General features: G+C 43.8%; 1 protein-coding gene and 1 pseudogene across 1 annotated transcript; both read right to left on the bottom strand.

The window, feature by feature from the left end:
• Positions 1 to 64,208: 64,208 nt before the first annotated feature.
• On the bottom strand, positions 64,209 to 139,913 carry LOC126175962 (UDP-glucosyltransferase 2-like). Its single transcript, XM_049923049.1, has 7 exons — positions 139,797 to 139,913; positions 114,803 to 114,991; positions 106,791 to 106,972; positions 85,375 to 85,834; positions 81,828 to 82,047; positions 66,782 to 67,001; positions 64,209 to 65,413 (listed from the first exon to the last, which is right to left on the bottom strand). The coding sequence occupies exons 2-7, from the start codon at positions 114,980 to 114,982 to the stop codon at positions 65,137 to 65,139; spliced, it is 1,539 nt and encodes a 512-aa protein (XP_049779006.1). The 5' UTR covers positions 114,983 to 114,991; positions 139,797 to 139,913; the 3' UTR covers positions 64,209 to 65,136.
• Positions 90,664 to 90,781, bottom strand: LOC126177674 (5S ribosomal RNA; annotated as a pseudogene).
• Positions 139,914 to 144,179: the final 4,266 nt, after the last annotated feature.

The following is a 144,179-nucleotide window of genomic DNA, read 5'->3' as shown; positions in this document are numbered from 1 at the left end:
CAAGTGCAGTGTGGAAGGAACAGCTGAACCATAAACTTGACAACCATAGTCCAAGCGAGACAGAACTAGAGCACGATAAAGACGGAGGAGGAGGGAACGGTCCGCACCCCAAGAGGAGTGGGCAAGGAAGCGAAGGACATTGAGTTTACGGAAGCATCCTACCTTCAGCAGTCTGATATGGGGCAGCCAAGTAAGCTTGTTGTCGAAAAGAAGACCCAGGAAACGGAACTGTGGGACCACAGACAATCGTTGTGCAGCGAGATAGAGCTCTGGATCAGGGTGGATCGTAGTATGGCGACAGAAGTGGACCACTCGCGATTTTAAAGGAGAGAATTTAAACCCGTGTGAGAGGGTCCATGCAGAGGCACGCCATATAGCTACCTGGAGCTGCCGTTCTGCAGATGCCATCGAGGAGGAACTAACCCAAATGCAGAAATCATCCACATACAGGGCAGGGGCGACGAAGGAACCGACAGAGGCCACAAATCCATCGATAGCAATGAGGAAAAGAAGGACACTCAAGACAGAACCCTGTGGGATGCCCGTCTCCTGGGTCCGTGGAGAACTAAAAGCAGTACCAACTCGAACTCTGAATGACCGATGGATCAGGAACTGGCGGATAAAAATCGGGAGTGGGCCCCGAAGACCCCACTGATGAAGGGTAAGTAAGATGTGATGGCGCCAGGCCGTGTCATAGGCCTTGCGAAGGTCAAAAAACACTGCAACCAAATGGCGGCTCTGGGAAAAAGCCTGCCGAACTGTGGATTCCAAGCGAATAAATGATCGATTGGAGACCGTTCCTCTCGAAAGCCACACTGGTAAGGGGCAATAGATCCCGAGATTCGAGGACCCAATTGAGCCGACGGGCTACCATCCGTTCAAGTAACTTACAAACAACATTGGTCAAACTAATTGGCCGATAGCTGTCAACAGATACGGGATTCTTACCAGACTTAAGGACAGGAACCACAATGCTATCCCTCCACTGAGAAGGGAAGTCACCCTGAAGCCAGATACGGTTAAACACCCAAAGAAGATGTTGCCGTTGTGGAGCACTGAGATGTTGAAGCAGTTGGTATCATGAGAAGATAGAGCAGAAAGAAATACCCATTCAGTAAAAGGTTCGTTGTAAGATTCTGACTCACAAGGGGGAAGCTTCAGCCCGCTGTTTCTGGTGAAGGAAAGCAGCCGGATAGGAGGCTGATGCTGATGACACTGCAAAATGGGTCGCAAGATGTACTGCAAGAAATAATGGGTCCGTACAAAGGCCATCTGGGAGGTGAAGGCCTGGGAGGGTGGACTGCCGATGGCAACCTTGGAGAAAGTGAAGTGTAGTCCATACCTGTGACAGAGGGACAGTAGAACCGAGGGAAGAAACAAATCGTTCCCAACATATCTGCTTGCTCTGTTTGATTAAATAATGGGCTTTAGCGTGGAGGCGTTTAAAGGTAGTAAGGCTAGCTACGGATGGGTGCCTCTTAAAGTGTTGCAAAGCTCGACGGCGATCACGGATGGCAATGACAATGGCCGTACTCCACCACGGGACTTGCCGGCAACGAAATAGTCCAGATGAGCGCGGGACAGCAAGGCTACCAGCGCGAACAATCGCGTCAGACACGCCACGTAGGATGTCATCAATACAACCTGACAAAGAGGGAGACAACACGACCTGTGCAGTGTATAGAGGCCAATCGGCGCGTTGGAAAGACCAACGAGGTAACCTGTCCATCGTCGGGGAGCGGGAAGGGAGAGAGAAAATCAACAGGAAATGGTCACTATCACAAAGTTCGTCGTGTGGCGACCATTGTAATGAAAGGAGAGAGGGAGAAGAAAGAGAAAGATCAATGGCAGAAAAGGTACCATGACTGGCACTGAAATGAGTAGGGGAGCCATCATTAAGAAGGCACAAGTCGTAGTCTGCAATAAACTGATCTATGAGAAGACCTCGTCTAGATGGATAGGCACTGCTCCACAAGGGATGATGAGCATTAAAATCCCCAAGGAGGAGGAAGGGAGGAGGAAGTTGCTGAAGAAGGGCAGTTAAGGCAGCAGGTGTAAGAGTCCTGTCAGGAGGGAGATAAAGATTGCAAACCGTGACCTCAGAGTCCAAGTGGACCCTAACAGCAACCGTTTCCAATGTAGTGGAATCCACGTGCTAGCAATATCTCTATGGACCAACGTACAAACGCCACCAGAAGCCTGCAGGGGTCTGACCCGATTTCGACAGAAAACACGGAACCCATGGAGGGTCGGTGAGTGAGCATCGAGATTCCTGTAGAACCACACAAGCTGCAGAGTAAGATAAAAGAAGGGATATCAATTCCGGAAGGTGACAGTAGTATCCATTACAATTCCATTGGAGAACCACAGAACGTTGATTTAAATGGGGACTGAACACGCTAAAGCCAGTCATACCGCCGGCCCCCACCCGTCACCGACAAGGAGGGGGCGACATCCATGAACGGCAGGTCAGGATCCGGTTGTGAAGTAGGGGATGGGACCTCTGGTGACACCAGAGGCTCTTTGTCCTGGGACTTATGTTTCTTCTTTTTTTCAGGCTGAGATCAAGGAGGGCTGTGTGGCATAAAGGAGCCAGCTGCAGCAAGATCGGGAACAGAAAGAGACCGGGAGACCTTGGGGCTGACAGACCGTGGCTCTCGCAGTCGTCACGTGGCAGCAGACCTTTGGCCTGGAAGGTGCCGGGAAGGGGCATCCCGGGAGAGGCGCCCTTGACCGGCAGACGCCGAGGGAGTGGGACACTTCTCCGGCTGGGGAGGGGGGGTAGCACCCAGAGAAGGTGTGGGAGCCACAGGGGAGGGGGGAGGAGAGGGGTCCGGGATGGGGGTATGCAAGGGGTAGGAAGGGGTGAAGATGTAACCAAAGCGTAACTAGATGTCATGGACACAGGGTGAAGACGTGTATACTTCTTATGGGCCTCTGTGTAGGTTAAACGATCGAGGGACTTACACTCCTGTATCAGATTTTCCTTCTTATATACTGGGCAGTCTGGTGAATGTGGAGAATGACTGCCATGACAATTTACACACACAGGGGGGGGGGGGAGGGGAGAACACAGGGACTCCTCTCATGAAGTGGACATCCACAGTCACCACAGAGAGGGGACTGTGAACAGCGGGAAGACGTGTCCAAAACGAAAGCACTTTAAACACCTCATAGGAGGTGGGATGTACGGCTTCACATCACATCGATAAACAATAATCTTACGTTTCTCAGGGAGGGTATCCCCTTCAAAGGCCAGGATAAAGGCACCAGTATCAATGCGATTGTCCTTAGGACCCTTCTGAACACGCTGAACAAAGTGAACACCCCGCCATCCGAGATTGTCCCAAAGTTCCTCATCAGTTTGAAGGATGAGGTGCTTGTGAAAAATCACACCTTGAACCATATTTAGAGACTGGTGGGGGGTAATGGACACAGGAATTGTGCCAAGATGGGTACAGGCACGAAGAGCCGCAGATTGAGCAGCTGAAGCAGTTTTGATCAGCAACGAACCCGACCGCATCTTGCTCAGGGAGTCCACTACGCCAAACTTGTCTTCAGTGTGTTCCACAAAGGTTTGGTATTGGTGAAAGTATCCCCATCAGTCCTGGTGCAAACTAGATAATGGGGCAAAGGTTTTGCCCCTAGCCGACGGGCCTGACCCTATTCCCAGGGGGTAGCCATGGAAGGGACAGCCAAAGGGGCAAGAGAAGCAGCACTCTAAGAATCAGTTCCACGCAGAGAGACGGCCGCAGAAGAATGGCCAGAGTTCTGGACCCATATGCGTTTCATTTGCATAGCGTCCGCCCTGATCCCACCCACTCCGATCAGGGGCTCTCCTCACGGGCGCCACCCAGCCACAGTAAGGGCCGTCTGGCATGGCGGCCATTGCCGAGAGTTCCAATGCTCCAGGATGACGAACAACCACTCCAAGGCATGCATGAGGAGGTCACAGCTCAGGTATCAGAAGTGTGATCCCTGTGTGTTCAGGGGGCTCAACCAAAAGGGTACTTAGCGACCCCACCACATGGGCTGGCTACCGTGCTGGCTATGCACCCTAGCATCAGACAGTGACGTGAAAGAAAAGGTGGAATGTACTAGGAGGGCACACGTTGGAGACACTAGGTAAGGTGCTCTTCCCCAAATGGCTCACACTACGGAAGAGAAATTTAGTAATGGAGGTCAAAACCCAGAGGGGGACCAGGGAGTGTCAAAAGGAGGAGGTAATTACGCAACAAAGCCAAATTGTAAAACCAACAGAAACAGGAGGATAGCGGGGGCCAACATAAGCAAGGACACCAAGAGAGGGAGAGGAGAGGGCGAGGGGAAAGGAGCAAGGAGGGGAAAGGAGGGGAAGGGGAAGGAAATGCAGCCCTGGAGAGAAAGAAGGCTGCAATAGCTCGGGGCCCCGTGCTCGCCACGTACGTACCCACAAAAGAGTTGTGGACCCCCTGGGGGGTTTTGAAGCCTTATCCAAGAGTGTATGAGGGTATTGAAAGGGTAATGCAGTATGTAAAGGGGGACGAAAATCTGTCATGGGCGACTGGAATGCAGTTGTAGGGGAAGGAGTAGAAGAAAAGGTTACTGGAGAATATGGGCTTGGGACAAGGAATGAAAGAGGAGAAAGACTAATTGAGTTCTGTAACAAGTTTCAGCTAGTAATAGCGAATACCCTGTTCAAGAATCACAAGAGGAGGAGGTATACTTGGAAAAGGCCGGGAGATACGGGAAGATTTCAATTAGATTACATCATGGTCAGACAGAGATTCCGAAATCAGATACTGGATAGCAAGGCGTACCCAGGAGCAGATATAGACTCAGATCACAATATAGTAGTGATGAAGAGTAGGCTGAAGTTCAAGACATTAGTCAGGAAGAATCAATACGCAAAGAAGTGGGATACGGAAGTACTAAGGAATGACGAGATACGTTTGAAGTTCTCTAACGCTATAGATACAGCAATAAGGAATATGGCAGTAGGCAGTACAGTTGAAGAGGAACTGACATCTCTAAAAAGGACCATCACAGAAGTTGGGAAGGAAAACATAGGTGCAAAGAAGGTAGCTGCGAAGAAACCATGGGTAAGAAAAGAAATACTTCAGTTGATTGATGAAAGGAGGAGGTACAAGCATGTTCCGGGAAAATCAGGAATACAGAAATACAAGTCGCTGAGGAATGAAATAAATAGGAAGTGCAGGGAAGCTAAGACGAAATGGCTGCAGGAAAAATGTGAAGACATCGAAAAAGATATGATTGTCGGAAGGACAGACTCAGCATAGAGGAAAGTCAAAACAACCTTTGGTGACATTAAAAGCAACGGTGGTAACATTAAGAGTGCAACGGGAATTCCACTGTTAAATGCAGAGGAGAGAGCAGATAGGTGGAAAGAATACATTGAAAGCCTCTATGAGGGTGAAGATTTGTCTGATGTGATAGAAGAAGAAACAGGAGTGGATTTAGAAGAGATAGGGGATCCAGTATTAGAATCGGAATTTAAAAGAGCTTTGGAGGACTTACGGTCAAGTAAGGCAGAAGGGATAGATAACATTCCATCAGAATTTCTAAAATCATTGGGGGAAGTGGCAACGAAACGTCTATTCACGTTGGTGTGTAGAATATATGAGTCTGGCGATATACCATCTGACTTTCGGAAAAGCATCATCCACACAATTCCGAAGACGGCAAGAGCTGACAAGTGCGAGAATTATCACACAATCAGCTTAACAGCTCATGCATCGAAGCTGCTTACAAGAATAATATACAGAAGAATGGGAAAGAAAATTGAGAATGCGCTAGGTGACAATCAGTTTGGCTTTAGGAAAAGTAAAGGGACGAGAGAGGCAACTCTGACGTTACGGCTAATAATGGAAGCAAGGCTAAAGAAAAATCAAGACACTTTCATAGGATTTGTCGACCTGAAAAAGCGTTCGACAATATAAACTGGTGCAAGCTGTTCGAGAGTCTGAAAAAAGTAGGGGTAAGCTATAGGGAGAGACGGGTCATATACAATATGTACAACAACCAAGAGGGAATAATAAGAGTGGATGATCAAAAACGAAGTGCTCGTATTAAGAAGGGTGTAAGACAAGACTGTAGCCTTTCGCCCCTACTCTTCAATCTGTACATCGAGGAAGCAATGATGAAAATAAAAGAAAGGTTCAGGAGTGGAATTAAAATACAAGGTGAAAGGATATCAATGATACGATTCGCTGATGACATTGCTATCCTGAGTGAAAGTGAAGAAGAATTAAATGATCTGCTGAACGGAATGAACAGTCTAATGAGTACACAGTATGGTTTGAGAGTAAATCGGAGAAAGACGAAGGTAATGAGAAGTAGTAGAAATGAGAACAGCGAGAAACTTAACATCAGGATTGATGGTCACGAAGTCAATTAAGTTAAGGAATTCTGCTACCTAGGCAGTAAAATAACCAATGACGGACGGAACAAGGAGGACATCAAAAGCAGACTCGCTATGGCAAAAAAGGCATTTCTGGCCAAGAGAAGTCTACTAATATCAAATACCGGCCTTAATTTGAGGAAGAAATTTCTGAGGATGTACGTCTGGAGTACAGCATTGTATGGTAGTGAAACATGGCCTGTGGGAAAACCGGAACAGAAAGGAATCGAAGCATTTGAGATGTGGTGCTATAGACGAATGTTGAAAATTAGGTGGACTGATAAGGTAAGGAATGAGGAGGTTCTACGCAGAATCGGAGAGGAAAGGAATATGTGGAAAACACTGATAAGGAGAAGGGACAGGATGATAGGACATCTGCCAAGACATGAGGGAATGACTTCCATGGTACTAGAGGGAGCGTTAGAGGGCAAAAACTGTAGAGGAAGACAGAGATTGGAATACGTCAAGCAAATAATTGAGGACGTAGGTTGCAAGTGCTACTCTGAGATAAAGAGGTTAGCACAGGAAAGGAATTCGTGGCGGGCCGCATCAAACCAGTCAGTAGACTGATGGGAAAAAAAAAATCCAAGAGTTGTACAGTTAGGCGATAAGTTTATTTAGGCTACATTGCCCTTTTCGAGCGATCTGCAGTTATATACCGCTATATAAGTATATGCAATTTTGATGTTACATATCTGACTAGTTCTGTAAGTGTGTCGAGAACTTCCATATCTTATCGTTTACGTTATACATTCAGCGTATCGTATTTGTAGTGCAGATAGAGTTGTTTTTGTTTAAATATAATTTCTCAGAAGTAGATGGTGATGTTGAGTAATTTTCGCTGAAAGTTTCTTTTTCAGTAAGTTTAACAGCTTTGCATGGCAGAAGTCAATGATGTTGCATGGGTACATATTTATCTTATTCATCTATGCAACCGTACGGTGTTTATAGATTATTTGTAGAGCTTTGTGTAAGTAGCTTTTGCTTCTAAAATTTCGACAAAAATTCCATATATATAATAACGAGCGTATGACATTGGTGGCCGGGAGACCCCTCGCGGGGCGGTTCGGCCGCCGCTCCACAAGGTCTTTAACGCCACTACGCCGACTTGCGAGTGAATGAGGATGAAATGATGACGAAAGACACACAACACCCAGTCATCTCGAGGCAGAAAATTGTAGTGACCTTTCCTGACTTTTGTTCAAGAGTGACTAAGCACTATGGGGCATGTGAGGTCATCAGCCCCTAGACTTAGAACTACTTAAACCTAACTAACCTAAGGACATCACACACATAGCCATGCCCGAGGCAGGATTCGAACCTGCGACCTTAGCAACAGCGCCGTTCCGGACTGAAGCGCCTAGAGCCGCTCAGCCACAGCGGCCGGCTCCAGTTTTTTGTCTTTGCAAACGTACAGTGACGCAAAGGTTCCGTGTTGTGGCAGTTTTAAGACGTATTTATACAGTTGCACTTTGCTTTATGTTTCTGTTAGTGATTCCATGCTTTACATTGTACATGTCTTCATGTTTGTGTGCCCGCATCTCGTGGTCGTGCGGTAGCGTTCTCGCTTCCCACGCCCGGGTTCCCGGGTTCGATTCCCGGCGGGGTCAGGGATTTTCTCTGCCTCGTGATGGCTGGGTGTTGTGTGCTGTCCTTAGGTTAGTTAGGTTTAAGTAGTTCTAAGTTCTAGTGGACTGATGACCGTAGATGTTAAGTCCCATAGTGCTCAGAGCCATTTGAATCATTTTGAACCATGTTTGTGTATATGTAAGCTGTTATGTAGTATATGTGGGAATCAATGCCTTGTTTTCTCCGTTACCCACATATTTGGTGGCCCCAACAGACTACGGCACAGTCGCACCGGCTTCAACGTTTTGCGCAGTTTCGCAGCATTGATGCCTGTAACTTCCGTGCCAGCCGCGCCTTTCTCCTTTCCATACGAGAATGAACGACTGACCAGTCACAATTGAAGCAGCAGCCAACACTGCAATTAATAGGATGAAGGTAAAACTTCCATCATTCTGGCAACATAAAACTATATTGTAGTTTGCCGAGCTAGAAAGTCAGTTTGTCCTAGCACAAATATTGGCGGACAAGACTAAATACAGCTATGTGGCTGCAGCGTTCACGGAGGATCTAGCAGCAGAAGTCCAGGATATTCTAGCCATGCCACCGGATACCGAACTGTATGATCGATTAAAAACGCATTGATCGCAAGCTTAGAAGCAAAGCGGCCAGAGGAACTTTGCACACTGAAAAGCTCGGAGGTCGCACTCCGTCACAACTTCTAAATACGTTTACGCACACGGGCAGATAACACTAAGTGGCGATGTGCTACGGAATATATGGTTGTCCAGATTGTTGGCAGTCACCCAAAAAATTCAGTGTGCGCGGGCAATTTGAAAGCAATGGCACGAACAGTTGACTGCATAGTTGAAATGTATCCTGTATCACGTGTCTCAACAATGACACCGCGACAGGGAAATGTGTCCACAGCGACGCTAGCTTCCCTACAATCGCAGTTGGCAGAACTGACCACACAGGTAGCTGCATTACAAACAACGAACAACCGTCAAAGGACACGCCGCCGACAGTCTCGAGGTCGTAATCGATCGCCGTCTGCATAGAACCTATCTTGGTACCAGACGAAGTTTGGTAATCACTCTTCAAAGTGCACGCCACGTTGCAAGTGGAAGTACGAATGAGACACCGTAGCAGGGACAGCTACTTCTATTGCAAACATGCGTCGACCTTTTGGGCGGATACAAAACCACAGTACCTTGTCGATACAGGAAAAGAAGTGGCGGTATAGCCAGCAAAACGCCTGCCACGCCGGAGCCGTGACGCCTGGGTGTTTACTCTCCGCTAATGACACCAAGATTAGAATGTACCGGCGAGTAACATTTCTTAACCTGGGGCTACGACGTGTGTTTCAGTGGAAATGGCCGGGCGAAGTGGCCGTGCGGTTAAAGGCGCTGCAGTCTGGAACCGCAAGACCGCTACGGTCGCAGGTTCGAATCCTGCCTCGGGCATGGATGTTTGTGATGTCCTTAGGTTAGTTAGGTTTAACTAGTTCTAAGTTCTAGGGGACTACTGACCTCAGCAGTTGAGTCCCATAGTGCTCAGAGCCATTTGAACCATCAGTGGCAATTTAGAGTGGCAGGTATATCAGACGATTATCGGAGCAGAATACGACTTACTGCCAGATGTGCGACCTCAGCCTTAACAGATTTGACTACTAATATACACGCAACAGGGCAAGTCTGTTCTGTCACCGCACTACCGGTACGCACAGTCACAGGCCATACACCGTACGTACGGTTATGAAAAGATACCCTGAGATCACTCAGCAGTCGCCCATTCTCCCACCCATCACGCACACAACCGTTGACCAACTTTCACCGCGCCACAGCCACCAATTCACGCTTGGCGTAGACGTTTCACGCCTGAAACGCTAAAAGTGGCAAAACAGAAATTTCACAGCATGCTATCACAAGGCATCTGCAGAGTTTTTAGCAGCAGGTGGGTAGCCCCGATTCGCGTCGTGCCTAAAAAAAAGAATGGGTGGCGCCCCTGCGGTGACTATAGCCAACTCAATGCAAAGACCATCTTAGACCAGTAGCCAATCCCGAACATAGATTTTTCTGCAAATGTTCACGGCAAGACGATATTTTCTACCACTGACTTAGTGCGAGCATACTAACAGATCACCGTAGCTATGGAAGACATTCAGTAGTGACGACGCCATTCGGCCTGTTTGAGTTCACCTGGATGCCATTCGGACTCTGCAAGCAGCTCAGACCTTCGAGCGCTTTATGGACGAGGTGACAACAGATTTAGATTTTTGCTGTGTGTACGTAGACGATTTATTTAACCTGATCAGATTAGGGCCATCAGGCCCTCTCTTACATCGGACCAGTGTTTCACATCAGAGTTACATCATGACAATAGTTTACATAAGAAAATTAGATTACTCTAGTGACAATATGAATAAAGAGTAATGACTAAGACTAAGTAAGTGCTGGCAGTATTTTTACAACAGGTGCTATACATACAAATTATGATAAAAGCAATAATAGTAACAGTAAAAAAAAATCAAATAATAATGATAAACATGAGAAAAATTGGCAATAGTAATGAAGATTTGTGCAGATGTACATTAATATCTTGGTGTGTAAAGTAAATGTTTACTAGTATAGCGAGTTTTTGGGGAAGGGAGATTTAAGGAGGGGGAAAGAGGGAAGTAATGAGGTGAAGTGCATTCATGTAAAGAGGAAAGCATTACTGTTGCTTACGTAGATACGTCATTAACTGTTTTTTGAAGCTGGACATGTTTTTTAAGTTCTCTAATATAACGAGGGAGGTTATTCCAGAGTCGGGTTCCCGCTACTGTAAAGGACTTGGAGAAGGTGACTGAGCGATGCAGTGGAACAGAGAGGATTTTATTATGATGGGAAGGTGTGTTTCTGTCATGTTGTTCCGACATAAGCGTTAAGGACGAGGAGATATATGAGGGACAGTGTACATTTATTAGACAGTAGATGAGACAGAGTGTTTGGAAATCTCTGCGTTTGTCTGCACGCAGCCAGGACAATTTTGCATATGCTGGTGAAATGTGATCAAAAAGTCGAACGTCACAGATATATCGGACGCAGGCATTCACGACCAGTTCCAGACATCGCGAATTTTCCTGAGAGAGGCCTTGTAGGATAATATCGCTGTAGTCAATGATTGGGAGTATAAGCGTTTGTACTAATTTCTTTTTCAGATCTAAAGGGAAGAGTTTTTTATATTTTTGTAGGACATGAAGGGATGCTGATCCCTTTTTGCACACTGCAGTTACGTGCTCTGTCCAATTTAGATTTTCATCTATTATTACTCCCAAACTCTTTGCCGAGGGAGAGAAGTTAATATTGGTTCCATTTAGGATAAGAGATGGTACGGATTCCCGATGTTTTGGGCTAATGAGCTTAGAGTGACCAACAAGTACCGCTTGGGTTTTGGTTTAGTTTTAGTCCTATGTCCTGTGACCATTTTGATAGTGCATCGAGGTCAGTATTGAAATTTTCAATAGCTTCCTTAAGATTGCTTGGTTTCGCACTTAGATACAACTGAAGGTCATCAGCATACATATGATATTTGCAATAGGTCAGAACCGCTGACACAGCTTTGACATACAGAGAAGAGTATGGGACCTTGTACTGAGTAGAGTCCTGCATGACCGAGTAAGCGAGCACAAAATACGAGGTGGGGCGAGCACACCCTAACTGGACAGGCTACCCGCACTAGTTCTTGTGACCGAGCATAGAAGCCGTGACCGAATACGTAGCACATAACTTCAAACACATTACACGTGTTATTATCCGTGTGACACTGCAGCCAGTACGGGCTTCTTATTTGTGGTGTGTCTCTCTGTAATCATGCAGCGCGAGGAAGCCAGTGTAGTAAGACGTAAGATTGAAACCAATGTTTACACATTAAAGAAACGGGAAGGTCTAAAAAGCCAAGTATGCAGTACATTTCTGTTGGTTGTAGATGAAAACATTGCGTCTACTGGGTACGTATCGTGCATAAACTGCTCCACTTTATTGTTTTTCCAGTCGGGAACCACTCATTTAAAGAAACACAGTTGCAAGAAACCTCACAAAGATCGTTTCTTTGGCCGTCCTTCCGTTATCTTAATATGGCTTGAAATAAGTGAAAAGCAGGAAATTCTTAACAATGTGCGACAAATGTGTGCTACGTACGCAGGTACAACATTCAATCATTAACATAATCGTTTTTGCATAGTTAGTGGAAAATGTATTATAGAGAAACGGGAATGTTGTGACTCGTATAATATTTTATTAACGTAAAACATCTCGTTTTTATGGGAACGGGGTGTCGGGTTGTTTGGGGGGAGAGACCAAACAGCGAGGTCATCGGTCTCTTACGGGAATGTTTCGATGATTTCCATATCAGTTCTGTATTACTTGCCTCTTTTGTTTATTATCATAGATCCTTCAAGTACTGTGTCATCACCACCCAGAAAGAGAGCTCGTTTCAAGGAATGGAGGAACAACAGATCATCCGCAGCAGATGAAGTAGATATGTACATTTTAATGCACCCCGGAGATGATGATGACATCTTAAAGTGGTGGAGCAGACATGAAACAGATCTGCCAGGTTTGGCTGCAGTTGCAAGACGTATTTTATGTATCCCAGCAACAAGCGCACCTAGTGAAAGGTGCTTTAGTAAAGCCGGCATGTTACTAACAAATTGCCGCAGCCAATTAAATCCGGAACGCGTTAGTGATTTCCTGCTGATCAACAATAACTATAATTTTGTTTATGTTGCAAACAATTGAAACGTATGACAAGTTACGTCTGTAAATGTTTAATGTTCTTTATATGCTTTCTTTATGAAGATGGTTGTCTTCTAGATTACAGGGAAAGCACTTATTTAATGTTTCCTATAAATGAAAGGAAAAATATCTCTTTTGTTTGGAAATGAGACTCGTCTTCTATCTGCGATTGTATTGAAATATCATTTTACTTTCCAGGTGCTTTATGAATTTAGCTGTGTCACGTACCCGTTCTTGGAAATGTTACTTTTGTATTAAAAGAGAGAGAGAGAGAGAGAGAGAGAGAGAGAGAGAGAGAGAGAGAGAGAGAGAGAGAGAGAGAGAGAGAGACGTTGCATTTGTACAGTACAGAGCAGTGAGCCGTGGCGAGGAGAGGTCAGACGTCAGCGGTGACCGGTCATGCTCGGTTACCCGCGTGTCCGGAATCCGGACATCAGACATGGGGCGAGTACGTGACCGAGCCGAGTGGCTCGGTCCCCCCGTCAACAGGCGAGCCGTGACCGGTCAAACATGGAGCGTTGCAGCACTCTAGTACTGAGCCTTGGGGAACGCCTGACACTACCTGCCGCCATTGTGATTTTATATTTCCAGACAGGACGCTTTGCTGACGAGACGTTATGTATGAGCGAGATCATTGCACTGCACTTGGTGAGAAATTTAGACCGCTAAGTTTGGCTAGTAAGATGTCGAAGTCGACAGTATCAAATGCTTTGATGAAATCTAAGAAGCAAATGATAGTCGCTTTTTGTCTGTCCGTGGCAAGTTTCAAGTCATCTGTCACCTTTATCAGTGCGGATGTTGTGCTTCGATGTTTATGGAAACCTGATTGGTATTCGTCTAGTAGGTTGTTAGTAGTTAGGTAGTTGGTGAGCTGGTCGTGGGCTATATATTCTAAGGCCTTTGATAGTGCAGGGAGAAGGCAGATGGGGCGGTAGTGAGAGGGTGCTGTGGCGATGTCCTTCTGAGCAGTGGCTTAATTTGTCCCAGTTTCCAGGCCTCAGGGAAAACACTTGTGATTAATGAATCGTTGAAAATGTCTGTAATAGAGGGCAGTAGTTGATCAATAATAAGTTTTACCATCTGGATAGTGATGCCATCATGTCCAGTAGATGCTGATCTAATCCGCATTATGGCTTTCTTGACAGTATCGCAAGTGACGTGCTGTAGATAGAACTTTTCTTTGCTACAGTCGTTCATCCCCATGAAGTAATCAATGATTCTGTTTTTTTTTTTTTTTTTTTTGCGGTTCAATTGTGGTTGCAGGTAATATGAAGAATCGGTTTAGTTCTTCAGCTGGGACCATGTGATTTTCTGCAACTTTTATTTTGCCTAAACCGAGACTACGGAGATTTTTCCACACGATAGCTGATCTACATCTATTGTCAGCTAATGTACGGGCATGCCAGAGCTTAGCGTTTCTCACCGCTTGACTGACTGTTTCGCTTCTCCTTGTATATAGTGTGATTTTCAGGTGTAGGGTGTATCTTGTACGCTCGATGTGCAGCGTCTCTGAGATTCATGAGCTGTTTTAGTTCATCAGTCAGCCAAGGTGCAGGTTTACTTTTTACTTTTCTGGTCTTTATTGGAGCGTATTTGTCATATAGTTGAGCAATTTTGTTAGTGAAATCTTGGCGTTTGACGTTTATATCCATGAGAGGAGTAGAGGTCATCCCCCAAACTATTTTTTGTGCCTCAGTTTCGAGTTCAGGCAAATTTATGCGTTTGAAGTCTCGGTATGTAGACAGTTTTTGTTTCTTTCTAGGACATTTTAGTGAATACGTCATGAAAATGATGTCATGGGCAGACATGCCAGGCGCAGATATTTGAGAGGTGCGGATTATTCTGTTTGGAGATTTCGTTGCGAATATATCTATGAAAGTGTTACTGGTAGTCGTGTGATGAGTAGGTGCCAGCTGAAGTAGCGTCATATTCGAGGAAGAAAGCATCCTCTTAAATTTCCCAGTGGAAGGACTATTGCGCAGAAAATTAATGTTAGTGTCACCTGCTATAATAATTACATGTTCATATGATGATTCGAGACTAGAGAGGGCAGCTTCACTTTAGGAGGTTTGTAAAGGACACATATTAAGCACTTTCGGTTAAGGGATTTGATTTCTATGAACATATATTCCTCTTGTTTATCTGCATTGTTGTTGGATGTATGTAGTACAGTAGGTGACAAATCCGAGCGTATGTACGCCCCTACTCCGCCCCCTCGTCTGTTCCATCTGTCGTGCCTGAGAAAGATATAACCATCTAGGTTTACGGAAGTTGTAGGAATACTTGGTTTCAGCCAAGTCTCTGACAAAAATATTACGTGTATATCAGTAGTCTGAAATATATATATTTGAAGTCGTCGAAGTGAGCTGGCAGAGACTGGACATTTGCATGTGCAATATGCAGCTTGGTGCGTTCGGGTGTTGATTTCCCGAGGAGACTGCCGACAGATGTTTGCGGGTCGTAGTTAGCGGTGACAAGAGGGTCTGGCATGAGGAATGCGGAAGGCGTGTGAAGGAGAGGGGGTGAGGGAGTGTCCTCCCAGTTCTGAGCAGTGAGAGCGGCCGAGAGGGGGATGGGGTGGGTCCCCGGGGAGGCAGCGAGGTCTGCAACGGTTCTGGAAGTAGCCGTGGGCTGGCAGGGGAAGGAATTTCGCTAAACACAACGGGAGTAATCTGCACGGAACGGCAGAGCGTGATATTAATTGCACTTATGAGGATAACAACTAAAGTATGATGGTGGATTGCTAATTAAAGATGGAAGTGAGACTACCTTATGTAATAATTAACAAAATTACATGGGAAAACAATCAGAGATTAAAATAGTTATGCAAAGAAACGAAAAGTTGATAATACAAATAATAACAAACTTACATGAGAAAACAATTAGAGATAAAAAATAGTTATGTGGAGAAACGAAGAATATGATAATAAATTAGTTAAGTTATGGTTGACAGTGTAAACAATATAAACATACAGGTTAGTGGCAGCAAGATTAGACATGATTTAGCTTCTAAAGCAGAGGCTTTCGAGTTCATTATCACTACAAATTGTTCTCTTTCTGTTTTCGGTCTTAACCATTATCCTGTCGTCATTTGTCCATACGTTCTGTAGCCCAAAATTCGAAATCGCGCTCTTCAAAATGTTTAGTCTTTCAGATGTCAGATCCTCGCGTACTGTCAGACCCGACTTCGCGAGATTCTTCTTTGCTCTAAAGATTTCAGATCTTTTCCTATAGGACACAAATTTCACTATTATAGGTCTTGGTTTTGTAGAACCTGGCGACCTACGACCCACTCTATGACTTCTGTCAGTGTCACTCAGTCACCTGCACGCCTAGCTTTTCTTGAACTATCAGTAGTTCATCTGTGTTCTCTCTGCTGCTCTCTGGAATGCCGAACAGTCTGAGATTATTGCGTCTCCGATATTGTTCGAGCTCGTCCGTCTTCTCGATCAATTTCTGTTCGAGCAGTCGTGCTTTCTCCTCACTTGCTTTTAACGATGTGTCCAGTGCACGGATCTCGCTCGCATTCGCCTCCAGAGTTTTCTGTATTTTGTGACTGCATCAGTGATGGTTTGAACAACGAGCCCGAGCGTCTCCTTAGCCTGCAGCGCGGCACTCGCCTCAGCCTTCACGAGTGCGGCGATGTCAGCGACGTCGGGCGGAGCGGCCGCAACTCCCGGTGTAGACTCCACCCTTGCTCTGTCGCCGGACTGGCCGTCGGCTGCACTGTGCGTTGTTCGGCGATTTTCCATGTTAAGTGCGATTCCGTGTAATTGGTGCTCAGTATGTGATGTAAAATACGACACTTGGCAGTAGATATACGGCTTTAGTATATGTAGACTGGCCTAACCGCTTGAAACACCTCCAGATTTCACGTAAACTTGCGAGCCAAGCTGACGCACGTCACTCACTCGCCGCCATGTTACCTCCAAGTCTGTCTGTTGGTGATGTTCTTATCAGAAGAGGGACACTTACGGCATTTGACGAGTGTTCTACTGCCCATACACACAGGGAGTAGGAACTAACCCAGTCAAGAGTCTTTTTGGGGAGCCAGAGGTGCACTTTCTAGGGTATTTGGTGTACTCAAACGGTATTCGACCACCACACAAAAAATATAGGTCATAAGCATATACCCCCAACCTGTCACAGTCAGAATTACGACGGTTCCTAGGAGGAGTGCATTTCTACCAACGGTTCATTCGCAATCGCACGCTGATAACCACACCATTCGACGAACTACACTCCTGGAAATGGAAAAATGAACACATTGACACCGGTGTGTCAGACCCACCATACTTGCTCCGGACACTGCGAGAGGGCTGTACAAGCAATGATCACACGCACGGCACAGCGGACACACCAGGAACCGCGGTGTTGGCCGTCGAATGGCGCTAGCTGCGCAGCATTTGTGCACCGCCGCCGTCAGTGTCAGCCAGTTTGCCGTGGCATACGGAGCTCCATCGCAGTCTTTAACACTGGTAGCATGCCGCGACAGCGTGGACGTGAACCGTATGTGCAGTTGACGGACTTTGAGCGAGGGCGTATAGTGGGCATGCGGGAGGCCGGGTGGACGTACCGCCGAATTGCTCAACACGTGGGGCGTGAGGTCTCCACAGCACATCGATGTTGTCGCCAGTGGTCGGCGGAAGGTGCACGTGCCCGTCGACCTGGGACCGGACCGCAGCGACGCACGGATGCACGCCAAGACCGTAGGATCCTACGCAGTGCCGTAGGGGACCGCACCGCCACTTCCCAGCAAATTAGGGACACTGTTGCTCCTGGGGTATCGGCGAGGACCATTCGCAACCGTCTCCATGAAGCTGGGCTACGGTCCCGCACACCGTTAGGCCGTCTTCCGCTCACGCCCCAACATCGTGCAGCCCGCCTCCAGTGGTGTCGCGACAGGCGTGAATGGAGGGACGAATGGAGACGTGTCGTCTTCAGCGATGAGAGTCGCTTCTGCCTTGGTGCCAATGATGGTCGTATGCGTGTTTGGCGCCGTGCAGGTGAGCGCTACAATCAGGACTGCATACGACCGAGGCACACAGGGCCAACACCCGGCATCATGGTGTGGGGAGCGATCTCCTACACTGGCCGTACACCACTGGTGATCGTCGAGGGGACACTGAATAGTGCACGGTACATCCAAACCGTCATCGAACCCATCGTTCTACCATTCCTAGACCGGCAAGGGAACTTGCTGTTCCAACAGGACAATGCACGTCCGCATGTATCCCGTGCCACCCAACGTGCTCTAGAAGGTGTAAGTCAACTACCCTGGCCAGCAAGATCTCCGGATCTGTCCCCCATGGAGCATGTTTGGGACTGGATGAAGCGTCGTCTCACGCGGTCTGCACGTCCAGCATGAACGCTGGTCCAACTGAGGCGCCAGGTGGAAATGGCATGGCAAGCCGTTCCACAGGACTACATCCAGCATCTCTACGATCGTCTCCATGGGAGAATAGCAGCCTGCATTGCTGCGAAAGGTGGATATACACTGTACTAGTGCCGACATTGTGCATGCTCTGTTGCCTGTGTCTATGTGCCTGTGGTTCTGTCAGTGTGATCATGTGATGTATCTGACCCCAGGAATGTGTCAATAAAGTTTCCCCTTCCTGGGACAATGAATTCACGGTGTTCTTATTTCAATTTCCAGGAGTGTACTTAAGGGCGCACCGAAGCCTAACTACAGAGTGCATTAGACTAGCGAGGCAGACACGGCGTTCCAGGCTGTGAAAGAAGCTATAGCAGACCCCGCCCTATTAGCATACCCCACTTGCGCTTATGATTGATGCTTCGTCCACTGCCATTGCTGCTGCACTTCAGCAACAGATTGATCAGTATTTTTTTTTGTTATGGTTTTAGGGCGCAAAACTTCTATGGTCATTAGCGCCCAGCCCGTGACTTAGGAAACAGTAAAAAACCGAAATTTAAAACCAGCAGCAATGGGAACAAAGTCATAAAATTGGAGAAACTAAAAGCAGGAGGATTGCTTAAAAATCCACTACAGAAAGGGGTTGGTTGTCCCAAAAAAAAAAAGCTTCAAATGACTGACGTCATTGCACTGTCACTAATAAACTGGAGAACGCGGTCGGCTGAGCGCGTGTCATCTGCTAAAATCGACGATAGGTCAGGCGATAGCTGTAGACGGGAGCGTAACGGATTAAAATAGGGGCATTCAATTAAAAGGTGTCTTACCGTCCACAGCTGAGAGCAGTGGGGACAGAGTGGGGGAGGATCGCCGCTTAAAAGATGTCGATGGCTAAAAAGACAGTGCCCTATCCGGAGTCTAGCTAAAATTACCTCCTCCCGACGACGCGTTCGGGAGGAAGAGGTCCAAGCGCAAGGAAAGGCTTTCACTTCCCGCAATTTATTATGGGGAAGTGTTGACCAATGCGCATGCCAGAATTGAGCAACTTTGCGACATAAACCGCTCCGTAGATCGGTGAAGGGAAGCGACTGAATAGCTGGCCGAGGAAGAGAGACTGCAGCCTTGGCCGCTATATCGGCCGCCTCATTCCCACAGATACCAGCGTGTCCCGGGAGCCAGAGGAACGCCACCGAGACGCCCCCCAGGTGGAGCAAGCGCAGACAGTCCTGAATCCGGTGGACCAGGGGGTGCACAGGGTAAAGAGCTTGGAGACTGAGGAGAGAGCTGAGAGAATCGGAGCAGATAACGTACTGTATCCGCCGATGGCGGCGGATGTAGTGGACAGCCCGGAGAACAGCGTAAAGCTCCGCAGTAGAGACCGAACACTGGTCGGGAAGCCGAAAGGGATTTGAGGTGTCGCCAACAATATAGGCACTCCCTACACCTAACGATGTTTTCGGGCCATCGGTGTAAATAAATGTGGCTTCCGTCATTTGTGCACATAGAGCATTGATCAGTATTGGCAGCCCATTTCATTCTATAGTCATAAGTTGTCGCCATCTCAGCAACGTTGAGCAACAAACGACCGTGAGCTGTACGCCGCTTACGCTGCTGTCAAAACAATCAGACACCCATTGGAAGGGCAACTGTTCATCTGTGTGGATCATAAACCGCTTACCTACGCCTGTAACGTAAAGCGGGAGAAGTATCGCCTAGATTATATCAGCCAGTTAACGACTAGCATTGTGTATGTGGAAAGGAAGCCAAATTTTTAGTTGACGCAACTTTCGGGTGTAGAAACCAGTGAACGCGGCAGCGGATGACACCGCAAGTGTGGAAACAATGACCCAAACCATTGATTACGGCGCCCTCGTGCATGCACAACAAAGTGATAGTCTGTTTTGTGATTTATTGCAACAGTCTAAAGGTTACACATCGTGACATCGCCAGAAGTAAACGCATGAGGAAAGATATACCCATAGGTCCCACAGCAAATTCAGAGCACAAGCAATAACGTTAATGCAGAATCTGGCACCCGCAAGAGTAAGGGCCAGTGCCAGATTAGTCAAACAGAACTTTGTATGGCCATGTATGCTCACAGACTGCAGAACATTTGTAAAGCTGCGTAGCACGCCGGAGGAATAAAAACCACGGGGCATGTCAAAGCACCGTTAGGCGCATTTCTTCCGCCGAATCTGCGTTTCGAACATGTGCATGCCGACATCGTAGGTCTACTCACAGCATCGGGAGGCTACAGTTATTGCCTCACGGTGGCAGACAGGTTCACCAGATGGCCTGAGGCATTTCCGTTGAAGGACATCACGACAGAAACTGCAGCGCAAACATTTTCGTGGCCAGGTTGCCCGGTTCGGAGTCCCGCTGAAAATTACCACTGATCAGGGTCGGCAATTTGAAGCCTACGTCTTTAAAGGATTGAGCACAGTTTTTGGTACGAAACGTATACGCCCCGCGGCAAATCACGCCGCACCAAACGATATAGTTGAGAGTCTTCATCGGCAGTTAAAAGCAGCACTAAGATGCCACGCAAGACCGAACTGGACAGAGACATTGCCCGCCGTTCTTTTAGGCCTACGAACGTCATTTAAGAGTCATCTGATGAGCGCAGTAGTGGAAATGGTGTAAGGACAAACGTTACGCCTACCTGGAGAGGTTTTGCACATCACGGCAGATGACAATCACTGTCACAGATTACACCACAAAATTAAGAGAACATGTTTGCCAGCTGAGATCGGCAATGCCTAGAAACCAGCTGCAACGACATTCGTTCGCTTTTGTGGAGCTAGACAATTGCACGCATGTGTTCCTACGCAACGGTACAGTGCACAAACCACTGCAGCCACCGTAAGACGGAGCGTATTCGGTAGTCAATAGGAGTAGCAATACTTCCCGTATGATGATCAATGGTACACCACAGTCGCATTCGATCGTATCAAGCTGGCGTTTCTGGATGAAACAGATATTACAACCACACAGAACGCAAACCAGAGAAGACAAAAGAATCAGGAACAAAAGGTGTTCCTCTACCCCATGAGCACCAAGGTGCACCAGGCACTGCGACACAGAGGCCGACGTCGACGATTACTACCCCGCTCCCTGTTAGAACCACTGACTCACTTGGCTCACCGCACGATTTCAAGAAAGTAGTTACGAGGGTTGGATGGCGTGTGAAATTTAATTTGCGTTATCGTTAGCACTAAAGGGAAAAGTCATGTAGTAACCTTTTCTGACGTTTTATCCTCATAAATGTACAGTGACGCGTAAACGTCCCGTGCTGTGGCAGTTTAAAGCTGTGTTGATATAGTTGCTCTTTGGTTTACGTTTCTGTTTAGTTATTCCGTGCTTTACATTGTACACGCATTCATGTTTGTGTAAGAATAAGCTGTTATCGAGAATACTTGGGAATAAGTATCTTGTTTTCTCCGTTACCAACGAACTTTATCTGCGTCACAAATAGAATATGTAGAAATATTTGACAATTACAGCGTCAACGATGAGATATGCATTAAATATTCGACACACTGTTTCAAAACCAGACATATAAAATAAAAACTGTATATACTAAGAGAGCTAAATAATTGCAGATCGCTTGAAAATGGCAATGTAGCCAAAATAAGCTTATCGCCGAACTGTACCACTTCTGAATAAAGCTTCAAAAAATAGCAGCGTCCTGGCATAATACAGATCTACATATATGCCTTTATAAAATTTATTGGTTAGGAAAAGTATAATGCTGTAAGTTATCGGTATCAGGGTAGACCGACAGTGTGCCTTTCACGTAACGAGGGAGCTCCTAACACTTCATAAACTGTTCGAAATATCGATACGAGGTTTTGGATGAGTGGTAGTGTGGAAGCAATAGATATAATTTTTTAAATTATCGAGATACCTACGTAATTTTTAACAATATATGACGACACTTGAAGTGCAACATTTTTCTGATGGAAGAGAAAATCTGCTGGGAGTAGTAGTTTCATTCCTGCCAGCCTATTTTTAAGTAGCACTGGATGTGAAGTTTTTTCCTTTTTGTAAGATTACTCGTTGCTGGGTCTCGTCAGAGCCAACATCCATGAACTCAATGTTGCTATTCGTCATCATATGCATACCTTCTAAATGACATTTAACAGCTCTTGGGTGGAAAAACTTAGTGATATAATGATTTCTGTCATTTCTAGTTTAAACATTTCATAAAAATTAGTGGGCAGTACGATAAAAGTGAAACAAATCAGCTAACACTTCAGCTAACAGTTCACGAACGGTAATCAGATAACACGACAGACGCACTATATACGTAATTACGAGTGATCATTATATTCATCTATAACTAACCGTTTGTGTGAACGACAGACTAGGTAATGTCACCTTTAAAACACTCACTTGGTATTTGTACTTCGATATGACTTCATAATTTGTCAATCGACTTTGGCTTTTCAGTTTTATACATTTCCCATCTATTTATGTACAAAATGCTTAGGTAAAAGTATTAACAGTTATCACACCATTAGTCTACTCAGTCCAAGAGATACAGATTGTGATAAAGAGGACAAATTTCAATAGTATATACACTACGTTACCTTGATCGGTACAGAGGTGACGCACAGCAGTGGGAGAGCAAAAGTTCTCCCCTCTTAGCAAACTATCAATAGCCAAACACCAGTTTTCTAGGAGTATGCACCCAGAATAAGGAGAAACGATCGTAAGAGCTGTAGGAATGGCACATGACAAACTACAGTTCATTGGAACAATGAGAAGCAAAGGCAATTCACAAGCGAAAAAGGTAGCTTACAAAACGCTCGTTTGAACGATTTTTCAGCCTGCGGCACTTACCAGGAAGGACTGACAGAAGAGAAGAAGACTAAAAGAAGATAAACGCGTTCATAGGAGTTTTTCAGCAAGCACGAAGCAGACACTACAATGGAGGCGCTGCAAATCACAGAGGTTTCCTATTAAATTCCGAGAACGTTTGTAAACAAGACGGAGTTTGCCAACTTATTACTTTCGTACACGTACGAGTACAGCATGTTTCACAATTCATACGACACAGCTCTAGAGGCTGTAGTGGGCACTAAGTAGATCAAGTTTTACGTACGAACCCACGTTCGGAAGCGTCATCCAACAATGCTACAGAATTTCAAATTCATAGCCTCTTTCGCCTGTAAATGTATGTATATACAGAGTGATTCCATGATGTCACAAACTTTCTAGGATTACGGAGAAGGATGAATGCATCAATTTGAGGTAGGGGTCCTTGGTTCGGAAAAGAACGAGTCGAAAGTTACACCTCTTGACAACTGAATACATGTACTGGTACTGTTGTTACTAAGATTGTAGGATAGCCAACTTTCAGAGGTGGTAATATGGACCAAAACAAAAAAAAATGTCTAGTAAACATTCGTTCTCTTGTACCATTCCGAATGAATAGAGTAATACCAGGAGATCAAGAAGTCAGTATAAATTTGAAAACTGAATAAATCACGGAATAATGTAGACAGAGGTACAAATTGACACACATGCTTGGAATGACTTGGGGTTTTATTAGAATCAAAAAAATACAAACGTTCAAAAAATGTCCGACAGATGGCGCTTCATCTGATGAGAATAGCAATAATTAGCATAACAAAGTAAGACAAAGCAAAGATAAAGATTTCTTTACAGGAAATGCTCAACATGTCCACCACAATTCCTCAACAATAGCTGTAGTCGAGGAATAATGTTGTGAACAGCACTGTAAAGCATGTCCGGAGTTATGGTGAGGCATTGACGTCGGATGTTGTTTTTCAGCATCCCTAGAGATGTCAGTCGATCACGATACACTTGCGACTTCAGGTAACCCCAAAGCAATAATCGTACGGACTGAGGTCTGGGGACCTGGGAGGCCAAGCATGACGAAAGTGGCGGCTGAGCACACGATCATCACCAAACGACGCGCGCAAGAGATCTTTCACGCGTCTAGCAATACTTTTTTTTTCTAATAAAACCCCATGTCATTCCAAGCATGTGTGTCAATTTTCGCCTCTATATCTACAGTATTCCGTGGTTTATTAAGTTTTCAAATTTATACTGACTTCTTTGATCACCCAGTATGCACGAAGTACCCTTAGCCACATACCCAAGGTAATTTGCAGAGCACCTGTATGTTTGTAAAGTTGATATTTTTATCGATTATTAAGCGTGTACGTGGAGATCCTAGCATATGAAGAATAACAAGTTCAGAATATAGGAAGAACATTAGTGAAGCTGGGAATCTCTCCCTCTCCCTCTGTCCCTCCCCCCTCCCTCTCCCTCTCCTCTTTGTAAACGAAATACTGACTGGAAACTGAGTTGGTAGATCGATTGGAACCGTTCGTAAGTGGGATATGAGAGAGACCTTTCCAGTAGCTGTATCGCTGTGGGTGGTAGTTTCGATATCAATATGTAGTTTTAATCTGCGAGCGGGTAAGGCTGCAAAGTTTTAAACGATTTACATGCCATAGTAGCAGTCTAATCATAACCCGATAAGCAGTAAATAGAACTTCCTGCTTTCCGTTAAAACCTACTGCGAGGAAGAAGGCAAAACCACACATTTTTACAGCACACTAGAGCAGTTTTTTTGACGCAATCGCTTTTAACAGAAAACCGGTACATTGTTGTTTAAATAAATAGACAGCCTATATCAGTCTGAATTTTTATATGAGTATTGGATGAAAAATTAAAGTAAAACGGTCAAGAACTTTTCGAGGTTATTGCTAACAACGCTCCCCCCTCATATATTTATTATATTTACATATACATACTCAAATATGTAACCTATGTCCGTCTTCATGTTTTTACATTATCGTGTAAAGATTTGAAGTACATGTGTCATAAACAGATTTGTGGTGACAACGCTAAACAGCGTCTTGTCTTTATGTACGAGTGTAGTAGTGGTATTACATATATACATTACAACAAAAACATTTCAGAATAGCAATAAAAATACGCGAAAAATATAAAACGGCAGCGAATGAATGGATTGAATAAGGTCTGGAGGTATTGTGGAGACGAGTGGAAGGAAGTAATTGAAATTTTGGACCGAGTAGGCGTTAAGCAGAATGTCATCAGAATGAATTCATTTCATCAAGGTACCTTCCATTAGGAATGTGGATACACTCAACGACCGTGATATGACTTTCAAAATGATAGAGCATAGCAATCAGTCGTCCTATTCTTTCAGGTTTTATTAAAGCAAATCTAGATTTCGGCTACTGCCTAGCCATTATCAGTGCACTATTTTATAGTTTCAGTACTTGGCCTAGTACATCAGTCCCCTGTTATTCGGGCACAGTTCATTCAAGACACTTTATAACTGTGTGACGGACGTTTATTAACTTCAAGGGCTCCTGTCAAGTTCAGTCTTCGCTTGTAATTTGTTCCTATAAAGCAGTACGTATGATAAGGTGTCCACTAACCTCAGTTACTGACGATGCTTGTCCGTGCTCGTCGGCTACGTGTAAGGAGCGAGCGCATGAAGGTTCGACCCTGTTTTGTGTTGTGGGTACCTTCCACTCGCGCTGCTGATGGCCCGAGCGCTGCCGCCTCCTAAAGCTTCGTCGACCGTTATAACGCGGCGCGACGAACACACGCGTCGAGGCCCACGAGAAAGCCGTGCAGCGTTACGTCACAACACGTGACACTGTAGATCTTACGAGTGCCAGCAGCGGGGAGGGAGTAACTATTTCAGAAAAGTTTAATAATTCTAGATTGCGCGTTTAAATGCATGTAAGCTCTCGATAGCGGATGACGAAGTTAGGGCCTTTAGTGGGTGCCTTTTCAATTAGATACTGATTTCTCGTTGGCCCTGGTACTCTAGCAGAAGAACCACAGGAGGTTTTGAACAGATGGCAAGAATATATTGAATGTCTGTATAAGGGGGATGAAATTAAGGTTGAAGAGGAGCAATATGTGCCGGAAGATGGAAAGGGATTTACCATCTTGGAAGCAGAAGTAGGAAAGGCGCTGAAGGAGATGAAGAATAGGAAGGCATGTGGAATAGATGATTTGCCAGCAGAACTGTTGAAGAGTCTGGGAAACAAGGCAAGAAAAGAAATAGTCTACCTCTGTAACGAGATATATGACAAAGGGGAATGGCCTGAGCTACTAAAAAATGTGAAGAGCACCGGACCATCAGTCTAATTTCTCATTCAGCTAAAGTCGTGCTGAGAGTGTTGAATAGAAGGTTATATGGCAAGTTGGATAGAGGGATTGTAGAGGAGCAGTTCGGATTTAGAAGAGGAAAAGGAACAAGAGATGCTATTGGCCTGCTAAGAACTACAGGGGAAAGATATATGGAAAAGGGTAGAGAAATCTTTGCTGTTTTTATAGATTTAGAAAAGGCTTTTGACAGAGTTCAGTGGAATAAGCTAATGGATATCTTGAAGAGGAAAGGAGTAGACTGGAAAGAGAGACGACTGATACAGAATCTATATTTATATCAGAAAGTAAGGATAAGGATTGGAAATGAAATGTCAGAATGAAGCAGCATTGGACGAGGTGTTAGACAAGGTTGTTGCCTTTCCCCACTGTTGTTTAACGTATAACTTGAAGAGATTATTGCGAAAAGCTTAGATGGGAAAGAGGGATATGTATTGGTGGAAAGAGAATAGAATGTATAAGATTTGCTGACGACATGGTATTAGTGGCAGAAAGTGAATAACATTCCCAAAGATCTGAATGAAGCTTGTGTGGAATATGGGATGCAAATAAACACAGCAAAAACAAAGAGTATGGTCATCAGTACAAGATGCACATTGTCCAGTATCAAAATAGGGCACTCCACCATTAGCCAAGTAAGTGAATTTAAATATCTCGGAAGCACAATAACTGAAGACTTGAGATGTCACCAGGAGGTGAAAATTCGAATTGCCATAGGGAAGGAGGCATTCAACAGAGAGAGGAGACTCTTATGTGGCAAATTAGATATAGGTCTAAGGAAAAGGCTTGACAAGTGTTTTGTCTGGAGTGTGGCACTGTATGGGGCAGAAACATGGACGCTGAGAAGAGAGGATGAAAAAAGGTTAGAAGCATTTGAGATGTGGATGTGGAGGAGCATGGAGAGAATAAGCTGGATGGAAAGAATGAGTAATGAAAGAGTTTTGGAAAGGGCTGGTGAGAGAAGTTGTCTGCTGAAGGTTGTAAGATAAAGGAAAAAGAAGTGGTTGGGACATTCATTGAGAAGGGAGTGCTTGCTAGCAGATGCTTTGGAAGGATTGCTTTGTGGGAGAAGACTGAGAGGAAGAAGGAGACACAAGATGATAGACGACATAAAGGGAAGAGGAAATTATGCAGACTTGAAGAGGATGGCAGAAAACCGGACGGCCAGGAGAACTACCATGTGAAAACCTGCCTTTTGGCAGAACACTGATGATGATGATGTGTGCCCTTTCGCGGAGACGAGCGTGCGCGAAGTGTGGCGGACAATCCGAGTAGTGCGACGTCGTAAGATCAATGCGGGGTCCGTGGGCTCTTGAGACGCGTAGCGTTACTTTATCACTGTTCACTCGCAGTTATCATAACAAGCAACATAGCCGAGATACTGGCACGTGAAGATACCGCGTAAGTTACGGTCGATGACCGGATGCTACGATAATGTTTTCCGGAACAAACAGCAAAAAGCGCGGTGAGATGATATCACATGCTCTAGTGCATTCGAAATCACTAAATGTAAAGAATACAACTCTAATAAGTGTTGCTCTCTTGAAATTTGAATGAAGGCTCTGAGCACTATGGGACTTAACAGCTGTGGTCATCAGTCCCCTAGAAATACTTAAACCTAACTAACCGAAGGACATCACACACATCCATGCCCGAGGCAGGATTTGAACCTGCGACCGTAGCAGTCGCGCGGTTCCGGACTGTGCGCCTAGAACCGCTAGACCACCGCGGCCGGCTTGAAATTTGAATGAAGTTTGCATTTCCTAAGTGACCTGTATGACAGGGATAACGAACGCAAGCCAGATTTTTAATGTTGAGATTCAGACTCATTCGTTTCGAAGTGTGACTGATTGCACCTCTGTGGATGAGTTGAGTAAAATATTATATTCAATCCCAATACACACATACTTTACACCTGGAGCTATACATTATAGTATCACTTCATAACGTGTAGTACAGAATTTCGCATACATCTAAATACTAAGTGCTAAGACGGCTCGCAAGGCTTTCCCAATAATAAATACTGTAAAAGCGTCATTTGGGAACAGCAGGTCTATATCGCGATTGGACCATTATAAAAAACAACCAACGATATAACTCTCATTTATAAATAACCTGAGTTATCGCTTCCGCCTGCGAGAGCGCAGCATTGTGAATAAAATCGTTGGCTTGTAGCGTTCCGTGATTTTTAAAAAACTTGTGTATTCCGTGACTTTACTAACGATTTTTTTCCTAAGAGTAGACTTGACTAAGGAAGGACATATTTGCAAAGGAGATGTACTTCTACTAAAAGAAATGACAGCCGCCATTGCTGCGAGATATCATAAAATATTAATTTTTGTCAATATACGCTCTTGTAAGAAGCTGAGTAGCCTACGAAATAGTTGAGCAATGAGAAGAACGTTTTTATGAAATAAAAATTGTTATCTTAAAAGATAAAATTTTTTCTCATTTCTGAAGTGAATATTTTGGCCATTTTTCCTCTCCTCGTACTTTTACGATACAAAGTGCAAGCAAACAAACAGAATACAGGATTCTGAATGCTAGGTAGTACTGTGCGATCCCTGTTTACTAACACGGTCTTTTGGAATGAACAGATTCTCTTTTGTGAAAAGCTAAAATTGCCCTACCGACACAGGCTATCATAGTTGAGAATCGTATCCGTCTGACTTGCTCTTCAATAACAGCGCCAAGAATTTTTCAGAGCTACATTACGACGCAGATCTTGAACCTTGGGTGCACTCGACTGCACTCCAGAGACGCCACGCATTATTGCAAAATTAATAATTTACTCTTTTTCAGCCAAGAAGACAGTAATTAAGAGCCACATCACTAAATATTTTATTTTTGAAGAACAAGTCAGTTTCAATTTTCATATTCAAAAGTAACACCAAAGGACAGATTTTTTAAATCATTTAATACTAGGAAGGAAAAAAGACCTGGTGAGAGTAGGTAACAGTAGTGATAATCAATTTTGCAGTGGAAAGTTCCGAAGCTGCCAGTCTATTTGTTCTTTTTGCTCTTATCAGGAATAATAATTTTTCTAGTGGCCAAGGGAGGGTCATTAGAACTTCCATTTTCAAGTCATAGCGCCAGGATTTATAACAAGATTAGTGCATCAAATTTCACCGTTCGTCAACACATTATGCCGTGCCATAAGACCTCTCCTTTTAATTATTACTCTGGCAATGAAGTCAGGCATTATGACGCGAAACTGGATACACACTATCTGGTCGGAAGTATCTGGACACCTATTAGCAGACATTACTATGGGGTGTCTCCACCCTTCGCCTTTATAATGGTTTTGCTGAGGACACTTTCAGTGAGAAGTCTAAATGTCTGTGGTGGAATGACAGCCCATTCCTCAAGGGTCAAAACCAGAGAAAGTCCGGAGAGGAACTGATCTTTTAACTCATCCCAAAGGTGTTCCATTGGGCTTGGGTCAGAGATCTGGGCCGGCCAGTCCATTCTGGGAATGTCATTGTCCATTGTCCTCACAGATGCTGCTTTATGGCAGGGTGCGTTGTCATGTTAATACAAACAACCGTCGTTTCCAAAATGTTACTCTACTGTACGCAGTAGAGAATGCTGTAAAATGTATTCACATCCTGCCGCATTAGCCTTGTCTTAATCGCAGTAAGGGGACCACATCCCAACCATGAAAAACACCCCGATACTGCAACGCCACCTCCTCCATAATTCACTGTTGGCATTACACAGGATGACAGGTAACATTCTCGAGACATTCGTGAAACTCAAACCCTTCCACGGGATTGCCACAGATTATAGGGTGGTTCATCATTGCAAATCACTCGGCTCCACTCATCCATTGTCCAGTAGCGTTACCCTTACAGTACCTCAAGCGTCGCTTGCATTAACTACACAGATGGGTGGTTCATGGTGACTCGACCACTGTATCATTGTTTTTAACTCCCTACACACAGTCATTGCGCTGTCTGGAGTGCTGGTAGTATTATGGACCTCACATGTCATTCCGTCCTCTGATTTCACACGATTTTGCACAACAACCCTCGACGATTCCTGTCCGACTTTACATGACTTCTTCTTCGTTTTGGATTAGCTGTGGTCGTTCCTTCACGTTTCCACTTACGTCACCAGCAGTCGACCGAGGCAGGTTCGGAAGGGCTAAAATGTTCCTGGTGGATTTGTTCTCAGATGACATCCAACGATTACTCCACGTTAGAAGTTACTAAGCTATCCTGACCGACCCATTCTTCTATTAGCGTTTATCTACCTGACAGTACAGTACTGCCCGCTTCCTTTTATTCAGGTGCGGCCCCCTCTTGTGGCATCTAGTAGTCAATTCCGCATCGCATAGTGGTGTTCGGATATTTTTGATAAGATGATGTTTAGTTCTCGGATTACTTTGATAAGATAGAATCTACTATCCAAAACTAGTTGTTACTCTAGAGTATAATGCGAATTTGTCAGAAAAGACAGCTTGTGACGAACCTCACAGCACTTCTTGGAATGCAATCATGACAAAGAAATATCCTTCTTTAATACCAGTCGGAAACAAAATCATCTGGTTACGTTGATTAATTTTGACTAGTTTGCCAAATTTGTTATTAATTATGACACTGTAGTTAATAGACGAAAGTGAGATCCAGGCAATACTAAGTCATATGAAAAATGTCAAGGCATCAGCGGAAAACCAGATAACAGCTGAATTATGGAAGTATGCTAAAAAAAGTGCAATTGTCTTACTCCATAAACGTTTTGAGGAGTTATGGAAGAAAGAAATCATTCCAGAGGAATGGAAAATGGCCCTGATACACCCTCTTCACAAAAAAGATCCTAAATCTGATCCCAACAACGATAGAGGGATTTCCCTGATGGATGTGACATACAAGATATTGTCCAGAGCTTTACTACAAAGAGCAGAATACCGGTTGGATTGCCAGATTAGGGAGTATCAAGCAGGGTTTAGGAAAGGAAGATCCTACCCTGAACAGATCTTGAACCTCAAAAACATTTTAGCATATCAGAAGCAGAGGCCGAAACTGTGTATAGTGACTTTAGCAGACTTCCAAAAAGCTTACGATTCCATAGACAGAGAATCGCTGTTCAATAATTTCTAGGAGTTTACCTTAGATGGGAAAACTCTAAACATCATCAAGGAGACGCTCACGAATACAATCCTGGAAATGAAAAAAAGAACACATTGACACCGGTGTGTCAGACCCACCATACTTGCTCCGGACACTGCGAGAGGGCTGTACAAGCAATGATCACACGCACGGCACAGCGGACACACCAGGAACCGCGGTGTTGGCCGTCGAATGGCGCTAGCTGCGCAGCATTTGTGCACCGCCGCCGTCAGTGTCAGCCAGTTTGCCGTGGCATACGGAGCTCCATCGCAGTCTTTAACACTGGTAGCATGCCGCGACAGCGTGGACGTGAACCGTATGTGCAGTTGACGGACTTTGAGCGAGGGCGTATAGTGGGCATGCGGGAGGCCGGGTGGACGTACCGCCGAATTGCTCAACACGTGGGGCGTGAGGTCTCCACAGTACATCGATGTTGTCGCCAGTGGTCGGCGGAAGGTGCACGTGCCCGTCGACCTGGGACCGGACCGCAGCGACGCACGGATGCACGCCAAGACCGTAGGATCCTACGCAGTGCCGTAGGGGACCGCACCGCCACTTCCCAGCAAATTAGGGACACTGTTGCTCCTGGGGTATCGGCGACGACCATTCGCAACCGTCTCCATGAAGCTGGGCTACGGTCCCGCACACCGTTAGGCCGTCTTCCGCTCACGCCCCAACATCGTGCAGCCCGCCTCCAGTGGTGTCGCGACAGGCGTGAATGGAGGGACGAATGGAGACGTGTCGTCTTCAGCGATGAGAGTCGCTTCTGCCTTGGTGCCAATGATGGTCGTATGCGTGTTTGGCGCCGTGCAGGTGAGCGCCACAATCAGGACTGCATACGACCGAGGCACACAGGGCCAACACCCGGCATCATGGTGTGGGGAGCGATCTCCTACACTGGCCGTACACCACTGGTGATCGTCGAGGGGACACTGAATAGTGCACGGTACATCCAAACCGTCATCGAACCCATCGTTCTACCATTCCTAGACCGGCAAGGGAACTTGCTGTTCCAACAGGACAATGCACGTTCGCATGTATCCCGTGCCACCCAACGTGCTCTAGAAGGTGTAAGTCAACTACCCTGGCCAGCAAGATCTCCGGATCTGTCCCCCATTGAGCATGTTTGGGACTGGATGAAGCGTCGTCTCACGCGGTCTGCACGTCCAGCACGAACGCTGGTCCAACTGAGGCGCCAGGTGGAAATGGCATGGCAAGCCGTTCCACAGGACTACATCCAGCATCTCTACGATCGTCTCCATGGGAGAATAGCAGCCTGCATTGCTGCGAAAGGTGGATATACACTGAACTAGTGCCGACATTGTGCATGCTCTGTTGCCTGTGTCTATGTGCCTGTGGTTCTGTCAGTGTGATCATGTGATGTATCTGACCCCAGGAATGTGTCAATAAAGTTTCCCCTCCCTGGGACAATGAATTCACGGTGTTCTTATTTCAATTTCCAGGAGTGTATGTCCTCTTCATGGGTGAACTTTCGGAGCCTTTTGAGATCAGAACAGGGGTCCGACACGGGGATGGTCTCTCACCCCTGCTGTTTAACTGGGCACTCGACAATGTTGTGAGGGAATGGAATGCAAGAACGAGAGGGGGAATAAGACATGGAACAAAAAACTAAGGAATCACGATTAAGAGTTTGGCATTTGCTAACGACATGGCCCTGCTCGCGGTGACGTGGGAGGAAGCTAAAGAACAATGCGCCGAGTTACAAGAGCAGGCAGGGAAGATATGAGAAGATTTCTTACGAAAAAAACGGAGATTATGACGAATATACTAGATACTCCTAAGAGAATTAAAGTAGGAGCTCAAAAAATAGAGGTGGTTAGGAGTTTCAAGTACCTAGCGAAATGAATTGAATAGAACAACCTTGAAGAGAAAGCAATGGAAGCAAGAAGGAGCAAAATGGAACTAGCTTTCCAGAAAAACAAAAACACATACAATAAGAAAGCCCTTTCTTGGAACACCAAAACAAGGCATTATAACACAGTAATTAAGCCGGAAGCACTCTATGCAGCAGAGACACTAGTCATGGGGAGGAAAGGGCAAATGCAGGAACTGGAAATCAAGGAGAGGAAAATTTTGAGGAAGATCATGGGTCCCAAATTCCAAAATAACAAACAAGTTTTCTATAGAAACGAAGCCCTCTATGCGAAGTCGGAGAGATTCTCGAAGACTATGAGGAAAAGGAGGACTGCTTTCCATGGACACGTACTCCCAATGAATCCCGACAGACTAACTAAAGAAATCTTTGACTTCTTTTTTAAAAAAAATGGTTTAAGGAAGTGGAAAAGGATTTGAGAGAACTCGAGATTACCGAAGTCATGTTAAAGAATGGTAGAGCCAGGACTGTGACCAAGGAGAAAACTAAGAGGTTCCAAGTTAGGATCAAAACCAGGAAACCGATTCAGATGTCAGAGGAGGAAAGAAAGAAGAGATCAGATAGAATGAAGAACTACTGGGAGAAAAAGAGAGCACAAGCATCTAAGAAGTGATTGATCTGACGTACTCCAAAGATGGGTTATTCGAAGTGAAAAAAAGAAAAGAAATATTTACCGTCGCCATTTTGTTTAAGGAAACTAATTATGAAACTAACTGTGTTGGATTGAAATTGAACTTACGTAACAATTAATGAAGCGTACGTGGGCCACAACGGTCATTACACACGCGGAAACTCAAAGAAATTTGCAAGTGATATGATTTTTATCAGTTAATTAGCATTACACTGAACACTTTAGAATCATTTAAAATGAAAAAAATGATTTAATAATTCGAGCACATGATGCGGTAATGATTGAGAAATGTGACCTCACAATGATGTGTACGGTCACTATATTTTACTAACCGCTTTGTTGTAATGGTCAAAATGTATTGCCAGGAAATACAATAGTGATGCACAAAACACGTCATAATTAGCAGCAATTAAATAAGACAACGCCGAAAACACTACTGCCAAGATCGGCACAGATATCAATAACACTATGCGACATAATTTTTGATATTTGCGTAATTTTCACTGTTCCTGAACTACTTTCCTGCCTTGATTTCATATCTGTTATTAGTTTTTTCCAAATATTTTCAGTTTTTATCGCAAATCAACTAAAGTCATATTTCAATAAAATCTAAGTTCCACAAAGAGAAATTTTATTCCAGGTAAGGAAAATTTTATTCTAGTAAGATGGAGTAACTGGCCATACTTGTCACATCCACCTGCCTGTTAGGCGGGAAACTTTATAGTTCATTGATGACATGCTGTAGTGTTGTGTGGTTTTATTTGTGCTGTTAAATGTAGTTTAGCAGTTTTTTATACATGACTTCTCCCAAGTGTTTGATTAACCCAAACGTATTATGTTTGTGGTAGTATTACTAAGCCAAGACAGGACATTAATACACTCATGAAAACATGAAAAATGACTGACACGCACACACAGACACAGACACAGACACACACACAGACACACACACAGACACACACACACACACACACACACACACACACACACACACATATATATATATATATATATATATATATATATATATATAGGGCTTGGTGATCAAGACAAAAGCTGGGCATCACACAAGATATTCCGCACATTAAGTGCATCATGAGAAGTATGAAAGCTTCAGAGCTGTGTTGAAATACTTGAACCATGAAAAACATTCTGGGGCAATAAGGAGAGATTTGAAAGTTATTAGCATGTTACTTCGTCAATAATGCGGGCACACAAAAATTGCGTATTTGATTTGTGAGTGGGACAGCCGAGCCAAAGACAAGCATAGGAAAGTAACTAACGGGCCCGAAAGAAAAATCCTCCAGCCCGAGCCGCAGAATATAATAAATGAACCAATTGCTCATCCTCGCAAGATGCTGTTATCTCCACATCAAGCTTGGATGAATTAAACAGTTCACAAAGCACTACCAGAAGATGATGACTGCTTGCTGCATTTGATAACAAGATTTCCAATAATATATTATGGGAAACTCAAAGAAAGGATCTTTGTGTGACCGCAGATAAGAAATTTAATGAAATACAGTTTGTTTGAGAGTATACTGAATCCAGTGCAAAATGGGCGTGGGTTTCGTTTACAGTGACGGCCACCTTTTTGGGTAACAACAAACACCCAATTATAAAACAACAGTTAAAACAATGTTCCATGTTTTCATGAAATTACAACGCCACAGTGTGAAGCTTCATTTTCTACCTTCAGATACTGACTTTTTTTGTGCAAACCTTCGTGATGTCAGTGAACAACAAAGAGAACGGTTTCACCAGGACACTAGTGAGACTAGAAAGAGGTACGAGGGAAGATGGAATGCTAACATTATGACTAACTACTGTTTTATGGAAAAAGGAGATGCTACTCGTGAAGGGAGACCATAAGAGAAGTTTCGCCCTTTGTCGGAAAGAACTCGATGCAGTGAAATCAGCGAAGGTAAATTAAATTGTGGTAAATTAAATTGTGTTTTTATAATAATTATTAGCATTTTTAAGTAAACATATATGATTGCTTAGTCTAATAAAGTGTGCAGTGATTCTATACGAGGTCACAGAATAAATATTTTTATTGTAATTTAAAAATATTCGTGTTAGAGGAAAAATTTGATTTTAGGTAAAACTTCAGACATAATTTATGTGAGAAACTGATACAGGAAAACCATCAAATTTGAAATCAGAATGAAAAATACTTTAAATATGACCGTATAAAGCATCATTTCAGAAGTTTTAGAATGCAGCATAACGTAAATGAGTAACTCTTTTGAATCCATATGTAAAGTTCTACCATAGTTCGCCAGAATTAATAATTTTATAACTTAATGAACTTCCTTCTCAAAAAAATAATGAATATTGTTAGAATATAAAATGAACGTAATACTTTCAGTCAACTAGTAAAATTGATCTTAGCATTGGAAGAGCAAAATTTAAATTTTAGTTTCTGGCATACTCAAGATTTTTTTTTTGTGGAAATCTCTTTCTCTTTTGATAATGTGACACTCGATTGTAGTAATGATAGGAAAACAACCCTACTGTTGGTAATAATTAAGTGGGAAAATTGTTAACACGAGAGAAGAATAAAACTTTTATATGTGCACTATATTGTTTGAAAAAAATTATTGTACGACTTCGGCAAGTCTTCAACGTTTCTAAGCGTCTGAAATGGTACGCCCGCATCTCGTGGTCGTGCGGTAGCGTTCTCGCTTCCCACGCCCGGGTTCCCGGGTCCGATTCCCGGCGGGGTCAGGGATTTTCTCTGCCTCGTGATGGCTGGGTGTTGTGTGCTGTCCTTAGGTTAGTTAGGTTTAAGTAGTTCTAAGTTCTAGGGGACTTATGACCACAGCAGTTGAGTCGCATAGTGCTCAGAGCCATTTGAACCATTTTTTTGAAATGGTACAATTACTGTAGGACTGTCTTACTGTGAGGCGGGGCTGCTATTGACACAAAATAACAGTTTTTCGGCAATATTAATTTAGGCAAAGGCTCTTCTTCGAGTTATGGCCAAGTCTTAATATACTTGGCCACACAGTACTCTTCTTTTCGTAATCCTCTTGACAATGCTTCTTGAATAAAGATACAACTTTACGCCCATCACATCCACACTTCCTTTGTGTAAATTACCGTCTACATACAATTAGTTTGGACGAGCTCTCGCAGTTACTTTGGGTCGGACCTCCTTCACTATTAACTTCAGACTTCTCGCTCCTCTATCGCGTGCCACAGATGAAGCTCCGCTTGCGACGCGGCAGTGTGTGGACGTGATGTGTATTCCGGCTTCTAGCGTTGTTGACACGTTTTTCTGTCTTCTACGTTTACGTTTCATATGTGTCTGTGTATGTACGTGTATTTGTTTGTGTTTGTGTGTGTGTGTGTATGTGTGTGTGTGTGTGTGTGATAGTGTCATTCGGGCTACCGAATTGCTGGGAGTTCATTCGCTATTAATCTCTAGGGTTAAGTAGCAAAATGTCTGTCAAGTGTTCAAGGAAAAGTATCTTGCAAGTTCACCGGAAGTATGCGCTTGGATAGTAGTTACACTAGGAATTACAAATAATCAGCCGGCCGATGTGGCCGAGCAGTTCTAGGCGCTTCAGTCTGGATTCCCGCGACCGCAACGGTCGCAGGTTCGAATCCTGCCTCGGGCATGGATGTGTGTGGCGTCCTTAGGTTAGTTAGGTTTAAGTAGTTCTAAGTTCTAGGCGAGTGATGACCACAGAAGTTAAGTCGCATAGTGCTCAGAGCCATTTGAACCATTTGTTTACAGCAATGGGAGAAACTGTGCTTTGCAGATCTCGTAACTGAAAATCAGTCATCTGACGATGTTCCGCCAGTTCTGTCAGGAATTGAGCAAAAATCTGACTTACTGCGTGACAAACATTTTCCGCCGCTGGCAATCCCGACGTTGAACGATCGATATCTATAACCGTTGCTGCAGTGACAGGTACTAATAGACGACGAAGGTAGTGGTTGCGACGATGTTATCGAACCGGGACAGTCGTCTAAAAGGGACATTCAGGACCTGCGTCTGACGTAGTATTAAATAATCCATTCACCAGGAGTTAAATCAGTTACCGGAAAGACTAGTCTATACGGAGTCGCGGTCTCGTCTTCCGCTCGTAGTGCCCGCCGCTAGGTGCCGCAGCGCGTCAAACTGGGTCACGCGAGTCAGGAAAACAAGCTCGGAACGGAACCTAATGGCAGTACACAAACATCCTCGTACCAGCCTGCCGCCGACAACATTCCGAACAAGCAGTCGGTGTACACAAACAGGAGGAAAGTGTCAGTCGTAGCGTAAATACAAATCAGCTGAAAGAAAAGCCACCCGATTTGCATGGACGATAAAGTCACAAACGTTGAACAAGACCAGGCTGTCAGTAAGACCCTCCCGTCATCTTCACCTGTAGAAGGTGAACGTAGTCAGGGAAAAGTGAAATCCAGAACAAACGTCACAAAAAACAAATCGCCTAAAGCTAAGGATAATAACAGTCACGAATCTGGCACTGCGAAAGAAACACAAACAGAGTGGTACGAGGGCTTAAAATAATCCGACTCAATGCAAAACAAGGTAACTGGATGATGTCGGAGGGCCGCGCGGAGTGGCCGCGCGATTTGAGGCGTCACGTCACGGACTGCGCGGCCCCTCCCGCCCCCGCCCGAGGTTGCCGGCACGGTAGCTCAGCGAGTTGGGTCAGAGGGTTAGCTGCCCTCTGTAATAAAAAAAAAACTGCGTTAATCGATCAACAACGAACTTAAAAACGGGTGTCGTACGACGTCCGCCCCGAGCAGGTACAACGAACGAAAACGAACAAAATGAGATATTTTTATTAAAAAAAAAAGAGGTTCGAGTCCTCCCTCGGGCATGGGTGTGTGTATTGTTCTTAGCGGAGTTTGTTTAAGTTAGTTCAAATAGTGTGTAAGTCTAGGGACCGATGACCTAAGCAGTTTGGTCCCTTAGGAACATTTAATGTCGGAGGCGTACAAAGTTCTTACCTGAACATTAACAGAATCAAATCTCATTTCAAAATATTTGCAGTGCAATAATTTATGGACGAGTCTGACGCCGACATTATACAAGAAGTAATACAAATAAGCCGGCCGCAGTGCCCGAGCGGTTCTAGACGCTTCAGTCTGGAACCGCGCGACCGCTACGGTCGCAGGTTCGAATCCTGCCTCGGGCATGGATGTGAGTGATGTCCTTAGGTTACTTACGTTTAAGTAGTTCTAAGTTATAGGGTACTAATGACCTCAGATGTTAAGTCCCGGCTGGCCTGAGTGGTCGTGCGGTTCTAGGCGCTACAGTCTGGAACCGCGCGACCGCTACGGTCGCAGTTTCAAATCCTGCCTCGGGCATGGATGTGTGTGATGTCCTTAGGTTAGTTAGGTTTAATTAGTTCTAAGTTCTAGGCGACTGATGACCTGAGAAGTTAAGTCGCATAGTGCTCAGAGCCATTTGAACCATTTTGTTAAGTCCCATAGTGCTCAGAGCCAATACAAATAAAGTTAAACAACCTGGGTTTCAAACAATCGTGAATTTTGCTCTCGAGGGAACCACATGCACGGCCATAGTTACGCGTGAAGTTACCGCAGTTAGATAAATTGTGAAACTAGAATCCGGGGGGGGGGGGGGGGAGGGATGTGAGGGAGGAACAGCGTGCAAAATTTACGATGTTACCCTTCCTAACGTCCGGCTGTAGCAAAAAGGCGGAACTTGCTGCCTTCTTTAAACAAGAAATAATTTTTCTGTCCGGACAAAACGCCTGATCTGCTTAAACGAGTAGGAGGCCAATTTGACTGTGCGCATCATGTGAAAGCCCAGTGGCCGGGTTTTAACTAATGTAAATACACCGACGGAAAGAAATCGCGACATAAAGAGAGAGTTGTCCAACTCAAACAAAAGTTGTTAGGCGTATTTCAGCATCAGAAAAATGGTTTCTGTTCAGATTTCGCGTCAGTCACATAAAAGAATGGAGCTAGTAACGCCGCTATGAGGATGGAAATCATGTTTGCTTTAAATACACGCTGAAAGGGTGGTAAACATTAGTTACCTTTGAGATTGGACATGATGAGTCGAAGTTAATCAACGCTTTTAAGGTGACAAAGACGCAATTATCAACATCTCACTGAGTTTAAAGTAGGTCATGTAATAGGGCCACAAGAAGCTGGATGTTCCTTCCGCGATTTGGCAGGAATATAGCAACTGTACATGATTGCTGACAACGGTTTGCCACGAGAATGTACGTTCAAATGGTTCAAATGGCTCTGAGCACTGTCGGACTTAACATCTGAGGTCATCGGTCCCCTAGAACTTAGAACTACTTAAACCTAACTAAGCTAAGGACATCACATACATCCATGCCCAAGGCGGGATTCGAACCTGCTTCGGACGGTCACGTGGTACTACAAGAGGGAAGAGCATCATGTTCGGCGTATAGCTATGGCGGATCTGCATCTGCAACAACAATTTGAGCAGCAACAATTTGAGCAGCATTTTGCACCACAGTGGCACAACGAACTGTTACAAATCGGTTACTTCAAGGATAGCTTAGAGCCAGACGCCCCGTAGCGTGCGTTCCGTTGACCTTCTATATCACTATGATCTTGTTACATGGGAGGTAAACGTTGTGCTACTTCTGCGTTTTTGGCTACGAATGGACCACATATAATACCAAGATTCTACTCTTTCTATTTTGTCATCTTTTCTCTTGTTTACAATTTAATTGCTATCTTTAATCTTCTTTGCATTTTTCAATTCTTTTTTCACTCTTACCGTTTTCCTTTAGTTTCTTTCAAATGACTTAAAGTAATTAAATTCATAACAGTTCATACCTTTCACACATCTTAATTTTATTTCATTCTCGTTGCTTATACACGTAATGACTAAACTGAACCTTAATTTGGATGTTTGGTTTGTTGCGTGGATCCCTTGCTATGTCTTCCTGTACTATTTCTGTAATGCGTTCCTTCAAACATCGTTCGCATCATCCACTCAATGGTATGATTCAAAACACACCATCGGAAAAATGAACATGTTTATGAAATTATTTAGTTGCTGTTAGGACGTCTCCATAATTATGGTTGATTACCTCACAAAATCACTATATAATGGGAAATCACTCGGAAGATACATTCAGCTGTCACATACATACATTTACAGTCCCTGGTAGCAGACAGAAGAGAGGTTGTTCAAATGGCTCTGAGCACTATGGGACTCAACATCTTAGGTCATAAGTCCCCTAGAACTTAGAACTACTTAAACCTAACTAACCTAAGGACATCACACACATCCATGCCTGAGGCAGGATTCGAACCTGCGACTGTAGACGTCATGCGGTTCCGGACTGCAGCGCCAGAACCGCTAGACCACCGCGGCCGGCACACCTGTTAAGACACCAGGGTGTATCTTCCATGGTACTAGTAGGAGCTATTACCATGATTACCATGTCTGCTTTTCGGCAAAACAACAGAATCATGTTCTTATGCAGCCATATAGTCGGGAGGTAATGACAGTGGCACGTAAAGTGCCCTCCGCCACACACCGTTGGGTGGCTTGCGGAGTATAAATGTAGATGTAGATGTAGACCTCAAACTACGGTCATTTGCGACTTCAGTGGTGTCAGGCGACAGTTCATTGAAGGGCAGGGTGGAGGTCTGTTGTATTTTCCAATGAAAGCTTGTCCTGCCTCGGTGCCAGTGGTGGCCGTGTGTTGGTTAGGAGGAGACCAGCTGAGGGCCTGCAACCAACCTGTCTGCGTGCTGCACACACTGGACCTGCACCTGGACTCACGGTCTGGGTGTGATTTCGTATGACAGCAGGAGCACTGTCATGGTTATCCCATGCACCCTGACCTCTCGTGATGCAATTCATGAACAGCATTCCAGGGGGTGTCTTCCAACAGGATATCGTTCATCGACACACCGCTGTTGTAACCCAACACGCTCTACAGAATATCGACATTTTGTCTTGGCCTGATCGATCATCACATCTGTCTCTAATCGAGCACGGTCTCTGTATCAACCGACCAAGTGCAACAGGCATGGAATTCCACCGCGCAAACTGACATCTGGCACTTGCACAGCACAATGCAAGCACATTCTGGTGGTTACACCGATTATTAACGTAACAGTTGCTTATCGCGCGCTTACATTAATCTCTGATCTTCTACATCTACATCTACATCTACATACATACTCCGCAATCCACCATACGGTGGCGGAGGGTACCTCGTACCACTACTAGCATCTTCTCTCCCTGTTCCACTCCCAAACAGAACGAGGGAAAAATGACTGCCTATATGCCTCTGTCCCCCCCATGAACCATGGACCTTGCCGTTGGTGGGGAGGCTTACGTGCCTCAGCGATACAGATGGCCGTACCGTAGGTGCAACCACAACGGAGGGGTATCTGTTGAGAGGCCAGACAAACATATGGTTCCTGAAGAGGGGCAGCAGCCTTTTCAGTAGTTGCAGGGGCAACAGTCTGGATGATTGACTGATCTGGCCTTGTAACATTAACCAAAACGGCCTTGCTGTGCTGGTACTGCGAACGGCTGAAAGCAAGGGGAAACTACAGCCGTAATTTTTCCCGAGGACATGCAGCTCTACTGTATGATTAAATGATGATGGCGTCCTCTTGGGTAAAATATTCCGGAGGTAAAATAGTCCCCCATTCGGATCTCCGGGCGGGGACTACTCAAGAGGACGTCGTTATCAGGAGAAAGAAAACTGGTGTTCTACGGATCGGAGCGTGGAATGTCAGATCACTTAATCGGGCAGGTAGGTTAGAAAATTTAAAAAGGGAGATGGATAGGTTAAAGTTATATATAGTGGGAATTAGTGAAGTTCGGTGGCAAGAGGAACAAGACTTTTGGTCAGGTGATTACAGGGTTATAAATACAAAATCAAATAGGGGTAATGCAGGAGTAGGTTTAATAATGAATAAAAAAATAGGAGTGCGGGTTAGCTACTACAAACAGCATAGTGAACGCATTATTGTGGCCAAGATAGACACAAAGCCCATGCCTACTACAGTAGTACAAGTTTATATGCCAACTAGCTCTGCAGATGATGAAGAAATTGATCAAATGTATGACGAGATAAAAGAAATTATTCAGGTAGTGAAGGGAGACGAAAATTTAATAGTGATGGGTGACTGGAATTCGTCAGTAGGAAAAGGGAGAGAAGGAAACATAGTAGGTGAATATGGATTGGGGGGAAGGAATGAAAGAGGAAGCCGCCTTGTAGAATTTTGCACAGAGCATAACTTAATCATAGCTAACACTTGGTTCAAGAATCATGAAAGGAGGCTGTATACATGGAAGAAGCCTGGAGATACTAAAAGGTATCAGATAGATTATATAATGGTAAGACAGAGATTTAGCAACCAGGTATTAAATTGTAACACATTTCCTGGGGCAGATGTAGATTCTGACCACAATCTATTGGTTATGAATTGCAGATTGAAACTGAAGAAACTGCAAAAAGGTGGGAATTTAAGGAGATGGGACCTGGATAAACTGAAAGAACCAGAGGTTGTAGAGAGTTTCAGGGAGAGCATTAGGGAACAATTGACAGGAATGGGGGAAAGAAATACAGTAGAAGAAGAATGGGTAGCTCTGAGGGATGAAGTGGTGAAGGCAGCAGACGATCAAGTAGGTAAAAAGACGCGGGCTAATAGAAATCCTTGGGTAACAGAAGAAATATTGAATTTAATTGATGAAAGGAGAAAATATAAAAATGCAGTAAATGAAGCAGGCAAAAAGGAATATAAACGTCTCAAAAATGAAATCGACAGGAAGTGCAAAATGGCTAAGCAGGGATGGCTAGAGGACAAATATAAGGATGTAGAGGCTTGTCTCACTAGGGGTAAGATAGATACTGCCTACAGGAAAATTAAAGAGACCTTTGGAGAGAAGAGAACCACTTGTATGAATATCAAGAGCTCAGATGGCAACCCAGTTCTAAGCAAAGAAGGGAAAGCAGAAAGGTGGAAGGAGTATATAGAGGGTTTATACAAGGGCGATGTACTTGAGGACAATATTATGGAAATGGAAGAGGATGTAGATGAAGATGAAATGGGAGATAAGATACTGCGTGAAGAGTTTGACAGAGCACTGAAAGACCTGAGTCGAAACAAGGCCCCGGGAGTAGACAACATTCCATTTGAACTACTGATGGCCTCGGGAGAGCCTGTCCTGACAAAACTCTACAGACGAATGGAAAAACTGGTAGAAGCCGACCTCGGAGAAGATCAGTTTGGATTCCGTAGAAATGTTGGAACACGTGAGGCAATACTGACCTTACGACTTATCTTGGAAGAAAGATTAAGAAAAGGCAAACCTACGTTTCTAGCATTTGTAGACTTAGAGAAAGCTTTTGACAATGTTGACTGGAATACTCTGTTTCAAATTCTGAAGGTGGCAGGGGTAAAATACAGGGAGCGAAAGGCTATTTACAATTTGTACAGAAACCAGATGGCAGTTATAAGAGTCGAGGGGCATGAAAGGGAAGCAGTGGTTGGGAAAGGAGTGAGACAGGGTTGTAGCCTCTCCCCGATGTTATTCAATCTGTATATTGAGCAAGCAGTAAAGGAAACAAAAGAAAAATTCGGAGTAGGTATTAAAATTCATGGAGATGAAGTAAAAACTTTGAGGTTCGCCGATGACATTGTAATTCTGTCAGAGACAGCAAAGGACTTGGAAGAGCAGTTGAATGGAATGGACAGTGTCTTGAAAGGAGGATATAAGATAAACATCAACAAAAGCAAAACGAGGATAATGGAATGTAGTCAAATTAAGTCGGGTGATGCTGAGGGAATTAGATTAGGAAATGAGACACTTAAAGTAGTAAAGGAGTTTTGCTATTTAGGGAGTAAAATAACCGATGATGGTCGAAGTAGAGAGGATATAAAATGTAGACTGGCAATGGCAAGGAAAGCGTTTCTCAAGAAGAGAAATTTGTTAACATCGAATATAGATTTAGGTGTCAGGAAGTCGTTTCTGAAAGTATTTGTATGGAGTGTAGCCATGTATGGAAGTGAGACATGGACGATAACTAGCTTGGACAAGAAGAGAATAGAAGCTTTCGAAATGTGGTGCTACAGAAGAATGCTGAAGATAAGGTGGGTAGATCACGTAACTAATGAGGAGGTATTGAATAGGATTGGGGATAAGAGAAGTTTGTGGCACAACTTGACTAGAAGAAGGGATCGGTTGGTAGGACATGTTCTGAGGCATCGAGGGATCACAAATTTAGCATTGGAGGGCAGCGTGGAGGGTAAAAATCGTAGAGGGAGACCAAGAGATCAATACACTAAGCAGATTCAGAAGGATGTAGGTTGCAGTAGGTACTGGGAGATGAAGAAGTTTGCACAGGATAGAGTAGCATGGAGAGCTGCATCAAACCAGTCTCAGGACTGAAGACCACAACAACAACAACATGCCTCTGTACGAGCCCTAATCTCTCTTATCTTATCTTTGTGGCCTTTCCGCGAAATGTAAGTTGGCGGCAGTAAAATTGTACTGCAGTCGGCCTCAAATGCTGGTTCTCTAAATTTCCTCAGTAGCGATTCAAGAAAAGAACGCCTCCTTTTCTCTAGCGACTCCCACCCGAGTTGCTGAAGCATTTCCGTAACACTCGCGTGATGATCAAACCTACTAGTAACAAATCTAGCAGCCCGCCTCTGAATTGCTTCTATGTCCTCCCTCAATCCGACCTGATAGGGATCCCAAACGCTCGAGCAGTACTCAAGAATAGGCCGTATTAGTGTTTTATAAGCGGTCTCCTTTACAGATGAACCACATCTTCCCAAAATTCTACCAATGAACCGAACACGACTATCCGCCTTCCCCACAACTGCCATTACATGCTTGTCCCACTTCATATCGCTCTGCAATGTTACGCCCAAATATTTAATCGACGTGACTGTGTCAAGCGCTACACTACTAATGGAGCATTCAAACATTGCGGGATTCTTTTTCCTATTCATCTGCATCAATTTACATTTATCTATATTTAGAGTTAGCTGCCATTCTGTACACCAATCACAAATCCTGTCCAAGTCATCTTGTATCCTCCTACAGTCACTCAACGACGACACCTTCCCGTACACCACAGCATCATCAGCAAACAGCCGTACATTGCTATCCACCCTATTCAAAAGAACATTTATGTAGATAGAAAACAACAGCGGACCTACCACACTTCCCTGGGGCACTCCAGATGATACCCTCATCTCCGATGAACACTCACCATCGAGGACAACGTACTGGGTTCTATTACTTAAGAAGTCTTGCAACGTTAATCACTTTAATATGTTACCTAGTCAAACGTGTTCCCGTAATTTCATTACTCTACATTAATTATTTTTTCCGTCGTCTCATTACACGGCCTTGTGAAGACTTTGTGGCTCAAGGATTCATGGGATTTAAAATACAACACATTTGTGAACTATACTTTCCTAAAGTCGACTTCGGGCAGCCTAACTGATAGAATGTTCACAACCGAGAACATTCGGCAACGAGTGCTCACTACTAATGTCGCCGCTGCTCCATTTTCAGATCACTGTGCAGTATCTGTAACATTAACTTAGGCAAACGGCCCGCGAAAGGGCATCGAGGCCAGTGGATGTTAATCGTCTCCCGCCTAGGTGACGAAGACTTCCTGAGATTGACAGAGTAACATGGAACTACTTCCTACGCTCACGCGATAATTTTACGACAAAAGCCGAGTGGGGGGACCTGAATTGCTTAAAAGACGCTTACGAACATGTCTAATAACTCATGGAAGACGTAAAACCAATGACGTAAAGAAAACGATCGAATTTTGCTTCACCGTCACTTGAGAACAGCACCAAAAACCTAAGCTTACAAACGAGCACATGCATCGGATAAAGGGAATTGAAGCGAAACTAATTACCATAATTGACCAGCGTTCATGTATCATCTCATCAAACATCCAACCAACAGCAGACGCACATTCCTATAGGAGCTGCAGAGGATGGGAATAAACTCACACACCAAAACGAGATGATGAATCAAATACAACGGCATGATCAGAAGCTCTACTCTCTGAATCACACCGATGAAGATTTGATAGCTGAAGCCACACCCGCTATAACGCCTCTTCTTCTTAATGATTTGTTTTGATTTGTCCTTGGCCTCGACTAAAACTCGGCGACAGTCGGTAGAGTGTTGAGATCGTTATCAAGTTACGAAGACGACGTTACACAAAACATCAGTGCTGAACCGAAATGTCGACGTGCGTGAGATATTTACTTCACCAAGAATCGTAATTAATCGTTCGTAATCGATGTTTAACTGATTAATGATGAAATATTAATGATAAAACCAATACAGTCACATCCACAACAAATTCCCTACAAGCTGGTCGTAATTTCAAGTTTCTAAGAAATCGTAACAGTGGGCCAGGCCCCCACAACCGCACGAGTGGTCGACTGTGAAGAGCGGACAAATTGAATAGCTGGCCGGCGGCCATTAGAGTGGTAAACTGACGCACGGATTTCGAATGTTTATACATCGCTTTTGGTTATAAAATGCCTTCCCTAGAGTTAGGGTCACAAACATAATGCCTCATTTAAATACGTTACTACAATATAGTTTTTAATTTATGAACAAACAGGAACTAGTCACTGTTTATGAATTTATGTTACGTAGTACATGGAATCTGCCGTAGCTAAAAGTTATGCACTGGACCCCTAGCATTTTTCGTAGTTCATTTGCGATAGATGTACGCAAAATGCATCAAAATACTCGAAGATTTGCCCACAATGTTAATAGATATTTTCTGACTCTACCTTGCTTTAGATTTTATGACGAAAAGTGCGTTATAACTGGCGTAGTGCTTTGGCAACTCACGACCAAATTATCAAGTTTCAACCTAACCTAGACCAGGAAAACACTACCGATCAGCCAGCTACAACAAACAAGACTTCAGGCAGGCATCCAGTATCGCATTAGTCACAATATTTACTTTCGAAGATGTACACTTCAGTTTATATGTGTGGTTTTTTCATATAATAAATAAAACTCAACAACTGTTCCATCGAGAGAAGTTGTGAAATCAGATTACAATTACACACATTCAGTTGCATTTTATAACGATAAAAAGCCTGCTAACTCAAATTTCGTGTTGCTTGCAACTCAACTTTTATAGTTAAAATAAAATGTGGTTCACAAAGAAAAATTTATCTTCTGCTGTATATGGTCTGGAAAACGGAAGATGGATGGAACAGCATCATCTTTCAGCTTTCTGCGATTTACGTAATTTTCAAGGAAACAACTTTCTTCAAAATGATCGGAACATATAAAATGGTATTCTGTCGGTCGGAAATCTTGCCTCCTGACAGCGTGTAACCATTTTTGTAACAGCTGTGGTTTTGAGAAAGGAAACCTGCAAATATATGCACAGACATTATGCTAATACCGTGTTACAAAAACATTTACTAAGCAAGTGCACTGACATACAAAACAAGTTAAAATATCCACATACCTGTGAAATGTAATATTCGTTCCTTTCTCGAATTTATTTGTACAATTGATCGCTGCACAACTCTTCACCATTGTACTTCTTTTGATTGGAACGTACAGACAGTAGAATTACGAGTAACAAATGCTGTATGTACGCCCCAACAAATATACAACGTTGAATCAGGGTCTTCATAAACAACAGTACTACACAACACATCAGACTACAACCACTATAATGGCGTCCAGCCGAAGGTTCAAATTATCCCGCGACTGCAGCGCCATCAGTGAGTCTAGTTATTTTTTACAAGGTCTTTGAAGTGGGCTTGTTATTTGAGTCAAAGATTCTACACAAGCGCCGAGCGCTACAGTCAAATATTATCGCTGCGAGTAATTATTACTCGGGAGTTTCATGTCAATAATTTGATAGAATTTTAAATCACAAATGCACGACTTGGCACGAGAGGGTGTTTTATTGCACAATATCAGTCACTTCCTAACCGAGCCTTGAGAAGAAAACTTTCCCAGGTGTTGGGGGGATTTCAATTATATGCTTCGGACCTATCACTGAAGTTCCATAAACCACTGGCTATTATGAATGAAAATTGTCTATCAGTGTTCGTTGCCTAAATCACTAAGTAATGTTTATTTCAATTATCTAGTAGGTAAAAGTCCTCCTTTCGAATTCTAATACCGTGATATTTGAAGTCAGAAGATCGTGTTACTGTGTCATAATAGATCGCAATTATTCAATCTCAAAAACAATCTATGCGCGCCTACATGTACGGGCATTCAAATATATGACCTGCTTCGGCTAACTCTCGTAACGTAGTAATGACTCACGATTCCCAAAGAGTACTCACACGGAGTATTCTTTGGGATCGTTGGTTCTACTTTGCAAATGTTAATTTATGCTAATTTTGCGATTTATTATGACTCTGATTTTAATTTTACTGAAATTTAATATTTATTTCGTAGATTGCTAAATTGTCAAGTCTAAGTAAGATTCCTGATTTAATTACTTGTTATTGTCCTATTAATAGTGATAAATGGAACTTCGTTCACCTATTCACTTTTCTGGGAATTTGGGACTTGGGGGGAAATCTTTGGGGTATTGGGAGCTAATTTTTATTTTTATTTCTCGTCCGAGGAAGTGGCATTACACCGCTAACAAGACAACAGTACAGAATTGGTAGCTGATTTTAGTGTGGCTGAAGTTTTTGATTTCATTGTTAAGTCATCAGCCCACAAAGCTGCAGAACCAAATGGAATTCCCAAACAGCTCTGTCACAAATTCTGGGATATTACCACCGCTGCTTTGACTGCCATTTTAAATGACATACTTTGTGGCTGGGTTGTTCCCAATGAGATGAAAGAGAGCAAAATTGTTCTAGTAACAAAGAAGAGGGGACTGAACACTTCTAAAATATGCAATCTGTTACACTGCTGAATTTTAACTACAAAACTCTCTCCAGAGATGTTAACAGCAATGTGACCCAGTCGCTTAAAAAGGTAGTCAAAAAAATCAGGTTTGCATGCCTGGAAGAACTACGTATAATGTCAGCTGTTTCTGAAATTTGAGACAATGTTTCAGCGTGTGCCATGATCAACATCAAATGCGCTTTTTTTGACCAATTTCCATACAGCCTTTGGTCTTGTCGGCCATAAATGCATCATGAAGATACTGGAGAAACTGGATCCGGAAGAGAATGTGGTAAAAGTCGTGGGCAATTGTTGTAGCTGCCATATCCATTACGGTACAAGTTAATGGCAGTTAACAGTTTCAGTATTCAGCGGGATATGCCACAGAAGAGTCCGCTTTCTACGCTTGTTTTTGTGCTGTCACTGAAGCCATTGCTACGACTTTTTTTTTTAAAAAAAACAAAACATTATCAGGTATTTCAATGCCTGATCAAAAGCTAGCCGTAGGAGCATACGCTGATGACGTTGCTAGTATCGGCGGTACGGCTCAACAACCAAAATTTAAAATCGTAAACATTAGGGGATTCCACATACTAGATATACAGAGGTACGGAGCACAAAATGCTAGGAGTCATCTTAGATAATCATAAATATTTACGTATTTTCCAAAGCATGCCTTGTCGCACAATTCTTTCCAATTAAAAAAAAAGTACCAGACAACAGGATAATGCTCTAACTAGCAGTGAAACGTCCCCTTAGAAAAACTGTACATGACTGTGCTTAAACTGACACTCAATATTTTTAGCGCAACGCAATCTGACTTTCAAAAATCCCTACAAAAGAATGGCCCTGACTAACATTAACCTATACCTTTCACAAATCACTTACCTCACCAAAAATCTTCGCTACTCGAACTACTGCAATACAGCGAGCGCCACTACTGCCAGCTAAATAAAAGATTCAAACTACTGAAGGCACTAACTACTAATAGGCATAGTTAGCAAATGAAGAATTTTGATAGAGAACGAACAATGTATTTACCTTACTAGTGTTCAAAGCTCATAATATATATAGAAGTTCATGACATCCAGTCTTACAAATTTACTGTCTCTGTCCAGATCACCCGCTATCAAAACTCCGCCATCTCACTCCCCACATCCACCACTGCTGGCGGCTCACCTCCAACTGCGCAACGCTACGCGCTGTTCACATCCAGCTGCCCAACACTACAATGGCAGACAACAATGCAAACTCGCCACAGACTGCACACAGCACAGCCAGTGATTTTCATACAGAGCGCTACGTAACGTTGCCAATCAAAAAACATAAACAGCCTACTTACATAGCACCATGCTCCCCACAAAAAATTTTACAAATTGTTTTGGGCAGTGTCCAATACAGATTTGAAAAAATTTTTCATAATTACAATAATAAAGAAAGCAAATGTACACACTTATTCACACAATGTTGGTCAAAAGCTAAAATTTTATCACAGTCCATAAAGACAGTCCTGATCATTCATCACAGTAAAATTGCAGTGTTGTTTTCTTTTTCTCAAAGTCTGAGCAGTAAAAGAGAATGCACATGGAAGTAGTAGATTTCCATGCAGTCTTGAAGAAGTAGTGTTGTCCTTCCAACGGAAAGACAGTGCTGACTCTTGACATGCAGACAGGTAATGGGCCACAACAGAGCAAACCCACAGCAGAGTCAGTCGAAGTTTTGAAGAATAGTGGAAGGTAGGTCATCACAGAGCAGACCCACTGTAGTCCTGGTAGAGATTGTGGTGTTGGTGGGCCACCAGAGGTGCAGACCCACTGCAGTCCTTGTAGAAATAATGGTACTGGTGAGTCAGCAAAGGTGTAGACCCACTGTAGTCCTTGTAGCAATAATGGTAGTGGTGAGTCAGCAAAGGTGTAGACCCACTGTAATCCTTGTAGAGATGGCCAGCAGCCATCTGTTGTGACTGTGCAGGTGCACAATCACCATTGAAGAGTCTTGCGGATAATATAGCAAGTCCATAACCACCACTTGTGCACTCACAAAGTTTTTGGAATTGTCCTTAGAACCAGCAATGCTGTTATCCAGTCCCTTGCTGAATTATTAACACACGTGCAAACACTATCAGTCCCTACTTCTCACATATTGTCCATATACCATGACCAACACAAACGTGTGCAGTGAAATGTAACTTACAAGTTACTTAATTTGATGAATTGGTGTCAATTACAATTTTATAACATAAGAATACAATAACAAAGGTACAAAATACATCATTAAAGAACATAACAATACAGATAACATTTGTAGTAATACAGGCTTTACAAAAGAATAGAAATAGACATGTACATCAGTGTTACAAGAATTATGACATAAGTACATACATAAAGATCAGAATAACTTTTGAAACATCAACTTCACATATGAGCAACAAAACAGAACAGATAAATAATGTCTAAACATCTTTACAAAGTAAATAACATAGTATTAGAAAAACTCTACAACATAACTCTCATCAGCTAAACACATAAAGACAGGACAAACACAAATAAACAAGGGTACACAAACACATAGCAGAATAACACAGGAGGAAAGGACAGGGTTTGTTTTCAGTGTAACATTTGGTACTGCAGTCCAACCCAAAACTTCATTCCATAGATCTTTCGTCTTATTTCAACCTTTGCTTCCACCAAAAAAATCCTATCCAAGTATGCTTTCTGCATTTATTTCACATATTGCTTACCTCATTATTTATTTCCAAGAAAATCCTACCTAAACCTGTTGTCTCTAAACCCTACTTTTTTGTTCATATCCTCTTTCAAAATAGTTTTTTGGCCAAACCATTTTCTTATAGCTTCTCAGTGCATTTCTTCCAATTCTTCACAACTTGTTCTCTTATATGGCCTACCACATCTTAAGCTAACTTAAATCTACTGAGCTCAGATGCTAAACTAAGGGATGAGGCAATGCAGCAGCACAAAACAATTAATACACAAACAGCAATGAAAAAAACATGCAAACTGGCAAAGCAAGAACCAATATTACAACTAATATAAGGCAATGAGCAGCAAAGAAGAAAAATAAATCAGTAGTAAAACTGGCTTAACAGAGTAATGTAAAGTGAAATTTAGTAGCACTATGCCTGGCAAACAGCAGCAGCAAATGCAATAACTTATATCTAAACATGACATAGTTCAAGCAGAAAATATATTACAGTAAAAATGGCCATTTTTAATACCTATGTCACATCTTAACACTAGAGCGATGCATCACAAAAACTTACTCTGCAAGAAAGTTACCAAGTCATTAAAAAAATTATTTATGCAATTCCTGTGATGGGAAATGTCTATTTGTGCTCTCTCTTTTCTAAGAAAGTACATCATAAACGTATTATTTACTGGGTTTGTAGACAGAAAATAGTCATATTAGTACATCTATTAAATTTTATAATAACCAATGCTGCAGTGCAGCTAGAAACTAGATATTAAAGAAAATGAGCAAATATGTACAAAGGAAGGCATGAAACATCATTCATTAGCCATATGGCATTTCATAAGGTAGTAAAAAAAATCTCTCAACTAGAAAGACAGTAGTCATAATCAGGTGTATAGACATAAAAATATTTCTCGTCATTTCATTAGGCATTTCAGTAAATATCATAAATTAAGAGCTCCACAGTGTTATCATATGTTTTCAAGTTTGAGCGTGTCGCATTTTCGATGCTTTCTACAAAGGAATGTTAATAGCAAGGATAATAGCTCCTTTTTTTTCTACCTGTGCCTCTGAAAAGGCACACACTAATGGCTTTTTCTCCAGGCATCTGACACAGCTGGCCGCTCAAGACGCATTACGTCAAGGTCACTTGGCTTTCTTACCGAAATATTTACGACACCAGTTTGCACTACAGTGACAGTCTCATATAAAAAATTTCACAGGTCTAGAATTTGCGTTACAAATCTGTAGAAACAAAATCCTGTAAATATAACAGTGTCCAAAAAATTTTTGTCGGCATTATGGTACATTCACGCATTTACACACATTTCATAAATCTTAAAGTATGATTCTTGGTTTCCAACATCCTTTTTCACAAGTCAGAGTCCCTAACCACCACTCATTATTCCTTACCTTATTACACATATACATATTCGTCGACACTTCTTCAATATTTCATCATAATAAATACGTAGCATAATCAAATTCCTCATATAGCATCAGCTTATTGATCATAAACATACCACAACAGCATAATACACATCGTCATCATAACATCATGAAACCTCAGCCAAATCTCAAAATCGTCGTAGCTTCCTTCAATAATTTCAAAACCTAAAATATTCTCTGCTCATGTCAAAAGTGTCATCTACCTCAAACGTTCTTTAAAAATCATGATCCCATACCAAATACATCATTCAAAGCTCTCGTAGTATCACAATGGTTCCAAAAAAAAATATGAACAGTTCGCAAAGTACAGACAAAATACAGTTTCATAAGTGTGAAGTTATTCAACTGTGTAATTACGTAAACATCTGTCACTGATGTAGTAAAATAAATGTTTGTCTCTTCCAGTTAAATGATCAGATAGCTGTGTAATTTATGTGTTAGAGAAATATGGTACCGATGTGTAAAGTTGTATAAGCAAATACCATATTAGCTAGGGCTCCTTGTGCTTGCCAAACACATAGTACACAATGTAGGCGTGTACCCCCTGAGGATTAATGTAATTATACCCTCAGGTGTTACAGATTACAGCAATGGAATGAAATGTATCATGGAAAACCTGTGTATCATTGTACTTCAAATATCTTTAAAAACAAATGTTTTAAGTACAAAATTAATCACTCAAATGTGTGTCCTGTAGCCATAATTGTGCGTCTTGTTGTAACATAATCTCTGTCATTACTTAATGGTAAAAAGTGTGCCAAGTGTCGTAATTTTCGTCGTCCGTAAGCAAAGTTCTGTGGAAGTCAATGTACTTACCTCGTAATAAACAAAAGCGAAATGCTATGCATATAGATATCGTAGTTATTATGTACATTACTGTGATCAAGAAAGTACTGTGCTGTAACGTATTGTTGGGCTACGGAAAAGGCTGTCTTACTGTAGCTATACCACAAAGTTACTACTAAAACATGTTTTACTTTCCAGAATAATTCAGAAAAACTGTGCAGATATAAAACAGATACACTGCAAAATCAACAATGTAAATTGTGTCATATATTAGTAGCGTTACGATATAATCGTGTAACTGTCAAATAAACTAACCACTGTGTCATCTGGTATCTCTCAGAAAGTACTTTAAATCTAGAATGCATTTTCAAGTAAACCAAAATGGTGCATTAAAATCTCATTAGCAGTACCTGTACATGTTCTAAGTATGTCAGCCTTATAGTCGTTACATAATCGTGCAACTAACGAGCAAGAATGTACGCACACAATAACACTGTGTCGTCTGTTCACTATAACAATGCACTCGTAAATACTGTCTAAATATGTTCCCTAGGTTCTAGACTGGATAGTGAACTTCAAAATATTGTTGCATGTTACCAGTTTCGAAGTCTGACAAAGCATACTAGTAATGTAAAGTGAATGACCGATCGCATTCTTACAGCTGGTTCATTCTCTAAATAGCCACACATAAATTCTAATCTGTGCTCTAATGACCAGTTGGGAGGAAAACAATGATAGAATTGATGAAGCCATGCTTGCGAATGAATGTCGTTGCCGGAATTCTTAAGTGTTTTGAATTTACGTGTAGTAATGAACAGATTATAGTCAAAGTCATCGTGTCAGCAAGTCGCATACCGGTCATTGTTACGTCGTTTCGGCGGTTCCATCTCAAAATTCGGTGTACCTTGCCAATTTCTTTTGTAATTTCCGAAGTGCCCTGTGTTATTGTTTTGTGGCTTTTCCGTATTTCTAAGTCTCTCTTCCTGCGTTGGAGCGCAAGAATCCTCTGAAAAATGTAATTCTTGTATTACTTGTGGCAATTGATCTTCCCGGATTTCTCTTATGTACTGTGTATTAATTTGATTTTGTCTGAATTTTCTAATTTGATCATATTCTTCTGTGTCAGTGAAGGCTACGGGTCTTGTGTCATTCAGATCATCATCTACCTTTGTACATAAGTTAGTGAACTGTTCCGAAAGATTGGCTACTTTCTCCAATAGTGAACTTTTTTCCTCAGTGTGTTTTTCTGAACCAAGTTTCAGTGTCCATTTGTGTTGAAATCGTATCTACTATGTCCTTTAAGTTTTCCTGAGTTTTTGCAAGTTGCGTAACCGAATCGGTAGATGCAACTGAGTCAATTTTAACTTGCAAGGTGTCGTGATTTTCATGAACAATAGTTTGCAGATCTTTTATGGCTGCTTCGTGATTCTGTAATGCATTTTCATGACGCGAAAAAATAGGTTGTAAATGCTCACAAATTTGTGTTTTTACGTCATTACAGACTTTTTGACATTTCGATTCAATGTTACGTAACTCAGTACTTAAATCTTCACGTGTTCGTTCAAGTGTGGTGTCTAACTTCCGAAGGTTGTGTTCCATTGTGTCTAACTTTTGAAGATTTTGTTCCATTGTGTCTAACTATTGCTGTGTTTGTCTCTGGTGTTGTTCCATTGCGTCTAACTTTTGAAGAATTTGTTCCATAGTGTCTAACTTTTGAAGATTTTGTCCCATTTGTTTCTGATTTTGTTCAAGCGTTGTGTCTACCTTTTGTAGCCTTAGTCCCATTTGTTGCATTAACTGTAATAACAGCGCGTTAGTGTCTGAAACCTGTTCCTCAGTGCTATTCGGCAGTGCATTTGAACCGGCAATATTCACATTTTGAAAAGCAGAAAATGTGTCTTGATTTATTTGAGAAAACGGTGAGGACGCAAAACCTGAATCTACAGTATTTGCAAGATTGTGTCCTGTCATTTCGGATTCCTGAGGCGAGCTGTTGCCGACCGATCGATCGATAATGCTTCGCTGTTCACTAATTGTTTCACTGCCTACACCATTATTTGCAGCCCGCTCCATTTCCCTATGCACAGTTACCAAATTACTACTTCGAACATTAGTTAGTTCATTACATGGTGGCGCTAACACACTGCTTTCGTCTTCACTGTCATTTCTCAGTTTACTTTGGAGCCTAGTATTACGTTTCTCACACGCCATTATTGTCACAATATTTCACACGACAACACAGAAAAACACAATTTGAATAGCAAAAATAAGAGAACACATTAACATAGCACTGAAAATAATATCTTAATTGCAAGCGCAGCTGCAAAATACTTGGTGCAAATTTACATGCGTGCCACACCTGTTTTACTGTACAACAATGAAAGACTGGAACTACAAAGGAGATTCTCTCTACAATTACGCGCTAGCAGTAAACAAAATTTACACTAACTACACAAACTACAAGAAAAAATCAGAAGATTCCAGTGAGATATCCTCGGCTAAGGGTCGACATATGAAACATCCCCTTAGAAAAATTATACATGACAGTGTTCAAACTGACACGCAATATTTTTAGCGCAACGCAATCTGACTTTCAAAAATCCCTACAAAAGAATGGCCCTGACTAACATTAACCTATACCTTTCACAAATCACTTACCTCACCAAAAATCTTCGCTACTCGAACTACTGCAACACAGCGAGCGCCACTACTGCCAGCTAAATAAAAGATTCAAACTACTGAAGGCACTAACTACTAATAGGCATAGTTAACAAATGAAGAATTTTGATAGAGAACAAACAATGTATTTACCTTACTAGTGTTCAAAGCTCATAATATATATAGAAGTTCATGACATCCAGCCTTACAAATTTACTGTCTCTGTCCAGATCATCCACTATCAAAACTCCGCCATCTCACTCCCCACATCCACCACTGCTGGCGGCTCACCTCCAACTGCGCAACGCTACGCGCTGTTCACATCCAGCTGCCCAACACTACAATGGCAGACAACAATGCAATCTAGCCACAAGCTGCACACAGCACAGCTAGTGATTTTCATACAGAGCGCTACGTAACGTTGCCAGTAAGAAGACATAAACAGCCTACTTACAGCAAATACACATGAAAGGAAAACATATTTAGGCTGTCCTATCGTATGCTAGCCAGATCGAAGAGGTCTGGCGGGCTGGAACTTGTTCACCTCAACACAAAGGCAACGGCGTTGTTCTGCATCTACATCCATACTGCGCAAGCCACCTGACGGTGTGTGGCGGAGAGTACCTTGAGTACCTCTATCGGTTCTCCCTTCTATTCCAGTTTCGTATTGTTGGTGGAAAGAAAGATTATCGCTAATCTCTCTGATTTTATCCTCATGGTCTCTTCGCGAGATATACGTAGGAGGGAGCAATATACTGCTTGACTCCTCGGTGAAGGTATGTTCTTGAAACTTCAACTAAAGCCCGTACCGAGCTACTGAGCGTCTCTCTTGCAGAGTCTTCCACTGGAGTTTATCTTTCGTCTCTGTAACGCTTTCGCGGTTACTAAATGATCCAGTAACGAAGCGCGCTGCTCTCCGTTGGATCTTGTCTATCTCCTCTATCAACCCTATCTGGTACGGATCCCACACTAGTGTGCAATATTCAAGCAGTGGGCGAACAAGTGTACTGTAACCTACTTCCTTTGTTTTCGGACTGCATTTCCTTAGGATTCTTCCAATGAATCTCAGTCTGGCATCTGCTTTACCGACGATTTATTTTATATGGTTATTCCATTTTAAATCACTCCTAATGCCTACTCCCAGATAATTTATGGAATTAACTGCTTCCAGTTGCTGACCTGCTATATTCGCAGCACATTAAACTTGTCTACATTGAGATTCAATTGCCATTCCCTGCACCATGAGTCAATTCGTTGCAGATCCTACTGCAGTTCGGTACAATTTTCCATTGCTAGGACCTCTCGATATACTACAGCATCATCCGCAAAAAGCCTCAGTGAACTTCCGATGTTACCCACAAGGTCATTTATATATATTGTGAATAGCAATGGTCCTACTACTCTCCCCTGGGGTACACCTGAAATCACTCTTACTTCGGAAGATTTCTCTCCATTGAGAATGACATGCTGCGTTCTATGATCTAGGAACTCTTCAATCCAATCACATAATTGGTCTGATGGTCCATATGCTCTTACTTTGTTCATTAAACGACTATGGGGAACTGTATCAAACGCCTTGCGGAAGTCAAGAAACACGGCATCTACCTAGGAACCCGTGTCTATGGCCCTCTGAGTCTCGTGGACAAATAGCGCGAGCTGGGTTTCACACGATCGTCTTTCTCGAAACCCATGATGATTCCTACAGAGTAAATTTCTAGTCTCAAGAAAAGTCATTATACTCGAACATAATGCATCTATACTCTGCAAACCACCGTGAGATGCACGGCAGAGGAACGTCCCACTGCACCAGTTATTACGGTTTCTTCCTGTTCCATTCCGGTATGGAGCGCGGGAAGAATGATTGTATGAACGTCTCCGTGCGTGCAGAAATTATTGTGATCTTATCCTCACGATCCCTATGTGAGCGATACATAGGGGGTAGTAGTATATTCCTAGAATAATCATTAAAAGCCAGTTCTTGAAACTTTGTTAATAGAGTTTCTTGGGATAGTTTCCGTCTATCTTCAAGAGTCTTCCAGTGCAGCTCCTCCAGTATCTCTGTGACACTCACCCACGGATTGAACAAACCTGTGACGATTCGTGCTGCTCTTCTGTCTTCAGTATCTCCTGTTAATCATGCCTGGTAGGGGTCCCACACACTTCAGCAATATTCTAGAACCGGCCGCACAAGTGATTTGTAAGCAATCTCCTTTGTAGACTGATTGATCTTCCCCAGTGTTCTATCGATAAACCGAATCTACATACTACTTAACCTAAACTAGACACAAGTTGAATTATAGCTCTTTGTGGAACCTAGGAATGATAGTGTTTTCTCTGGACATGTCAGTGGACTGAGTAAAACAGGCTGTGATGATCAAATTGCTTACAAAACTGGAACCCAAGAATCTGCCGTATGATTAGAAACAGACATGTCGGTGGAGAGGAGTTATGAAGCAAATCTGTCAAATGTACGTACGCAGACGGTAGTTGGTTCGATGTAGTGGAAGAGAGGGAGACGCAGTAAAATCGTATAGGAGGTCCTATTACAAGACAAGCTCTCACGTTTCTTTCGTAAACGCAGGTGTGATATAGTTTCACATTGGTAAAACGGGACTTTGTCACACTGTACAAAACAGAACGTCCTATCGGATTATAGCATCTTGTTGTCGAACGTAAAATGATTGTGTTTTTCCGACATGTGAGCCAACGGCTTGGAAGATGGTATTCTCTAATGTTATTTCATGTGTTTGAAATGTTTGTAACACACACGTGCATGACAGTTTATTTGCAGACACTGATTTGAACGCGAGAGAGGCTCTAAGATTGTGTAATTTGTCCACCAAGCTGAAGTAAATTGCTTAACATGGATGTTTTTTTCTTCGGAGCTTAGTTCTCGTTTTTTTCTTTACTTTGATGACTGTTTCGAAATAACGGCTATATTTTGCGATGATCGGTAGTTTTCGCAGCAAAATACTGTAAGTTTTTTTTCCCTGTTTTTACGCATGGTGGACGTGTACAGAGGGTGTATAGCCTGATCATTTGTAATCGGTGGTGGTGCACTTCGTTGGTTGCCGCAAAATAATGAGATGGGATTGTATCTCGCAGTCTATTGTAAAAACCATACTGATTTTCCTTATAAACTAATAGAAAGAGGACTGCACCTATTTTCGTGGTAAGAGAACATTTATTGTCGTCGCGATTGTGTTCTTCTTTTTAATAGATGCTCGATTACAAGACATGCGTTGACATTAAATGAAATTGTTCTCAGTCACAAAACTGTGATCGCTTGTGGTGGGGCGTTGTTGTGGACTGTCCAGTGTGTGTGAGGTCGCCGGCGCAGGCGTAGCGTGTGGGGGCGGTGCTTTGTCCCAGTATTTTAGATGAACAACTTGCACTTGGGTCGGCCTTCCATTTATCTCCTATTGCTTTTGTGTTGGCGAAGGATCATCGAGTCGCCTCAAGGCGAGCTCGTCTGTCGGTAGAGGGGCAGTAGACCTTGATCAAAGTCGGAAATGTGATGGTACGCATTTCTCCTTCTTACGCGACGCATCACAACAAAGTTTCACCAGGGAACGCCGGTCAACTAATGTTTGTATATAAGAAATCAGTTGGAAACGTTCCTCATGTCAGCACGTTGCAGGTGTCGCCAGCGGCGCCAACCTTGTGTGAATGCTCTGAGAAGCTAATCATTTGCATATCACAGCATCTTCTTCCTGTCGGTTAAATTTCGCGTCTGTAGCACGTCATCTTCGTGGTGTAGCGACTTTAATGGCCAGTAGCGTAGTACATGTGTTGCATTATGACCAATTTTTAATGAATGCTGTTTTTTCACGACAATTTCAAAGTATAATTATAACAGTGGTGCATTTTTTCCATCAGCTGTGGTAGCGTGTATTGGCTTCAACTACCTGGGCTGCAGCGTGATCGTCGAGCAGGCATCCGTAGCGAACTTTGTTATCAAACAGTGGTAGATACAGTCCTCAGCTGTATCCTTGCAGGTAATACACTTATTAAACTCCTCTCTGTCCAACGCCGGCATGTCAACAGTCGAATATATTTCCCAGCAAAAATATAAAGATAGTACCTTACACCACAGCCCTTTCCCAGTCAGCTTGTAGGTGAGTGGTAGAGTTTGAATGCTGCCACTAGTTTTGAGTGGTATTGTGAAATTTTTTCCCAGCAGAATAACACCTGCCGTATGATGTCATCAAATTTCGAGCTGTATTGCGATTTTAGCCAGTCCTGGCGGAGCGCTATGCGAACAGTTGTGTAATTAGGCCAGATCTTTATGACTAATTATGTAATTAGCCCCAATCTTTACTTCAGTTTCCTAACCAGAATAAATAAAGTACACTAACCTTACCTTTGTCTCCTTCACCTGGGCAATTTCCATGTGTTGGGGGGTGCACTAGGCTTTCTGTCCAGAAGGATCAGGGTTCGAATCCCAGGAAGGCCACTGCCGTTTATAAAGTTCCTGGGTGGGGAATGGAGTGACACGTGAGCATGGCCTGGGACAAAGACATACCCACCAAAATTCGAAATTCGCGCCAAAATTCGAAATTTCAGCTCAAATTCAAAATTCGTGCCAAAGGGAAGTTGGCCAAGGGGACGGAGAGCGTGGGGAGGTGGAAGGGTGATGGGACCCACGTGCAGGCTGAGAAAAACACATGAAATCATCCAGAGGTGGGGGCGAGTGGGGGTGGGGTAATTAATTGATCAATTTATTTAAATTCATATCAGTCTGATACCAATGTGATACCAAAGTTGATGTCGTGCCGCCATCTCCCTATTGCTCGACCGCTGTAACCTATTCCTTTCAAATACCCACACACCGTGTTAGTGCTAGATGGACTCGTGGTAGCACAGACATTCTTAGGTCTGATTCCATGCGATTTCTTGCAGCCACTCTCTACTAAGCTTGGCTTTCTCTGTGAGTCAAGCATATGATGTCTGCCTGCTGTTCATTTAGCTATGGTGGTTGCTTTTGTGTTTTCCTTTTACAATCGCATTAGCGACTGTCGCCTTGGGCTGCTTTAGAAGGGTTGAAGTGTTTCTGATGTATCTGTTACTGAGATGACATCTGTTGGCCAGTACATGTGCGAAGTCAGTGTGGTCTGCTGGCCGACCCTTTCTGTTGTTACTGCTTCTCTGCTTACAGTGCAACTCTCCTCAACTCCTTTTATAACTACGGGTTCGCTTCTATTAATATCTAGTGGTCAATTTTGTATTAATAAGGGTTTCCAGAGAGTTTTGATCGATAGTTTGTGTTGCAATAACGGACAAAGGAAGAGAATATGAAGATGAAGGAAACAGTCAATGCTATGATCAAGGATTAAATATTGTAAGCGCGGAAGCAAATCATTAACACAAAAACTTATCAACAATGTTTCTGATGTGACTTGGCAAGACAGCCAAGCCACTATGATTGGTAGTCGAAAGGCACGCGTCTAAGCTCACGCAGGCTGGCGTGAGGTCTGGAACAGTTATAGGAGTTTATAGTAGGAAGAAAAGTACGTAGCTTCTGGAATACTTAACTTTAATTCGTAATTCGTGAACATCGGTCTGACGGTACATGCATCACAAGATAAATAGCAAATGATAATGGCGCCTTGGTAGGTCGTAGCAAATGACGTAGCTGAAGGCTATGCTAACTATCGTCTCGGCAAATGAGAGCGTAATTTGTCAGTGAACCATCTCTAGCAAAGTCGGCTGTACAACTGGGGCGAGTGCTAGGACGTCTCTCTAGACCTGCCGTGTGGCGGCGCTCGGTCTGCAATCACTGATAGTGGCGACACGCGGGTCCGACGTATACTAACGGACCGCGGCCGATTTAAAGGCTACCACCTAGCAAGTGTGGTGTCTGGCGGTGACACCACAGTTTCTCCTCTGTTATTGGTATCTTTACAGTAACCCGCCAGGGTAGCCGAGAGCGCTAACGCGCTGCTTCCTGGATTCGGGTAGGCGCGCCGGCCCCGGGGCGAAACGGCCCTGCGGATTAACGACGTGGGCCGGTGTGCCGATCAGCGTGGATGTGGTTTTTAGGCGGTTTTCCACATCCCGCTAGGTGAATACTGGGCTGGTCCCCACGTTCCGCATCAGTTACATACGTCACAGACATTTGAAACACGTTCGCACTATTTCACGATTTACACTAGACGCAGACAGTTGGGCTACTCTGATTCCGTCCTGGGGGTACTGCGTGGCGGCAGGAAGGGCATCCGGTCATCCCTAACACTAACCTTGCCAAATCTGTTGTAACCACGCCCACGCTGCAATCGCTGCGGGACTATGGCGTAAGCAAAAGAAAAAAGGAAAGAAAAAAAGAAAATTGATATCTTTACTGTGTTGGCAAACTTAAGCTGTGTTCGTGAATTTTCTAGAATGTAGATGAGAAGAAAAGAACTTTTACCAAAGTGTAAAGTATTTCTGTGTTCAGACAACAACCAGAAAATATGACATACTTACCTTATTAAACACAATCTGATAATATCTTATCTTGAGAAGTTACATTGAAACAATTTATTAATACTGTATATGAATTATAACATTTTGTCTTCTGTTGTTTATACGATACATGGACATACAACATCTTTCGCACAGGTACAGTTATTGTATTGTGTTTTGGTCTCATTCTTGGGTGATATGAGTACACTTAATTCAACAAACTATCTATTTGATTAGTTTAAAGACAAAAAAAATTATTCAGGTAATAAGCTAATTGCTGTTTTGTAGGGAATAGATTTCATTCAGTTGAAAGAACACGAATAAACTCCTACACATTTCGAAATGTTCAGAATGTTTTTATTTAATGAAGTATCCTGAAAAGGATGAAGTATTTCATTTGGATTTAGTATCTAAAAATATATACAGTGTGTCCTTTCTAAGACTCGTCAGCGGAATTTCCTCTGGTATTTCGGTAGATATTTGCTGTTTTGTTTTTCATATGTGTTGGTGGAGTCAGCCAAAACAAATACTGCTCATCATGTCTTTTGCGAGACACCCAGTGTCGACAGAGAGTGTCGCTTTGTTTCATATTACAAAGTCACTTTTCAAGCTAAACGTTAATGCCCATTCGATAGAGCAGTCCCAAATCAGCCTACTGCAATCTTCGTTTCATTGATATTAACACGGACAGTAAAACCCGAAGGTAACTTTTACTCCAGCAGAGACTCAGCAGTGCTGCTACATGGCAGTCGCAGTCAGCATGGGCCAGGGTGGCGTGCCAGTCGCTGATAAGACTACCGTACTGTTTTACTGACCCTTTTAATATACGTCGATAAAAAAAACGAAAATTGCACTAGACTAATATGGGGTAGCTCTCTGGAATGGAGTCGTAAAATTCGGCTTTAAAATCATTTTGTTTGTAACAGGAGGCAAACCGACGCTTTCCGTTGACGCTGAGAGCCGCGCGAAAGACATAATAGGGAGTATTTGTTCGCGTCGACATCAGCTACAAGTTCCAAGTACGAAATTGAAAAAAAAATCTTTCGAAATCCCAGAGGAAATGCGCTTGATGCCTCTTAGGAGAGATAGTTTTCCCAATTATAACATTATGCAAATGAGAGCAAAACGTTGTATACATTGTATTTCAGGTGACACAATCTCAAGAAATGTTTTACAAATCATTGTGCATGCATCAGTTCCACCATTTCATTCAAGACACTCAATAAATTAGTGTGCAAAGAGACTTCTGTATAACAGAAGATTAGGTTCTCAATTACTTTTCACTTTCTTTGATTTAAACAGTTTGGAGATGAGAAACCTAGCAATACAGTACAAAGCTATACAAATGGACACTACTACAGCCAGCACGAAGGCAATGACATCTAGCAGCAGGTATTGGTACCAGGTCAGGTCTCTTGCGGCACTGCGCAGATGTGGAGCCCCGTTATGTCGAAGTACATACTCGATCCACCACATGGCTTTAGGAAGGCTCTCTTCCTTATGCTCACGGTAGACGGCTGAGAACTGCTTCATGTTTTCGCTGAACCTGTTGAAAGAAGGAAGGTTGATGATAAAGTATTCCTGCGATGCTTAAAAGTGACAATATGTCACACTTGGGTCCTCAAGAGTGACTAGAAAAATCAAGAAAACTAACTTTTGGTAGGCCGCATGGAGAAATTATGTGAATCAATGAGACTAAAAGTGTGATCGTTGCGGGGCAAGTGGAAAATATGAAAACGTAGGTGAGTGGGATAACGTTTGATGCATTAGGGATTTATGATTGGAACAGTGAAAGAACCTGGTCATGTTGCGATCAACTGTGTAACAGAAGATGGAAACCCTATGAAGACATAATTACTTTTTAGAGTGAGTTCCTCCTTCCTCATCCATGGACACAGTTTTCTAGAAACTGAACAGAAAACAATATTTTTTAGAAGCAAGAAAAATTAGCAAGTATAAAAAATATGCCCATTTTATTTACCCTTTTATAATAAAGTATGTGATTAGCTGTGCTCATAATAATTCAGGGAGCATGTGGACAGTTCCATATAAGACGATTCGATATCTGAGGTAATATAGACCAAGAAACTTTTCGGCTTTGACTTCTGTGTAAGTCTCTTGGTATCGAGCCTACTGAACGGTATAAATGCCAGTGAAAATGATTTGGCGTCGTCAAATATAAACTGTGTGAGATTGTTCAGAATATGGTACGAGACCCAGTACATTGGTTTTGTGTCTACGTCAAAGTGCAGCTAGAGATTACAAAAAAAGAGCTGTCGTAGCGTTACAGATGTTTATCTGTCCACCTTAGTGCCCTTGGAGGAAACCAACGTCTTGAGTGACATGGCAAACCTCCTATTGCCCAACCTGCCAATTTTCAATTCGCGAAATGGTAGCTAACTGGTTATCAAACCAATAAAACAATTTTGTTTCTTAGTGTCAAACAAAAACTTTAAAGATATTGTAGTATACAAATTGTATCACGTCAAATCACCAACCAAAGTACCTCCCATATAAAACACCAAAGCTGTGTGAAATTCTAGACAGATGGTCCAGTCATCTCAACTTTACTGTAAACGAGTAGACTGTTGATTATGGTTTATTAGTTTTACAAGTGCATTGCCTCTGATTGTCCTAACTGCGATTGTACTATATAAAGATGTCAAGCCTCTTAGTCTCATTTCCTTTCCCATCCATTAAGACTACTGCAGATTTAAAAGCTTTCAGTAACGTCATTTCTAAACAAAAACTCACCATATGTCGTACCTATGAAAAGTATTCTACAGAGCTGCATCGTCCGAACTCCAGCAACTGTCACGAAATTCACTTCAGCGTTTTTATGTAAATAATAAAACATTAGTGAGCTTAGGAATCTACTAATAATAACACAATTTCAGAGGGATATTGTTTTTACCTTTTGTCCTCAATAAGCCTTAGAATGGCGTCCGAAATGGTGTCTTTCGTGACGTCCCAGAATTTCAGCTCAATGCCAATGCCAGCGTCGACCATTTTCGCCACGTTATGTTGCTGGTCGCCGAAAAAGGGAATCCCCAGTAGAGGAACCCCGTGATAGGCTGCCTCGTTAAAGCTCTGCAGGCCGCCCTGAGTGATGAACACGCGGACACTGGGATGTGCTGGAAAGCAAAAAACAGCAACAAAAGATTATTGAAGTTGCACAAGCAGTCAGATTTTATAATGGTTTCAACGTCGTCCGCCAACACATGGCGTAGTACCATCTGTGTCTACCCCATAATGGGGAATACTCACAGCCAGACGGCTCATTGTTGTGCAAACGTGTGGATCAAGCAGGCTACCACGCCACGGAGATGCACTCGTACTTCCTCTAGCGAACTGTGCAAGCTTGAAACGGGTCAAATTGTGGCCTTCGTAGTGCTGGGATGGTCCTTTCAGAGAACTGCCACACAAAATGGAGGTGCTACGTCAGTTGTCCAAAGATGCTGGTGTCAATGATCACGTGAACATTCTCACACCAATAGACGAGTTCTATGCAGCACACATGCCCACCAAGATCGCCATATTGTAAGGGTAGGAGTAGCAGATCGTACGAATGCCAGAGCACGAATACGAGGGCTTGTGAACCCAACGCGAACTGTTATGAACTGGTTATTAGCAGTGGGACTACTGCGACGCACACGTCTAGCCCATCTTCCACTCACTCCACAGGATCGATGCGCACGACTCGACTGGCGATATCAGAGATCACTTGGTCTTCAGTGATGAAAGGGGATTCGGAATGCATGCAAGTGACTGTCGTTTTTGCGTACAATGTAGACCTGGTGAGCACTGTCTTCTAGAGTGCATTCGTAAAACACACACTGGCCCCACCCCAGGCCGTATGGTCTGTGGTGCGATGAGCTACAACACTCGTTTAATTTTGATGTTCCTGTAGGTGACGCCAAGACTCGTTGAATTTTGGTGTTTCACGAGGGGACGCTAACCAGGGCTCTTTTGCTGTTCTTGCAATAGGAAGGACATGCGTTGTTCCAACATAATAATGCTCCGCCACACACTGCTTGTGAAACTCGGTCTGCAAGACGTGCACCACCTTTTCCGGCCAGCACAAACTCCGGGCTTTTCTCCAGTCGAGCAAGTGTGGGATATGATGGGATGAGAAGTCATTCGTGCGACTCGTCATCCTACAACTCTTGCAGAACTACATGAACAAATGGAGCAGGCGTGGCATAACGTATCCCAGGACAGTATCTATATCTGTACGATCGACTGGTTACCAGAGTGAGCGCCTGCATTGCTGCCCGTGGAGGCTACACAACATACTAATACAGGTGTTTCAGCATGGGTTGATAGCTGGCACCTCAGAACCGCGTGTGCTACTGATCTGTAAATGTAATCATTTCATGTACTCCATATACATTGTTGCATCATTATCTCTTGAGTCAATTGGAAACCTCTAAACTGGTGTACAATTTTTCTGGCACTGTATATTTATACATACACCAATAATCTATAAGCCACAGTGGACGAATATCATTACAAAAGTTCACTGCCAGTTCTAATTCTGTTAGTGAAAGGGGAAAGGCAAGAATTGCAGTCGATAACCATCTGCATAGTGGTGAATTTCTCCAACATTACTGCTAGAGATGTTTATACACTAGTGGCCATTAAAATTGCTACACCACGAAGATGACGTGCTACAGACACGAAATTTAATAACAGGAAGATCATGCTGTGATATGCAAATTATTAGCTTTTCAGAGCATTCACACAACGTTGGCGCCGGTGGCGACACATACAACGTGCTGACATGAGGAAAGTTTCCAACCGATAACTCATACACAAACAGCAGTTGACAGGCGCTGCCTGGTGAAACTTTGTTGTGATGCCTCGTGTAAGGAGGAGAAATGCGTACCATCACGTTTCCGACTTTGATAAAGGTAGGATTGTAGGCTATCACGATAGCGGTTTATTATATCGCGACATTGCTGCTCGCGATGGTCGAGATCCAATGACTGTTAGCAGAATATGGAATCGGTGGGTTCAGGAGGGTAATACGGAACGCCGTGCTGGATCCCAACGGCCTCGTATCACTAGCAGTCGAGATGACAGGCATCTCATCCGCATGGCTGTAACGGATCGTACAGCCACGTCTCGATCCCTGAGTCAACAGATGGGGTCGTTTGCAAGACAACGACCATCTGCACGAACAGTTCGACGACGTTTGCAGCAGCATGGACTATCAGCTCGGAGACCATGGCTGCGGTTATCCTTGACGCTGCATCACAGACAGGAGAGCCTGCGATGGTGCACTCGACGACGAACCAGGGTGCACGGATGGCAAAACGTCATTTTTCCGGATAAATCCAGGTTCTGTTTACAGCATCATGATGGTAGCATCCGAGCCACCATGGCTACCTCATGCTCTTTTAGTTTATGTAAATTTTATGGACATCAGCTAGCACTCCATCCATTATATTAGGAATCTGATTCAATTCTTGTTCATACTCATCATCGTTTGTTCAAGAGACAATGAAGAGAGTAACGGATTATCTCGAGGTAAATACATTACTGGCCATTAAAATTGCTACACCAAGAAGAAATGCAGATGATAAACGGGTATTCATTGGACAAATATATTATACTAGAACTGACATGTGATTACATTTTCACGCAGTTTGGGTGCATAGATCATGAGGAGTCAGTACCCAGAACAACCACCTCTGGCCCTCATAACGACCTCTATACGCCTGGGCATTGAGTCAAACAGATCTTGGATGGCGTGTACAGGTACAGATGGCCATGCAGCTTCAACACGATACCACAGTTCATCAAGAGTAGTTGCTCGGCCACCATTGACCAGACGTTTTCAATTTGTGAGAGATATGGAGAATGTACTGGCCAGGGCAGCAGTCGAACATTTCCTGTATCCAGAAAGGCCCGTACAGGACCTGCAACATGCGATCGTGCATTATCCTGCTGAAATGTAGGGTTTCGTAGGGATCGAATAAAGGGTAGACCCAATGGTCGTAACACATCTGAAATGTAACGTCCATTGTTCAAAGTGCCGTTAATGCGAACAACAGATGACCGAGACGTGTAACCAATGGCACCCCATGCTATCACGCCGGGTGATACGCCAGTATGGCGATGACGAATACACGCTTCCAGTGTGCGTTCACCGCGATGTCGCCAAATACGGATGCGACCATCATGATGCTGTAAACAGAACCTGGATTCATCCGAAAAAATGACGTTTTGCCATTCGTGCACCCATGTTCGTCGTTGAGTACACCATCACAGGCGCTCCTGTCTGTGATGCAGCGTCAAGGGTAACCGCAGCCATGGTCTCCGAGCTGATAGTCCATGCTGCTGCAAACGTCGTAGAACTGGTCGTGCAGATGGTCGTTGTCTTGCAAACGACCCCATCTGTCGTCTCAGGGATCGAGACGTGGCTCCACGATCCGTTACAGCCATGCGGATGAGATGCCTGTCATCTCGACTGCTAGTGATACGAGGCCGCTGGGATCCAGCACGGCGTTCCGTATTACCCTCCTGAACCCACCGATTCCATATTCTGCTAACAGTCATTGGATCTCGTCCATCGCGAGAAGCAATGTCGCGATGCGATAAACCACTATCGTGATAGGCTAAAATCCGACCTTTATAAAAGTCGGAAGCGTGATAGTACGCATTTCTCCTCCTTACAAAAGGCATCACAACAACGTATCACCAGGCAACGCCGGTCAACTGCTGTTGGTGTATGAGAAATGGGTTGGAAACTTTTTCTCATGTCAGCACGTTGTAGGTGTCGCCACCGGCGCCAACCTTGTGTGAATGCTCTGAAAAGCTAATCATTTGCATATCACAGCGTCTTCTTCCTGTCCGTTAAATTTCACGACTGTAGCACGTCATCTTCGTGGTGTAGCAACTTTAATGGCCTGTAGTGTATCAGTAGCGAGACTGAGTGACGCTATCGTGCTTTATACGTATCCTTGTTCCAGGCTCTTGGACCACTCCCTCAATTCCTACTAATGCTGTCTGTCAGAACGGTAGAACACTTTCCTGCGAAAGTCAAAGACCCTGAGTTCGAGTCTCGGTCCAGCACACAATTTTAATCTGCCAGGAAGTTTGATTTCAGCGCAGACTTCGCTGCAGAGTGAAAATCTAATTCTGGAAACATCCATCAGGCTATGGCAAAGCCACCCCTCTGCAGTATCATTTCTCTCTGAATTGCTATTCTTGCATGTTTCGCAGGAGGGCTTCTGTGAAGTTTGGAAGGTAGAACATGAGATATTGGCGGAGGTAAAGCTGCGAGGGGGGATGGTGAGCCGTGCTTTGGTTGCTCAGTTGGTAGAGCACGTGTCCGCGAAAGGCAAAAGTCCCGAGTTTGAGTCTCGGTCCGCCATGTAGTTTTAATCTGCCGGGAAGTTTTACTGCAGTCTGCGTTGCACAAAGAGGGTGCGTAAGACTTCTGTCCCAGTAATTGATAATAAAATGCCTGAAAGCGATTCCAAATAACGAAAACTCTTCTCCAGTCTACAAGTGCAAGATATGCTTCCTTGTTTTTCCTGAATTTGCCCTTCATTACTAACCGCAGTGCGAAACCGCTTCTCGAGTACGCCTGATTTCCCTAAACCGAACTGTTAGTGATGACTACACTGTGTGTAGCTCACATTAACACCACTGTAAATTATTGCCTTAATGTCATTACTAAAAATACAAGTTTTCTTAACTGCGATTTAATGGTATTCGTACTTTTGCATCGTTAATCATGTTGTTGTTGTTGTGGTCTTCAGTCCTGAGACTGGTTTGATGCAGCTCTCCATGCTACTCTATCCTGTGCAAGCTTCTTTATCTCCCAGTACTTACTGCAAACTACATCCTTCTGAATCTACTTAGTGTATTCTTCTCTTGGTCTCCCTCTAGGATTTTTGCCCTCCAATAGCAAATTTGTGATCCCTTGATGCCTCAGAACATGTCCTACCAACTGGTCCCTTCTTCTTGTCAAGTTGTGCCACAAACTCCTCTTCTCCCCAATTCTGTTCAATACCTCCTCATTAGTTATGTGATCTACAAATCTAATTTTCAGCATTCTTCTGTAGCACCACATTTCGAAAACTTCTATTCTCTTCTTGTTCAAACTGTTTATCGTCGATGTTTCACTTCCATACATGGCTACACTCCATTCAAATACTTTCAGAAACGACTTCCTGACACTTAAATCTACACTCGATGTTAAGAAATTTCTCTTCTTCAGAAACGCTTTCCTTGCCATTTCCAGTCTACATTTTATATCCTCTCTACTTCGACCATCATCAGTTATTTTGCTCTCCAAAAAGCAAAACTTATCTACTACTTTAAGTGTCTCATTTCCTTATCTAATTCCCTCAGCATCACCCGACTTAATTCGATTACATTCTATTATCCTCGTTTTGCTTTTGTTGATGTTCATCTTATATCCTTCTTTCAAGACACTGTCCATCCCATTCAACTGTTCATGCAAGTCCTTTGCTGTCTCTGACAGAATTACAATGTCATCGGCGAACTTCGAAGTTTTTATTTCTTCTCCATGGATTTTAATACCTACTGCAAATTTTTCTTTTGTTTCCTTTACTGCTTGCTCAATATACAGATTGAATAACATCGGGGAGAGGCTACAACCATGTCTCACTCCCTTCCCAACCGCTGCTTCCCTTTCATGCCCCTCGACTCTTACAACTGCACATCTGGTTTCTGTACAAATTGTAAATAGCTTTTCGCTCCCTGTATTTTACCCCTGCCACCTTTAGAATTTGAAAGAGGGTATTCCAGTCAACATTGCCAAAGCTTTCTCTAAGTCTACAAATGCTAGAAACGTAGGTTTGCCTTTCCTTAACCTTTCTTCTAAGATAAGTCTACGGAATCCAAACTGATCTTCCCCAAGGTTGGCTTCTGCTAGTTTTTCCATTCGTCTGTAAAGATTTCGCGTTAGTATTTTGCAGCTGTGGCTTATTAAACTGATTGTTCGGTAATTTTCACATCTGTCAACACCTGCTTTCTTTGGGATTGGAATTATTATGTTCTTCTTGAAGTCTGAGGATATTTCGCCTGTCTCATACATCTTACTCACCAGATGGTAGAGTTTTGTCAGGACTGGCTCTCCCAAGGCTATCAGTAGTTCTAATGGAATGTTGTCCACTCGCAGGGCCTTGTTTCGACTCAGGTCTTTCAGTGCTCTGTCAAACTCTTCACGCAGTATTGTATCTCCCATTTCGTCTTCATCTACATTCTCTTCCATTTCCAGAATGTTGTCCTCAAGTACATCGCCCTCTATATACTCTTTCCACCTTTGTGCTTTCCCTTCTTTGCTTAGAACTGGGTTTCCATCTGAGCTCTTGATATTTATACAAGTGGTTCTCTTTTCTGCAAAGGTCTCTTTAATTTTCCTGTAGGCTGTATCTCTCTTACCCCTAGTGAGATAAGCCTCTAGCCATCCCTGATTCACCATTTTGCACTTCCTGTCGATCTCATTTTTGAGACGTTTGTATTCCTTTTTGCCTGCTTCATTTGCTGCATTTTTATATTTTCTCCTTTCATCAATTACATTCAATATTTCTTCTGTTACCCAAGGATTTCTACTAGCCCCCGTCTTTTTACCTACAGTCAATCATCCAGACTGTTAATCATACTCATTCATAAGTCTCCATTCATTTTACATTACTATACTGAAACTCCAAAGAAACTGGTATAGGCATGCATATTCAAGTACAGATATATGTAAACAGGTAGAATACGGCGCTGCGGTCGGTATCGTCTATACAAAACAAGTGTCTGGCGCAGTTGTTAGATCTGTTACTGCTGCTACAATGGCGGGTTATTAAGATTTAATTGAGTTTGAACGTGGTATTATGGTCGGCGCACGAGCGATGGGACACAGCATCTCCGAGGTAGCGATGAAGTGGGGATTTTCCCCTACGACTACTTCAAGATTGTACCGTGAATATCAGAAATGCAGTAAAACATCAAATCTGCGACATCGCTGCGGCCAGAAAAAGATCGTGCAAGAACGGGACCAACGACGACTGAAGAGACTCGTTCAGCGTGACAGAAGTGTAAGCCTTCTGCAAATTGTTGCAGATCTCAACGGTGGGCCATCAATAAGTGTCAGCGTGCGAACCATTCAACGGAACATCATCGATATGGGCTACCGGAGCTGCAGGCCCACTTGTGTAAACTTGACGACTGCACGACACAAAGCTTTACGCCTCGCCTGGGCCCGTCAACACCGGCATAGGACTGATGATGGCCAGCCGTAATGGCCGAGCGGTTCTAGGCGCTTCAGTCCGGAACCGCGCGACTGCTACGGTCGCAGGTTCGCATCCTGCCTCGGGCATGGACGTGTGTGATGTCCTTATGTTAGTTAGGTTTAAGTAGTTCTCAGTTCTAGGGGACTGATGACCTCAGATGTTATGTCCCATAGTGCTCAGAGCCATTTGAACCATTTTTGGACTTATGATGGCTGGAAACATGTTGCCTGGTCGGACGAGCCACGTTTCAAATTGTATCGAGCGGATGGACGTGTACGGGTATGGAGACCTCATCAATCCGTGGATCCTGCATGTTAGCAGGGGACTGTTAAAGCTAGTGGAGGCTCTGTAATGGTGTGGGGGGAGGGGGGGCGGGTGCGGTTGGAGTGATATGGGACCCCTAATATGTCTAGATACGACTCTGATAGGTGACACGTATGTAAGCATTCTGTCGGATCACCTGCATCCATTAATGTTCATTGTACATTCCGCCGGACTTGGGCAATTCTAGGAGGACAATGCAACATCCCACAGGTCCAGAAGTGCTTCAGAGTGGCTCCAGGAGTTTAAACACTTGCGTTGGCCACCAGAACCCCATACATGATCATATGATCGTTATTGAGCATATCAGGGATGCTTTGCAACTTGCTGTTCAGAAGAGATCTCGACCCCCTCGTACCCTTCATGGTTTATGGTGCCCGTTACCTCCAGCATTACTTCTGACATTAGTCGAGTCCATGCTACGTCGTGTTGTAACACTTCTGCGTGCTCGCGGGGTTCCTACACGATATTCAGTGTATTAGAAGGTGTACGAAAACTGAATGTGAGTAAGTTTGTGAATATTTTAGAATATAAGGTAATGTTGCAAGTTGACTCGAACGAATAAGCTAGCGCCACAGAAAGCGAAATGTAACCGAGGCACAGGCGAGAGAGTGGAGACGTCGCTGGTATAAAGGGACTTTGTCGTTGGCTGATGTGACGAGTGGACATATCCCGAGGTTGGTCCAACAACTGATCTGGCGCTGAACATAAATTGCGACGTGGTACACCGCGAATGGTGCTGTCTCTAATGAGTCTCTAATGACTTCGTCGTCAACGGAACATTAAGCCCTGATCTTCCTTCCTTTCATGTGCGTTTGGTCGATACTGCTCTCAATGCATAAAATTTATGTTATGTTATGCTGACTAATTATGCAGCACTCTAATGATACTGAACACCTGTGAACACGTAGAGAAGTAACTTTGAAAATTTAGAACTGCATGTGCTGCTTTTTTTTTCACGCTTAAACTTTGACAAAATAAAATGCAGAGTGAAATTTATTACCGCCAAGGCAGTCGTCCAAACGGAGGTTGAAGAGGCACTAAACTCCATTGTTCCACCTTATTCTTAGGCCTGAGTCAACTTCCTAGTTCATAGTTGTTAGCCACAACAAGTTTCTTACACACACGTCTTATTGTCAACATAATTTTTCTAAAGTTATTCAACTCATGTATTTTTCATACTGTACAAAAGAACAAACACTACTTAATTTTTTAAAGTGCACTTAAATGTGTATGTGTAAGAAAATGACGGAAATGATTCAGCGCCATTAGAATCTTGTGACGTGGCGTCTAAGGATACAGTTGAGACCTCGAAGGACGAACCTCTGTGAATATGGAGTGATAATCACGAACTTGATTGTACAATGAGCTGCTGGGGTCAGTGTTACTTACTCGGGAATGTGAAGAATCGCATGAAGTTGCTTGTAGTTGTGGAAACGTGTTTGAGGTTGAAAATATGAACAGGTGTAATGATATCTGTTTTGGCTTTCTGTGTGGAATAGTTATCTATTGTAAATCACTTAGGAATGACTGTAAGCTGAATAAAACGTAAATAATGACCGTAAGCTGAATAAAACGTAAATAATTTCCAAACCAGTTTAATCTTAGTGGATTCTTTCCTTGTTGCAAGATCGATTACCTTGTGGTGGCGTTGATGCTGTGATTATGCAGTCATTGGGTCAGTAAGACGTTCAATGTTGGAAACAATAGCACCATATTCTGTTGCCCTTTACGAAAGTTGAGATGTTTAAAAAATATGTATGACGGTCCTCTAGGAGGCAGAGCGGGCTTCATTCATTCTTCGGTCACTTTATGTCTCAGAAGTAGCAGTCCTTTACATTTTTTTCCTTTACTTGGGATTGAAAATCTTAAAGTAACCAAAAGACTTCTTACTTTCTGGTACGTAGTGTCGGAGTGCCAAATTGTCGATTTAAACCTGCGAGATGATTGCAGTATTGTTTGTGCTATAGAGAGCCACGTTTGGTGTAACTGATGTCGCAAAACGATCGACGTATGGTTGTGGAAACCTACAGAGGAATTTTACAAAAATATTGCAGCAACATTTGGCAAGCAGCAACATTCCTACCTGTATAGATGCTGTCTCTGGAAAGAAGGTAAGGATCACCAACGCAGTTCCGAGCGGACCACTGTGTTTAATTTGCAAGAGATCTGTTGGCATTGCGTTGCTTGCTATTTGTGATGCGATTACAAATTCATCTCCATTGTTATTGATTCTTCGGTTTCCAAAGACTTTTGCATCTAACAGAAACATATACGAGAAGACGTTACATAATTAGCCGTGCGCGACTATTCAACGAACGTATTTTCGAGATTTTATCTAATAAATGGTAAATTCTGTATCGTCCACTAGAGATACAAACTGAGTATGCGAAAGAGGCTTTTTTTACAGATCTGTTGCATAATACACTACTTCATTGTACCAGAGACGGCACTGCAGAAGATGAAGATCTACATAAGATTATACAAACGTACGAAACACCGCAAGATTACAGCAGAGTGTAACACGTCCAGTATCGTATTGAGATATTCTTTGTTTGATATTTTATTGGGGATGGCAAAAGAAATAGCAGTAACTAAGTTAAATCTGTAGATCGGTGTAAATGTAACTGTTTTGTACCTAGCTATTTTTTTATTCCACATCTGTCAGTCACGTCCAGGGTTTTGCACTACTCGTTCCTACGTAACTGCTTGTTTATATTTGCCAGTATATTCCTTTCTGGAACAGTTCTATATGTAAATGTCGATCTCTAGTGAAATTATATAAATAATTTGTTCTTTTTATTATGTTTATTAATTTTTTTTAGCAATAAATGTCAATACATTCAAATATTACAAGAACATAAATGATCAATGTTCGTGTATATATCTTTTCTGAAGGAGAGCCTGTTTTCGAATATCGAAACTAAACAATCGAATAAGAGACGCTGACTGCTGACGTGATAGCATGGCTGGTGGGTCGAATTTCCTTGCGATAAGATACAGACAAAACATTTAAGTTAATATGTGCACCTTATCAACATCAAATGCATAAAAATAGTGATTAATATTGAATTAACTATGCGCTGCACTTTTAATGGTAGAGGAACTAAGAAAATTTTCACGTGTGTAATGGACGCGAGTCGGTGGGTCACTGGTAAAACGACGAATGCGGACAATATCAGATTTGAACCTTTAGAAGACTGTGCTTTGATGGTCCCAACGATAGCTGTGATGGGGTGGGAGTCATAAGATTACTTGGAATATTTATACAAAAGATGTGGACATATTTTCAACGCAGAATCGTCAAATATTAACATCGCGCGTAATCATCACCACATTATCTCGGGATCCTGCAATGAGGTGAGGTGCAACCAAAGAAGATATTTCTGAAACAGACTCATAAATACGATCAGACTTTCAATTATAAAAGTTGTGTAATGTTTTTTCTTTAAATCAAAGTGTTGTTCCAACTGTAATGTTGTAACTTGTCGATCTTCTACATGTAGTTAACTGTAATGTTTGCTACACATGCCTCTCCCTATTCTATTTTTCTGTTTATTTTTAAGATAGTAGTCATATACGTTCCCATTCATTCAACGCGTTTGCCATGTTTCTTGGTTTCTGGTTACTAATTTAATAATCATGTAACTTTCTGAAGTGATCATATCTGCAAAGCCTTGTTGTGATTGCTGTGAACCGCAGACCACACTGTATTCGAATCTCACAGCCGGTGTACGCGTATTTGGGGCTGGTTTCCTTACAATATCACACGGATTGCATGGACTGGGCATCTCAGTGCATTTCGAGCAACTGAGTGCACTTTTAGGCTCATTGACACGTATTTTTCAACAACATTTGTACTAATACCTGTGGTAGTTGCATCTAATGGCAGAGAATGATGTATGTTTAATTTTCTTGATCCTCGTTCTTGCATGTTTGAGTAAAGGCACAGATCGAGTACGCGTATATGAGTACAGCTTTATTGGTTTTGACTTCACAGTAAATTTAAATTTATTGTTTTCATCTCGGAGTAGGACACATGCAGTTAATGAATGTTAGCTAAGAGGCGTAAGTTATTTCAGTGTAACATAATGAGATTAGGTCTACACCTGACTATATGGTCATTTAACTATTTAAGTCTCGAACGACTGCCACACTGTGTTATACACAGTTATGGTTTATGCATCAGTGGCTTATTTGCACCACTGCAGTCCTCAGATAGCCCCATTCCGAAACTCCTTCTGATTTATTTAATTTTGCTTCCCATACGCGACTGGGAGTATTCTCCCACTGTTTCTCACTGTTTGTTTAGTTGTACGTGGTTGTTCTGCCTTTTGTCTGGAGCCATCGTGAAGCTGACCACAGGCGACTCGCCAGCTGCCTTTCGTATGAGAATCTGTATAACGTACACCCGCACACAACAAGTGATTACTACACGTAAACAATTCGTCGCGTCGGTGTGAACACTACTAGGCCGACCACTGTCCTTGAGGAATATGGAGTTGGTATACGTCCACGTATGTATCAAACTGGGGACCTAGAAACCACTCAGTGGTACACAACCTCACAACAGGCCATAGCAGTCCACCCACCCCACCGTCGCCCCACATCGAACCCAGGGATATTGTGCGGTTCGGCCTCCATTGGACGGACCCCCTCCCCACCCCTCCCGGGGAACGTCTCATACCAGACGAGTGTAAACCCAAATGTTTGGGTGCTAGATTCGTGCCGAGTACCGGCACACCTTCCTACTCGGGAAACAGCGCGTTAGACCGTGCAGCTAGCCGGACCGGCATGGAGGTGGTACCTCAGAAGCACCATTACGCTGGATACGGGCACTGACAATCGAAGCGATTGAGATGTAGTTTTACAGAAGAATGTTGAAAATTAGGTATGAAAATGAAATGTCGCGTGACGAGGGCCTCCCGTCGGGTAGACCGTTCGCCTGGTGCAAGTCTTTCGATTTGACGCCACTTCGACGAGTTGCGCGTCGATGGGGATGAAATGATGATGATTAGGACAACACAACACCCAGTCCCTGAGCGGAGAAAATCTCTGACCCAGCCGGGAATCGAACCCGGGCCCTTTGGATTGACATTCTGTCGCACTGACCACTCAGCTACCGGGGCGGACGAAAATTAGGTGGACTGATAATGTAAGGAATGACAAGGTTCTCCGCAGAATCGGCGAGGAAATGAATATATGGCAAACACTGACAAGAGGAAGTAACAGATGACAGGACACCTGTTAAGAATGGTTCAAATGGCTCTGAGCACTATGGGACTCAACATCTTAGGTGATAAGTCCCCTAGAACTTAGAACTACTTAAACCTAACTAACCCAAGGACATCACACACACCCATGCCCGAGGCAGGATTCGAACCTGCGACCGTAGCAGTCCCGCGGTTCCGGACTGCAGCGCCAGAACCGCACGGCCACCGCGGCCGGCACACCTGTTAAGACACCAGGGTGTATCTTCCATGGTACTAGTAGGAGCTATAAAGGGTAAAAACTGTAGGGGAAGACAGAGATTAGAATAATCCAGCAAATAAATGAGGACATAGGTCGCGAGAAAGTCACAAGACTAACGACTGAAAATCTGTCAAATAGGATTACAACAGTTTGTAAATAAGTTATACAGAACTACAACCAGTCACTTTTTTGAATAATTATGTTTTATTCCATGAACCGGTTTTCGAACCTTTTCAGGTTCATCTTCAGATGTGTTCAGGAAGTTACATCATTACTGGTAGTAGCATAATGCTGGGTGCTGGCTCTATGGCAGAAAGATGGGTCACACTTTAATGTATCGCCGTGACTATAGCTCATCTGTCGATATGGATGTAAATTCAGTTTTTACTTACTGCGACAGCATAGGTGGCTTTTTTCGGTTAGTGTCCATCTGTCTGCCTCCATTCTGATGTCCAGTAGTTATATCAGTACATACACTTCCACACAAACTATATTAATTTACACTTTGACAGCGAGACTTTTCCAGAATCCAGCATGCGCTTTACAACTGTTGCTTGTAACAAAGATCTTGACAGAAAGATATGGCATAGGCCTACTTTGTACAGGATGTAATTTGTTGTTCTTTACATGTATTAAAGTCGATATAAGGGAAGTATTTTAATAATAATGGCGGTAACATGAGAGCACAAGATAAAATAAATAAATAAATTACTACAAGAACAAACTTCAGGTGATCTGATATCTTATTTCTAATTGTATATTACAGGCAGTTTATAGCATTTTTTATAATAGCAATTATCATGTTTGGCCTATACTGTCGCAGTAAGTAAAAACTGAATTTACATCCATATCGACAGATAAGCTATAGTCATGGCGATACATTAAAGTGTGACCCATCTTTCTGCAGTAGAGCAAGCACCCAACATTATGCTACTACCAGTAATGATGTAACTACCTCACACCATCTGGAGATGAACCTGAAAAGGTTCGAAAACCGGTTCATGGAATAAAACATAATTATTCAAAAAAGTGACTGGTTGCAGTTCTGTATAACTTATTTACATTCAATATACACTCACGGTTCTAAAATATCCGTAATGGATAAGCATAATCTGTTACAACAGTCTGTCGATCACTTCCCACTGCACTTTCCCACGGATCCCCTTATGCTCTTTTTAGAGCACTCATGGCTATACTCTCTTCCTGCATTTATAGAGTGTTCTGTTCGCTCTGTTATAAATGAGCATGTAACGAAGGACAAGGAATAGATGAAACCCAGTGTTGGCATGTAGACTATTTCTTTCGATTAATGTCAAAGTGACTGTCCAGCTTAACATTCTGATTCTACAGACGGGTTTCAGTGTGAAATGGCGTATGTACTCACACCATGAGACAATATGGCGACATTACGGATTTAGCGGAAGTCATGGCTCGGATACAGTCAATCATCTTCTCCACACAAACAAATACAGCCGATGAAAACTTTTTTCGTGATAAGCGTGCGAGCCTGTTATTTCGAAAAACAAAGAGCTGCACTACCTGGCAGTAGTAATGCAGTGCAAAAAATAGACAAGGTAGTTTCTGCTGTCTAGGTCTGCAGGAGGTTTCCATAAATGGTTCAAATGGCTCTGAGCACTATGGGACTTAACTGTTGACGTCATAAGTCCCCTAGAACTTAGAACTATTTAAACCTAACTAACCTAAGGACATCACACACATCCATGACCGAGGCAGGATTCGAACCTGCGACCGCAGCGGTCGCGCGGTTCCAGACTGTAGCGCCTAGGTTTCCATATGATTCTTGCAAATCCAATTAATTTTCGGTAAATGAGGCAGACAAATGTTGGAAACAGACATACGAATAAGCCACAGTATTTGTGATGTGATGCACTAGCTGTATCATACCCAGTACAGACTGCTGCGGCAGCCACTTTGAGACTTTGACGTTGGGTGGCAGGTCGTCCATGTCCTTCTCCCACTTCCACAGCACCCTGTGTGGGATTTTTTTGAAACCCTCGAGAAACGCCAGCCTTTTATCTTCAGGCATCATACTTGCTTGCAGAGTAGAACCCAGACTGAAGTAAACGGCGCCGTTTTCTGCTCCATCCAGCCAGTCTTGTATGTCCTGTTCGTGAAATTAAAAACTGAATTGTAAACACCTAAAATAGCCGATTTTTATGTATTATCGAGGCAGTTGCAAAGCAGACGCGCCATAAATTGTCATGAAAGATATGTTCTCAACACCCTTTCCTACACGCAAATACAGCCATGAAAATACACTCCTGGAAATGGAAAAAAGAACACATTGACACCGGTGTGTCAGACCCACCATACTTGCTCCGGACACTGCGAGAGGGCTGTACAAGCAATGATCACACGCACGGCACAGCGGACACACCAGGAACCGCGGTGTTGGCCTTCGAATGGCGCTAGCTGCGCAGCATTTGTGCACCGCCGCCGTCAGTGTCAGCCAGTTTGCCGTGGCGTACGGAGCTCCATCGCAGTCTTTAACACTGGTAGCATGCCGCGACAGCGTGGACGTGAACCGTATGTGCAGTTGACGGACTTTGAGCGAGGGCGTATAGTGGGCATGCGGGAGGCCGGGTGGACGTACCGCCGAATTGCTCAACACGTGAGGCGTGAGGTCTCCACAGTACATCGATGTTGTCGCCAGTGGTCGGCGGAAGGTGCACGTGCCCGTCGACCTGGGACCGGACCGCAGCGACGCACGGATGCACGCCAAGACCGTAGGATCCTACGCAGTGCCGTAGGGGACCGCACCGCCACTTCCCAGCAAATTAGGGACACTGTTGCTCCTGGGGTATCGGCGAGGACCATTCGCAACCGTCTCCATGAAGCTGGGCTACGGTCCCGCACACCGTTAGGTCGTCTTCCGCTCACGCCCCAACATCGTGCAGCCCGCCTCCAGTGGTGTCGCGACAGGCGTGAATGGAGGGACGAATGGAGACGTGTCGTCTTCAGTGATGAGAGTTGCTTCTGCCTTGGTGCGAATGATGGTCGTATGCGTGTTTGGCGCCGTGCAGGTGAGCGCCACAATCAGGACTGCATACGACCGAGGCACACAGGGCCAACACCCGGCATCATGGTGTGGGGAGCGATCTCCTACACTGGCCGTACACCACTGGTGATCGTCGAGGGGACACTGAATAGTGCACGGTACATCCAAACCGTCATCGAACCCATCGTTCTACCATTCCTAGACCGGCAAGGGAACTTGCTGTTCCAACAGGACAATGCACGTCCGCATGTATCCCGTGCCACCCAACGTGCTCTAGAAGGTGTAAGTCAACTACCCTGGCCAGCAAGATCTCCGGATCTGTCCCCCATTGAGCATGTTTGGGACTGGATGAAGCGTCGTCTCACGCGGTCTGCACGTCCAGCACGAACGCTGGTCCAACTGAGGCGCCAGGTGGAAATGGCATGGCAAGCCGTTCCACAGGACTACATCCAGCATCTCTACGATCGTCTCCATGGGAGAATAGCAGCCTGCATTGCTGCGAAAAGTGGATATACACTGTACTAGTGCCGACATTGTGCATGCTCTGTTGCCTGTGTCTATGTGCCTGTGGTTCTGTCAGTGTGATCATGTGATGTATCTGACCCCAGGAATGTGTCAATAAAGTTTCTCCTTACTGGGACAATGAATTCACGGTGTTCTTATTTCAATTTCCAGGAGTGTACATAGTTCCATTAGTGACCAGTCGTAAAGAGTAAGAAGTGAAAGAGAAATATTCACTGTAATGAACAGTCCAGATTTATCCACGAAATGGAAATGTGAGATCTGTATATTACAAAAGTAGTATCTGCTTTATATTTTAACTAAAGTTCAGTCTTGATCACAACACTTATGTCTCAATAACATAGGTGACCGGTTTCGGTTATATTTATATAACCATCTTCAGACCCATGGCTTCCTTGGAGGATGGTGGGCGGAGCTCTCCTCAGCTGCTACGAAGTTGAGAAGAGCTCCGCCCACCATCCTTCAAGGAAGCCATGGGTCTGAAGATGGTTATATAAATATAACCGAAACCGGTCACCTATGTTATTGAGACATAAGTGTTGTGATCAAGACTGAACCTTAGTTAAAATATAATAATCTATTGATCACTGTATTCCAAAAATGTTAACCAAAATAATATCTGCTTTGGTTATGCACGTAACGAAGATTAGGATCTAACATACCGCAAACTATCAGGTCATTCCAGACACAGAACAAAATCGAGTTTGAAATGGGTCAGAAAGGACGTTGGCAGTTTTGTTTTGAGGGTGACCTTCCAAAAATTCACCTTAAGCGATTCATATCATATCACATCACATCATTTCTAAATCTGGATGGCCGAATGTGGCGTCGAACCATGTTCCACCTGAATGCAATTCCAGCGTCTTAATCACTGCGCTCTCTCGCTATGCCCCGCCAGAACTTAGTCTCATGTCACTGTTTGCTGCAAAAGACACAAAGTGGTCTTTTGATCCCTTTTGGCGTTTTATGGTCGTTGTATCTGATTAGGCACAGACCACACATTTAACAGCGTTCGATGGAAAGTAACACTGCACGACAGTCATCTACATCTGGCCTGACGTACACAACGGAATCCAAAGACGAATGTCTGGCATACAGCTGCTTCAGAAGTTCCAGTTTTCTTAGAAACTATCCACCAGAATCACAAGCTGCGACATCGTCGCGAAAAACACAGTGACCCGTATATGTAATAAGTTTCTTTAATTTACGTCTATGGTCACAATCTTTTTTTGTTTAACAGATTACCGGTTTCGGTCTTTAATGACCATCATCAGATCTGTTTCATAAAAACAAAGTCCTAATGTACTGCAGCCATAGTGGAATCGTCAAATGTCAAATGCGGAATCAGCACCAGCATCGGCAAATACATATAAATCACATCACATGCACGAGTCATGTTGTCAGTAAAGTAGTTTTCGAATTCGGATCCAGATCCTATGGTTTCTATAGATCGTTTGAGGCGAATGCCAGAGTGCTTACTATAAAAAGTGCACTGCCGACATCCTTCGCCAGTTCGCCCTTTGCCCCAATTCGAGCTTGCGCTCCATCGTAATGAGCCCAACGTCGACTGCACATTAGATGCTAATCTTCCTACCTTCCTTCTCGCTTTTTAGTTTCGTTACTAAACTCTTTGTGTTATGTGTCTTGTTTCCATAACTACATTTACTGGAGAAAGTCGTACGCCCTACTTTGCTCTTCTGAATTTCTAATTACTTTTGATGAGATATGGCAGTTCGTCGATTGTGCTATATTCTTAGGAACCTATGTAATATTGTTAGTGTGATAGTCTTCTAAAATTATATATTTATGTGTATAATGCGCTTTACACTTGTGATAATTTTGTTATTTTGACAATTCAGGTGATATCAAGGTGGTGTATACTACTGTAACGACAGAAGCAAGCGTAGTTACCTTAGGTAGAGGCGGTGGGTTGGGTTCCACATGCAGTCCAGTCAGTTCTATCATGTTTGGCAGGTTCGGTCGAGGGTAGTTTATACTGAAATGATTGTTTATAAGCATCAAACTGAAATTTTTTTCAGTTTCATAAACTGATGGGATGTCAGATCCGAAATATTTTCTCTGGATTTCTTCTTGGTCCGGCATCAATACATATAAGAAGTAATAATTTGTGCAGAGCCATAGATATGTCATGTAAAGTCTTTCCCAGAATGACATGCGGTGTGAAGAGGCGACCAGAAAGTCTGGAAGGTAAGCAGGATTACTTGGGTTTCCGTCAATCCAGAGGCTGGGGATAGTTGCGCTTACGGTAATGTATCCGACGAGAGGTGGAGAGCCCACTTTGTGAATCAGACCGTAGAAGCACGGCGTCAGCAATCGTTCCAAAATGACCAGGTCGAATTTTGGAGCAGACCTGTAACAAATCTGTGTATTAGTGTGGCATCGCTACCTCAAGTTGTTCATAAATAATTTGATTAATCTAAATGGTGCAACATGCGGCTTACGACATACAGCAAAACTTCCATCAAGATAAAAGAAGAAAAATAATGACAGTGACTTCATGAGTATCTGCAGATTGGACAGAAAGTGATTTCATAAATACCTACAGATTGGACAGAACAAAGTTTTACCCTGGTATAGTCCAACCATTTCTAATGCCTGTTTTCTAACTGCCCTGTAACGCATGGACGGTTTTTTTGATGTCCATTCACCTCCCACTAATTCGACTGGGATGTTGCATTTAAAATAAGCATGATAGAGGGCTTTCATTTCATTCATTGTTTAATGCCCACACTTTTGCTGCGACATTTCGTTCAACTGTTACAGTTAGCTGGTATTAAACTTCACCTTCTCCTTCTCTGGTCAACACTTTCGAAAGGACACGTCTGGCTACTGCTGCTGCTTTGCTATTGCGTCAGAGGCAGATTAATGGTTCAAATGGCTTTGAGCACTATGGGACTTAACATCTGTGGTCACCAGTCCCCTAGAACTTAGAACTACTTAAACCTAACTAACCTAAGGACATCACACACATCCATGCCCGAGGCAGGATTCGAACCTGCGACCGTAGCGGTCACGCGGTTCCAGACTGAAGCGCCTAGCACCGCACGGCCACACCGGCCGGCAGAGGCAGATTAATAAAATAGATGGGAACTTTCATTTATAATGTTCCAGATATTTAGTTAATACATAATTAAAAACTAAAAGTGTACATAATTAAAAACTAAAAGTCATTTCGTAAGTGTACAAGGCCAGAACACTTAGTTTAAGGAACGGAAGAATAGCTTCCCCTTTGTTTCTGTCCTTGTGATACGACAGACTAAAAAGAGCTCCGAGATGGCTTGTTTTGCTTTGAGCGCCTTGGTGTCAGGATGAATCGGTAGCAGCGGACCACCCATGTGCTCGTGTCAGGTTTCCATCGTTTGGAAGTGACGCCACGAGAGTTGATACTAGATTGCACAAAGACAGTCATCGGAATACACATATGCGCACTTAGAGCGTAAACCATTAAACGTACATCACAGTACGACACACCAAATTAGAAATCGCAAGGAGACGATTGGTATTATGTACGTATAGATTGACTGTGGAAGTGAAGTATTTAATTACTTAATGAGTGGAGAAGTAATCTGTAATGGCCTCTGCGCTAACAATATAATATTTGTAGTAATTAATGCAAATAGGAGATCGACGCAGCGTGTCAAAGCGCTCATGGACATAAATCGAATGGGTTAGTCACATTTTTATTTATGCCTTTATATATGCAATGAAAAGTGTGTGACTTGAATGATTAAAGTCAGCGTAACTAATTATTGAAAATAGGTACACAAATAGGTATTGCAGCATGTGTTGGAAAACGCAACTGCTCAACGTAAACAACATTTATACAGGGTGATTCAAAAAGAATACCACAACTTTAGGAATTTAAAACTCTGCAACGACAAAAGGCAGAGCTAAGCACTATCTGTCGGCGAATTAAGGGAGCTATAAAGTTTCATTTAGTTGTACATTTGTTCGCTTGAGGCGCTGTTGACTAGGCGTCAGCGTCAGTTGATGCTAAGATGGCGACCGCTCAACAGAAAGCTTTTTGTGTTATTGAGTACGGCAGAAGTGAATCGACGACAGATGTTCAGCGTGCATTTCGAACGAAGTATGGTGTTAAACCTCCTGATAGGTGGTGTATTAAACGTTGGTACAAACAGTTTACAGAGAATGGGTGTTTGTGCAAAGGGAAAAGTTCTGGACGGCCGAGAACGAGTGATGAAAATGTAACACGCATCCAGCAAGCATTTGTTCGCAGCCCAGGAAAATCGACTCGCAGAGCTAGCAGAGAGCTGCAAATTCCACAATCAACTGTATGGAGAGTCCTACGAAAAAGGTTAGTTATGAAACCTGAACGTCAACTACCCGAGGCGATGGATCGGCCGCCAGGCAGCCAGTGACAGAGCACTTCATCACTGGCCTCCAAGAAGCCCTGATCTTACCCCCTGCGATTTTTTCTTATGGGGGTATGTTAAGGATATGGTGTTTCGGCCACCTCTCCCAGCCACCATTGATGATTTGAAACGAGAAATAACAGCAGCTATCCAAACTGTTACGCCTGATATGCTACAGAGAGTGTGGAACGAGTTGGAGTATCGGGTTGATATTGCTCGAGTGTCTGGAGGGGGCCATATTGAACATCTCTGAACTTGTTTTTGAGTGAAAAAAAACCTTTTTAAATACTCTTTGTAATGATGTATAACAGAAGGTTATATTATGTTTCTTTCATTAAATACACATTTTTAAAGTTGTGGTATTCTTTTTGAATCACCCTGTATTGCAAATTTTCAGTGTTTAATTAACAGTTTTGATTGATTAATTTAAATTCTAGCAGGGCTTCATAAACTTACGACAAGAACTGCAATCTTTGGCGCGTCCCCCTCCCCGACATGCTTTGTGTGTCCTCCACTGCTAGTGCCTCCACCTGCCATCTGTGAGTGGTTCCTGCACGCTGACGCCAAACATAGGCGGCGGTCACCATAATGTGGCTGGACTGTGTGTTCAGTCTTAGTTAGCTGTGCCTTGAGTATTTACAGCATACTTACAAATGTCTTATAGGATGTGAGCTGCTCCTTCTGCTGGTGTCGCCCAAATTTATGAAGCTCTTCTAGAACATAAATTAATGAATGAAAAACGGTAATGAAACACTTAGTGGCGACTGGTGGCCTTTTCAGATGTGTCACGATTTATGCTCCATCACAAATACGGGCACTGGCTTGTAATACGTGAAACATCTGAAAGCAAACACCCAGCAACAATCGTTGTTGCATGCGTCCAGGTCGGAGGAGGGACCGTTATGGGCCGGGGGATGTTTCCGTGGCATTGAATGGGTGATGTCGTCATTGTAGAAGGCACAACGGGTCAACACAAGTATGCATGTAACCTTGGGACCAATGTTCATCCCTGCATGCAGTTTGTTTCTCCTCGGCATGATGGCATCAACCAGCAGGACAATGCAATGTGTCACACAGCTTGCAGTGCATGTGCGTTGTTCGAAGAGCACGAGAACGAGTTTACCGTACTCCTCTGGCCAACCCAGTCGAGAAAGTGTGGAACCACCTCGATCGGGGTGTTCGCCCCATGGATCCCAGTGGAGAAACCAAGTGCAACTGACCAAGGCACTCGAGTCGGCATGGCAACACATCCCTGTTGGTACCTTACAGGACTGCGTTGACTCTCTTCCTGCATGTCTCACAGAGGTCTACGTTGCAAAATTTGGTTGTTCAAGCTTTCGACAGCCGATCACATCAGTGTGACTGGACAGTGCGTCTTTCTCATGATGCGAAAACTGCTGCCACTTTCATTGCTATTGTGGCCGAACTATTAATCCAAAAACTTGTTATGATAGGTCATTTTCATGAACAATTCAGAGCACATCTTGTGTTACCTCCAGTTTTAAGATAGCACAAAGGATAAAAATTTGTAATTTAGACTGGGAGTGATCCTTCTAGTTGTCTGTCGCAATAGGCTATTTTCCTAAGTTAAAAATATTGTTCACATTGTTGTTAGCCTGATTGATTATAACATTTACGAGGGTTGCCCAGAAAGTAATGCACCGCATCTTTTTTTCCTCAGCCTAAAGCAATGCCATGAAAGCGAAACGTTACGTAAGTATGAAGGCTCCCTAGTGAGCGCGCCAAGTTTCCGTCACTTCCGACAGTAAGCGTAGCTGCAGGACAGTTTCAAAATGGCGTCTGTAGGTGATGTACGTTATAAGCAACGTGCCGTCATTGAATTTCTCACTGCAGGGCGGTTCGACAGAGCTCCACGATTTGCAGCGGTTGGGGAGACCATCCACGGTTGTCACACCTCACATGTTGCAGCGAGCTGTTGCTGTAATTCGCGAGGACAGACGCATTAAAGGATGCCATTCGTAGAAGACATTTTGAGGACGATGAGTAGGATGGTTCAAATGGCTCTGAGCACTATGGGACTTAACTACTGAGGTCATCAGTCCCCTACAACTTAGAACTACTTAAACCTAACTAACCTAAGGACTTCACACACATCCATGCCCGAGGCAGGATTCGAACCTGCGACCGTAGCAGTCGCACGGTTCCGGACTGCGCGCCTAGAACCGCGAGACCACCGCGGCCGGCTCGATGAGTAGGAGATTCACACAGTGAAGCACTGGCTCCGCCCCCAGGACAAGGATTGGTACCGACAGGGCATACACACCCTTGTTTCGCGCTGGAGGAAGGCCACAGAATGGGATGGAGATGACATAGAAAAACAGGGTGTGTACATAAAACACCATTCCTTCGTGTGTGTAATTCTCATTATGTGCAATAAAGAACTGTTGAAAAACAAAAATGCAGTGCAGTACTTTCTGGGCAACCCTCGTAAATAGCATTTAGGGTTAATATTCTCACAAACTATCTGTTATTTTTATGTAATTAAAGCTTAAAAATAATTAAATCTCAAGATCTGGTCATGTGATCGAAAACGCTCTGTAATTGGGTGTTGCTCTGGTTACGCCATAGACTAGGAGTAAGCAAGCACTCCGTTTTCAGGCCACAAGGGGCCCATTGGGACTATTCGACCGCCGTGTCATCCTCAGATTAGGGTGCAGACAGGAGGGGCGTGTCGTCAGCACACCGCACTCCCGGTCGTTATGATGGTTTTCTTTGACCGGAGCCGCTACTGTTCGGTCCAGTAGCTCCTCAATTGGCATCACGAGGCTGAGTGCACCCCGAAAAATGGCAACAACAGATGGCAACCCGGATGGTCACCCATCCAAGTGCAGGCCACGCCCGACAGTGCTTAACTTCGGTGATCTGACAGGAACCGGCGTATCCACTGCGGCAAGGCCGTTGCCAGACTAGGAGTAAGATGAAGCTGTTCGAGTGTTACGGGGCCGTTACCCCAAGTTACGAGGTTTTTACGTACTTTTTCATCAAATAGTTTAGTTATTTAGTGATGGAAAATGCAATTACAACTTTAAAGTAACAACAGAAAGAAATTTTGTGGCGGCTGATAGTAGAGGCCTTGCGAAAGTTGATGCGTTTATGCTCCGCCCGTTTAGAGCGGCCATATGTGCAACGACAGGCATTCTTTTCCCTACTCCCTTCAACATAATTAAACTCGCTCAAAACTAAGGAATTGTAGAACTTTTGGTATTGGGCCCATTTGTTACCAGATTGTTGACTATGTCATGAGCTACGACCTAAAGCACAATAAAATAATTATTGGCGAAACTTAGTGCTGATTTCCTCTGTAGAAGACATTCAGCACAGGCGTTGTACCTAGCACGCGTTCGGTAGCGCAAAGCAAAGCGCATCTGAGCATAGATAAAGAGGTCACAATTCGACTCTTGGAAGGGTTATATACACTCCTGGAAACTGAAATAAGAACACCATGAATTCATTGTCCCAGGAAGGGGAAACTTTATTGACACATTCCTGGGGTCAGATACATCACATGATCACACTGACAGAACCACAGGCACATAGACACAGGCAACAGAGCATGCACAATGTCGGCACTAGTACAGTGTATATCCACCTTTCGCAGCAATGCAGGCTGCTATTCTCCCATGGAGACGATCGTAGAGATGCTGGATGTAGTCCTGTGGAACGGCTTGCCATGCCATTTCCACCTGGCGCCTCAGTTGGACCAGCATTCGTGCTGGACGTGCAGACCGCGTGAGACGACGCTTCATCCAGTCCCAAACATGCTCAATGGGGGACAGATCCGGAGATCTTGCTGGCCAGGGTAGTTGACTTACACCTTCTAGAGCACGTTGGGTGGCACGGGATACATGCGGACGTGCATTGTCCTGTTGGAACAGCAAGTTCCCTTGCCGGTCTAGGAATGGTAGAACGATGGGTTCGATGACGGTTTGGATGTACCGTGCACTATTCAGTGTCCCCTCGACGATCACCAGTGGTGTACGGCCAGTGTAGGAGATCGCTCCCCACACCATGATGCCGGGTGTTGGCCCTGTGTGCCTCGGTCGTATGCAGTCCTGATTGTGGCGCTCACCTGCACGGCGCCAAACACGCATACGACCATCATTCGCACCAAGGCAGAAGCGACTCTCATCGCTGAAGACGACACGTCTCCATTCGTCCCTCCATTCACGCCTGTCGCGACACCACTGGAGGCGGGCTGCACGATGTTGGGGCATGAGCGGAAGACGGCCTAACGGTGTGCGGGACCGTAGCCCAGCTTCATGGAGACGGTTGCGAATGGTCCTCGCCGATACCCCAGGAGCAACAGTGTCCCTAATGTGCTGGGAAGTGGCGGTGCGGTCCCCTACGGCACTGCGTAGGATCCTACGGTCTTGGCGTGCATCCGTGCGTCGCTGCGGTCCGGTCCCAGGTCGACGGGCACGTGCACCTTCCGCCGACCACTGGCGACAACATCGATGTACTGTGGAGACCCCACGCCCCACGTGTTGAGTAATTCGGCGGTACGTCCACCCGGCCTCCCGCATGCCCACTATACGCCCTCGCTCAAAGTCCGTCAACTGTACATACGGTTCACGTCCACGCTGTCGCGGCATGCTACCAGTGTTAAAGACTGCGATGGAGCTCCGTATGCCACGGCAAACTGGCTGACACTGACGGTGCACAAATGCTGCGCAGCTAGCGCCATTCGACGGCCAACACCGCGGTTCCTGGTGTGTCCGCTGTGCCGTGCGTGTGATCATTGCTTGTACAGCCCTCTCGCAGTGTCCGGAGCAAGTATGGTGGGTCTGACACACCGGTGTCAATGTGTTCTTTTTTCCATTTCCAGGAGTGTATTTTTAAAAGTTTCACACGAAATACGAGAACAACCTTACCAGTTGTTTCGATTGTAGATTTATTATACATAGCTTCACATTCGTCTTAGCAATTAACTTTTTTCGAAAGTACTGCTAGTAGTTAAGATAGCGCCATATGCACACACTACAACGAGCTGTAGGACGACGACCTAAAACGGAGAGATATAAAGCGTGTACAACAAGGAGGTGACACAAACCTAAGGGCTGTGGTGTTTGTGAATGTAAACTAACATTAGCGTCTGAAGCAGACTTACTTAATCTTTACGTAAGATGATGAAACAGTAGAAGTTTAAACACTAAGGATCCTAGTTAGATAGAACGAATACAAAAGTATTGTTTCTAATAACGTAAAAAGTGTGTGGTCATATTAACTAGAAAATACGTTTTTGAACGTGACGTGTGTGAACAGCGATTCCAAATGTATGTGTATGCAAGGAGGAAGGAAAACATAATAACAATCTGTTTCTGATCGGTGTCGTGAAGTTTTGTAATTGTGATTTGGTTTTCATACGAGAGGACTAGCCAATCGTTTTACAAACAAGTTAAAATGTTCTTTCGGGTTAAATTCGAGCCGGTGATATATGGACATCACCTTATATAATTTGACGGTCTACTTCTCTAACAACTGAGCTACCGAATAATTGAGGTACAGATGAGTAAAACGACAATTTCGTTGAATGACACTATCATTCGTTGTAACAGTGGAAGAGCATATCACGGAACTAAGTTAATGTTAACTTCACAGTGCAATATAGTTTTAATTAAGTTAGTGAACTTGTGCGTCGACGTGGTGGCAATTTGGCAGTTCAGTGCAACCACATTTTACGCATTTCTCATTCTCTGGAACACTCAAAAATAACTTTTCAGGAGTTTTTATAGACGTATTTGTACAGTATGGCACTAAATACCATTCGTAACCTTTTTCGGAAACGTAAATTCCAAAACAAGCCATCACTGTGAATTAGCATTATCACAGTAGGAGCAGTAAGCTAGCCAGTGACGTCTCAGGCATTACATGACTCCAATGGAGCGTTCTAGCGGGCTTTCAAATTATTTGAATTTCATTTCCGTTTTTATTAAAGAATACTGAAATTCACGTGGAAAAAAGCGTGTTAGGAGCATAAAAGGGCATAATTTTATCATTTGAAACAATTTCCAGAAGAGAGTTAAATATCCTAGGCATGGGATCAGTTTGCAGGACGCATATGAAGAGTCAGCCTCTGTGACACTGTCGGTGGTGATTCAGCTGCTTCACTTTCTGACTTGAGCGTCGTGCCAGCTGGGCTGCAGCCTTCTATCGCCGTGAGTCGGGGTTTTAGCTGTGTCAGGGTACTGATGACCTGGGGTTTTTCGCATCTGTGGATGTTACTAATCTGAATTACGTTGCTGTGAGTCAGTGATCTAACTCTGACACAGCTACGAACAAATACGAATGGTATTTTTTTTTTTAAATTACAGTTATTTTTGAAACAGTTTTATCGGGACTCCATTCACATTTAGGTCAAAATAACCACAGCAATTAGTTTTTCAGCAGACCACCGTATAATGTGCGGAATAACGAACAGTGGCAAATTCTGATAATAAACCTCACTGGTGAGTGGCATCATTTACACCCCATGCCTATTTATCCAACAATCTAATACAGGGTGTATCAAAAAGGATGGCGCAAACTTAAACGGCTGAAGGTTCACGATAATAGAAGCACAAATGTCAGGTAAATATGGGCGCTAAAACGCATTCCTTTAGGGCTATGAGATATTCTTGATTTTCAATATTGCGAAACAAATCTCTTCTACGGCAAGCTCTGTGCTTTCCATATTTTAGGGAGTGGTAGTTTGGACCAAAACAAGAAAAAAATGTCCAGTAAACATGTGAACATGTGCTCTAAAATGCACAGCTTAAAAGTAATGAGCACTTGCTCATTAGAAGAGTTGTGTACCAAAGTACCGAAGATGAACAGGTGCTCACAGCTGTTAAGGTATGCCTTTTAGATTCCATGTCTACTGGACATTTTTTTGTTGTTCTGGTTATAATGTATTAATGTAAGAAGAATAGATGCTGAATGATGAATGCATGCAGCTTGCCGCCAACTTTGTGTAATGTTTTGTCTGTATAGACGTGTATCTTTTGCCTTTAAGATCCCTTCACTTTCACACATAAATCTATACAGTAAAGTAAGGGCCTCCCGTTTTGTCTTTAGGCTGATCCATGATAAGACAGGCGGAAAGTTAGACTAATGGAGGATTATGAGTATTTTCTCTAATTTCATTCGCTCTCTCTCTCTCTCTCTCTCTCTCTCCTTTATCTATGTACAGTTTTAAATATAATATTTCATTACGTGAAATCAGCCAAATAGAATCTCTGGTGGAGCCCTTCGTCTTAGTATTCAGCGGCTGGCTTGCTGTAAAAGATCTTTACATTGATTATTATTGTTAAGCGCTGCATTCAGTTGGGAAAATCGATCGTTTGAACAATTCGTTCCTTTTACGACAGATTTCGAATTCCAGATGTGTACGAAGCCTTTTTGGACGATTTAACAAAGACTCGGTGATTGCAGGCTCTCTTCGACACAGCTGAAACTTCCCCACTAATTACAGGGCCAACGCGATCATCAATGATTCAGACAAAGAACTCATTCGTTCATTCACTCCAGAATAAAAGGGGTCACAAACCTTATTTATGAAGGAAATTTTATATTCAATCCATCTCCATTACATGTCCAGATTTCTTTTGGTTCCAAGTCTTAATTATTTTCCGTTACAATTTATTTCTCTTCAAACAACCCGTTAGTGGCACAAATGTTAATAGCTCGCTTTAGCGAGAAGAAAAGCAAATATGTCTCTTTTAGAAACCCGTCAATCTTTCGACAGATACTTCCGAAGCTGTCCTCGTTACCAGTCTCACAACCATGGAGAATACATACATGTATCTCTGTTATTCCAAAGAATAAACGCACTAGAAAATACTTTGGCGTCGACGAGCTGTCGGCGCATATGTTACTAGAAAATCCGATCAGATACTTTTCAAAAGTGAATAAATGTGGATGATTTGATTGACAATGATTAATTGGTGCGTGGTAGAGGGTAATTTTCCGTGGGGACATTACATGGTCCATACTACCACTTCCCAAAATATGGAAAGCAAACAGCTTGCAGTACAAGAGATTTGTTTCACAATATTGAAAATAAAGAATATCTCATAGCTCTTAAGGTATCCGTTTTAGAGCCCCATGTTTGCTCGACATTCGTGCTTCTATTATCTTGTACCTTCAGCCGTGTAAGTCTGCGCCATCCTTTTCGATACACCTTGTACATATCTTTCCTGATTGTACAGGGTGGTCCATTGATCGTGACCGGTCCAAATATATCACGAAATAAGTGTCACACGAAAAAACTACAAAGAACGAAACTCGGCTAGGCTGAAGGGGGAAACCAGATGGCGCTATGTTTGGCACGCTAGATGGCGCTGCCATAGGTCAAACGTATATCAACTGCGTTTTTTAAACAGGAACCTCCATTTTTTATTACATATTCGTGTAGTACGTAAAGAAATATGAAAGTTTTAGTTGGACCACTTTTATCGCTTTGTGATAGATGGCGCTGTAATAGTCACAAACATATGGCTCACAATTTTAGACGAACAGTTGGTAACAGGTAGGTTTTTTAAATTAAAATACGGGACGTAGGTACCTTTGAACATTTTATTTCGGTTGTTCCAATGTGATACATGTACCTTTGTGAACTTATCATTTCTGAGAACGCATGCTGTTACAGCGTGATTACCTGTAAATACCACATTACTGCAATAAATGCTCAAAATGATGTCCGTCAACCTCAATGCATATGGCAATACGTGTAACGACATTCCTCTCAACAGCGAGTAGTTCGCCTTCCGTAATGTTCGCACATGCAATGACAATGCGCTGACGCATGTTGACAGGCGTTGTCTGTGAATTACGATAGCAAATATCCTTCAATATTCCCCACAGAAAGAAATCCGGGGACGTCAGATCCAGTGAACGTGTGGGCCATGGTACGGTGCTTCGACGACCAATCCACCTGTAATGAAATATGCTATTCAATACCGCTTCAACCGCACGCGAGCTATATGCCGGACATCCATCATGTTTGAAGTACATCGTCATTTTGTCATGCAGTGAAACATCTTGCAGTAACATCGGTAGCACATTACGTAGGAAATCAGCATACATTGCACCATTTAGATTGCCATCGATAAAATGCGGGCCAATTATCCTTCCTCCCATAATGCCGCACCATACATTAACCCGCCAAGGACGCTGATGTTCCACTTGTCGCAGCCGTCGTGATTTTCCGTTGCCCAATAGTACATATTATGCCGGTTTACGTTACCGCTGTTGGTGAATGACGCTTCGTCGCTAAATAGAACGCGTGCAAAAAATCTGTCATCGTCCCGTAATTTCTCTTGTGCCCAGTGGCAGAACTGTACACGACGTTCAAAGTCGTCGCCATGCAATTCGTGGTGCATAGAAATATGGTACGGGTGCAATCGATGTTGATGTGGCATTCTCAACCCGATTCTCGCGCAATTTGTGTGCTACTGATGTGCGGATTAGCGTGACAGCACCTAAAACATCTACTTGGGCATCATCATTTGTTGCAGGTCGTGGTTGACGTTTCACATGTGGCTGAACACTTCCTGTTTCCTTAAATAACGTAACTATCCGGCGAACGGTCCGAACACTTGGATGTCATCCAGGATATCGAGCAGCATACATAGCACACGCTCGTTGGGCATTTTGATCAAAATAGCCATAAATCAACACGATATCGACCTTTTCCGCTATTGGTAAACATTCCATTTTAACACAGGTAATTATCACGAAGCAAATACCGTCCGCACTGGAGGAATGTTACGTGATACCACGTACTTAATACGTTTGTGACTATTACAGCGCCATCTATCACAAAGCGAAAAAAGTGGGCCAACTAAAACATTCATATTTGTTTACGTACTACACGAATATGTAATAAAAATTGGGGTTCTTATTTAAAAAACGCAGTTGATATCTGTTTGACCTGTGGCAGCGCCATCTTGCGTGCCAACCATAGTTCCATCTGGTTTCCCCTTCATGCAAGACGAGTTTCGTTCTTTGTAGTTTTTTCGTTTGATGCTTATTTCGTGAGGTATTTGGCCCAGTCACTATCAATGGACCACCCTGTATATTTTTTTATTGCTTCCTTCAGACATACTCAGTCTGTTTACATAACAGGTCGTGTTTTTAACATTTTTAAAGTTGTTACATGTTTTGATTTATTACAATTCTGCGCCTCAGCATAATAATAATGTTAATAATAATAATTCAATAATGATAAAACTAAAGAGATGTGTATATTGAAACGTCTCCTTAGAAAAATTATTGAATTACTGTGCTGATAAACCCCTTACGTTATTTGATTTTCAAACAGCTGAGCAAAGCTGAACGTACTCAGACATTTCTCTCTTTACTTATTCTGATCATCACTAAACTGACACACAATATTTTTAGCGCAACGCAATCTGACTTTCAATAATCCCTACAAATGAATGGCCCTGACTAACAATAACCTATACCTTTCATGAATCACTTACCTCACAAAAATCTTCGTTACTCGAACTAGTGCAATACAGCGAGCGCCAATACTGCCAGCTAAATAAAAGATTCTAACTACTGAAGGCACTAACAACTGATAGGCATAGTTAGCAAATGAAAGATTTTGATAGAGAACAGTGTATTTACCTTAATAGTGTTCAAAAGTCATAATATACAGGGTGTTACAAAAAGGTACGGCCAAACTTTCAGGAAACATTCCTCACACACAAAGAAAGAAAATGTTATGTGGACATGTGTCCGGAAACGCTTACTTTCGATGTTAGAGCTCATTTTATTACTTCTCTTCAAATCACATTAATCATGGAATGGAAACACACAGCAACAGAACGTACCAGCGTGACTTCAAACAATTTGTTACAGGAAATGTTCAAAATGTCCTCCGTTAGCGAGGATACATGCACCCACCCTCCGTCGCATGAAATCCCTGATGCGCTGATGCAGCCCTGGAGAATGGCGTATTGAATCACAGCCGTCCACAATACGAGCACGAAGAGTCTCTACATTTGGTACCGGGGTTGCGTAGACAAGAGCTTTCAAATGCCCCCATAAATGAAAGTCAAGAGGGTTGAGGTCAGGAGAGCGTGGAGGCCATGGAATTGGTCCGCCTCTACCAATCCATCGGTCACCGAATCTGTTGTTGAGAAGCGTACGAACACTTCGACTGAAATGTGCAGGAGCTGCATCGTGCATGAACCACATGTTGGGTCGTACTTGTAAAGGCACATGTTCTAGCAGCACAGGTAGAGTATCCCGTATGAAATCATGATAACGTACTCCATTGAGCGTAGGAGGAAGAACATACTGACGAAACTAAAATGAGCTCTAACATGGAAATTAAGCGTTTCCGGACACATGTCCACATAACATCTTTTCTTTATTTGTGTGTGAGGAATGTTTCCTGAAAGTTTGGCCGTACCTTTTTGTAACACCCTGTATATCTGTTCATGATATCCAATACTACAAATTTACTCTTTCTGATGGACACACGTCCAGATCGTCCGGTCTCAAAATTCTGCCATCTCTCTCCCCACATCCACCACTGCTGGCGGCTCACCTCCAACTGCGCAACGCTACGCGCTGTTCACATCCAACTGCCCAACGCTACAATAGCGAATATTCCAAAAATGCCAACCAGTCACAGACTGCACACAGCACAGCCAGTGATTTTCATTCAGAGCGCTACGTGGTGTTACCAACACAAAAACCTAAACAGCCTACTTACAATATATTTATAAATCTGTTATGTGTCAGTAACAATATCAATTGAGAGACTATACGCGCAAATATTAGCTAAAAGCAGAGAAAAAGAAAATGAATAGTGGATAGATGATATTTAATAATAAGAACCATTTTACACAATGTTCTAACAAGTTACCTGGGATCTTAACCTCCGTAACTGTATATTTGGTTTCAAAAAGTCGATCCCACCACTGGGGACCTCTGCTTCTTATGAGGGCTCCGAACAGGGAGTAACTGTTAGAATGCATATTATTCTCATATAAAAATATAAGTACATTTACATATAAATTTCTGCCAGAATGAAAAATGCTCCTATCATAGCACGAAAGAGATAGTGATGTAAAAGAAGGGAACGCAAAGTAACGTGATATATGATGCCACGTCCTATAACATGACACATGCCATCATGTTTTCCAGCGTGATATTTCTCATGTTGTGCAATATGACACAACATGAAACTTCCTGAAAGATTAAAACTTTGGTCCAGACCGAGACTCGAAGTCCGGATCTCTGCCTTTCCCAGACAAGTGCTCTACCAACTGAGCTATCCAAGCACGACCCGTTCCCATAGTTTTGCTTCCTCCAGTACCTCGTCTCCTACCTACCAAACAGGAGCTCAGTTGCTAGAGCACTTGTCTGCGAAAGGCAAAGATCTCGAGTTGGAGCCTCGGTCTGGGACACAGTTTTCATCTGCCAGGGAGTTTCATATCAGTGCACACTCCGCTGATGGGACACTGCGAGAGGGCTGTACAAGCAATGATCACACGCACGGCACAGCGGACACACCAGGAACCGCGGTGTTGGCCGTCGAATGGCGCTAGCTGCGCAGCATTTGTGCACCGCCGCCGTCAGTGTCAGCCAGTTTGCCGTGGCATACGGAGCTCCATCGCAGTCTTTAACACTGGTAGCATGCCGCGACAGCGTGGACGTGAACCGTATGTGCAGTTGACGGACTTTGAGCGAGGGCGTATAGTGGGCATGCGGGAGGCCGGGTGGACGTACCGCCGAATTGCTCAACACGTGGGGCGTGAAGTCTCCACAGTACATCGATGTTGTCGCCAGTGGTCGGCGGAAGGTGCACGTGCCCGTCGACCTGGGACCGGACCGCAGCGACGCACGGATGCACGCCAAGACCGTAGGATCCTACGCAGTGCCGTAGGGGACCGCACCGCCACTTTCCAGCAAATTAGGGACACTGTTGCTCCTGGGGTATCGGCGAGGACCATTCGCAACCGTCTCCATGAAGCTGGGCTACGGTCCCGCACACCGTTAGGCCGTCTTCCGCTCACGCCCCAACATCGTGCAGCCCGCCTCCAGTGGTGTCGCGACAGGCGTGAATGGAGGGACGAATGGAGACGTGTCGTCTTCAGCGATGAGAGTCGCTTCTGCCTTGGTGCCAATGATGGTCGTATGCGTGTTTGGCGCCGTGCAGGTGAGCGCCACAATCAGGACTGCATACGACCGAGGCACACAGGGCCAACACCCGGCATCATGGTGTGGGGAGCGATCTCCTACACTGGCCGTACACCACTGGTGATCGTCGAGGGGACACTGAATAGTGCACGGTACATCCAAACCGTCATCGAACCCATCGTTCTACCATTCCTGGACCGGCAAGGGAACTTGCTGTTCCAACAGGACAATGCACGTCCGCATGTATCCCGTGCCACCCAACGTGCTCTAGAAGGTGTAAGTCAACTACCCTGGCCAGCAAGATCTCCGGATCTGTCCCCCATTGAGCATGTTTGGGACTGGATGAAGCGTCGTCTCACGCGGTCTGCACGTCCAGCACGAACGCTTGTCCAACTGAGGCGCCAGGTGGAAATGGCATGGCAAGCCGTTCCACAGGACTACATGCAGCATATCTACGATCGTCTCCATGGGAGAATAGCAGCCTGCATTGCTGCGAAAGGTGGATATACACTGTACTAGTGCCGACATTGTGCATGCTCTGTTGCCTGTGTCTATGTGCCTGTGGTTCTGTCAGTGTGATCATGTGATGTATCTGACCCCAGGAATGTGTCAATAAAGTTTCCCCTTCCTGGGACAATGAATTCACGGTGTTCTTATTTCAATTTCCAGGAGTGTATATTGATTACTGTTGCTGGCGAATCTTCGTATTTTGGGCACAGTGTAAGGGACCATAGCCTACAATCACAAGGTGCAGGTGTGCCAACAGCTTGCAGCCAAGGGACCTCACTGCGCTGGGGAAGTAGGGTAAATCGTAAAAAAAACGGGAATGTGTCAAAATGAACCGTTTCCGCGCACTCAGTTCACGTGAGAACGAATTTTATATGCTACATTTAGCTCGACTTTAAAGCATGGTATCCCGAAAACGGATAGAGATTATTGGGTATTAAAAATTTCGTTTTGACTTTATCCATTGATGTACCTTCGTGCGAAGTTTGAACCATTTTGTAAAAAATTGAAGTATAGAAGTTTGAGCGTTCAAAAACCCTCCGAGAAAAACGTATTTTATGCACGTAAAATACAGTGAACATAAAAAATTCGCAAACAACGTTTTTTCACGTAAAATCCGAGTGACTCTAGATTTTCACGCTTCAGAGCAACCCCAGATGTCAAAGGACGGTTGACATTGGCTCTATGCTATGGAATGCAAACCAGTGCAATTGAAGATTGCTTTCTATATTCTTGTGTACAGTATACTTCCAGGAACGGTACGTTGATGGTTCAAGGTGCAAAGATAAAGAAATCGATTGGAATACAAAACGTAGCTCTGCCGAAGTGTAACTCAAATACCCCATTATTTCGCTCCTAGTTACCAATCACGGCATACCAATGAACGAGAAAATTCACGTCCATCCGACCCTACAACCACATATCCTTTAAATCCTAACCCAACGCAGATTCCACAATCTCCCCGTCCCATACGACGAAATCCGAGCTAATAATTTCTTATATTTGGATTCCCTGCTCCACTTCCATTGTATCCTTATCTGTCCCTTCCGTAACCATGGTCCAGCCTCCACCATAGTCACGCATAAACCAAATCCAATGCCTCCTACCATTCCCCATATATCAGCCCAGCAATTACGTTACAAACGCAGCCCTCACAAGAGCACTTAACCCTACTACTCCCAATTTACCCTTTCTCAACGCGGATTGTAAGGATCCTGCCGCGAATTTGTGATAAATTCCTGTGGGACCAAACTGCTGAGGTCATCGGTCCCTAGGCTTACACATTAATTAATCTAACTTAAACTAACATACGATAAGGACAACACACACACCCATGCCCGAGGGAGGACTCGAACCTCCGACGCGGAGAGCCGCGCGAACGGTGGCGAGGCGACCCTTATCGCGCGAGCCTGCCGCATTACCTCACTTTGTTGCTAATCGCCCCTCTCATTGTCGCAGTGCATTATTATTTAGTGATCGGCTGGGGAGTTGCCAATACTACTGTTCTTGATCGACCATGTGTTTTTGTGGGTGTAATTTTAATTTCACTATTGTAAGTAGTAAAAACTTCAGCCATTGAAACGGTTGCTTTAATGTTGTCGTTGTAAGAGCTACTAGTATTGGCACATGCTGCTGCTGAGTTGGTGAGCTTTGATTCTAGTAATATGATAGCTTACCGCACATACTATATTGGTGAGGAAGCTAATAAAGATTTTGGTTGGTGTTATTACACTACTGGCCATTCAAATTGCTACACCACGAAGATGACGTGCTACAGACGCGAAATTTAACCGACAGGAGGAAGATGCTGTGATATGCAAATGATTAGCTTTTCAGAGTATTCACACATGGTTGGTGCAGAAGGCGACACTTGCAACGTGCTGACACAAGGAAACCGATTTCTCATACACAAACAGCAGTTGACCGGCGATGCCCAGTGAAACGTTGTTGTGATGCCTCGTGTAAGGAGGAGAAATCCGCACCATCACGTTTCCGACCTTGCGAAAGGTCGGATTGTAGCCTATCGCGATTCCGGTTTATCGTATCGCGACATTGCTGCTCGCGTTGGTCGAGATCCAATGACTGTTAGCAGAATATGGAATCGCTGGGTTCAGGAAGGTAATACGGAACGCCTTGCTGGATCCCAACGGCCTCGTATCACTAGCAGTCGAGATGACAGGCATCTTATCCGCATGGCTGTAACGGATCGTGCAGCTACGTCTCGATCGCTGAGCCAACAGATGGGGACGTTTTCAAGACAACAACCATCTGCTCGAACAGTTCGACGACGTTTGTAGCAGCATGGAATATCTGCTCGGAGATCATGGCTGTGGTTACCCTTGACGCTGCATCATAGACAGGAGCGCCTACGATGGTGTACTCAACGACGAACCTGGCTGCACGAATGGCAAAAAGTCATTTTTTCGGACGAATCCAGGTTCTGTTTACAGCATCATATTGGTCGCATCCGTGTTTGGCGACATCGCGGTGAACGCACATTGGAACCGTATATTCATCATCGCCATACCGGCGTGATGGTATGGGGTGCCACTGGTTACACGTCTCGGTCACCTCTTGTTCGTATTGACGGAACTTTGAACAGTGGACGTTACATTTCAGATGTGTTACGACCCGTGGCTCTACCCATCATTCGATCCCTGCGAAATCCTACATTTCAGCAGGATAATGCACGACAGCGTGTTGCAGGTCCTGTACGGGCCTTTCTGGATACAGAAAATGTTCGAGTGCTGCCCTGGCCAGCACATTCTCCAGATCTCTCACCAATTGAAAACGTTTGGTCAATGGTGGCCGAGCAACTGGCTCGTCATAATACGCCAGTCACTACTCTTGATGAACTGTGGTATCGTGTAGAAGCTGCATGGGCAACTGTACCTGTACACGCCATCCAAGCTCTGTTAGGCTCAATGCCCAGGCCTATCAAGGCCGTTATTACGGCCAGAGGTGGTTGTTCTGGGTACTGATTTCTCAGGATCTATGCACCTAAATTACGTGAAAATGTAATCACACGTCAGTTCTAGTATAATATATTCGTCTAATGAATACCCGTTTATCATCTGCATTTCTTCTTGGTGTAGCAATTTTAATGGCCAGTAGTGTACTATTCCGAAAAGACCTTGACTCTCCGGATTAAGATTGCAGTGTTAGTTTCTTGTCTTTTGTCAAAAGATATTACTGAATCAAAGTAACAAAATTATGCCAGGAGATTCGAATAAAGCTTCAGCTTTCATGGATTTTCCCCCCTTGGACGACATTCCCTACGTGCTAATTAATGTTCAATAATCTGCCTACACGGTACTGCAAATTTCACAACACTACTTCGCTTTCTCCGACTGGGAGTTCGCGACCGAACACATCTGAACACACATCAACGACTGCAGCTGTGGTGCACACTCTCAAAAGGAAGCAACCTTAACCCTCATTGTTGAGCACACAGAGATGCGTAACAGCGAGTCGTCGCACCTGCCAAGGTTGTATTTGTACTCGTATCGGTCGAGATGCAGCAGCGATGACCTCACAACATCCTACAACTTAGTGCAGTGAACTAACGTGGTTAGTAGTGATGGGGAGCTCGTGAATGAGTCGTTCAAATGAACGCTTCACTCCAGTGAAGTGTGAACTAACCACTCAATTTCAATGAACTGGTACTTCCAACTCTTCACAGATAGCACACTCCACACTTTTTCTAGTTCACTCACTCTCTTCCCCTCTCCCTCTCCTACTACATCGGCGCTACGCCGCTCATCCTCCGTTCACTTCAGTCCTCCCTCTACTCAAGGTCCGTAAAAAAAATACCTTTACTGCCTGTCGACGAATCGCGCGGTGTTTGTAGCGAACGATAGGTTTACGAGGGGTTGGGGAAGTTAGGGGCGAGGCGAAAGCAGCGTCAGTTGCTTCCTGCAGTGCTGACATCATTACCCGTGACTATTTGTGCAGTTAAACTTCGCGTCCACGGGTAGCCTACCGTTGGCAGCGCTTGCAGACAAATGAATATTAAAGATACAAACGAAGAGGCTGGCTGTGTGAGCACGCACAGCCAACATGAAAATAAAAGGTTTGGCTCTGAACACTGTGGGACTTAACTTCTAAGGTCATCAGTCCCCTACAACTTAGAACTACTTAAACCTAACTAACCTAAGAACATCACACACATCCATACCCGAGGCAGGATTCGAACCTGCGACCGTAGCGGTCTCGCGGTTCCAGACTGTAGCGCCTAGAACCGCTCGGCCACTCCAGCCGACAATAAAAGGTTTGTTAATAACAATGAAAGAGGGATTTTACCTGAAATCGTGCCAATGATTACAGGTGACAGTTTACGTTTTGAAGCTAGAGGGTTATTATTCTCAACAAAAATAAAATCTACAGGAAAACTTCTGAATAATTACTTAATGTAGGTATATAGACTTTGTGGCAGTGGTAAACAAACTCATTCTATTTTGGATTAAATTTTAAAAGGTACATAAAATTGGACTGCATTACGTTGGTAGCCCTAGTTTTCAGTCCATTAATACAACAAATAATGTTTCATTTGGCAGATAAAGACTTTTTTGGGCGCTTCGTGAGAAAATGTCGAGCAAGATTAAATGTAATACCTTCTTTATATGTGACAGGCTTCTCTGTTTATCTTTCCTTTGTCCCCTTCGACCATGCTCTATTTAACTCGCTGTCAGACGCTGTAAGAGCGTGAAACGTTGCGTGCACGTTACTGCATAGTTCGGCCATCTGTTGGTAAAATTATGAAGTATTACGAAGCTTTATTGTAAGAGCGAGGCGAAGCGAGCGTAGCCGCAGCTGAGTGGCGAACTGGGCAACTTCGCTATGCTTCCGTACTTCATGAATGAACTACTTCATTTGAACGCTTCACGGCAAAGAGTGAAATGAGCGAAGTAGTTCATGGGAATGAACGAGTTCGACCCATCTCTAGTGGTTAGGTCTCATCATAACACTGCAACAATCGTCAGTTTTGTGTTTCATGAAACAACAAACAATATTTATCACCTTCAGTGAGCAATTTACTTTTTTAGTAATTTGTAACTTTTTTCCTTTTTCATGTTAAAAACTCAATTTGCATGCTTTATGAAATTACAACACGCTATTAAAAACTGAAACTTAAAAAGGCAGATCGTATGTTTACTACTGTTGGCCTCGGAATATACCAAATGAAGAAGCGGAAGAAGGAGGAGGTGCCGAGGAGAGAGGAAGAACAGAAGACTGAGAAAGAGGAAGACAGACAGAGCAGGTACGTACTTTATGAATTCCTGCATCTCCGGAGCGCTGAGGTCGCCCTCACAGATACCACCGCCTAGCCTCTTCCATGAAAGTAACATGTCGGTCGCCGTCCAATGGGCCATCGCCATCCAGTCAGAGGTTGTTCTCAGATACTTGTACGAGGCAGATATGTCAATTTCTGTGAAGTTGGCAATGCTTTTCTGGAAGCAAGCAGAAATAATCACGATGTATGACGGGTACTTGATGATATCTTCAGAGAAAAGCTATTGAATTTCTTACCTTTATAGAAGTTTAATAATTGAAGGTAATGTAGAGCTCTCTATTCTGTATACTGATTTAATGTGCATGTAATAAGGAAACTTTTTCATGGAGTCTGCCTTGAGCCATTGTCGAGTTGTAAGAAAGCTTTTCTCAGATGACGAAGTTACCTATGAGAAATGTTATCCGCTTAATGAACTTTCATTGCACGTAGACAAGATGGACAGCGATAATCTTTAGCAGGTACCTACTTGCCATTAAGGGAAAAAGTTCAATGTTTAGGGTCAATATACGCGTGGACACTTGCAAGAAATTTTTTCACACAAGCGACTGTAACGGAACATATTAAAGGCTTTACTGTACCGAAGTATGCGATACCCTCCAAATTCAACCAGTTTAACGAGTATTTATGATTATAGAAAAGTTATTGTGTATGTTAACAATGATTGCATAACATGTCTGCATAAACAGTCAACCTATTAAATTATACTGAGTAACTGACCCACACGAAAGTTTATATCACTTGATCACTGATACAGCAAATGTCAACATGTAAAAACACTAAGTTCATCTTAAATAATTAATATGAAGTACGAAAAATAGTGGCCAACTTAGGTATTTTGGATCTCCTTAAATAAAAATCACCCAGTGAAACCTATTTGTTCACTAGGAGCGTTTTCACTCAGTATTCACGAAATCAATCCTATTTTAGACGAAAACTAATGTAATTCTTAATAATTCAAGTTATTTACTTATTTATGCAAATCAGAGAAGTCAATTGACAAACTTCTAAAAAACGGCCTTTTTGTAACAAAGAATTATTCTGTCAAATCAACAAATCTGTCTGTCATTTTAATAACATGTTAAATTATGTCACTCGATGCAAATTAATAACTTTTCTGCACAAATTATGATAACAGATGTACATGTGACTTGTAAACTATATCTCTTTTTAGTAGTTCTTTGACAATGTTATAAATACAAGCAGCAAGAACGGTCGGGGGGGGGGGGGGGGGGCAGTCGGAATGTCACTTTGGTAAAGTGTGTTTGTGTGTTATTGTTTGAGGTGGATAAACAATGCAAAGAACATGTAACGGAAGTACTACTTTGTGTTGAGTCATGGTCTTTGGTGGACAGTGGAATTAAGATGGCCACCAGAGTAATAAATATTTGAAGTTTACATATTTGTTGGTTTCGCTCGTTCTTTATCATCAAAAGCACATAAAAATCACGGGACCTCATGTTTTTAACCCTAGACAACCAGATTTAGAGCCAGCATCAGCATCGAGACACAGCAGCGATCCAGCAAGTAGCAGCGATTACCACAACACAATGCATTTTAATGGCGCCAACCTAACATCAAGTGCTAACAAGCTCCGTAAATGGGAGTGAAATAGTGCGATTATAGCAATTAGCAATATCTACGACCAGGCGACCATTACACGACTCATCATTTGGCGCCCTTCCTGCCCCGTTTCCCCTGGTGCACTTTCACCTATGTCAGCTATCGCTACTAGCTATGTTAAGTACTGTATAGAAATCTTACAGCTGTGGCGTCTCTGGCACCATCTCACCTTGCCGCGCCAAGTGGCGGCTTGTGTTGCTTGGGCTTTAATATACGATATTACGATATTGCTTTGTCTGTGTTGTCTGATTACAATGCAAAGGCACTGCGGTGACCGCAGCCGTTACGAAACACATCAAATGAATTCGCAATTATACAATGAAGGCTTTCACGACCAGATGGTACTGTTGTTGATAATTCTTCCGGGTTATATGGCCGTGGTCCATGGAATTCTTCAATTCCTAACGTTTCGTCCAATACTACGTTGGACATCTTCAGAGGTATGGCTGGTCCTGCTGAGTCATCGTGTTTAGTGAATGTAACATATTACTGATTAATATTTTTTTAAATCTTAGTGACACGTAGCTCTTTAGGTATCGCCAGCCACAGATGTCGCATCTGCTTTTGTGTCTAAGCAGACACAATAAGCGAGCGGCGCCTGTGATCTCAAGTTAGAAACAACCGGAAAACAATGAGTACTGGCCGATGTCGTTCGACCTGTACCAGTTCTGTTATTCCCGCCAGCCACACCGCCGAGAGTCCTGTGTACAGCAGCAGTAAAGATGGTGACAGGCGCTGAAATCGTTTACGACGCCGTCGAATTTCATTCACGTCCGTCTGTTACAGCAGCACAACATTTAATTAAGGTCTTCCACAAAGATGCACCGGGCGCCAAGTCTGTGAACCAGTGGTAACGCACACTTTTTAAAGACAATGACATCCTGTAACTGAGCATTTGGAAGACTGTACGGGAAATTTTGAAGCAGAAATGTTACTTCCTGCAATTACTACAAATTCTGACATCCGTATACGAATACTAAGTGACTCTCTTTGGGATATCCACAAGCATGCGACACCGTATGGAACAGGTTGGTCTTAGTGAAAAAAACATTGTTGACGCGACAGTTGTTAACTGTATGCTGAAGAGACACGACCTGATGCATGTAAAATTCCACACGTAATCGTTCAACACGTTCATCAATCACAGTAAGTTCATCCGTGAGGTTACGCCTCATAGTTTAAAAATTTGTGGTTCCTTCTTCTTCATGGAACAGACCATAACAGGCGGTGTAAATCTGCACATGCTGCAAATCTGTCTTATGCTGCAGCGACTCTACCCCTCATCTAGATCGTGAGTTCTGAAACCCAGTGGCGAAAACCGATGGATTGATCGTGGTGGGCATATCGATCAGTGAATGTCAGCCTTCACTCTCACCCATCTGAACACGATGTGGATTTTCTGTGTAGGGTTCCGATCTTTGCACCATCTTTACCAGCTCACCTGCCAGAAATGCATGTCGCTTCAGCTAGACCTTAGGAGAGAGGGAAGCGAATATGTTACATCGAGTAATGCTGAACTTGATTGCTGATTCTACTTCTTCGGATCCCTAAAGGGAAAATAAATTTAGGACTGGAAACTAAAATAAGTTTCTGAGTGTCAGTACAAAGTTGTGAAAGTTTCCTTCTTCTTGCGAGCCATTGTCGCACGAGCACCTGGTTCGCTTGTTGTGGAATTTACCATTCCATGATTTGTCAGTCTGGTTTTACTACGTGGCTAGATGCCATTCCTTAAGACGTTAGGTAAGCCAAGGGATGAAAGACGGAAAGTCGTGTGATCCATTTGTCTGAGAATCGTGTAAATTTCGTTCGTTCAGTTATCTTTTCCAATGCAAAGTTCTGCAACATTGTGTCAAATACATTGCTGAAATAGGTTCACAGATTTTTTGATAACCCAGTATCAAATTGGTTACTCAGAAAATATAGTGTATGAGGCAGTGGCGGCTCCTGACCAAAGAAGATGGTGGTGCACTTTACTCACGAAGGAAAACATCAACAAAAGAGAGAAAATCAGTACACTGCTCAATGTGTTTGTAATGCCTGATATAAACAGGCCGCTCGCTCTTGTCACTCCTGCATCTACTCATAATAAAACCAAAAGGTGTACACAGAAAAAAGTATTACTTTTGCAGAATAAAAGGAATTAAAATCAACTGCAGCTATATGTACTCAAAAAGTGGTAGGCATGCCTTACTAACCTTTTTAAGCAGGACTGATGTTAACGCCGTTCGATTATGTCTCTGAATTTGGATGTGGTGGTGATCACTTGTACAGAAACTCTATTCTTCTTTCCTCCATATTTGCAAATCCTTCAGCCACTCTTTGATTGAAGTCTGCAATTCCTAAAACGAGGTCAATAGAGAGCATTGCTAGTGCTGATAGTCTTTCGTGGTCCATAGTATTCCGCAAGAAGGTTTTCATGGGTTTCCGGGAAGAAACACAACGTTCTGCTTCTGATGTCGTCATTGGAATTGTAATTATCGCTTTCAGGAGCTTCACAGATTCGCTCAGTGTATCACAAAGATTATTGTCTGTTATGCAATCCAGAAAGCTCAAAGCTCCACACATGCTTTTGAACTCCTCTCTTCTGTAAATAACAGAGAGTTCTGTTCGAAGTTTCTTTGCTTCCAAAACAGAGTAGCATTCAATAGCAGCTCTGAAATAAATTTCTGGAAAACTGAAAGAGTAATTAGCGAATTTCTCTGGTAGAAAGAGAGAGGCTGCAACTAGGTGTCTAGTGAACTTGAATCTTTCTTTTACCTCGTAACTAACATCACATACTTGTTTTGCCTCCCTCAGTAGATTACACATCGCTGCGCCATCTTCAGTTCTCCCTCTTTTATGGTACTCGTGTAAACCTGTTGAATTTTCACTCCCTCCCTCCCTAATGTTCGCAATTTCACGCTCAAAAGCTGTCAGCTGATTGTGTGCGTAAATTGGGTCACTATATCATTTTTGTAGCTGGTTATACAAAATATCCAAATGTATCATGAATTTATGAAAAAATGAAAGCCAGAACATGAACTTTTCATCCTCCAGAATTGTTACGATGCCACAGGGTTGCAGGATAGTGTTCTCATTACACAGTTTTTCCCCCTGCCTCATATTTTCGTGCACGTGATAATATCTTCCCTATATTCGAAAACGGTATTGACGCTCCTTGACTGAAAATTCGAACGAGTAGGCACCGAACGTGGCAGTCGTTTTCGTACTATTTCGTCGAGAACTGCTGTTCCTTGAGGAGACGCTGAAAAGAAGCTGCAAAGTCCCTGAAGTTTAGTGAAGAATATTCGCACATTTTTATTAACGGAAGCGACTTTCAGCATAATGAGATTCAACTGGTGGGCATAGCAATGAATGTATGAAGTATTGGGAAACTTTTCCTTAGCAAGAGCCTGCACCCCACGTGACGAACCACTCACGACTGCTGCACCATCATATGTTTGCGCTATTAGCTTATGTGGACAGTTCCCCAAATGATTATTTATCTGTTCGATGATGGACGTTGCCAAAGACTGGGCATCATGCTTTCCTGGTGCTATGAAGTCAAAAAATCTTTCTACTCAGCCCCATTAATTTCCTTTCCAATTTCCGCTTGGCAGACTTGAAGAATCCACCGGAGGAGTTCATTCTGGATGGTTTTTGAGGTTCCTTTGAAAACTGTAGCTTTCTGTAAATGCGATTTTAATACCGAGTCTAATTCTGCACTAAAATTAATCAAGGAACGAAAAACACCAGGACTGGAAGATGATTCAGTCTCATCATGTCCTCTAAAGACAAGTTCCAATACACCACAGAAACGAATACAGTTAATAATTAGATTCAATATGTACCTATTATCGGTAACTTTTTGGTTGTGTAATGCCACGGACCTTCTGTACCCACTGTCTAGTTGGGTAGCTATATTTACATTGCCTAGACTTGATATATTCAAAACGTTATTTACATGGACTGAAGAAAGTTCGTGTTTTCTAATTTTATCATGGCGATTCCGTGTTTAGACCATGAAAACAAAATAAGGCATTTTTCATGTCACAACCACACAGCCATTCATGCTTGTTGTACAATTCAGAGTTAAATTTCCTATTGAATTGGCGACTTTTTGTTTTAACGGTCCTGCGAAATTGTTAAAGCAGGAGTCGGCCTACCTAGCCTCTTGATTTCTAATTTTTCTTCAAACTTCCATGAACTGAAGGGTTCAGAGAGCAGTGAAATTACCTGATTCATTATTTCACGTATTCACTTGTCACTTGAGCCTCAAAATTCAGTGTAGTACACGCTAAAATAGCTAACACAACGCACAGGAAATAGTTACTTCGGTCTCAGCTACACCTGAGCTAGTAAGGTGGCGCGAGATTCCCACTTTGTTCGAAGATCCAATAGTTCCGTTTCCCTTCGGAAGAGTTCGGGCCCTCTTCCTGCGGCTGGCAGGGTGGCCCGGGTGAGGTGTTTATTCACACAAGGCCCGCATACGAGTAACAGTGATGCCGAGAGTTGCTCCCGCACCCCCTCTGAGACACCCAAGTCCGCGTTTGCAGCTACAGTGCAACCCTCTGTCGCCGTCGGCACATTCCATCCAACTCCGCTGCGTTCGGCGTTTGGAGCCCGGGCATTTCAAAAGAGATAAACGGCGCGCTACTTCTCCACTAGTATAGAACGCTCAGAAGGCCAACACAGTTGAACAAAATTATTCCTTGGGGGTAGCGCAAACCTGAAAACCTATACAGGAGGTGCCAGTGGTATGAGGACTGAAATAAAAGACATATTACATCACTGAGGAACTATTTGCCACTGTGAGTTTGTGCATAATAGCCCTTTTCCAGTACGTGTGCTCACGCTATGACAAGGTTTGTTATAAGTCGATCAGTTCAATTCTTACGTTCCACAAGAACGAAGGGTGGCGCAGAATAAATGACTCTGATGTTTCAGAATTGTATCATAATTTTTTTTTTCACTATGGGACTCAACTGCTGTGGTCATAAGTCCCATAGAACTTAGAACTACTTAAACCTAACTAACCTAAGGACAGCACACAACACCCAGCCATCACGAGGCAGAGAAAATCCCTGACCCCGCCGGGAATCGAACCCCGGAACCCGGGCGTGGGAAGCGAGAACGCTACCGCACGACCACGAGATGCGGGCTGTATCATAATCAAATATATGTAATTATTGACAACTCCCATCAAATGAAGACCTGTTTGAGTTCAGAAATGTCAGAATTCATTCCACCTGAATTCTAAAAATAATTCTGGATGTCGCCTTCCGTGAATGGGCGCAGGAGCTCCGCCATTTTTGCCTTGAGGCGGAGTTGCAGAACACGCCTGTAGTAAGCTGCTCGGTCACTGCCGTTGAGCTGATCCAGTTTGACGATACTTGTCACAGCGTCCAAGTTCAGTTCAAAGTCGAAAGAACGGCCACAACAAATACAGGGCGACAATTATTGAACTATATGAAAAAAGAACTAAATTAGTTACAAACTACGGCGCCCACACACTTTATTTAACATGTAAAGATCACTACAGATATTCGGATTTACGTTATGACGTGTTCGAGACGCCTGCCATCATTGGCGATGATGTGCCGCAGGCGAATAATGAAATCCTGCACAACCCGCTGAAGTGTCAGAACATCGATGCCGTCGATGACCTCCTGAATGGCTGTTTTCAGCTCAGCATTGGTTTTTGTACACTTCGTCTATAATATAGCCCCACAGAAAGAAGTCACATGTGTTCAGGTACGGAGAATATGGCGGCTAATCGTGGCCCATTTCAGTGGCCTCTGGGTACCCCAGAACCAGAATTAGGTCCCTAGAGTGCTCCACCAGGACATCAAAAGCTCTCCTGCTTGAATGCGATCGAGTTCCGACTTGAATGGACCACATCTTGTCGAAACCAGGGTCACTTGGGGATGACATCAGCTTCTAAAAACTTCACGTACCATTCGGTAGCCATAAAGTAATATCGTACTGATTATTCCGTGACTGCACATTGCACACCATATAGTCACCCACTGAGACTTCTTAATAGCGAAATGTGGGGATCTCAGTCCCCCAAATGCGCCAATTTTGCTTATTGATGAACTCATTCAAATAAAAGCAGGCTTCGTCGCTAAATCAAACAATGCATGTCCATACTATGTCCCTCACGACCCGAGGCAGAAGTTATGACAATTTTTTTTCATGTAGTTCAATAATTGTCACCCCGTAGTTGCTTAATACTGCGAGGGGGCTCTTATCATCGTTTCCTTCAGACCATGTGTTTTCGTATTTACAATTGATACATTTTCCCGTTATTTTTAAATGATTATTGGTGTTGCGACCATCATTTAAGTTTGCCCCTCGCGACTTTGAAGAGATGGGAAATGCGTACCTTGGACGGGTTGGTGGTGATGAAGGTGACCTGGTGGCCCCTCCTGGCCAGCTCGAGACTCATCGTCCTGAGGGGTCCCTGGTGGCTGACGGCAGGGAACGGCACGATGGACAGGATCTTGGCTGCCTCCGAGGCTCCCACCAGCACCGACAGCATCACCAGCGACAGGCCGCAAATCATGGTGGTCACCTGCCAACAACAGATATCTCTACTGCACCCGTTACATACGTTCACGTCGTCATGACAGGTTACAGGGCTGTTATAAATGTTCCAACAAATTCCAACATATAATCTTAACAATGGATGTATGTATTAAACTGGGGACCTAGAAACGACGGAGAGGCTTCTTTCCGACATAGCCCTCAGTGGTTCACAACCCCACAATAGGACACAGCAGTCCACCCACCCCACTGCCGCCCCACACCGAACCCAGGGTTATTGCGCGGTTCAGCCCCCCCCCCCTCCCCCGCAGTGGACTCCCCCGGGAACGTCTCGTACCAGACGAGTATAACCCCAAATGTTCGCGTGGTAGGATAATTTTGGTGTAAACGTATGCAGAAATGGTGTTTGCGCAGCAATGGCCGCCACAGTCTAACTGAGGCGGAATAAGGGGAACCAGCCCGCATTCGCCGAGGTAGACTGAAAACCGCCTATAAACCATCCACAGGCTGGCCGACACACCGGACCTCGTCACTAATCCGCCAGGTGGATTCGTGCTGGGGACTGGCACGCCGGCATGCCTTCCCGCTCGGTAGGCAGCGCGTTAGACCGCGCGGCTTAGTGGGCGGGCATCTTAACAATAGTACAAGTACAGCAGAAACAGTCAAACAAATTTACATACTATGTAGCAATATTACTTGATACGGTTGAAGCAAAAAGCAACCTACAATTGATTAGAGTAACTATTACAAAAGAAATACGAATATTTGATGAATAGGGTAAAATTTTGTAAGAAAATTTTATATTGAACCAGAGATGGTCAGATGTAGTATCGATTGTGCAGTAGCGTCGCATCTCAACAAAGAGCGCTGGTTCAAGTAGTTATAGGTAATGTGTTAGAATAACTTTAGATAGAGAGATATATGGAAGACTGTCAAGTGTAAATACGTGTTGTTTCTGATGTGTGCTAGATATGTACTACTCGATACGGGCCATAATGATTTTTTATTTGCAAATGCAAAGCGCGTATTCATAAGTGATGATTGAGACATTGTATAACATTTGCGTCCAATGATTTTGTAAAGCCAATTGTTAATGTTTAATCAGTTTATTGTTTGTTAATTGTGAGCATTATTAATTTTCGAAGAGCCAAATTACAAGTTTTAAAGTTAGTGCCATGTTATTACTTACCACAAGTTAATACCAGTTTCCAGATCCATGTTGTTTTTGATTAAGTATTTTGCTCAAGAAGTTATCGCCTCATTCACATTCGATTTAATTAAAATGTATGCTAAGCAACAGCCTTGCACAGTAGCTGTATGCTAACTATACAATTTAAAGTACTAACAGAGAGCAGTACGAAGAGCATTACCATTGCGCAATTATAGATAAGAAATTTTATTTTTTCAGGGATAGCATTCATTAAACACAGGGACCACTATTTTCAAATTCATCAAGTTTTGTTTTATTACTAGGACCAATTTCAAATCAATAGTGTTGCATCAGATTCAGTTTTTGTGCTACGTAAATTCATGCAGTTTTGGTTTTGTTTAAAGTTATTGACAGTCTACATTCTCGCAGTTCAGTACAGGGCAAAGCGCATAAGCGACAAGATAAAATACACGTTCGTATGCCATTCACATCCTAACAGATGTGTTGCAGGCTGTTGCCAGTTACGTTATTTCAAATGTACATGTTTCATTGGGACTGGGGACGTAATTGAAGGTTAGAAAAATGTTGTCTGTGGAAAGGTCAATGAAGAAACAGGTAGCATTTGAAATTTGTGTTCCGCAAGGACGCAGAATGTCAATTGGTTAGACGTACTACGAACTCAAGAGGCATGAAAGCCCTTTATAGGAGATGGGGTCGCCACCATCAGCCATTTGACGTACAATAGGTTCCTTCCAGACTTATTCTGCAGCCGCGGGCAACTAGGTAGTTAGTGCATATTTTCCTATTTCATCTACACAGTTTTCGCACGTCGTCTTCATTGTCTTTTCTTTACCTCTTGGATGCCAGCAAAGAACTTCCTTGGGTCACTTACCATCCATGCGTCTTGCTGCATGTCCAGCGCATCCCCATTTCACTTTAATGACGCTCATATTTCCTATCCCCTGTCCCCCAACATACTTGTTCACACACCTGTTTCGCCTAGGAATTCTCGACAAGTCTTACTCCAAGGCTTGAAAGACAGTTGTTGTTTCAGACAACCTCCATTTCACTTCTCAGACTTTACTTGCGCTATTTATTTTCTATGTAAGTATTAATGAATCAGCGAGTCCTCACAGAAGGGTAATAACGAGGCGTTTTAATAAGAGGTTGACTGTGGTTACTGTACATTAAGCAGCATGTCTGCCTGAGTTAATCTTATGGCCAGGAACAATTTCTGTCTGTTCTAAGTTGGGGCTGGCTGTAAGTTTGCTATGGGCGGCGACTCGCCACAGACTCAAGAGGGGACAGGTGACTTTTCGGGGAACTGACCGTGTATGAGGTAAGGCTGTACTATAGACTCACCTCACACCCGCCAGACAGACGACGCACTCCTCAGGGGTGGCAAACCTGTGAAACCGCGCATTGGTCCTGCAGGGGGTGATGGGCTTATTTTCTGTGAGTTAGTGCAGGGCGTTGACCAAGAAGAAAATGGTGTAGGAAACGCTACTGGGCATCACGATGACGTGAGGAGAACACTGGCTCCCACGACAGACTGGCGCCAGATTGTTTTCACATGGCCCACGCAAGTAAGGTGCATTTCCCGCTCAAAACGACGACACCCTCTTTGATTGGATGTGCGGTTCATGACGTCAAAAGTAATTGTACAGCTGCCTCGTTTTCGAGGGCAAAGCTCCGATTAGCTGAGTTTATGTTGCTTGCATAGACGATGGAGGAAGTGATACGTTAGTGTAAGATGATTAAACTGGTGCTAAAAAAGCACAGTCACTCTGATTTGCTGAAGGCCTTTCTGGCACGGTCCTGATGGAGCCGCACGCCCGAACAGCACTATTCCGCTGCAGGTAGTCAGTCGGGATCGTGGCGCTAACTAGTAAAATTCTACAGTCAGAAAGGCGCGGTGGGCTTAACTGGGAAGTTTGTAAGAAAAGTGGCGCTAGATGCCGAACGAGAGAGTTTGATTTAGATTAGCGCAGAGCCTCGTGCTGTTGGTTTGCACCTGGTCACGGCGAGTGAAGGTAGCTGCCGGCGTGTGAAGACATATAAATGGCAGATGTTTGCCGCACCACCATTTATTGCAGACGGCTGTGTCTTTTTGTAAGAATACTTGCAGCTTTGCAGTTAGGGAAAGTCGAGTGTTAGTTCACTAGCTGTGGAGAGCTTATTTCCACCAATTTCGAATTAAGGAGCCAATTACAACTAAGGCCTTCTGTCGATTTACAACCATAGTCAATTTATGAATTCTGAAACTTCCTGGCAGATTAAAACTGTGTGCCGGACCCAGACTTCAACTCGGGACCTTTGCCTTTCGCGGGCAAGTGCTCTACCCTAAAGGTCCCAAGTTCAAGTCTCGGTCCGGCACACAGTTTTAATCTTCCAGGAAGTTTCATATCAGCGCACACTCCGCTGCAGAGTGAAAATCTCATTCTGGAAACATCTCCCAGGCTGTGGCTAAGCCATGTCTCCGCAATATCCTATCTTTCAGGAGTGCTAGTTCTGCAAGGTTCGCAGGAGAGCTTCTGTTGAGTTTGGAAGGTAGAAGACGAGATACTGGCAGAAGTAAAGCTGTGAGGACGGGGCGTGAGTCGTGCTTGGGTAGCTCAGTTGGTAGAGCACTTGCCCGCGAAAGGGAAAGGTCCCGAGTTCAAGTCTCGGCCCGGCACACAGTTTTAATTTGCCAGGAAGTTTCATATCAGCGCACACTCCGCTGCAGAGTGAAAATCTCAATCTGGAATTTCTGAATTCTATTTGCATTCTGATTCCGTTATCCAAAATTTCTATCCACGGGAAGTAATGGAATTCACTTCCATTCTTATCGTACCTTTGGCAACATGATGTGGAGAGTTTATTCTTACCCTCTGTATTTTCGATTAATTGTTTGTGTTGTGCATTTTGATCTTTGGGGTTAATAAAAATTTCCGTTACCCTGTAGCTAATGTTTGATTTCAGTAGTATAAAATCTTCGAATCACTATTTTCAATGGGTTTAATATTTTGCTCATTGATTATCACCATTGGTGTGAGTGCACAGTTACTTTTTGGGAAGAGCCATCTCGAGTTAACATTTTCCTTGCGTGTAGAACTCGGTAAGTTTCTCAGTTCCAAAGGTAAATTCTGGGAATGGAAGTGGTAACAGGTACGCACGGACTACCATTACAACACCGCGCTCTGCACAACGAGGAGGCATGCCATGCAGTGTACATAAAAGAAAAGGTATGGATGTTGAGCCGGCTTGTCTACTCATATTTTGTCTTCCCACCAGGGTTTTGAAAACCTAGTAGTGGGCATCTCCTACGAGCTTACTGAGAAACTCTCCGTTTTTATAAGGGTCTTCTCATTTAAAATGACTTATTTGGATTTACATGTATGCTTTGTAGTTGAAATTGCTTCGTTGTGTACTTACTAGACACAGTTCCGCGTTTTACTAATTGCTAGAGTAGGCTTCCGCCGTCTTTGGTAAGGATAGGGACGACTCTGATCGCTGTGTTCAGATGCTAGCAGACCTGATGTCCCTTCGCTCACAGCGGATGGTGGTGCTGGCTTTGATCACACGCCTTGAGGCTGTTGCCAGTGGACATCACTTTAGGCGCCAGACGTGGGGATCCAAGTAACATTAAAATATGTCCCTTGTGTCCTCCGGTCAGTCGACTGCTGTGGCTGAAATGGTTATTGCCCGCACTAAGATTGACACCCGTACCTGTGGTCGAATGTGAGCCGATGGGAAAGGTTGTCTGACAAACAAGTTTATGTGCCTGATAAAGCTTCTGAGCGAGATGAAATTGCTCGTTCCGTTTCAGTGAACGCGCGTTGGCCTGCAAGACGTGAACATTTACAGAGGGTGGGATTACTTCTGGTTGGGAGCTCCAGTGTTTGGCTTGTAATGGTGATCTTTAGAATTTGGCAGTAATGGGGCTGGTCCATTTCTCCCCTTGTCTGCATCGGTGTCATGAGAATCCAGTAAGATTTATGACTTAATTAGCATAATATGATCATCGTCTGATAATTTATGAAACTATTAGCATAATTTATACATATCCTTCTATTAATTAGCATAATTTATCACCCAACTAGCACAATTTGGTTATAATCTCCAAATTTATTATCTTAATTTATGGCCCAGATTTACGACTCAATTGGCATAATTGTTCACCCAACTCCCCACTCTTGATTAATGATCTGCTCCCTCACCTGTTCAGTCCAAGGGAAATTCTAGGGCAGTTATCCTTTCGGTTCTGTAAAGAAGTCTGCCAAGATGGCACAAGATCATAGCCAGTCAAAAGATGTCTGCCTATATGATGTCACAATCAAATATGGCGACCGAGATCGCGGATGGTCAATGGGTCTACAAGACGTTGAGTTCATAAAGAGTCATATAAATGCTACCAGGCTGTATCATATCACTTGCCCTCGATGGTCCCCACCCTACTCCTCCTCTCTCCCAAGAGGAATAATGTTCCACACCTGACACCATGATTTATCTCATGATACAATAGGGAGGGGGATGTCCACCTACTGCCTCTCTCTTTTCCCAAGAGGAAACAGTTCCTCCACCTGAGAATTATTACATGGTACAATACTGAGAACGCATTTGTGGGATGATTTACAAGACCACTTAGAGAATTTTTAAACTCATTTACACTGCGGTTTACTTTACTCGTAGTTACATAGCAAAAACACTGTGGAGGTTAGTACACTGTTTAACAAATAATGTGAGCATTTTTTTATATGGTCAGGAAGGAATGGGGCAGTTACGAAGTCTTTATTCACAGTATCCGAAGTGCCACAAGTGGAAACACCAGCCGCTCACGAAGTCTTTATTACGCAAAATACGAGCTGTGAGGCCACACGCCCCACTTTTGACAGCTGCATGAGCTGTATCGCGCAGCCAACAGAGAGCAGCTAGCGTGCGTACTCTGCGAACAAGTGCGGGCAGCCAAAAGGGCCTCAATGCAGAGGTTCAGGACGCTGCATTGACGACTACCCCTCCCCAACTCCCTCACATCACCACAACCACGCAGATAGACTAGTTTGCAGCAACAGACTGCACACTTGAATACCCCATTGCAATAATGCAAACATTTTATGCATGTGTTAAATACACACATCCAGAAAAAGTTTACATCACTTCGGTTCTGACAGTTCCGGCACCTGTACAGAAAATTGGAATACAGATAACATAAACATCATTTCTGCCCTATTTATTGCCCATAAAAACCTTACATTCTATGTTGTACCACCATACAGCTAGATCTTCAGAGGTGGTGGTCCAGACTGCTGTGCACACCAGTACCTCTAATACCCAGTAGCACGTTCTCCTCCATTGATACATGCCTATATTCTTCGTGGCATACTATCCACAAGTTCATCAAGGCACTGTTGGTCCAGATTGTCCCACTCCTCAACGGCGATTCGGCTTAGATCCGGTTGGTGGATCGCGTCGTCCATAAACAGCCCTTTTCAATCTATCTGAGGCATGTTTGATAGGGTTCATGTCTGGAGAACATACTGGCCATTCTAGTCGAGCGATGTCGTTATCCTGAAGGAAGTCATTTACAAGATGTGCACGATGGGGGCGCAAATTGTTGTCAATGAAGACGAATCCCTCGCCAATATGCTGCCAATATGGTTCCACTATCAGTCGGATGGCATTCACGTATCGTACAGCCGTTACGGCGCCTTCCATGACCACCAGCGGCGTACGTCGGCTCCGCATAATGCCACCCCAAAACAGCAGGGAACCTCCACCTTGCTGCACTCGCTGGACAATGTGTCTAAGGCGTTCAGCCTGACGGGGTTGCTTCCAAACACGTCTCCGATGATTGTCTGGTTCAAGGCATATGCGACACTCATCAGTGAAGAAAACGTGATGCCAATCCTGAGCGGTCCATTCGGCATGTTGGGCTCATCTGTGCCGCACTGCATGGTGCCGTGATGGCAAAGATGGACCTCGCCATGGATGTCGGGAGTGAAGTTGCCCATCATGCAGCATATTGTGTACAGTTTGAGTCGTAACACGACGTCCTGTGGCTGCACGAAAAGCATTATTCGACATGCGTTGCTGTTAGTGTTCCCCCGGGCCATAGTTCGTAGGTAGCGGTCATCCACTGCAGTAGTGGCCTGAGCGAGACAAGTCATCCACAGTTCCTGTCTCTCTGTATCTCCTCCATGTCCGAACAACATCGCTTTGGTTCACTCCGAGACGCCTGCACACTTCTCTTGTTGAGAGCCCTTCCTGACACAAAATAACAATGCGGACGCGCTAGAACCGCGGTATTGACCGTCTAGGTATGGCTGAACTACAGACAACACGAACCGTGTACCTCCTTCGTGGTGGAATGACTGGGACTGATCGGCTGTCGGATCCACTCCGTCTAAAAGGCGCTACTCATGCATGGTTGTTTAAATCTTTGGGTGGGCTTAGTGACATCTCTGCACAGTCAAAAGGACTGTGACTGTGATACAATATCCACAGTCAACATCTATCTTCAGGAGTCCTGGGAACTGGGCTGATGCAAAACTTTTTCTGATGTGTATATTAGCGGTTTGAAAATTTCTCTTACTGTAGGGAAGATGTATACTGCGGGGCAGTAGTCAGAGCAAATGCATTTTTCGTTGCAGTGGGATCTTTTCACGAAATTTGAAATTTCAACCTCCAACTTTATCCCCCGAATGCGAAAATATTTTGTTGACGCGCATGCACATAGGGAAAAATGATCGTTCTAATAAAATGAAATCAGAGCTCGCTCGAAAACATTTAAGTGTTCGTTTTTCCTGCGCTCTTGTGGACAGAGGAACGGTAGAGAAATAGTCTGATGGTGGTGCGATGAACCCTCTGCCAGTCAAGTAAGTGTGAATTGCAGAATAATCATGTGAATGTAGATGAAGAAGTAGAATTTTTAAGCTGTAATCAGTTTACTAAAATCACTCCAACTCATGTTTTACCACTTTGTTTGTTTCTTTTCCCCTCTTCCATTCCGTTGTCTTCAACTGTCCTAAATACAAAAACGCATCAACTTCTTTCACAAGTTCATTGTTTATTTTATTTTTTTATTTTCAACGAGCTAACGAACCCTGCATTGCCTGGGTATGTATTCGTCGCCCAAGTAAATGTGCATAATGTACAAATTTTTAAGTACAGGTCTTTTGCGCGTCTTAAACGCGATTTTTTAAACGTCTCTATGGCAACGCCTCTTCACAACTCTAGAGAAGGCTATTGCTTTCGCCTGTAGCCGTTTGTGCTTGTGAGCGTGTGGGTGCTATTCTGTCATTCTGCGCAACGGATTAATCTGAGATGTACCCTTTACCCTGTGGTTCCTGCAAGATGCAATTTCCACCCCCACACTACTACAGGAGGCAGACAGACGCTCCTAACGTTCTAAAGAGAAATGCCTGAAAAACTTTCAGCAATAACTATCTTCTGGAGTCGTCCGATGTAAGGAAATGACACAAAAATCCACAAAATTTCTTACGTAACTAGTGGGATACTTAGGTACTGCAGTAGTGCTAGTTAGTGTAAGAAAAACTTGAAACTAACGAAAAATACTATTAATTTAGCAAAACTTCTGAGAAATCACAATGGCACTTTTAGTTATGAATTGAACAAGTTATTTCCGGGTTCTTTTCGGAATGTGAAGTTACCTCTTAAGGATAGGATTCGCTAATGAAATTTCTGTACAAAGTTTAAGATTGTTATTGACTTGGCCTACTCAACTTGACTTGCGCCTACTCAACTTGAATAATTATCCGTTAGAATGTTGCTAGGTACGGTCGAGGCTGTCGCGTGTGAAATGCAGTGAAGTGTACTGTTGTGAAGGAAATATGGGGCTCGCAAGAGCTTAGCGCACAATACCATAAGCTGCGATGACTGCTGTCTGCGCCGCTCGCTGCTGACAAATAAGATAAATCTCGTTCTATCTGGATTGACCTTCGTCAATCAAACTCTCCCTACGCCCCTAGTCTAACTATTGGCGTAGTACACCGGTCAGATAACCAGTCCACCGCGATGCCACTCAAAAAATCGCTCGCAGGCGTTTAACTACAACTCTGTCCGTTCACACCGCACAATAAGTGTGGCGGCCAACACAGTGAACAACGCTTAATCGCAAGGACTCAATAGAGAATTGCATTCTGATGCGCTCTCGACAGAGGTGCTCTCCCAGTGAAGTACAGAGGAGACACTTGTTCCTCGCTCTTTGAGTACACGTACGAGCGCACACGCTCTCGTTACGTGTTCTCGCTCTAAGAGCGACAACGGAATGGACTCTCTCCACACCAGACATGAAGGGATATATCTTTCGGTCTCTTCCATTACTCCTTCAGCTCAAGGCGTCAGGAATATCGTCTGCCAATCAGCATTGCTCTTCTAAAATGGGAGAATGACGTTTCGTTTAAGGCGACCAATCTGGAAATCTGTAGCATCGGCGTTAGGCGTTTGCTGTCTCCCTGTGAAAACTCCTGAAACTGCGTGCTCTGTTTGTAAAGAATGCGTAGGCTGGGCGCTCCCACACAATGTAGCGGAATTTGCTTTTAAGCCGAACATGAGGTCGTTCTTCCATTCACTCGGGCAGAGGCTGTCTGCTCTATGGGCGGTCACCGGCCGACATGGATAGGTTGACTCGTCCTCTGAAGGGACTGGCCCCCCGGTGTGCGGTTTGCGTTTCCCGAACTAAAAGCCCCTGCGACCGTCGTGTCTTGACTGTGTGTGTGTACGCCAGCCTCGAGTATTTCAATCTCGGTGCACTTACTTGTTATTTGCATATCGTTTACATGAATTCATACAACATTGACTTTATCTTATCGAGTTTGGGTTTGAATGAAGCGTCTCGATGTGCGGAATATGATTGTGAGGGCGGAATATGTAAGCAATGAAGGTCAGGAGACCACGACGTCTTACATGCTTTATAGTTGAAAGTTGTCAAAAGCGCTGCCAGGTGTGAGGGATTTCCTTGAGTCGACTTGGGAGTGTCTTAGTAGTAGAGAATAAGTGTATTAAACCTTTTCGCATGATGTGACATTTTTTCATGCATGTCAGTGCTTGTGATGTCATATCTCTTTAACTACGTGTCACATAATGATATATCTGTGTAGGTACATTCAGCGGAATATCTGGATACTATATGCGAAATATGTTGCAAATAGGGTTAGTAGTAAACAAGTAATAAATTTAGAAGTCATGTACAATGCTACAGTTTTTCACGCATCTCATTGTTTATGACGTCATTTTGCCAGAACTAAAATGGGGAGGTTGTTCTTACCCAAACAGTGACTGCTGTCTGACAATAGAAGGTGTGTGTACCATGTTTGGTTGAAATCGGTGTATAGGTTTAGGAGAAGATGCGAAACATACATTCACACACATATACACATACATCCATTTTATAATATGTATACATATCTTCGGTGGAAGGAGGAACAAAACTTTTGGTCAGGTGCATACAGGGTTATAAACACAAAATCAAATAGGGGTAATACAGGAGTAGGTTTAATAATGAATACAAAAATAGGAGTGCGGGTAAGCTACTACAAACAGCATAGTGAACGCATTATTGTGGCCAAGATAGACACGAAGCCCATACCTACTACAGCAGTACAAGTTTATACGCCAACTAGCTCTGCAGATGAAGAAGAAATTGATGAAATGTATGATGAGATAAAAGAAATTATTCAGGTAGTGAAGGGAGACGAAAATTTAATAGTCATGGGTGACTGGAATTCGAGAGTAGGAAAAGGGAGAGAAGGAAACATAGTAGGTGAATAGGGATTGGGGCTAAGAAATGAAAGAGGAAGCCGCCTGGTAGAATTTTGCACAGAGCATAACTTAATCATAGCTAACACTTAGTTCAAGAATCATAAGAGAAAGTTGTATACATGGAAGAATCCTGGAGAGACTACAAGGTATCAAATAGATTATATAATGGTAAGACAGAGATTTAGGAACCAGGTTTTAAATTGTAAGACATTTCCAGGGGCAGATGTGGACTCTGACCACAATCTATTGGTTATGAACTCTAGATTAAAACTGAAGAAACTGCAAAAAGGTGGGAATTTAAGGAGATGGGACCTGGATAAACTGAAAGAACCAGAGGTTGTACAGAATTTCAGGGAGAGCATAAGGGAACAATTGAAAGGAATGGGGGAAAGAAATACAGTAGAAGAAGAATGGGTAGCTCTGAGGGATGAAGTAAAGGCAGCAGAGGATCAAGTAGGTAGAAAGACGAGGGCTAGTAGAAATCCTTGGGTAACAGAAGAAATATTGAATTTAATTGATGAAAGGAGAAAATGTAAAAATGCGGTAAATGATGCAGGCATAAAGGAATACAAACGTCTCAAAAATGAGATCGACAGGAAGTGCAAAATGGCTAAGCAGGGATGGCTAGAGAACAAATGTAAGGATGTAGAGGCTTATCTCACTAGTGGTAAGATAGATACTGCCTACAGGACAATAAAGAGACCTTTGGAGAAAAGAGAGCCACTTGTATGAATATCAAGAGCTCAGATGGAAACCCAGTTCTAAGCAAAGAAGGGAAAGCAGAAAGGTGGAAGGAATATATAGAGGGTCTATACAAGGGCGAAGTACTTGAGGACAATATTATGGAAATGGAAGAAGATGTAGATGAAGACGAAATGGGAGATACGATATTGCGTGAAAGACCTGAGTCGAAACAAGGCCCTGGGATCAGACAACATTCCATTAGAACTACTGGCAGCCTTGGGAGAGGCAATCCTGACAAAACTCTACCATCTGGTGGGCAAGATGTATGAGACTTAAAGAAGAATATAATAATTCCAATCCCAAAGAAAGCAGGGGTTGACAGATGTGAAAATTACCAAACTATCAGTTTAATAAGTCACAACTGCAAAATACTAACGCCAATTCTTTACAGACGAATGGAAAAACTGGTAGAAGTCGACCTCGGGGAAGATCAGTTTGGATTCCGTAGAAATGTTGTAACACGTGAGGCAATACTGACCTTACGACTTATCTTAGAAGAAAGATTAAGGAAATTCAAACCTACGTTTCTAGCATTTGTAGACTTAAAGAAAGCTTTTGACAATGTTGACTGGAATACTCTCTTTCAAATTCTAAAGGTGGCAGAGGTAAAATACAGGGAGCGAAAGGCTATTTACAATTTGTACAGAAACCAGATGCCAGTTATAAGAGTCGAGGGGCATGAAAGGGAAGCAGTGGTTGGGAAGGGAGTGAGACAGGTTTGTAGCCTCTCCCCGATGTTATTCAATCTGTATATTGAGTAAGCAGCGAAGGAAACAAAAGAAAAGTTCGGAGTAGGTATTAAAATCCATGGAGAAGAAATAAAAACTTTGAGGTTCGCCGATGACATTGTAATTCTGTCAGAGACAGCAAAGGACTTGGAAGAGCAGTTTAACGGAATGACCTGTGTCTTGAAAGAAGGATATAAGATGAACATCAACAAAAGCAAAACGAGGATAATGGAATGTAGTCGAATTAAGTCGGGTGATGCCGAGGGAATTAGATTAGGAAATGAGACGCTTAAAGTACTAAAGCAGTTTTGCTATTTGGGGAGCAAAATAACTGATGATGGTCAAAGTAGAGAGGATATAAAATGTAGACTGGCAATGGCAAGGAAAGCGTTTCTGAAGAAGAGAAATTTGTTAACATCGAGTATAGATTTAAGTGTCAGGAAGTCGTTTCTGAAAGTATTCGTATGGAGTGTAGCCATGTATAGAAGTGAAACATGGACGATAAACAGTTTGGACAAGAAGAGAATAGAAGCTTTCGAAATGTGGTGCTACAGAAGAATGCTGAAGATTAGATGGGTGGATCACATAAGGTATTGAATAGAATTGGGGAGAAGAGGAGTTTGTGGCGCAACTTGACAAGAAGAAGGGACCGGTTGGTAGGACATGTTCTGAGGCATCAAGGGATCACAAATTTAGCATTGGAGGGCAGCGTGGAGGGTAAAAATCGTAGAGGGAGACCAAGAGATGAATACACTAAGCAGATTCAGATGGATGTAGTTGCAGCAAGCACTGGGAGATGAAGAAGCTTGCTCAGGATAGAGTAGATGGAGAGCTGCATCAAACCAGTCTCAGGACTGAAGACCACAACAACAACAACATATATCTTCCTCATACATTATATTAGTCTCATGATAATTAACTATGAGCCCTACTTACGAACTTGATGTACTAAGTTCTTTCAATCGTTACCCAAGGATATCTTCAATAGATGCAAACACTATAAACTCTTCAGAAAAACTATCACATTTTCTTTCACTGAATCGCTGTTTAAGAATGTGAAAACTTTCATTAGGGTTGTTGAAAATAGTTTTGATGATATTGAATCTCCTTTTCTGAGTTCCTTTCATTTATGGGCTCCCTACTATTCTGCGTAGTTTAGCTATCAGAGGATATTAACCAGGACGCTTGCCTTTCTTTTGTATTGCAAATAGGAAAACATTATTGCAGTTACTGTTGTGATATCTACAGTCTCCATAGATGAGCAGCATTTCTATCTGCCCTTCGTTAGCGCACACTGCTGTCACACAAACCTTCAAATGAAGACATAATGACCGGTGTTTCCACTTGTCTACTGTCAACTCGAACAAGTGAGCTAGTTATGTTAGCCTGGATATCTGTACTGTGAACATGTAGAGGAGAGTCAGGGTCAGTTTTGCGATACACTTTCAAAAACAAAAATGGTTCAATGGCTCTGAGCACTATGGGACTTAACTTCTGTGGTCATCAGTCCCCTAGAACTTAGAACTACTTAAACCTAACTAACCTAAGGACATCACACTCATCCATGCCCGAGGCAGGATTCGAACCTGCGATCGGAACACTTTCAGTAACATTACATGGGTGGTATATGGCAATACGTCTTCGAACAAGTCTTGAGCAGACGAAGTGGATTTCTTGATTAAGAAATACAACGTGCTCATCAAAAAAGTGGTACTGCTGTTCGTAACGAAGACGTTAGAAGAAAAACAGTTATGCTCGTTAATGAGCCCCCCTGTAGTAAAAAATCATATTCTTGATGCACTTTTTACTTTTCTTCTGGACAAAGAGTTATTCGCTGTGGTATGGTGGTCAAAACCAATGGAACACCATATAAAGGGCCTTTCATTACAAGTAATAGTTTTAATAGTCTGAAAGACTACACTGGTGCAAATCTGCAAATCTGCAACACACCAGACTACTTTAAACTAAAAATTTTAACAACTCACACAAGCACATAAACTATGCACCCCGTAGGAGAGATGGGAATGGTACAAAACACTAAAATTAAAAGATTAACTTGCCACCGAAGGTGCAACTTGAAAAAAAAAAAACTCTTACGGTGGAAGGGTGGCAACTTTATGTACTAAAATGACCATGAAATGCAGTCTTACATAAAATATACAAGGTTGGCCCAAACATGACTACATTACACATACACCGCCTCTCAAGATGATAGCCAAGATAGAAACATACACTCCTGGAAATGGAAAAAAGAACACATTGACACCGGTGTGTCAGACCCACCATACTTGCTCCGGACACTGCGAGAGGGCTGTACAAGCAATGATCACACGCACGGCACAGCGCACAGCGGACACACCAGGAACCGCGGTGTTGGCCGTCGAATGGCGCTAGCTGCGCAGCATTTGTGCACCGCCGCCGTCAGTGTCAGCCAGTTTGCCGTGGCATACGGAGCTCCATCGCAGTCTTTAACACTGGTAGCATGCCGCGACAGCGTGGACGTGAACCGTATGTGCAGTTGACGGACTTTGAGCGAGGGCGTATAGTGGGCATGCGGGAGGCCGGGTGGACGTACCGCCGAATTGCTCAACACGTGGGGCGTGAGGTCTCCACAGTACATCGATGTTGTCGCCAGTGGTCGGCGGAAGGTGCACGTGCCCGTCGACCTGGGACCGGACCGCAGCGACGCACGGATGCACGCCAAGAACGTAGGATCCTACGCAGTGCCGTAGGGGACCGCACCGCCACTTCCCAGCAAATTAGGGACACTGTTGCTCCTGGGGTATCGGCGAGGACCATTCGCAACCGTCTCCATGAAGCTGGGCTACGGTCCCGCACACCGTTAGGCCGTCTTCCGCTCACGCCCCAACATCGTGCAGCCCGCCTCCAGTGGTGTCGCGACAGGCGTGAATGGAGGGACGAATGGAGACGTGTCGTCTTCAGCGATGAGAGTCGCTTCTGCCTTGGTGCCAATGATGGTCGTATGCGTGTTTGGCGCCGTGCAGGTGAGCGCCACAATCAGGACTGCATACGACCGAGGCACACAGGGCCAACACCCGGCATCATGGTGTGGGGAGCGATCTCCTACACTGGCCGTACACCACTGGTGATCGTCGAGGGGACACTGAATAGTGCACAGTACATCCAAACCGTCATCGAACCCATCGTTCTACCATTCCTAGACCGGCAAGGGAACTTGCTGTTCCAACAGGACAATGCACGTCCGCATGTATCCCGTGCCACCCAACGTGCTCTAGAAGGTGTAAGTCAACTACCCTGGCCAGCAAGATCTCCGGATCTGTCCCCCATTGAGCATGTTTGGGACGGGATGAAGCGTCGTCTCACGCGGTCTGCACGTCCAGCACGAACGCTGGTCCAACTGAGGCGCCAGGTGGAAATAGCATGGCAAGCCGTTCCACAGGACTACATCCAGCATCTCTACGATCGTCTCCATGGGAGAATAGCAGCCTGCATTGCTGCGAAAGGTGGATATACACTGTACTAGTGCCGACATTGTGCATGCTCTGTTGCCTGTGTCTATGTGCCTGTGGTTCTGTCAGTGTGATCATGTGATGTATCTGACCCCAGGAATGTGTCAATAAAGTTTCCCCTTCCTGGGACAATGAATTCACGGTGTTCTTATTTCAATTTCCAGGAGTGTATTTCAGGAATTCGACTGTTACACTTCAAGCAATAAATTCGTTAACACCGAATCCGACAAACATGACAGAGGCAGCTATTAACGATTGGCAGATTCACAGGGAGATTACCGAACAACCCGAACCGCAGGTTGCTTAGAGCCGCCCCTACTCCACAAGAGAAAAAACAGACCACCCTATTCATAAATAACCACCTTCACGCGGGTGGGAAAACGGAGAAGAATGGTGGGACGACCCCAAAACAAAGCGGCTGGTGACCTCACCAAGAAAACAAGTAAATGAAACAACATATCACCAATCACGTAACTTGTAATAAACTGCGATTTCTGGCGAAGACCAGGCCCAGCACCCCCAAAACGCTCTCCCGAACCGTTCGCTGCCAGCCGCTTCAACGGACGCAGGAAGGCGCGCCGATCTCCCGTCTCACGGCGTCGCAGCTCGCACCGGCCAGACCGATGTCGTGGGTTGACTCCTGTTGCTCTCGTGTCGACCGCGAAGCCACTACCCCTCGCTATACGCCGCGGCCCACTGGACTCACGAGGCGACCTCAAATGCGCCGACGCTCAAGGCGGACAAGACATCTTGCGTCCCAGTGCGCGACCGACCAACCGATCGATCCAAACGCCAATGACCGTTGCCTGAGCAACTCGAGCAGACTGGTGGCCTAACGCGAAGACTCAGATGCAGTAACTCAGCCCAGACCGGGCGACCACTAGTTGAGTTCTGTTACTGGCGGAGTGGCAAGACTCTAATTTTTCCGGCTTTAAAGTTTGATCCAAACGACAGACATACTAGCACTCCGAACGACAGACGGACACTAACTGCCGCACAAATGCGAACGAGAGACAGACCAGCAAATGGTGACGAGTGACTGACCCAGACTCACTCCGACTGACCAACTGACCCTTGCCGAGCTCATAGTGCCCCTTAAATGCATGTGAACAGGCAACCTTTCCTCTTTCCCACCAGAGGGAGACACCAAAGCTGCGATTGCCACAGCGGCGCCACCGCCAGAAACGCAGGGCGACTGCTTCACACAATGCGCTGCGGCGCGCTCTTCAAAACAGCAATTTTTACCACGGCTCAATAGTCATAACGAAAACACTGGGTGTACATAAATCTGGGAACACTGAATTATTTATTTCACAAGAACTGAACATTGTACAGATGTTATACATATTGTATTTTGAAGAGAAACTCTGAAACTTTTTTTTTTTTTTACAAACATTCGATATGCGAACCATGAGTGACCTGACAGACGTCAATACGGTAATCGAATTCTTGCCATACCCGTTCCAACATGGCATCGTCTACTGTGGCAGTCGCTTCCCGTATTCTCTCCCTGAGATCTGCTACATCACGTGGTAGAGCTGGTACATACACCAGATCTTCACTGTGTCCCCACAGAAAAAAAGTCACACGGAGTGAGATCTGGTGATTGGGGAGGCCATTCCATGAAACAGCTGGCTCCGCACCTGAACTCGCCATGTTTGCTACTAGCGCTGACTATCGGCAAATTACCGAACTATGCTGTGGCGGTATGCATGGAAAAAAAAACTTCCAGGGTATCTCTTCAAAATGACATATGTATGATATCTGTACTATGTTTGGTTCTTGTGCAATAAATTATTGAAAGTGTTCCCGGACTTAATGTACATCCTGTACTATCCAAATGACATTCGATAGCTCTTGTACGGTGATTATAGTGATATAATGACTTCTAACATTTGTAGTTAAACATTTCATAAAAATTATTGGGAAATATTTTACGATTAATATCGAAAGGCGTCAATGAAACAGCCTCGTATATAATTTTGCAGTTGTGTTTTATCAAGTTTAGCAGAGTACCTTTGCTTTGCCTGCATTTGCTCATATTTTCCATGTAGAAGTAGATCATACTGCGAACCTAAACTGAGAGTGTTTCAAATTTATTGTATTGAAACTTATAGTTAGCACAACATCTACCCATAACGCCTTCCTGAACATAGATGATAGCTCATTTTGAATGAATGTGGGTGTAATTACGAACGCATGCAACTGGGCAAGATCATGTGGAAATTGTTGGTTTAATTTTGCGGTAGCCGACTGGAAAGACAGTTGAATGCATTCTTTGAAGCCAGCTCCAGTGGCGACAGTCTGTCCCGAGACTGTGTCACAACATTCGGTCGCGCGTAACCGAACGGTTACGCGATTGGCCCTCCGAGCCTAGAGACGCCGTCTTCGAAATTTCAGCTGCTGAACCGAGTGGAAAATTTTGGGTCGAAGAACGAGGCGCTCCCTCTCCTGTTTTCTGACAGGAGGAAACTCCTGGAACATTGCTGACTGATCAGTGCGCCTCCACCATGTCTGTTCGCTCTCTGTAAGCACAGGCGAGGCAGTTTGGATTTTGAACAGAAGTTAACTGAGGCAGGGATGAGTCGAGTGGCAGCAATCAGTCGCTGTTCCACGGTCAAGTAAGTATGACGTGCTGCTTCTGTGCACACATGAATAATGATTTTTGGACGGCAGTTTAGGACTGTTTTGAGTTACTGGAGTTTAGTTCGGTTTTGAGATAGGATTCTCTGTAACGAATAATCTGAATCACTAGGAGCAGTGTGGGATTCTCGTGACTGATGATTTTGTAACATTTTATGTAGATTCAGATGGAAACGAAGTTGGTCCTTAATTGGCCATTATTCAATTAATGTATCGTGCGCCGAGTTACTTTCCTCACTATTTTCGCTATGAGTCACGAGCCAGCTTTGACAATTAGGTTATAACGGAAAGAGCCGACCTTTGCTTTCGATTACTCGGTGAGTTTGATTCGTTGTGTGTGAGGACCTGTGCGTCAATGCTGCGGTCCTTACTCCTCGCAGTCCTTGCTGACTAATATTGATCGGTACGTTATTACCGCGTGCTTGTGTGGAACCATAGCAGTAGTATTTTTTAATGTTTGATCCATGTAAATGCAGTTTTAGGAGTATGTTCCATCTGTCAAATAAATGTTCATTATGCACCTACTTACTTCGTTAAATTGCCCCACCATGTGCAGACCCTGCTCCTCCTGAAATGCTTAGCCTCATGACCACTTGCAAGAGAAAATTACTTGGAATGTTTAGCAAAGTGCAAACCCTGATCGGTCGCTCTGGACTTTACCTATTAAATTTCCGTTGTGCAGTTTCTCCTTAGTATATAAAACGGGGCTAATACTCAATTAACGTTGATGGAACTTCAGACGACTAGGCACACAGGGGCAGGCAGATAATGTTAAGCACTTTATTTATGCAACAGATACCTCTTAGCTACGAAAAAACCTTGGTGTAAGGCGAAAGACCGTCCCACAGAGGGAGTCTTTTAATATGAATATTTTCATTTTTTATGAACGCTTTGTACGCAGACACACAGTAAAGACCCATTTAAAAACTCACCTGGGATTTATATTTCCAACTATATGTATTTTACAATATTTCGTCTGACTTCGGCCTTTCATTTTTGCACAATTACCAGCCATTTATATACACATAACGCTTAAAAATCGTTACGTTGTTATTCTGCTCAGTTCAAGAGCTACCGAATGCGATAGAAAAGTAGTATTTTCGTACGTACAGAAGTGACAAGTAGCAATGGGAGAGCAAAAGTACTCCACACTTTTTAGCACGTCATGTGCCAAAAACCTACTTTTTAGTTGCGTGCATCCGGAGTGACGAGAAACGATTCTACAAAAAATAGTTGCAGGAAAGGTAGATGACAGACTACACTTCCAGAATGAAATTTTCACTCTGTAGTGGAGTATGCGCTGATATGAACCTTCCTGTCACATTAAACCTGTGTAACGTCCCGAGACTCGAACTCGGGACATTTGTCTTTCGTGAGCAAGTGCTCTACCATCTGAGCTGCCCAAGCGCGACTCACGACCCCTCCTCACGTCTTTAATTCCGCCAGTACCTCGTCTCCTACCTTCACACAAGCTCTCCTGCAAACGTTGGAGAACTAGCACTTCTGGAAGATAGGATATTGTGGAGACATGGCTTAACCACAGCCTGGGTGATATTTACAGCATGAAATTTTCACTCTGCAGAGGAGTATGCGCTGTGAAGTTTGGAAGGTAGGAGACGAAGTACTGGCGGAATTAAAGCTGTGAGGCGGGTTCGTGAGTCGTGCTTGAGTAGCTCAGATGCACTTGCCTGCGAAAGGCAAAGCTCCCGAGTAAGTTTTAATCTGCCAGGAAGCTTCAGACTACACTTCGTTGGAAGAATCACATGCAAAAGTAATTCACAAGCAAAACAGGTAGCTCACAAAACACTCGTTTCAGCCGCTTTTGTTAGGGAATGGGAGGAACAATGGGAAAGAAAGCGAACATCTGAAGACGGGAGTCTCCTTTCAGAGAAGTTTGTTCAGTAACTTCAAGAGAATCGCGGCGTATTCATCAAACTGCAATGGTAGGTGCTACAAGAGAGTCGTTGCCGATCACACAGTGGTTTACGATTCCAAAGTCGTATATAACGAAGAAGAGTTTATCGATATATTACTTCCTTACGCATATAATTATGTCGCGAAACGAGCGTGACTCTGAAATCATAGAAATTTGGGTTTAGCGACAATTCTTCTCGTGCATCGTTCGTGAACAGCTAAGGTAAGGTGCAGAAGGGGCAGGATGACAATTTACTACGAATTACCCTTCCCCAGACAACGTAAGGTGGCTTGCAGAGCGTGGCTGTAGGTTTGATGATATTTTTATCTATAGTTGTGAGTGTAGTTGGACTTCATACATTATGTGATCAAAAGTATCCGGGCACCCCCAAAAACATACGTTTTTCATATTAGGGGCATTGTGGTACCACCTACTGCCAGGTAGCGACCTGAATAGTTATAAGACATCTTGAGAGAGCAGAATGGGTCCCTCCGTGGAACTCACGGACTGTGATCGCGGTCAGGTGATTGGGTGTCACTTGTGTCATACGTCCGTAAGCGAGATTTCCGCGCTCTTAAACATCCCTAAGTCCACAGTTTCCGATGTGATAGTGAAGTGGAAACGTGAAGGGACGCGTACCGCATGAAAGCGTACAGTCCGACATCGTCTGTTGACTGACTGACAGAGACCGCCTGCAGTTGAAGAGGGTCGTAATGTGTAATAGGCAGACATCTGTTCAGAAGCATAAACACTGGACGATTCAACAGTGGAGAAACGTTGTGTGGAGTGACAAATCACGGTACACAATGTGGCGATCCGATGGCAGGGTGTGGGTACGCTGAATGCCCGGTGAACGTCATCTGCCAATGTGTGTAGTGCCAACAGTAAAATTCAGAGGCGGTGGTGGTATGATGAGGGCGTGTTTTTCATGGAAGGGGCTTGCACACCTTGTTGTTTTGCGTTGCACTCTTACAGCACAGGCCTACATTGATGTTTTAAGCACCTTCTTGCTTCCCACTGTTGAAGAGCAATTCGGGGATGGCGATTACATCTTTCAACACGATAGAGCACCTGTTCATAATGCACGGCCTGAGACGGAGTTGTTACACGACAATTACATCTCTGTAATTGACTGAATCCTATAAGAAACCTTTGGGATGGTTTGGAACGCCGACTCTGTGCCATGCCTCACCGACCGACATCGATACATCTCCTCAGTGCAGCACTCCGTGAAGAATGGGCTGCCATTCCCCAAGAAACCTTCCAGCAACTGATTGAACGTATGCTTGCGAGAGTGGAAGCTGTCATCAAGGCTAAGGGTGGCCAATACCATATTGAATTCCAGCATTACCGATGGAGGGCGCCACGAACTTGTTAATCATTTTCAGCCAGGGATCCGGATACTTTTGATCATGTAGTGCATATATACGTATACTAGTGACGTAGCAAAGCTTTGCAATTGCTAAATATATATGGGAATTGGATATACATCCTAATCTCCTTCTCTTCCACCTCTCCTGCCATCTCCTCCTCTCCCCTCTCTTTGTCCATGACCTTGGCCCACCTATCTCTTTTGATCTCCCCCTTGCCTCTCTCTATCCACCTTCTCCTTCCCCTCTCGCTGCCCATTTCCTCCACCCCCCACTCCTCTCTGTGCATCTCCTCTTACCCCTTCTCTGCCCATAGCTTTGTTTATTGTTAAGTCAAACGAAACCTTGATTGGTCGTTGAAGCCACTTAAAATAAATGGGTAAATCGGTTGGGATCATTGATATATGGGGTATGAGAGAGACTCTCCAGCTGCTGGATCTGTGAGGATAATACCTAGAATGATAGTATTTTGCATAATTCAAATTGGGTAGCAGTATTCTAATCATAAGCCGACAACCCATAAATATAACTAACTCCTTTTCTGCTAAAACCGACGCCAAGGAAGAAAACAAAACACCACATTCTTGTGTATCCAATTTTTGTTTAAAATTCTATATAAGGAGAAACAATATCTATGGGAAAACAATTTTTCTTACCATCATAGTTAAAACTGACTGCAAGAAAGAGAACAAAATGGCACAGCACAGCATTTTCTTTGTCACAGTCGGTTTCAACACAAAACCTGTACATTGTTGTTTAAAAGAAATGTAGAGCCTACACCTGTCCAAATGTTTACTAGAGTATCGCGTAAAAATTTCGATTGAATAAGTCAAGAACTTTTGGAAATTTTTGCTAACAACGTTTCCCTTTTATACATTTTATGTAGATAATTATATATTATATATATTAAAAGATATTTAGCCTTTAACTGTCTAAATGTTCGTTAGAATATCGTGTAAAAATTTGAAGTAAATCAGTCAAGAACTTTTCGAGACTTTTGGAAACAGTCTTTCCCTCTTTATATATTGCACATATATTTGTAAATTATATGTATTTAAAAAAGTATGTAGCCTATGTCCGTCTGCACGTTTATTAGAGTATCGTGTAAAAATTTGATGTAAATCGGTCAAGAGCTTTCCGAGAGTTTTGCTAACAACATTTCCACCTCATAAATTATATATGTATTTGTATATTATATATATTAAAAATTATAGTCTATGTCCGTCAGAGTGTTTATTAGTGCGTTGTGTAAAGATACGAAGTAAATCGGTAGAGAACTTTTCGAGTTTTTTGGAAAAAAACGTTAAAGAACTTCTTATTTTTATGTAGTAGGATATTTATTATGTAGTAGGATATACACTACTGGCCATTAAAATAGCTACAAGAAGAAATGCAGATGATAAACGGGTATTCATTGGAAAAATATATTATACTAGAACTGGCATGTGATTACATTTTCACGCAATTTGGGTGCATAGATACTGAGAAATCAGTACCCAGAACAACCACCTCTGGCCGTAGTAACGGCCTTGATACGCCTGGGCATTGAGTCAAACAGAGCTTGAATGGCCTGTACAGGTACAGCTGCCCATGCAGCTTCAACACGATACCACAGTTCATCAAGAGTAGTGACTGGCGTATTGTGACGAGCCAGTTGCTCGGCCACCATTGACCAGACGTTTTCAGTTGGTGAGAGATCTGGAAAATGTGCTGGCCAAGGCAGCAGTCGAACATTTTCTGTATCCACAAAGGCCCGTAAAGGACGTGCAGCACACGGTCGTGCATTATCCTGCTGAAATGTAGGGTTTAGCAGGAATCGAACGAAGGGTAGAGCCACGGGTCGTAACACATCTGAAATGTAACGTCCAGTGTTCAAAGTGCCGTCAATGTGAACAAGAGATGACCGAGACGTGTAACCAATGGCACCCCATACCATCACGCCGGGTGATACGCCAGTATGGCGATGACGAATACACGCTTCCAATGCTCGTTCACCGCGATGTTGCCATACACGGATGAGACCATCATGATGCTGTAAACAGAACCTGGATTCATCAGAAAAAATGACATTTTGCCAATCGTGTACCCAGAATCGTCGTTGAGTACACCATCGCAGGCGCTCCTGTCTTTGATGCAACGTCAAGGGTAACTGCAGCCACGGTCTCCGAGCTGATAGTCCATGCTGCTGCAAACGTCGTCGAACTGTTCGTGCACATGGTTGTTGTCTTGCAAACGTCACCATCTGTTGACTCAGGGATCGAGACGTGGCTGCACGATCCGTTACGTCCATGCAGATAAGATGCCTGTCATCTCGACTGCTAGTGATACGAGGCCGTTGGGATCCAGCACGGCGTTCCGTATTACCCTGCTGAGCCTACCGATTCCATGATCTGCTAACAATCATTGGATCTCGACCAACGCGAGCGCCAATGTCACGATACGCTAAACCCCAATCGCGATAGGCTACAATCCGATCTTTATCAAAGTCGGAAACGCGATGGTACGCATTTCTCCTCCTTACACGATGCAAAACAACAACGTTTCTCGAGGCAACGCCGGTCAACTGATGTTTGTGTATGAGAAATCGATTCTAAACTTTCCTCATGTCAGCACGTTGTAGGTGTCGCCACCAGCGCCAACCTTGTGTGAATGCTCTGAAAAGCTAATCATTTGCATATCACAGCATCGTCTTCCTGTCGGTTAAATTTCGCGTCTGTAGCACGTCATCTTCGTGGTGTAGCAATTTTAATGACCAGTAGTGTATATTCAGTGCAAATACGCAAAAGATACAAAACAGTTCTGAATGAATGCAGTGGAAAATGGTGTGGGGATACTGTTTTGACGAGTTTAAGTAATTAGTTGAAACTTGGAAGAGAGGCGATGCTAAGCAGAGTCTGATCGAAATGAGTTTATGTGGTGATAGTGTGTGATAAATGTTTATTATCTTCAAAGGGCTTCTAGCAAGTTCAGCGTTTCTTCCCTCGTTACTTGTCTGTGTAAAGCATCACGTATTACAGAGCGTTCACTGACCTCAGTAAGTACGGAGGCTTTTCCGTGGATGTCGGCTACGTACGAGGTGCGAGCACGTCGAAGTCAGGCCCTGCCGTGTGATGTGCGCACCCTCTTCTCTCACTGCTGGCGGCCCGGCCACTGCCGGCTGCTGAGGCTGCGCCAACTTTTAATATCTCTGTGCGACCTTGAGATGCGCAGCGCTGCGTCATCGCATGACTTGCAGTTATCGCAACGCACAACGTAGCCGAGGTACTGGAGCGTGTGTCACCGACCATTCGGTATTGTCGATGACTGAATGCTACGATAAGACTGTCTCGAAAAGTGGTGATTAGATATTACACACATCGCATTCTCCAATAACTCTGATAACTGTCGTTCTACGGAAATTTGACGAACTTTTGCAGTTTTTAAGTTAGCTGTATGCCGGAGGCAACTAACGCAAGCCAGAGTTCTAGTGGTAGACTCTGACAGAGTCGTTTCGAAACGTCATTGATTGTACTGTGTAGGTCTACCATCTTTGTGGGTGTAAGGATCAGCGACTGTGTTAACTGTCTGACAAAAAAAGTGAAGCACTAAGAAGAGGAGGAGAAAACGTAATGAATCTTCATGCGTTGAGAGGTTACGTGATTTTATATCAGTGATTAAAAATGCGAGTCAAATTTATCAGTATGACGTTGCACCCCTCTGCCTCTGGCCTGGAGGCATGCACTGATACGGTTGGGTAGGGTGGTCTCCTCTCCTGAGGCAAGGTGGCCCACAGCTGTTGTAATTTGTTCCTGATACCATGGACACCGGGACTGCAGTGGAGTTGATGTCCGAGCTGTTGCCAAACATTTTCTATCAGGGACAGATCTGAGGATCCGGTTCAATAGGGGGTACCTCAACATCATGCTGATCACTCGTAGAGACACAGATCATATGTGGACGACCATTATCTTTTTGAAAATTGGCAACACGATACAGCGACGTGAGACGTAACGCATGAGGGTGCAGGACGTCCCAGACGACTTTTAGAGTGTCTTGTCTCTAGAATGAGATTTTCACTCTGCAGCGGAGTGTGCGCTGATATGAAATTTCCTGGCGGATTAAAACTGTGTGCCCGACCGAGACTCGAACTCAGGACCTTTGCCTTTCGCGGGCAAGTGCTCTACCAGAACACTGTTAAGTTTGGAAGGTAGGAGACGAGATACTGGCAGAAGTAAAGCTGTGAGTACCGGGCGTGAGTCGTGCTTCGGTAGCTCAAATGGTAGAGCACTTGCCCGCGAAAGGCAAAGGTCCCGAGTTCGACTCTCGGTGCGGCACACAGTTTTAATCTGCCAGGAAGTTTCATGTCTTGTCTCTACCAGCTGTAACTTGAAGTTGTGCTCAATGACTCCCCACGCCATGACGCCCTGTGGTTCTGCAAAAGATGAGAAGAAAGGGACCTATCACCACGTCGCCGCCAGACTGGCTGACAATGGTCTAACGGGAAAGTGCAGAAGAGCAATTCATTGCTGCTCACCATGCGATACCATTCAGCAACAGTCAATGTTTCCTGGGCATGGGATCACTACAGACGCAGCCATTTTTGTTGTGCTGGTAACGGCAGCCCACACATGAGACAGTAATTCCCTAGTCGGCTGCTGATAGTCTTCAACCAATCGTGTGGGATGGCACAGAATGTTGTAAGTAGTCCATTACTTATCTCGGATAGCAGTAAAAAAAAAAAAAATACTAGCTTCACTATCTCCGTTGATACCAGCGCTAAAAACAGCAACGAAACAAAAAAACAAAAAAAAAAAAAAAACTACGTGCCCCTCGACGCTGTAACATTTGCCAGAAGCCGCGTTACGATATATGTAATCGTTTACGAAATAAATGGGGTGATATGGGGTGATACATCTTACGTGACTCACCCGGTATGTAAATAAGGCAAGGACGGCCAATGATCTCTTCAGTGTAGGTCCACACAAAGCTCAGATTCTTATGGAAATCAACTAGGAGCAATGTCACGGATTCCGCGGCCCCTCCCGCCGGAAGTTCGAGTCCGTCCTCGGCCATGGGACTGTGTGTTGTTATTAGCATAAGATAGTTTAAGTAGTGTGTAAGTCTAGGGACTGATGACCTCTGCAGTCTGGTCCCTTAGGAATTCACACACATTTTTTGAAATCAGCTAAATGCCATGAGTAATTTGAGATAATGGGCAATGGGCACTACGTTAGTAGTGTGTGAATAAGTTGAGAACATGGGTCAGACGGGAGGCATGCTGTGCAGTTGTGTGCAGCCACTGTGTGCAGCCGGTGCAGTGGTCAGTGCATCTGCCTAGAAAGAAAATGGTACACCTACCTAATATTGTGTAAGGCGAAAAGTCACACACGCAAACCTGAAGGGTGTAAATTCAACTAAATAGTTAGGGATTACAATTACAAACACCCTGAATTGGAACGATCACATAGGTAACGTGGGTGGAGGCAACCAAGGACTGCGATTCATTGGCAGAACACTTAGAAGGTGCAACAGGTCTACTAAAGAGACTGCTTACACCACGCTTGTCCGCCCTATTCTGGAGTATTGTTGTGCGGTGTGGGTTCGGCATCAGATGGGACTGACGGATGACATCGAAAAAGTACAGCTCGTTTTGTATTATCGCGAAATAGGGGAGACAGTGCCACAGACATGATATGCGAATTGGACTGGCAATCATTAAAACAAAGGCGTTTTTCGTTGCGACGGGATCTTCTCATGAAATTTAAATTACCAGTTTTCTCCTTGGATTCCGAAAACATTCTGTTGGCACCCACCTACATAGGGAGAAATGATCATCACGATAAAATAAGAGAAATCAGGGCTCGCACAGAAAATTGAAGTGCTCGTTTTTCCCGTGCGCCGTTCCGGAGTGGATCGGTAGAGAGACAGCTTGAAGGTGGTTCATTGAACCCTCTACCACGCACTTTATTGTGAATAGCAGAGTAATCACGTAGATGTAGAGGTAGATGTAGGGCCCCCGCGAGCATGCAGAAGAGCCGCAGTACGATGTGGCGTGGACTCGATAATGTCTGAAGTAGTGCTGGAGGGAATTGACAACATGAACCCTACAGGGCTGTTAATAAATCCGTAAGAGTACGACGGGGTGGAGATCTCTTCTGAACAGCACGTTGCAAGGCATCCCAGATATGCTCGATAATGTTCATGTCTGGGGAGTTTGGTGTCCAGCGTAAGTGTTTAAACCCAGAAGAGTGTAACTGGACTCACTCTGCAGCAATTCGGGACGTGTGTGGTGTCGCATTGTCCTGCTGGAATTGTCCACGTCCGTCGAAATGCACAATGGATATGAATGGACACAGATGATCAGACAGGATGTCTACGTACGTGTCATCTGTAAGCGATATCTAGACGTATCAGGGGTCCCATATCACTCCAACTGCACACGCTCCACACCATTACAGAGTCTCCAACAGCTTCAACAGTCCATAGCTGACAAGCAGTGTTCATGGGTTCATGAGGTTGTCTCCATACCCGCATACGTCCATCCACGATACAATTAAGACTCGTCCGACCAGGCAACTTGTTTCCAATCATCACGTCCAATGTCGGTGTTGAGAAGCCCGGCCGAAGCGTAAAGCTTTGTGTCTTGCAGCCATCAAAGGTACACGAGTGGGCCTTCGGCTCCGAAAGCCCAGGTCGATGACGTTTCGTTGAATGGTTAGCACGCTGACACTTGTTGACGGCCCATCATTGAGATCTGCAGCAATTTGGGGAAGGGGCTGCACTTCTGTCATGTTGAATGATTCTCTTCATTCGTAGTCGGTCCTGTTCTTACAGATTCTTTTTTCGCCCGCTGGGATGTCGGAGATTTGATGTTTTTCCGGTTTCCTGATATTCACGATACACTCGTGAAATGTTCGTGCGGGAAAATCCCCACTTCATGGCTACCTCGGAGATGCTATGTCCCATCGCTCGTGCACCGACAATATCACCACTTTCAGACTCACTTAAATCTTGATACTCAGCCATTGTAGCAGAAGTAACCGGTCCAACAACTGCGCCAGACACTTCTTGTCTTATATACACTATGTGATCAAAAATATCCGGCCACCCCCAAAAACATACGTTTTTCATATTAGGAGCATTGTGCTGCCACCTACTGCGAGGTACTCCACATCAGCGACCTCAGTAGTCATTAGCCATCGTGAGAGAGCAGAATGGGGAGCTCCGCAGAACTCACAGACTGAACGTGGCCAGGTGATTGGGTGTCACGTGTCATACGTCTGTACGCGAGATTTCCATACTCCTAATCATCCCTAGGTCCACTGTTTCCGATGTGACAGTGAAATGGAAACGTGAAGGGACGCGTACAGCACAACAGCGTACAGGCTGACTTCGTCTGTTGACTGACAGAGACCCCCGACAGTTGAAGAGAGT

This window comes from Schistocerca cancellata, chromosome 3, assembly GCF_023864275.1.
Source record: "Schistocerca cancellata isolate TAMUIC-IGC-003103 chromosome 3, iqSchCanc2.1, whole genome shotgun sequence".
Lineage (NCBI taxonomy): Eukaryota > Metazoa > Arthropoda > Insecta > Orthoptera > Acrididae > Schistocerca > Schistocerca cancellata.
The sequence above is the reverse complement of the archived record's forward strand: the minus strand, read 5'-3'. Positions and strand labels throughout refer to the sequence as shown.

Bases quoted from the DNA above. Each gene is read 5' to 3' on its own strand.
- LOC126175962 (XM_049923049.1), bottom strand. From the start codon at position 114,982: ATGATTTGCGGCCTGTCGCTGGTGATGCTGTCGGTGCTGGTGGGAGCC. The intron at 85,835-106,790 runs GTACGTACCTGC...GATTTGTTACAG, and splicing joins GAGATGCAGGAATTCATAAA to GTCTGCTCCAAAATTCGACC. The intron at 67,002-81,827 runs GTATGATACAGC...TTTGCTTTCCAG, and splicing joins GCCGCAGCAGTCTGTACTGG to CACATCCCAGTGTCCGCGTG.